This window comes from Esox lucius, chromosome 14, assembly GCF_011004845.1.
Source record: "Esox lucius isolate fEsoLuc1 chromosome 14, fEsoLuc1.pri, whole genome shotgun sequence".
In the NCBI taxonomy this organism is placed as follows: domain Eukaryota; kingdom Metazoa; phylum Chordata; class Actinopteri; order Esociformes; family Esocidae; genus Esox; species Esox lucius.
Genome location: NC_047582.1, coordinates 24,076,036 through 24,181,932, shown reverse-complemented (window position 1 = coordinate 24,181,932; position 105,897 = coordinate 24,076,036). Strand labels below are relative to the sequence as shown.

General features: G+C 42.5%; 5 protein-coding genes across 9 annotated transcripts; 1 reads left to right on the top strand and 4 right to left on the bottom strand.

Annotated features, from left to right (window-relative positions):
- Positions 1-5,903: 5,903 nt before the first annotated feature.
- On the bottom strand, positions 5,904-21,530 carry fgfr1b (fibroblast growth factor receptor 1b). 3 transcript variants are annotated; one of them, XM_010878149.5, is made up of 18 exons: positions 21,125-21,530; positions 20,908-20,960; positions 16,326-16,545; positions 13,226-13,312; positions 12,821-12,993; positions 12,464-12,587; positions 12,172-12,362; positions 11,772-11,916; positions 11,442-11,632; positions 10,256-10,401; positions 9,967-10,088; positions 9,742-9,852; positions 9,402-9,592; positions 8,612-8,734; positions 8,459-8,529; positions 8,159-8,296; positions 7,709-7,814; positions 5,904-7,377 (listed from the first exon to the last, which is right to left on the bottom strand). In XM_010878149.5, the coding sequence occupies exons 3-18, from the start codon at positions 16,420-16,422 to the stop codon at positions 7,078-7,080; spliced, it is 2,316 nt and encodes a 771-aa protein (XP_010876451.1). In that variant the 5' UTR covers positions 16,423-16,545; positions 20,908-20,960; positions 21,125-21,530; the 3' UTR covers positions 5,904-7,077. The 3 variants fall into 3 exon arrangements, with proteins under 3 accessions (XP_010876451.1, XP_019909267.1, XP_010876452.1); XM_020053708.3 differs by lacking the exon at positions 20,908-20,960; XM_010878150.5 differs by lacking the exons at positions 20,908-20,960; positions 21,125-21,530 and adding an exon at positions 19,603-19,826.
- A 20,472-nt stretch (positions 21,531-42,002) lies between these two features.
- On the bottom strand, positions 42,003-48,010 carry kctd9b (potassium channel tetramerization domain containing 9b). The gene is made up of 12 exons (XM_010878147.2): positions 47,875-48,010; positions 47,561-47,682; positions 47,400-47,443; positions 47,182-47,275; positions 47,035-47,093; positions 46,779-46,907; positions 44,179-44,246; positions 43,942-44,037; positions 42,888-43,037; positions 42,701-42,806; positions 42,457-42,590; positions 42,003-42,350 (listed from the first exon to the last, which is right to left on the bottom strand). Exons 1-12 carry the CDS (start codon positions 47,920-47,922, stop codon positions 42,234-42,236), a joined length of 1,167 nt encoding a protein of 388 aa, XP_010876449.1. The 5' UTR covers positions 47,923-48,010; the 3' UTR covers positions 42,003-42,233.
- A 2,320-nt stretch (positions 48,011-50,330) lies between these two features.
- Positions 50,331-53,862, bottom strand: march5l (membrane-associated ring finger (C3HC4) 5, like). Of its 3 annotated transcripts, none has more exons than XM_010878146.5 (7): positions 53,549-53,862; positions 53,085-53,171; positions 52,802-53,004; positions 52,526-52,656; positions 51,661-51,835; positions 51,304-51,470; positions 50,331-50,904 (listed from the first exon to the last, which is right to left on the bottom strand). In XM_010878146.5, the coding sequence occupies exons 2-7, from the start codon at positions 53,111-53,113 to the stop codon at positions 50,731-50,733; spliced, it is 879 nt and encodes a 292-aa protein (XP_010876448.1). In that variant the 5' UTR covers positions 53,114-53,171; positions 53,549-53,862; the 3' UTR covers positions 50,331-50,730.
- Positions 53,863-54,200: 338 nt separating this feature from the next.
- On the top strand, positions 54,201-63,210 carry actr1 (actin related protein 1, centractin). Its single transcript, XM_010878143.4, has 11 exons — positions 54,201-54,398; positions 55,418-55,482; positions 55,602-55,677; positions 55,770-55,895; positions 57,767-57,891; positions 58,342-58,558; positions 58,671-58,763; positions 58,854-59,028; positions 59,182-59,243; positions 60,587-60,627; positions 61,215-63,210. Exons 1-11 carry the CDS (start codon positions 54,351-54,353, stop codon positions 61,315-61,317), a joined length of 1,131 nt encoding a protein of 376 aa, XP_010876445.1. The 5' UTR covers positions 54,201-54,350; the 3' UTR covers positions 61,318-63,210.
- A 9,835-nt stretch (positions 63,211-73,045) lies between these two features.
- On the bottom strand, positions 73,046-101,932 carry npy8ar (neuropeptide Y receptor Y8a). Its single transcript, XM_010878142.4, has 6 exons — positions 101,828-101,932; positions 78,965-79,551; positions 78,614-78,852; positions 78,302-78,448; positions 76,291-76,507; positions 73,046-76,146 (listed from the first exon to the last, which is right to left on the bottom strand). Exons 2-6 carry the CDS (start codon positions 79,262-79,264, stop codon positions 75,931-75,933), a joined length of 1,119 nt encoding a protein of 372 aa, XP_010876444.1. The 5' UTR covers positions 79,265-79,551; positions 101,828-101,932; the 3' UTR covers positions 73,046-75,930.
- Between the last annotated feature and the right edge of the window lie 3,965 nt (positions 101,933-105,897).

Below are 105,897 nucleotides of genomic sequence, written 5' to 3'. Positions count from 1 at the left end.
ATTTGTATATCTCTCAGATGCATCAATAGAAAGAACGGTACTCATTTTCAAAGAGTTCTAAAAAAAGACCAAACGGAGAGAGAACAAAGCACCTGTTATATTATCCTGCATTGGCTGCAGGATATTAGTATTATAATACACTATAAAATCACTTTACTGGTTATAAAGAACTTCCTGGCCTTTCATTCGGAAATGTCTCACATGCTTTGTAGATATGTGCTTTGTCATTGCCTGAGATTTTTTAGCACTTGCCTTTTAGTTTTTACAACAAAAAATGTTTAGAGGCCTCAGCATAAGTAGAAATACACTGGAAAGTCATCTTTCAAATGATTTTGCTCATACTGTATGGTACTGTCCTTCGGGAACAGACTGCCTAAAACATCTGAAGGACACAAAATCATATATTTAAAAACAAATATATGTTTAGCCCTCTGATCATCCTTGACATGGATCTAGAACTTGATTGGACTACACCTGTGGCACATTCAGTTGATTGTGCATTATTTAGGAAGGTACACATCTGTCTATGTAAAGTCCAACACTTTGCAGTACATGTCAGAGCAAAAACCAAGACATCAAGTTCAAGGAATTTTCTGTAAACCTCTGATTTAGAATTGTGTGGTGGCATGGATCCGGGGAAGATTATGAAAGAATGCTGAAGCATTGAACATTCCCAGGAGCAGAGTTGTCTCCATTATTGTGAAATGAAAATGAAAACTCTTCTTGGAGCTGTTCAAACTAAGTTACTGGGCAAGACAGGCCTGGTTCGGGTAAGAACATGCCAGAACCATCTCTGCAGTACAGCATCAATAAGGTCTTCTTGGAAGAGTGGTCTAATGAGACCAAAAAACAGCTATTGGGCCTGAATGCCAAGCACTGCATCTGGCAAAAACTAGGTACCGCTCATCACTTGGCTAATACCATCCCTATAGTGAAGCATGGGAATGCTTCTCAGTGCCAGGGACTGGGAGACTGGTCTGGATTTAGGGAAGACTTGGGCCAGGGTGCACAGTACCTCAGACTGCAGCGAAGATTCACCTTTCAGCAAGACAATGACCTGAAGCACACAGAGAAGACCACACTGGAGTGGCGTTGGGAAAAGTCTGTGAATGTCCTTGGAGTGGCCCAGCCAAAGCCTTGGCCCCATTGAACATCTGTTAGGAGACCCGAAGATCACAGTTTACCAATGCTCCCTATCCAATATGGCTCAAGAGGAAATACAAAGCAGCACAGGGGAAACTGGCCAAATCCAGGGTGCAAAGCTAGTAAAGCCATACCCAAGAAGACTCAAAGCTGTGATCAAATACCTCTGAACATGAGAAATGTCTAAATGTGAAGAAAGTTAAGAGGTCTGAATATTATCCAAAGGCACTCTATATCCCATCCCTCTCGATGTTGTTATGTGCCTTGTGACAGGCTTTTGCAGATTCCGCAACAACCTATCTACCACAATTGTCACTATGTGGATAGAGGGCAGTTTTAACAGTTGACTTGTACAGGATATTGACATGCTATAGTAAGACTGCAGCTATGCTATAGCTATAGTAAGAACGCAAAAAAAAAAAAAAATTAGGCCTTGAAACCAAAGCAAACTGAAAGAGTCTAAATCTGGCTAAGATTAAAGAAATTATATAGTAAAAAGTTCAAAATTGTGAATGTAAATGAAGAAAAAAATAACCATAGCAATGAAAACAAAAAAGCAGTTAGACAACTCTCCTCTATTTAGGGGCCACGCCCCAACCCAGTTCATTTTGAACTGTCCCTTACCTGTTTCAACTGATTTAGGAAAAAAAAAAAAAGAAGAAAAAAAAGAGTTGCTGTAACGGTGGTTTGGGGCCCAGCTGATCATTTCCTTCTAAGTCGTTATTGTGGCCTCAAACAAAAACAGTGGTGGTTGTGGTTATTGGGTGGGTCGCAGCGTGGAATTTTGGAAGGCTTTAGATGGGTCACAGTGCAAAACATTCTGGGAACCACTGGTATGAAGGACACAGTGCTGACTTGAGTGAAACACTTAAATATTTCTCTCTTTCTCTCCTGTTGGATACATGCAGGCACACAAATACAATCAGGCCTGTATCACTTATCCTGTAGACATTGTCACAGTTGCTAGACACTGTGAATGGGTACCACAGCAGTCTTTACAAAGGATCCGATAATCCATAATAACCTTGAGGGATATTCTAGAAACATGGCTTAACAAATTCAGGGTTCCCTGAACATACAGTATCAGGCTTATTTTAACCAAATGATGTAGTCCCAGAGCTTTCCAGTCCAGAATGGATGGTTCTCTTTTAAATCATTAAGCTAAGTGAAGCGCATATTGGTAGGTTGGACAACTTGCACATGCACGCAATATTTAAAAAGGTCCTCGTGACGATAACCGAAAATGTAGAGTCAAAAGATGGAGTCTGCTCAAGTTCTGGTTTGATAGATCTTGGAAAATAAATAATCATAACAGAAATGTGGCCTGCAATTTTCTGTTGTTTGGAAATCATACTAATCTGAAGCATTGGTATAACCCAAATGTTATGTAAATTATATAATCTGCTTTTATATCAAGATAATAAGTAAAACATAAAAAATGACATTTACATTAAATCATTTTGCGAAGGGTTTGTTTCATCCAAAGCAATTTACAAGTCAGCCTGAGAACAATCGTAGCATACAACTTTAACACCTACAAGATAACTTTAAACTACAATAATATTAATCAATATATATTATATTGACAGACGGATCGGTGCAGCTTCTGCAGAAATGCGGTCGATGTATCGGTCTGTCGTGGTGAAGAAAGAGCTGAGCCGTAAGGCGAAGCTCTCGATTTACCGGTCAATCTACGTTCCTACTCTCACCTATGGTCATGAGCTTTGGGTCATGACCGAAAGGACAAGATCCCGGATACAGGCGGCCGAAATTAGCTTTCTCCGCAGGGTGGCTGGGCAATCCTTTAGAGATAGGGTGAGAAGCTCGGTCACCCGGGAGGAGCTCAGAGTAGAGCCGCTGCTCCTCCACATCGAGAGGGGTCAGCTGAGGTGGCTTGGGCATCTGTTTCGGATGCCTCCGGAACGCCTTCCTGGGAAGGTGTTCCGGTCCCGTCCCACCGGGAGGAGACCCCGGGGAAGACCAAGGACACGCTGGAGGGACTATGTCTCCCGGCTGGCCTGGGAACACCTCGGTGTCCCCCCGGAAGAGCTGGAGGAAGTGTCTGGGGAGAGGGAAGTCTGGGCATCCCTGTTTAGACTGCTGCCCCCACGACCCGGCCCCCGGATAAGCGGAAGATGATGGATGGATGGATATATTATATATCATTATTCTTGGCTCACATTCATGGAAACCTACTATAAATATACCACATATAATATTAAATAAATAATATTAAATAGATCAAATATCTAGGCCCTGGTATCTTAAGGCACTGGTAAGAGTTGAGGTGGAGCCAAGGGCCATGGTATGGGTTGTGGAAGGGCCCTGGTATGGGTTGTGAAAGGGCCCTGGTATGGGTTGTGAAAGGGCCCTGGTATGGGTTGTGAAAGGGCCCTGGTATGGGTTGTGAAAGGGCCCTGGTATGGGTTGTGAAAGGGCCCTGGTATGGGTTGTGAAAGGGCCTTGATAGGTTGAGGTGGAGCCCTAGTAGTCAGGGGGCACTTGATGGGCTGAAGTGTCGATTTATTCAAGCGCTATCCATCTATCTTTCTACATTTTATATTCACAGTAGATTGTCCCAGGGGCCTCTGACCATTATTGGCCATTGGGGTGCCTTGTAAGCTGAGACCCTAATGGTCAGAAGCCCCTGGGCCCCAGCCCCATTTGGACGGTCCATAATCCAACTCTGTTAAAGAACCATGAAAAATGCATTAACATTTATTTTTGGACATTTAGAATTATTCCTCTAAGTGAGCACATATCTAACAAAGTATAAATTAGTGAAAATCTTATTTAACCATTATAAATTTCAATTTTGGAATCCTTGGGACTCAACTCTGTCATCAGGCTTTTCCATTATGGCTCCTAAAACCCTGTAATGGCCACTTACGCCCCATTAACACCAATAGAGCCCAGCCATGGGAGCAGTCAGTGGTGAGTGCAGGGGGGGTGTTTGTTTTAACACCTTGGTGGGGGACATTGATTGCCTTCAGTGTGTACGTGCCTGCATCGGTACCATGCTCATTCAAGTTAGGCAACAAGATTGTTATGCTAACAGCCCTCATTTCCAGGAATACGAAATAACCTGAGAAAACCCACGACTCAACATCTTTCCACAAGCTCAGATTTACAGACAAACTGGGTGAGTTCATGGAAGCTGAACACATTCAGGGAAACCAAGAATGGAGAAAACATTTGACAGAGATGGGAGGGTGCTTTGGCAAAAACAACCATTTTCGTTTGTCCAAGACAACATCTTCGAAATTAGTACTAATAAAATGTAGAAACTATTGATTTACACCTTGGAATTAATTCTATACAAAAATACACCGATCAGCCATAACATTATGACCACCTGCCTAATATTGTGTAGGTCCCCCTTTTGCCGCCAAAACAGCTCTGACCCATCGAGTCATGGATTCCACTAGACCTCTGAAGGTGTGCTGTGGTATCTGGAACCAAGACCTTAGCAGCAGATCCTTTAAGTCCTGTAAGTTGTGAGGTGGGGCCTCACATGGATCGGACTTGTTTGTCCAACACATCCCACAGATGCTTGATAGGATTGAGATCTGGGGAATTTGGAGGCCAAGTCTAAACCTTGAACTCATTGTTGTGTTCCTCAAACCATTCCTGAACCATTTTTGCTTGGTGGCAGGGCGCATTATCCTCCTGAAAGAGTCCAACGACATCAGGGAATACCGTTGCCATGAAAGGGTGAACATGGTCTGCAACAATGCTTAGGTAGGTGGTATGTAACATCCACAAAGTAACATCCACATGAATGGCAGGACCCGAGGTTTTCCCAGCAGAACATTGCCCAGAGCATCACACTGCATCGGTCGGCTTTCCTTCTTCCCATAGTGCATCCTGGTGCCATGTGTTCTCCAGGTAAGCAACATACACACACACACCCGACCATCCCCGTGATGTTAAAGAAAATGTGACTCATTAGACCAGGTCACCTTATTCCATTGCACCGTGGTCCAGTTCTGATGCTCATGTGCCCATTGTAGACACTTTCGGCAGTGGACAGGGGTCAGCATGAGCACCCTGACTGGTCTGTGGCTACGCAGCCCCATACGCAACAAACTGAGGTGCACTGTGTGTTCTGACACTTTTCTATCAGTACCAGCATTAACTTTTTCAGCAATTTGTTGAATCGGACCAGACGGGCCAGCCTTTGCTCCCCACGTGCATCAGTGAGCCTTAGCTGACCACTCCTATCTAATGTGCTTCAACAAATGCTGCATGTTGTTAAAAAGCCTTTATAAAACAATTTGGATGGATTCGTTTGGTTTTGTTCAACACATAAATCGTGGATATAACTCATTGCATACAGTACAACACTGAACCATCTGGATTGGTGGAGGAAGGCAGCCAAACGTTTAACAGAACGTTTCCTCTCCAAGGGACGTGCATGATCTCCAGGCTCTGGCACAAGGCCAAACGGATTGTCAGCTGTGTGGGAGGAAGCTGCTCTCAACAGTTCAGTCCAGAGCTCAGGGTGATTGATAGAGCGACCATTCGGGCCAATCCTCTCTTCCCGCCATTAATCACACCAGGCACCCACACCTGCTGAGTGAATGCTTCCTTTACATTCAGCAGCTGAAGCCTCTTTACCCCTCCCTCCCTCCTCACACTCTTTCATCCATCCTTCACTCAGCCCCTGTAGTCCTGGACCACTAAACACACAACATTGGGCCGGCTAATCATTCCAGCCTGTGCCCTCTCTTTCTTTCTCAAATCGAAAGACTCCAGCGAAGTCTTAATGCTGTTCTCTTTATTAACATTCCTCTTATAAAGGCAATCCCTGTGAAGCCAGGTAGACTTTCACTGGAGATAAGTGCATTTACCACAGCTTTAAAACCATACCATTTTTCTCAACATTATCACCATCGACAACGTCATCCATCAACCTAACAAGGGCGTGTTCACTTATTCCAGACTAGGAAGTGATACTGTAGGCAAGCCTTGACTAACACTGTTGGTATCATAATAGCTTATTAAAATACATAGCAACACTTCTATCCCTTGATTCTAAAATACATAATCATACCCATCCCCCACTTAGATGTTATTCAATTCATAGGGATAAAAATAAAAAAAGCAACCAGGTACATAAAAATGACTGGAAATATGTATTCATATAGCAGTTTATATTTACAAAATAACCACCATAATTATTTTTCTTTAACAATTTCCTTTTTATATCCTGTGTGGATCAGCAAAGCAGCAGCCTGTTTTTATAATATGGCGATGAAGACCATGTGTAGCAATCTGCCTCGATTAATAGTTCAGAATAGTCCTTGGAGAAAAGCCTCGATTTGGGCAAAGTCTATATTATGTCTTATGACTCCGTTACGACCCTCTGTCTCAGTCTTAAGATTCCATTATGACCCTCTGTCTCAGTCTTAAGATTCCATTATGACCCTCTGTCTCAGTCTTAAGATTCCATTATGACCCTCTGTCTCAGTCTTAAGATTCCATTATGACCCTCTGGCTCAGTCTTAAGATTCCATTATGACCCTCTGTGTCAGTCTTAAGATTCCATTATGACCCTCTGTGTCACGACTCTGTTAGGACCCTCTGTGTCACAACTCCGTTAGGACCCTCTGTGTCACAACTCCGTTAGGACCCTCTGTGTCACAACTCCGTTAGGACCCTCTGTGTCACAACTCCGTTGTGTCTCTCTGTCTTTCACATCTTCATCTGTGACATCAGTAGAAATTCAGATGAAATGAAACCACTAGTCTTTGGTGTAGACAGGGGAATGAGGGTGTATGCACACAGGTCATGTCCTCCCCTCTAGTAGGTCTGTCTCCCAGTAACCGAAGAGGGGGCTACAGAACCTGAGATTAAAGCAGATATCAGGGGGGGTTGACAATAAAAAAGGTGGATGAGTTAAGATGTAAGGGGCAGGACAAGGGTTGTAGATCAGCGTTGGCTGTGTGCACGGATGATACTGTGTTGGGTCGGTATAGTGTAGGTCAGGGTGGACGTCCGAGAGGGTGATCTGGACGGTATGTGGTGGTCGTAGGCCAAGGTTGAGGCTCGGGAGGGGGTCCGGGAATTGTTGTGCTGGGTGTAAAGCAGAGTGGAGGTCTGAGACGGGCTCTGGGTAGAGTACTCTGCTCCGTAAGTTGTCTCACTTGAGAAGACGGAGTCAGAAGAGCTGCTGGTGTCTGGACCAACTGAAGAATACTGGACCGCCGGGATGGACAGGTCCAAATACTCCTAGAGAGAAAAGAGAACAAACATACCGGGGAATAAATCAAGAGGCTCTATTTTATATTAAAGAGCTGAACACCTAAGACACAAATACATGAGGTTATGGAGTGTGTTCTGATTGGCCAGTAGAGTCAAGTCTCAACACATCTACAACTTCTTTATGGAAAAATCCAGCCCTTTCACATCACCGCCCACAATGCACTTGTTCTTCTTGGTTGTGAGAATAGCGCAAATATTTAAGACATACCCTTGACCCTCGCAGAGCTACCGCCTGCGCCAAACATTTACCACCGCGTTTGGTTTGTTAAAACTGAGACCTGTGTGAGTGTTTTTTCACCTGGTTGGCCATTAGTGACAGTGTGCTGTCCAGATCCTCTACCAGCTGTTGGAAGGTTGGCCTGCCAGAGGGAACAGCATGCCAGCAGTCCCTCATCATCATGTACCTGAAAAGACAAAAACAAGCCAACGTCAAAATAAAGCGTGTGTTTGTTTTACTATCCTGTGTGTGAGCGTGTGTGAGTGTATACAGCTCTGGAAAAAATTAAGAGACCACTGCATCTTTTTCTTTCTTACCCAAAAAAGTCAAAAGGGAAGGTTTGGAGTGAGGAACAGAAGGGTTAAAATTAAGAGACCACTGCAAATTGAACGTTTCTGTTCCTCACTAAAAACATTCCTTTTCAACTTTTTTGGAAAGGAAAGAAAAAGGTGCAGTGGCCTCTTCATTTTCCTGGAGCTGTATGCATGTGTGTGTGTGTGTGTGTGTGTGTGTCTGTGTGTGTTTACTCACAGCTCCTCTGTACAGGCTGCTGGTCTGTCCATACGATGTCCCTCCTTCAGCAGTTTGAAGAGCTCCTCCACAGGAACACCAGGGTAGGGGGAACCTCCTAGAGTAAAGATCTCCCACAGCAGCACCCCAAACGACCACCTTAAACACAGACACACACGAACAGCATTCACTTCAACAAACCTTCCTACTATCAGGGACGATTACGACTTGGAGGTAAAACGGCACACCAGTCTAGATAAACAGCGTGAATAAACACAACATAACGTGCTGTCTAATGGGAATGGGGAGAGGCAGGCTTACACGTCACTCTGGTGCGTGTAGACGCGGTCAAAGAGAGCCTCTGGTGCCATCCACTTCACTGGCAGACGACCCTAGGAGAAACACCAGAGGTTAAGACATCTGCGGGTCTGAATGTTATCCCTCTGCACGCTCCAAGGCAGCCACGTTACTCACATTGGTGGTCTTCTTGTAGTAGTCTATGTGGTGGATGTCTCTGGCCAAGCCAAAGTCTGCTATCTTCATCACGTTGTCTTCGGTCACCAACACGTTCCTGGCAGCCAGGTCTCTGTGAATGCACTACATACCAACAGTATGTATTGATCCACTGGTTGATTCAAAAAGGTCTGAATGTGTAAATTATATAAAATAAGCCACATAAACATTTTGACAGATGAAGATAGTGGATTAAGGCTGTTGGGTGTCAAATGTCACAGATCATAAGAGTCTGGCGCTCCGGCTGCCATTTCATGTAACAGGGGATAAGAAATGGAAGCGAGTCAGAGTGATTTGTAATTTCCATAGACATTCCACTGGTGGTTATAGAATTAATGGGTTCTTTGCCAGAAACTATAGAGGGAGTCGTTCCTCTTAAGATCAGAAAAGAAGGACCTATTCAGTTCCTTATGTCAACAACACTGAGGAAGTAGCTAAGTTAATCGTCAGGAAGTTTAGAGAAATATCCACCATCCACCTGTTGAAACTCTAAACTTCCATTGTGGTAATATGTTACATCTGGTTCCTGTAATTAATTATTGTTAGGCACATTATGACGGAAACATTTATTTTCAGAAAACCATACTAGATTTTCCCCCCACATCGGTCTTATGCCTCTGGCATCTGTCGTGTTTGCTCTTGTCTTTGGCAATAAGCGTCTCATACCCTTGAAGCGGACTTGATTTTTCATGATCATTGACCTCTGTTTAACCCTTCATGGCCAAAATTGTGAGACAATGGGTCTTCTGACCTTTTGTGAGGCGAGGTAGGCCATGCCTCTGGCCACCTGGTAGGCAGCAGACACCAGCTCCCTGACCTCCAGGCTGTCCAGGGGGGCCTGGCTCGGCCCAGACCAGTACTCCAGACCCACAGGCCTCCGACACCGCAGGTACTCCCTGAGGTTCCCCTGAGATGCATACTCTACCACCACATAGAGGGGGCCTGAAGAGAGAAAGGTTATCTTTTTAAAATGTTGTGTTCCCCACAATTCAGTGGTTGTACCACTGCTTTTTTCATCTCTCTGTAGTGCCACTTGTTCTTTAATAATACGCTATTTTGCTCAAGCGCACACAGAAACGTGACAGTCTTACCATCTTGTGTGCAGGCTCCCAGCAGGTTGATGATGTTCTTGTGTTTCCCAATCATCTTCATCATCTCCATCTCAGATATTAGATCACTCAAGTCCTTCTCTGTGGCGTCCGCTACACAGAAAACGGGATGCGACTCCACATCAAAACCACACTAAAACAGGCACTGATGTGTTTGTTTTAGTGCGGTTTTCATACATATTAGAAGTCAGTAGTAGTTTTACTTACCTTTGAGCATCTTGACAGCTACCTTTGTGAGACTAGAGGGTTTTTCTCTGTCCAGACCAGTAGCTTCGGCTAACACCACCTGACCAAAACAACCTTCACCAAGCGGCTTTCCCAGAGAAAGCCTGAAACACAGACACACAGCTATGAATGTCCTGTGCTGCTAGGTTATGAATCCCCCTTGATGAGTTCATATGCACAGTAGACAGATTATGTACGTCCCGTGCAGACTATGTATGCCCTATGTTCTAAACTGTGTATCCTGTATGCAGTAATATGAGCCACCTAGTACCTGTCTCGTGACAGCTCCCAGAGCGGGTCTGCAGGCAACTCATACTCTGAAACCCCAGCCAGGATGTGCGTGGCTCCACTGGAGAGGCGGGATGGTCTGACCAGACAAGCCCCTGACTGCAGAGAGGAGGAGGAGTCCACAGACACCTATAGAGGGGAATGAGGTGAAAGAAAACATGATAGGTTATGGAGTTTGCCCAGGGAACTAAAGTCTGGTGAAAAGCTCAGGGGTAAGCTTCAGGTCTCAGACCAATATCCCACAATGTGTTTCACTGGTGTGCATTATAAATATTACACTTTGCAATCATTCATTTATCAAAACTCTACTGAAATCTGTTGATATTTGCATAAAAGGTATGCAGAAAAGGTAAGTACACACATAGTATCAAATTCCTCACATTCTCCTCAGACATTATCTGGTACAAATTGAATTCATATTTGACTTAATGATCGCAAGTTGGTCAGGCAGCAAAGTAGCCCCAAACCATAATCCATCCGCCTCCATGCTTTTAGTTGGTATCAGATTCTTCTGTTCAATGGCAGTGTGGCTTTTTCACCAAATATGGTGTCTGACATTGACTCATCTGTGCAGAGCACATGATTGATTGATTTTTGTCTTTACGCAGGTGTGATCTGTCAAACATCAGTGATGTCTTGATTCTTTTTTTGTTTGAGAGCAGAGGCTTCTTCCTTTCTGACCTTCCATATAGGTATAGTTTGTACAGTCTCTGTTCAGTCTTCTGACAGTACACTACTCCACTTTGACATTGATTGTGACAAGAGTGGCCTGTAGATCCCTTGATGTTAGATACCTGTAGATTGCCAGTGGCCTGACATTTTCTCTATTTGTAGACGATCCGTTAGACAATGATAAATTGGGAAAAGGCTATTTTAATCCCACCCAGACCAATCCCGACCATGTTTCTAATCTTTATAGAAGTCTGGGTAGCCCAAGTTATTTTCTAATGCTCCAATTTGCACCGGATTCTAATTCAGCCAATAAATGAGGAGTCTGGGTAGCCCAAGTTCTTTCTAATGCTCCAATTTGCACCGGATTCTAATTTCAGCCATTTTATGTAATGGTAAGGTAACTTTTTTCACATGACTGTCCGTGTATTACTGGAATTTGTGTTTACTAGTGTATGTATTTGTGTGTTCATTGGTATGTGTATTTGTGTGCGTTTTACCTGTCTGCGTAGGGGGATGCTCTTGGCTAGTTTGTGAACAGCCAACTGGCTGTTGAAGTCACTCTTTTTAGGGGAGCAGCGTAGTCGGCAGGCAATCGCTATGGCGACCAGAAGGATGATGATGAAAAAGCCAACGCAGTAGATAAAGATCTCCAGGTAGGTCTGAGAGGGGACTGGAGACGGAGGCAGCTCTGGAGGAGAGGGTAGGAGGTCAATACTTTCCTTCCTTCTTTTACATTGGATCAATTTCCTATTACACTCTAAGTGCCAATTAAATTATATGAAACAGGTACAGTTCATCATAATGAAACGTTATAATTTGGTGTGTACCATTTACAACCCTGAGCCAGGCAGAGTGGTGAGACAGTCCTATAGAGTTTCCAGCCAGACATGTGTACTGCCCTTCATCCTCCTTAGACACATTCCTCAGAGTGAACACCTCCATCTCCCTGTCGGTGGTGTTCAGCCCTGCATTCTGAGGAGACAGACAGAGGGAAAAAGAAAAAGGACAGAAAGGGACCGGGTGGTGGAGGAAAGGAAGAGGAAATGGGGAGAGGAGTTGATGTGGGTTAGCCCAAGTGAAAAAGTATTGGGAATGTGTGCTTGCCTTAGCTATTGGTGTGCGTGCAAGCCTGGCATTTGTGTGCATTCATTATGCATTTATCTTCAGTATGCGTGTACGTGAGTGCAAATGTACATTCAGTAGGTGTGAGTGCATGTGTACGTGTACCTTCAGTATGCGTACATAGGGCAGTCCGTCTGGCCCCATTTGACTGCCATTGATAGTGATGTGTTTGAGCCACTGGATGTGGGGCTGAGGGTCACTGTACACACGACACACAAACTCCACGTCGCTACCCACCACCGCCGTACGATTAGCGGGCAAGCCTGCCTGGAGGATGGGCCTGTGAGGGGAACGTTCTGGAACACAAATGCACATCCAAAGTGAGTGACTAAAGTACACACATTTACCACACACATCTCTATCGACGTGCATATCAACATAAAACACAGGCACGCACCCACTACGTCCAACTGGTAGGTGTGTGTTAGGCTGCCGTGCTTGTTCGACACCAGACAGGTGTAGTTGCCTTTATCAGACGGAACCACGGACTCCATTATTATGGTCCACATGTGATCTCGGAGCTGAAAGTGAGAGGGAGGTATATTAGTGAGATATATATATAAAAATAAAAAACAAACATGGAAAGTACCAATAAGTTAAATGTTGTTCCCAAGGTTCAAGCAAAGTTATCCTTTTGTACTGTAAACTCTACTTCAAGTGTATGTGATTTAACTGTCATTTTAGAGGTTATATAACTACAGAGACAGCCCTATATGCAGCAGAGGGCTGTACAAACACACACTCACACACACACCTTGAAACCTCCAATACGCTGGTCTCTCCTGAACTCTTTCCCATTCTTGAACCACCGCAAAGTTGGTGTGGGATTACCAGTTGCCTGGCAACGAAACTTAACAGTCTTACTGGCAGGAACAGCATGAAGCCTCTTCTCCATCTTGTCTGGAGTCACCCACTGAGGAGCCATGGCTAGAGAGAGAGGGGAAGCATGAAAGGTATTCACATTAGCAACTTTCTAGTCAGTTCCATTTGTTCCTAACCATTAAAGTGCCCACATATTCACAACCCAAAGAGCGCCAACTATGGTCATTTTTGGTTAGGGTAATGACTCCGTTTTCATACCATTACAGATAAAAAGAAAGAAAAGGGGAGAAAGGAAAGAGGTGGGGGGGGGGGGGGAGAAGTCAAAGAGTGGGCTTACGTTGGATCTTCTGATTGGTGGACAGTTTATTTTCCTCTGAAGAAGACTCATCATCATCCTCATCCTCAGACGACGCCAGCATGTCAGCTATCGAGAGGGGAAAACGTAGCTTCCTTTAACGTTTCTCAAACACGAACCAGAGTTAATAGCCTGTGTGCGTGTGTGCGTGCGTGCGTGTAAACAGGAAGGGCTGAGGAAGGGTTACTCTGTGGGGGTCTGGGATGCTCCTGCTGAGGGAAAAGGAAAACGGCTTAAAGATTAACCTTTCACCCCTCTGAGCAGCCCCACCTGTCACCACGGTGTGCACACACACACACACACACACACACACCTCCCCCCGCTTCTTAACCCCCTACTCTGAAATAAACAAACACACCAATCATCAGCACCTTCATCCAGGCAAATGGTCACGAACAAAGGGTGGGGAGTGCGGGGATGGGGGGGGGGGGGGGGTGTTGGGGGTTGAGTGAGAAGGAGGGCTCGATTGAGGAGCGGTGGAGCTGAAATGAGAAGGAGGGGGTGAGTGAGGAGTGGGAGAGTTGAAATAAGGAGGGGGCACGTTGGTGGACTGGAGGGAATGTCAGTGGGTCCCAGAGCTGTGTCTCGTCCCATTCACATCCTGTTATAAAGCCTGCCTGCTTGCCCCTCCGTCTGACATGGTTCCACAGGGCTCCCTTACAGAGCAGATCCAGGGATGTGAAATCAGTGACCACATCAGTGGAGACGTTCTCTGGCTGCATACGGATTAGTACCACATAACATATTACTAATGTACTACTAACTGTACAGTTACAGGTGAAAGCCGTCATGGTGACTGTGTGGAAGGAGGCCCCTGAATGGCACAGCGGGAATGTCACTGCCTCACAGGCAACGGTGTCCCTGGGAGAACGGGGTTTGGGTTAGGGTTAACCCTAACCCACCGTGGGAGGTGTAATTGGTCAGCACCGTGTGTGGGTTTGGAGGCTTTAGTAATCGAATATGGTTGCTTGGCCTCATTGCACTCCTTTCTGTGGCTTGGACGCCTGTGAGCTCAACTGAGGTAGAAGGCCAGAGAGTGTATTCCTTCTGGCTTATAAGGACTATGGTAGGGATCTGTTCCTAACCGTGATGGTGCATGGGCTCGGGGGATTCAAGGGTGGGGGTATTCATGTGGATGAGACCCTGTTGCTGTAAAATGGATTCCAGAACATGATAGAAAGTTTATCTCCATGTTGAAATCATAGCGTTAGGCATTCAAATGAAGCTATTTGGCAGCAGGGAAGCCTGGTGGTCAAGAGCTTTGGTCCAGTAAAATGAAGTTTGCTGTTCTATTCCCCGATCAGACATGTTGTTTGGTCACTCAGGTCACAGTAAACACTAAAGAGACTAAAATGGCTTTTTATTTTATATGAAAGGTAGGCAAACCCATCTCCTTCCTGCAACTGAGGTAGTATATTTTTCTGATTTCTTACAGCTTCGGCTTTGTGTGAATAGGGCAGTATTGCGTTGGTGGCTTTCTTACGCACTACGATTTTTATTGTCCTGATGCTGGACGCATGCTTGGGTAAACCAATCATAAAGTATTGTCGAGACGATGCATATCCGGTGAAGTTTTTTCTCTTCCAGGGTCACCTAGGATTCATACTGTTGCCTACCCCTCTTCAACTCTGCCTCGAACTCGGATTCTGGATCATATCCTGTCCATTGGCCCGGAATAACCGAAACAAAAGCACAAACAAAAACCAAAGCTTGGTCCTCGTCCTCAATCTCTGCAGAAAACATCTTAAAAGTAGTATGTTCTGCATAAATACACAGATTTCTGTTCAAATAGTTATTGCGGTGATGCATTCATTTGGTTTTACCAATAACACCACCCTAAATTCCTTGATGGTTACAGCCCTATTTCTGCCAGCGACTCTTCCCCTCCCCACCTCTTAGCAGGACATGGCCTGGACCAGAGAAGGCACATCATCATCATCATCATCATTTCTCCTGTAATCTAGAGAGATTAGGTCCATAATCAACATCACCACACACGGACACAGACCATCCCGGAATCCCGACCTCAGAAGGACAGGTCTGTAATCTACAGGGAGAGGTCTGCAGAGACTGCATTATGGGAGGTCCTGAATACTGTCTGCTCGTAGCAGTGAATATTACTAATGAGAGGTTGTCAAAAATAGACAGATGGAGAAAGAAAGAAGAGCTACGGAAAAATAAAGACCAACTTGAATAGAAGAAATGTCATCCATTAACCGTGTGCAGGTCTAAAATGTTCTAAAATGTTATTTGAAAGAAGAAGTAAGAGGGAGATTGGTATGAAGCAAACTTTGTTTCTGGAAAATGCCAGATCTTTGTGTTTTTTGACCGAGAAAAATAAGAGTTTATGGGATCCAAAACAACGGTATCACACACAAGCTCTCTCAGCTGGATGCCAGATGGTTGGAAACTAAGCGCACACACTACATGGTGTTAGGGCTAGTCAGGATGGTTGTGGTTACAGGACTAGCCAACCGAAATAAAATCAGCTCCATTCAGAGAGAATTCATCCTTTCCTACCAAACACAGCCTTTCTGTTCCCTATCCAACAAGCGGTGTGTGTGGACAGGATATGTTAACCGTTGCCAGCGGTGGAGGAGCTAAACCGCAGTTTTACCATAAAAAAAAAAATAAAGATCGTTGTAAACATCCTCAGCTTTAAACTAAATGGACAAACCTTGAAGACTGAGTTCCTTTTAGACCAATATAGAACCCCCCCCCCCACCTTTGGCCCAAACATACACATACACTAACACACACCCACACACTTTACAGTGTGTCCTGTTCTCTAGCTCCGAGTGAACAGTTCCAGACAGCAATACAGTCAGTGGGATTGAAACATCATGGCAGCAGCCTGAGCCCAGAACCCTCAGCCTGACATGAAAGAGATCAAATAACAAAGAGGAAAGAAGGCCCATAATAAACACACACCAGCCAGCATAGGCGCGCACACACACACACACACACACACACACGGCAAGACCCAGCCCTGGCCTGTTAAACTATGACAGACGTAGGAGTGGGAGACTGGGGGACTGACAGACAGACAGGCAGACAGCTTTTGGCGGGCAATGTCTCTTACCAGTGTCAGTGATGTCAACAGCCGGTCTGGACTGGGTCAGTGGATAGTGGACCAGCAGAGACCAAAGAAGAAACAGGGACCAGTGGGACAAAAGCATTCTGATACTGGTAGTCAGACTGGTACAGAACTGGAATGGTCGGATTGACTGATACGGCAGAGGCAGCCTGTAGAGGAATCTCCAATGGATCAGCTCTCAAACGTCCACCACTCAGGCATGGAACTGTGATGAGAAAAGAGAGGGACAGAGGAACATTGGATTTAGAAACTAGACAAGTCCTGACACGGCTACCCTGCCAGGCCATGCTGTCGGGAAGACCTTGGTGGACACTAACATATGGTGTCTCTTTTCACAGGTCTCAGATGGGAACACTGTCCCGACACCTCCCTGCCCTTACACTCAAGCATCTGTCTCTGTGAGGAGGCGAGGCGGATACGCGTCTCACAAACACACGTTTGTCCACCTGTCATGCATTAATGCCATTCCACCATTCCCAAATCAAGCTGTGTTATTGCGTCCCAGCTATCTCCACCTCTTCCCCACCCTCAGCCCTAACACCTCCTGGCCAGGGAATGGAGCACCATTTGCTAGAGGTCTACAGGTCAGTGCCACAGCGGGCCTTCCTCATTGAGATGATGGATCTTGTGTTGAGAGAGCACTCGAGGCCACAGAAACACGGCTGTAGGGAGGCAGACAAGGAGGGCTGTAAAACGATAATATATCACCATCCCCTCCTTATAGCCAACTCATAAATGTGATGAACAGCGCAGTGGTACATTAACATTACTGGAACCTGTTCACTGTAGTAGCTGTAACGGAAAAGCAATGCGTAGAAATTACTGGGGAAACATTCAATAATTAGGTCCTTCAGACCTGGTAGCCTGTTTGTTTGCGTGTTTCTGAGGTAACTATATATATATATATATGAATGGGACAAAAACATCGGCTTGCTCATTAGTTAATCAAAAATTAACTAATGAGGACTTTTTTCTCTCCCAAATAGATTTTTTTTGGCCTTAACCATTAGGTTTAGGGAAAAACTTCATATTGGGGTTAGGGGAGGAATTAGGGTTAAGCATTATTTGTTAGATTTATGGTTATCCGTCAAACATAGGTTAGGTTCAGGGACAGATGTTAGGTTATTGCAGTTAAAAGTTAGAGTAAGGTTTAGGATTAATAAAAGTATATTGTTTTTAAGGGCAACTTCAGAGTCCAAATTTAGATAGTGATGTAAATGGTATATGCACACAAAGTGTTCAGATACCAGTAGAGGGTGCTCATTGCCCTGAGCAGTAGGGGATATAGCCTTACGTAGAAGGGGACATTGCCCTACACAGATGGGGACGTAGCCAAACGTAGATGGAGACATTGCACTATGTAGAAGGGGATATTGCCCTATGTACAAGAGGACATAACCCTATGTAAAAGCAGACATTTTTCAGTTATGACATTAAATGGGTACCTTGACTTCTCAATGGACACTAAAGATTGCATGGCACTTATGAGAGTATGGGTGTTAACTGTCATATCCTGGTGAAATGTTCTATCTGGCCCTCATCAGTAGGGCCACCTAATCATCCCCAGCTTCCAATTGGCTCATTCATCCCATCCTCCACGTAACAAAAGCATTATCTTAAGAGTGCCACAGGTAATGAATGTATTTAAATTAATAATGTGTGTTATTCACTCTGTATATGATTGTCAGCTAAGTTACTAAAATGTAAAAGTAAAAAGAAACTGTGTGAGTTTTATGATGACCCAAGAGAGGGAGGTGTGGATTGAGGCTTGTTCATGAAGACATCAATAATGCCTTTAATTTACCACGCACACCATATACTCTCACAGACACCACCCATCATTCAACCACACATAAATGCTAAAGTGAATAAATGGGTCTGTTTGCAGATTTATTAGTTTTATGGTGGACAGTTGCTTCATACTGCTGACTTAGCAGAAGACCAAAGAGGCAGTCTTCTTGAGGGAGACACAGACACACAGGGGGTGGACTCCAATTGTCCACCCAATCTGCTAAATCAGGTGTGTTAAAGCACGGCAACAACTGCCATAGCTCGTCATGAGGAGAGACGGACACCCCTGCCATAGATGCTAAACAGCGAACACACCCAGCTCTGTCAACCTCACTGTGGTAGTTATCACACCACCACAGAAACACCAGACACAATTAGAACTGAAATAAGGCATGTTTCCCCCCTGATCTGGCCAAGTGGTGTGGTTGCTTTACATTCTGAAGGGTCTTCAGGGAGCGGAATAGCAGATAGCTGCCAAATGACATGAACTTTTACGCAATCACATTTCAGCAGTTTAACTGATGCTCTGAAATAAAGGGACTTGCATTCCACTCCAAGCAAGGACAACAACCATCTGATGATAGGATGATGATTGTCTTTAAAACCTTTGCTTTTAGGCTAGTGATAGTTATTCTCTGTGCTGTTATTCTGCAGTTCTTTGGAAACCAATGTTAGGTGAGTTGTTACAACTCAGAAGGTTGAAGGGTTTCAAAATGGATGGTATGAGAGTAGCCACACACACACACACACACACACACAGGCGTATAGTCGCTAAACCAGGAATAGAGCATTACACCAGCTTTTTATGGAAGGCTCCTACCTACTTGAACCATCAACCCAATCCATCTCTTCCCCATACGTTCCACCCCCGCACACCTGTCTCCCTCCCTCTCTTTCTTCCTATTTCTGGCAGATGTGACCTCTCTAGATTTTCCGTTCTTGCAAGCCATCACCTACACATGACATTCTACCACAGCCCCATACACCCGACATTGTAATCTGCCAGAGTAGCACACGTTTCCCGGTAGAGGCCCACCCCCCTGGCAGACTAAGCTGGAAAACAGCTGGCAATGTGTGTGTGGTTTCCTTGAGGATATGCTACCCTGACCCGTCCATGCTGCCAAAGTGGGAGGCTATATACAGGCATACACTGTGCAACTATGTAACCCAACATAAATATGGTTACATCCAAAGGCTGAATGCCTGGAGACAGATAAAAGGACAGAGTACACACACAGGTCTGCTTCTAGACTTTCACGCAACCCTTAACAGATAATGTACTGGCCTGGGGAACAGCTCAGTAATTTACCATACACCTTCAACTACCTTCCTACTCAACATCTCTGTTCTTAATGATTCAGTTAATAATGGTTCAATATTTAAAAAGCCCATCAATAGCCTACACTTGAAAGTGAACACTCATGGTCGCACCACGTCAGCATTAGAATGTGTCTGTGTTTGTTCATAATACCTCTCTTGTTTCCAGATGTAAACACCCAAAGTGGTCGTCTGAAGATAATGACCCAGTGTCCAGGACAGATATTAAGCCTACGCAGAAGAGGTCAACAAAAGGCTATATTAAAAGTTAGTCAGACCGATAACTCGTTTAAGGTTATGGTCCGCCAATCGTGGGGCAGCTGGAATCCATAGTGATAAAATTATCACCGTATGACAGTCGGTTCCGCGCATGACTCACTGGTCAAGCAGTGGCGCGATGACTCAACACACGCGCTGCTGAACAGAGCTACCGGGATTCGGGTGTCATACACACGCGTCATTTATTGTGTAACCGATACATTTACGCTAACATCCGTCGGGCAGCGCGTGCCAAGTTTGTCCACATTTACAGTGACATGAGACTGAATCTTAATGTGTCTTTGTTACTGTGTTTGAAAGATCAGCTCATCATCCTAGATTAATCCTGATATACCATACTGAAAATGTGTAGGCCTACATCCACTGTAAATTCATGGTTTTTCTATAGTCTACTCACAGCACATGTAATTGTCGTAAATACACATTGTTGTTTAAAAATCCATGTCAACTTTACGTATATTTTGTTTATTCAGTTGTTCTATGTTGTCCACCACAAGTAAGACTCGTGATACTAAGCACAATACTGAGGGTGTTTACTTTTAAACAGCGATTAAAGGTAATTCTCACGTGGGCCACGTTAAGAGGCCAAAAAAACTCTAGCGCTGCAGATAGAAATACAATGTATAGAACCAATGTGATTGCTTATTCTACAGTTCAGATGCGCATGTTAGATCTATAAACGCTATTTCTATCTGAACGTTCGAAAACGTTGAGTTCTGATAAAATGTCATCCAGCAAAACTGTTATCCAGCAGTACATCTGTTCACCATGATTAATGAATCCTTCATAGGCACTTTATAAGGCTTCATGTCATAAGAGATACGGTGTAATCATTATATCACAATAGCATCTAACTACCAGATCAAAATCTGATCTAAACTCAAAATCTGATCTAAAGCTATTACACACAAACCCTTTGTTACTACAGTTATACTCAAAAGCCTATAGGCAACCACATGTAGTGGCTCCTAAATTGTATAGGCTAGCCAATCATTATTCATGAGCTATGCGTTTCAGCTCTCCGTGATCAAGCTTGATTAGATTTATTTTAACATAGCATTTGTCTTAGACTAGCAATATATCACTTATCCTGGAAAAGAACTAACCAATGTTTACAAACCACATGATGTAAACTGCAACACTGGGTCTGGATATTTAACGCATTGCATTTATGTCTCACCTGAGTTCTGATCTTTGTGCTGCCACTCTCGATGAGTTAGGTATGATAGGAGTCTGTAAAGGAATTATATGTCCGACTCCATCGATGTATTTTAAACCAGTAAATCACAAATGAAGTAAACAATACGGTGTTTTTCAGAGTTCAAATGGAGTGGCGCGGCGAAGCCTCGAGTAATGGCCATTGATTTAGTAGCAATGGAGCCGTCTGTGTCTTTTACCTTCAGAATGAAGAGGTATAAACTGCGTTCGAGTTGAGATCCACGGCGTGTAGCCTACTAAGTAAAGTTGGCGATTCGACGATATTTGTAGCAGAAAATCCAGATGTTCCTATGATTGGAGAAAACGTAAGGAAACTCCAATCGATCAAACTACTGTCGAATGTCAATAGTATAGCCTATGCTTTTGCTCTCTTTTTTTGAAGTCAACGCCGTAGAGATCTATTTGTAAATAGCATGTGAAACGAAGTGGCTGGCAACATCACATAGTTCATTGTCAATGAATGTATTTTCTTGCGGCGAATTCCAGTTCCCTGCAGCGTCTGACCTCCCCCAACTTCTCACTATTGCGTGCATACGTGAAGGAGACCTCCCCCTTCTCTCCCTTTCTCTGCACTCCCCTCTGCCCTTTTCCTATTCCCTCTGACTTGCAGGAACCCAACATGATTTCGCTCAATATAATAGTTTTCAGGGACCTCCATACGTTTTACAACCTCACTGTGGCTGCAGATCTGAAGTAGCTCACCTGGGGTTTATTAATTTAGCCAAACAAAAAGTTTTAGGGATTTGTGTGACTATTCACTGTTTTGAAACTGTTTATTGGCTTTATGTGTTTGCTAAAAATTACTTGGTGTTTGATCTTGGGGTCCCTGACGAGACGTTTGAGAACCAGGGATAAAACATGCATTGTAGACCTGTACAAGTATCTCCCATTGATAAAAAAAAAAAAAAAAACTAGACATAGTAGTTCATGATGTTGTTATTTAAGAAAAAAAACATCTTTAAAGCCATATGGAAGCCATCTGCTAAAAAAAAAATGCTAGTGGAGTAAAAATGTGTAGGTATGTCCTTTCAAAACACTTTTTCAACATTTCCAGATATACCTCGTCGTGAGGCATGAGGGAAATGCTCAGACACTAACAAAAAATTGGTAACAGATGATACGTGCAGTGGCTTTGGAAAGAATTCAGATCCCTTCACTTTCTCCACATTTTGTTCTTATAGACTCAATTTATAATTGTCTTAATGGCAGATTTATTCATTCTATTGGTCTTATTAAATGGGAGATATTTTAAAGAGCATAAATATGGGCATAAGTCTTTTTGTTGAAAATGTAATGATTTGGAAAGTGAAGACTGATAGGCCTAACGTTAACGGATCTACTAACAGTGGACAACCCCAGCAGCACGGAAGTGTCACGCGAGAAATGGAGGAAAGACAGTGATGATGAAGCTACATTTATAGAAGTTGATCAGAGTCCACCTGTGGCAAATTCAATTGATTGTACAAGGTCCCACATTTGACAATGCATGTCAGAGCACAAACCCAGAGTTAATCATGCTGAATGACTCTGATAGCATAAAGAAAACAATTCCCTACTTTAAGACACATTGATCAATATAGGGCTTGAAGTTACAAAAACTATATTCTCTATTTAATGCAAACTCCACCCTCTGACATTGAAACTCAATGCATTTTGGAGATCCTCCCAATGTCCATTCTGGAAAAAGGTAATGTCATTAAAATGGCTTTCATCCAGAAACTGCTTTAAAGTTTCCAGAAAATCCTTATATTATATTGTCGTTTTATTAGCAAGTGAACACAATTATCAACCCATTTTAGGGGGATTTGAAAACACACAGGGTTAAAAACCCAACCGCAACTCCATGACAAAGGGAAAACTGTCTTGCCCTGTTCAGTTGGCACAAGATCACATCTCCTGTCAGTCAGGAGAAATCCATTTGTAATCCTAATCTAATTATACATAGCACATTAGGTACATGGAAGAAACAAATGGTACATTTGATCTTAGACTCATACTATTTCTTCTTCTATCTCTTCTTCTGCCAGATTGCCCTGTTTCACCGCTCTTTACTTCTATCTACACACCTTCAAGCAACGAAGAGATCGGAGGATTCATACCACAGGGTACTTCAACATATAAATAACTTTTGCCTCCTTCAGCTTGCTAAGGGAAATCTATGACCATCCCAGAAATGGCTTCTTCAGATACCTACAGATTAGAGACTATAAATGCGTACATATCTTCCTGTATTTTGAATACTAGTCCTTTGTGCTTCAAAATGTGCCCCCCCACACACAAACACATGCATGAATATACCCCAACACACACACCCACACACACATATAGTATATCTTGTCTCTATGTCGCATTTCAATCTGTCAACCAATCTTAAACAGATGCCATCAAAAAGAAATGGGAACAGGAAGGTAATAAAATGTCCATTGCAGACTGGGAGAACCATATCTGCTGAACTCCTAACAAGTTTTAAAGATACATTACTTTATTCAAAAACTAAATTGCAAGTATTTTATTTGATACAGTCACTCTTCTTTATTTGAAAAATGGCTAAGAAGAAGACAATCTTCGGGATCATTTTGGAAATTCTTGATATTCCGTAGCTAGATCTACTGTTGATTATCCTGGGAGTCTGGGACTCAAACAGATTAGCTAAACCCCAAGAGCAACTTATTTATAACGGTCTTTTTTTCCCCAGGTTCTTCCAAAAATAATTAGTCCCATCAACTAAATTGTGTCTAGAGAGAGTTTAACAGACTTTGCAGCCTTTCATCTCCTGTTTGGAACATTTGACAATGTAATATCTCACATCCTAGACAATGGCTTTGATGCACTTTTTGTCTTGCATGTGGTTTGGGTCTTTGTGTGCATGCCCTTTTGCAAACAGTAGGGTGGTTAGGGGGTTGGGGAGAGAATGGAAAACGTGGGGGGAGGTGTGGGGGAGACTTGGGGGATGCGTGTTGTTGGTTTAGCGAGTGGGGTGTACATTGTTTTTGAATGTGCATTCTTACTTTCTCCTCTGTATTTTCAGTTTAACCTAACATTAAAATACTGACACCATCTGTTGTGAAGGTCTTGGGTGACAGGAGTGTGTCTGCGGGGATGAGCTTCTGCACCACCCTCTGAAGCAACCAAGGGTCCTACGGTCTCTGTACCAAGCAGTGACGCAGCCTATGAAGATGCTCTCAGTTCTGCAGCAGCAGAACATTTTGAGGACCCCATGGCCAAAAGCTTCTAGCCTTCTAAGGGGTACAAGACTCTGACACGCTTTCCAGTGCCGCGTTTCCACTGAGACTCCAACTCCAACCCCTGTGGAACCCCATTGTTTTATTCTAATGTAAACTCTGGTGTTTTGTTTCCACTGGAAGAGTGACTGTGGGACAAGTACATGGGGTGGGGAGGGATGAGTGAACTCGGGATGAACTGCTTTTCGACCCCTAAGATATGAATCAACGTTGTTCTGGTCAACAACCGTGGAAATGGATGTTCTTCACCTACAACCAGACTGGTGAGACATTTTGAGCACAATGTAATATTAGTGTGGGTGTTTTAGAATAACTAGCTATTTTTGAAGAAAATAAAAGCGTATCTTGATTTCAATAATATCCGACCGTCAGGTTTTAACACTGCACCTTTTACTAATGTTATACTAGCTGTGCTTTTTTTATAACTCTTCCTTTAATACAGCATACCCTAACTTCTCTCACAGACCACCCATGTAGAATTATCCACGATGCTGTGTTGAGATAATTACATACAGATACAAAATAATGAATCACCATATCAGGCACTTTAAACTATAAACTATGTAACCTTGAGTTGAATCACACATTTGGAACCATACTAAAGCAGCTACCACCTGAGGGACATTGCGATGTACAACAATCTCTCTCTCGGGTTGACAGTAAAAGATCAATCCATTCTTTCATTACCAGCAAGCTAGACTATTGAAATGCTCTCCTGTCTGGTCACACACAATAAAACATGTGATCTACTGCAAAACACTGAAAATGCAGGAGCATGGGTGTTGATCAAGAACAGACTAAGAACACACACCCGTTTTAAAGTTAATGCATTGGCTGTCTGTGAGGGATATAAGCTTTTTCAAGATTCTTCTTTCATTGTACTTTAAATCACTTAAAGGAATGCACCCAAACATATGACTGACAGTTCCTCAGGCATTGTCTTTTAAACTAGGACAAAGAGATGAGAGGAGACAAATAGAAAGATTTAATTTACAACCCTGTTTCAAAAAAGCTGGGATGCAAATAAAAACAGAATGCAATCATGTGCAAATAATTTAATCCCTATTGAATTGATAATGTTACAAAGACAAACTGAGAAATTTTATTGTTTTTGGAAAAATATGGTATGGTATGTTTATTACTGTGTTGCATCTCTTCTTTTAACAATACTCTGTAAATGTTTGGGAGCTGAGGAGACCAATTTCTGTAGTTTTGAATGTGAAATGTATTCCCATTCTTGCTTGATTTCAGCTGCACAACAGTTCAGGGCCTTTGTCGTATTTTCTGTTTCATAAAGCGCCAAATGTTTTCAGTGGATGACACTCTTTCACTACAGAGCCATACTGCTGTAATATGTACAGAATGGGGTTTGACATTGTCTTCCAGAAAAACAAGGCCTTCCCTGAAAAATACATTGCCTGGATTGCAGCATATGATTGCAGCATATGTTGCTCCAAAACCTGTTTACAGCTCCAGAAAAAATTAAGAGACCACTGCACATTTTTCATCCTTTCCAAAAAAGTTAAAAAGGAAGGTTTTGAGTGAGGAACAGAAGCGTTCAATTTGCAGTGGTCTCTTAATTTTAACCTTTTTTTTACTCACTCAAAACCTTCCTTTTTAACTTTTTTGGAAACTCAAGAAAAAGGTGCAGTGGTCTCTTAATTTTTTCCGGAGCTGTATATTGTTCAGCATTTATAGTACCTTCACAGATGTGCAAATCACCCAGGCCATGTGCACTAATGCACCCCCATAACATCCCGCATGTTGGCTTTTGAACTGTGCGCTGATAACAAACCATATGGTCCCTTTCCATTTTAGCCTGAGGACGCAGCGACCATGTTTCCCCAAAATAATTTTGATTGGTCAGACCACAGGACCATTTTACACTCTGCCTTAGTCCATCTTAAATGAGCTTGGGCCCAAAGGAGGCAGCAGTGTTTCTGGATCTTGTTTATATCTGGTTTCTTCTTTGTATGGTAGAGTTTTAACTTGCATTTGTGGATGCAGCGACAAACTGTGTTCACAGACAATGATTTTCTGAAGTGCTCCTGAGCCCATGCAGTGATTTCCAATACAGAATCTTGTTTTTTAATGCAGTGCTGTCTGAGGGACCAAAGATCACGGCCATCCAATATTGGTTTCGGCCTTGTCCTTTCCGTCCAGAGATTTCTCTGGATTCTCTGAATCTTTTAATGATATTATATACCTTAGATGATCCCCAAACTCTTTTTCATTGAGAAACTTTGTTCTTAAATTCTTGCACTATTTGCCTGTGTAGTCTGTCACAGAGCGGTGAACCCCTCCTCATCGTAACTTCTGATAGGCCCATCCTCCCTGGGATGCTCTTTTTATACCCAATCATGTTACAGACTTGTTGCCAATTAACCTAATTAGTTGTGAGATGTTCCACCAGTTTCTTTTTTTGTACAACACAAGCTTTTCAGTCTTTTGTTGCTCCTGTCCCAGCTTTTTTGAAACGTATTGCTGGCATCAAATTCAAAATGGGCATACATTTTTCAGTTTCAACATTTGATATGTTGTCTTTGTACTATTTTCTATTGAATATAGGGTTTAAAGGATTTGCACATCATTGCATTCTGTTTATATTTCCATTTTACAGTGTCCCAACTTATTTGGAAACAGGGTTGTAGCCTATAATGTATTTCCCACTTTGTATAATGGTCTTTTTTTAATAGTTTCATGTAGTGAACATTGTTTTGTACCCATGTCTTGAAATGTAATTCAATTGAATTAAAGCCAGGAGGGCAGTAGCCTATACAGTGTGAATGCATGCAATGAGTGAATTGGTAGGTGTGTCCAAAGGTAACTGTATGTCTATGATATGTTAAGCCTACAAGAAATACACAGTATTATACACTCACCTAAAGGATTATTAGGAACACCTGTTCAATTTCTCATTAATGCCATTATCGAATCAACCGATCACATGGCAGTTGCTTCAATGCATTTAGGGGTGTGGTCCTGGTCAAGACAATCTCCTGAACTCCAAACTGAATGTCAGAATGGGAAAGAAAGGTGATTTAAGCAATTTTGAGCGTGGCATGGTTGTTGGTGCCAGGCGGGCCGGTCTGAGTATTTTACAATCTGCTCAGTTACTGGGATTTTCACGCACAACCATTTCTAGGGTTTACAAAGAATGGCGTGAAAAGGGAAAAACATCCAGTATGCGGCAGTCCTGTGGGCGAAAATGCCTTGTTGATGCTAGAGGTCAGAGGAGAATGGGACGAATGATTCAAGCTGATAGAAGAGCAACTTTGACTGAAATAACCACTCGTTACTACCGAGGTATGCAGCAAATCATTTGTGAAGCCACAACACGCACAACCTTGAGGCGGATGGGCAACAACAGCAGAAGACCCCACCGGGTACCACTCATCTCCACTACAAATAGGAAAAAGAGGCTACAATTTGCACAAGCTCACCAAAATTGGACAGTTGAAGACTGGAAGAATGTTGCCTGGTCTGATGAGTCTCGATTTCTGTTGAGACATTCAGATGGTAGAGTCAGAATTTGGCATAAACAGAATGAGAACATGGATCCATCATGCCTTGTTACCACTGTGCAAGCTGCTGGTGGTGGTGTAATGGTGTGGGGGATGTTTTCTTGGCACACTTTAGGCCCCTTAGTGCCAATTGGGCATTGTTTAAATGCCACGGCCTACCTGAGCATTGTTTCTGACCATGTCCATCCCTTAATGACCACCATGTACCCATCCTCTGATGGCTACTTCCAACAGGATAAAGCACCATGTCACAAAGCTCGTATAATTTCAAATTGGTTTCTTGAACATGACAATGAGTTCACTGTACTGAAATGGCCCCCATAGTCACCAGATCTCAACTCAATAGAGCATCTTTGGGATGTGGTGGAACGGGACCTTCGTGCCCTGGATGCGCATCCCACAAATCTCCATCAACTGCAAGATGCTATCCTATCAATATGGGCCAACATTTCTAAAGAATGCTTTCAGCACCTTGTTGAATCAATGCCACGTAGAATTAAGGCAGTTCTGAAGGCGAAAGGGGGTCAAACACAATATTAGCATGGTGTTCCTAATAATCCTTTAGGTGAGTGTATATCAGCCACTTTTAGTGAATTGTAAATTGGCTTCATATAGCTTAACTAAGTTTTCTATACTTTCACATACCAATACGCAGACATTGTTATAAAAGGTCTAGTGATGAAAATATGACATTATGCTACGACTATCATTGGATCTAGCAGTGGCATTGAAGAAGGCTGAGGAAAGACATGGGCCAAGCTTCTTATAAAATCCATTCTTTATCTTCATTTTCAAGGTGATGATCTCAACACGAACCCAAAATGAATGTAATTTCTTTTTTCTTTTTTTTTTGTAGGGCTAAAATTAGATTAGAGATACATACAATCAAGTTTAGAGTGATTTTCACAGGTAGTTATTTTCCTTTTTCCATTGTACTGCAATAATGCAGCCTACAGGTTGCCACTATAATCCCCAATGTCCTGTCGAACAAATGGCCCCTTATATGTTCTACCCATGACTCATTTGTTGAAAACCCCTGCAACAACTTAGATAATCAGTCCCTCAGAACTCCTCAGCTCATCAGTGAGTTGTTTGTATTTTGTGATAGTAAAAGAGTTTGAGCTGAATGCCAGCTTCATGTATAGTGTTGTCACATAAATGATGTATACTTTAGTTAAGTACTTGACCTGTACTGTACTGGTTGTTATAGCATCAAGAAATTAATAAACTTCTGGACTGACATCTTCCATCCTGGCTCTGTATGTGTGTGTGTGTGTGTGTGTGTTTTTGGTGTGGGCTGACTGGCTGAGCAATGATGTAACTGGGCCTGCCCTGGTCTAAGTAAACAGCTGATTAAAATCAGAAAGGCGATGTTGAGAGTAACACACAAAAACAATTTTATGTTCTGTCTGGATCCATTGTTGGGTATTGTATGAAATCTGTATTTGTGCTCTGCAAGCCTTGGCATAGGATATACTGTATGTAGCCTGGCTAGACTGTTAAGGAATGGCTTTATAAGAAGCAGTAAATTATTTTGGGCTGTGATGGACGAGCTGTGACAAGGGATGGAGATGTGATTTAGACATTAAAAGCAGTTGTTTGAATTCAGTCCATTCTATCGATGTGTGGTGTGAGTGTGTGTATGTGTATGTAGTGTGTGTAAATGTGTGATGGATGAACAGTGAAGAATGTTACAAGCGGTAATTCCTGGTACTGTCGATAAAGGCCAATGGTTAACTATTTTCCCAGCATGGATTAGTAATCCCAAAGTAGAAAAGAACTCAGTATAATGTTTTTATGGAGTAACTAATAAACAGTATCCATCTGTCAATCTGATAGTGGACAATCTCTACTAAGGACAGGATATCACTGCTTCAAAACACATAAGGCTTCTGCATAAATGGCAAACAAATACAATACCCTTATATTAAACAAATAACCCAACTGGTTTGTATTAATGTTGTACCCTAGATGGATTGAATTGGGGGCCACATGAAGTAAGCTTTCATTACAAAGACGTCATACAGAAAGAGTTTGAGAAACAACATTACTTCACTAACTAGCGCTCACTGCTTTACAAAGCAGGACTCGTCACATTGTTCTGGTTAATTTGCTGTTAATGCAGACACAAAGTCTGCTGCCTGAGTGTGTAACACACGGACGCACGCACGCTCACACACACAAACAAAAATCACCTCATGAACCCATAGATTCACTTGGCTATGTGTGTACACAAGCGCGTGTGCTTATATGTGTAGAGTGGGGGATAAGCATGGTAGTCAGGCAGCATGGCGCCCAGACCACATCACATTGCAGAGGGTGTGTATGTGTGTGGTGGTGGTGGGGGGGGGGGGGGGGCACATCTGGAGCTGGTTGCTGCTGACGCCACATTTGGGGTGTGGAAGGAAAGGGATGAGGAGAGGGAGATGAGAGATGTGGAGTGGGACAGGAGGTCCTAAACCTGTGGTTTATTTTAAGAATGGAATAAAACACACAATTGTTTTTAGTTCTGGCCCAGTCAGTCCTGTTTCCATCCCATTAAACCCCAGTCATTCTGTCTTTATCCCTGACAATCCTAGTCAGTCTGATTCTATCCCAGATAACCCCAGTCAGTTATATCCCAGACAACCCCAGTCAGTCTGTTTCTATCCCAGACAACCCCAGTCAGTTCTGTTTCTATCCCAGATAACCCCAGTCAGTTCTCTTTCTATTCCAGACAACCCCAGTCAGTCTGTTTCTATCCTAGACAACCCCAGTCAGTTGTTTCTATCCTAGACAACCCCAGTCAGTCTGTTTCTATCCCAGATAACCCCAGTCTGTCTGTTTCTATCCCAGATAACCCCAGTCAGTCTGTTTCTATCCCAGATAACCCCAGTCAGTCTGTTTCTATCCCAGATAACCCCAGTCAGTCTGTTTCTATCCCAGATAACCCCAGTCAGTCTGTTTCTATCCTAGACAACCCCAGTCAGTCTGTTTCTATCCCAGATAACCCCAGTCAGTCTGTTTCTATCCCAGATAACCCCAGTCAGTCTGTTTCTATCCCAGATAACCTCAGTCAGTCTGTTTCTATCCCAGACAACCCCAGTCAGTTCTGTTTCTATCCCAGATAACCCCAGTCAGTTCTCTTTCTATTCCAGACAACCCCAGTCAGTCTGTTTCTATCCTAGACAACCCCAGTCAGTTGTTTCTATCCTAGATAACCCCAGTCAGTCTGTTTCTATCCCAGATAACCCCAGTCAGTCTGTTTCTATCCCAGATAACCCCAGTCTGTCTGTTTCTATCCCAGATAACCCCAGTCAGTCTGTTTCTATCCCAGATAACCCCAGTCAGTCTGTTTCTATCCCAGATAACCCCAGTCAGTCTGTTTCTATCCTAGACAACCCCAGTCAGTCTGTTTCTATCCCAGATAACCCCAGTCAGTCTGTTTCTATCCCAGATAACCCCAGTCAGTCTGTTTCTATCCCAGATAACCCCAGTCAGTCTGTTTCTATCCCAGACAACCCCAGTCAGTTCTGTATCTATCCCAGACAACACCAGTCAGTTCTGAATCTATCCCAGACAACCCCAGTCAGTTCTGTTTCTATCCCAGACAACCCCAGTCAGTTCTGTTTCTATCCCAGATAACCCCAGTCAGTTCTGTTTCTATCCCAGATAACCCCAGTCAGTTCTGTTTCTATCCCAGATAACCCTAGTCAGTCTGTTTCTATCCCAGATAACCCCAGTCAGTCTGTTTCTATCCCAGATAACCCCAGTCAGTCTGTTTCTATCCTAGACAACCCCAGTCAGTCTGTTTCTATCCCAGATAACCCCAGTCAGTTCTGTTTCTATCCCAGATAACCCTAGTCAGTCTGTTTCTATCCCAGACAACCCCAGTCAGTTCTGTTTCTATCCCAGATAACAACCAGTCAGTCCTGTTTCTATCCCGAACAACCAGCTTGACACACCATTAAACACTAGCGTATGTTCATCCTTTGGGGAATATACAGTTCTGATTGCTCCTGACCTGGGGGAACCCATAAACCCCTCTCATTATACGATCCAGAGATCTGTCCCATACACATACCTTGACTTTGTCATCAACCAGAAGCTTTGCTGGCTAATTGATGTATCAGTGATTTCAGATGTGTTTAATTAAACCCCTCTGTTTGTGTTTCTGGTGGCTGCCCACTGGATGTGATGCAATCTGTAGTCATGGTGGATGTCCAGAGCAGTATGGAAGCTATGTTTGTAGAGAACACATGGCACAGAGTTGAGCTTGGTTGTATAATGAGAGAAGATAGATACCTGCCTCCCAGGCTGCACAGCTTCCTGTGCCCCTTTTTGGTTTTCTTTGAGGTTTTATGTTAGATTTTTAGTTAGTCATGTTTTTTAAAGTAATACTGAATAACAAATATGTGCACGCAAAGTATTAACTGTGAATATGGGTGGATGTCTGAATCTCACTTTCCAGTTTTTTTTAAAATCATGCCTTATAATATACTGTCTGTTAAAACTGTCCATCTGTGTTTTGGCCACTGCTTCACTGTTTAATCCAATTCCTAAAGAACTGTCCATTTTCCACCTTGTGAGAGACATACAGGCGTCCAGACACTCACCAAAAGGTTAGCGGGCTCAGTCCAATCTAGTTGACCACAGGAGAGGATATGTGATCTAAACACACACATAGCCACTAAACAGTGGACTAGAGAGAGGACTTCTAAATACAGCAACACAGACATCTCATCTGAGCTAAAAGCCAAAACCACACAACTCAGCACCAACTCCGGCCCAATAACCCAGTTTCTATTTAAGCTCTGTAATTAACCCAGCCCCAGCCTCTCCTCGGTACCAGGACCTGACACAACATCTCTGTCACACTACCCAAGGTGAGGACGGACTATGTCCCCATGACTTTGTCCCTGGCATCATTCCTTACTGATCTCCGCCTTGTCTGTCTCTGTAACCCCTCACATACACACACAAACACAAGCATGACATCAGGTCATGACCACTACTGCTTATTAAACTGTTTGACAGGGCCTGCTGAGCTGTGTGTGTGTGTGTGTGTGTATGTTCCATCTTCTGGTTCAACCCAGGTCAGGCTGTGTGGATTTGGCTTATTTTAGGCATTACCTGGGACAACCTCAGACAACAATGTTACATAAGGAACCACAATGGTTGCCAAGAGAGGTAAAGAGAGATAAATAGAGAAGGGGACAACATTGTAAAAGAAGATATCAAATATTCCTAGAAACATATGGAAATGTCCTGGAATTAGCCCTGTTAAAGACATACAGAACAGTTTGTAGAAACATCTGTGTAGGGGGAGAGTAATACTGGGTGTACATAACCCATGGTGAGCTGAGATGGGCATGAGGGATGACCATCCTGGCCTCTTTCTGTTTGGACTGGTCCCCACCTCTTCACTCTCACTAAAATACACACAATCAGCTAACATAAACCAAAAAACATACTCACAGCTCGAGAAGTGAAATAAACACAAACCCTTGAGTTGCCAAATGCTAACATTTCATTACACACCCACTAGATCGCCTCATCACTCTTAATCAACAATCAACTTTCCTCTCTTCTCGTTGTCTAACTTGCTCTCTCCGTCTCTTCTCTCTCTCCATCTCACTCTCTTCCATTTCTCTCCCGTGTCAGTATGCCAGCGGTCCACTCAAAGATGTGAGCTCTTCTAAGGAACAGCAGCTGAAGAGAAATGGCTGTGGTTGCTGAGTCACTGACTGTTCAGACTGGCCTTCTGACCAGCGACTATGTGTTTTTGTGAGTATGCATAGGTGTTTCAGTGTATTTACATGAGTTCATGTGTTTCGGCATGCAGGTGCGTGAATCTGTTTGTTTTTCTCTGAGCTTGACATTACAACTTTGAAAATGAGTTTAGCAAATAGAGGAGAGTGTCTTTATAAAGGAAGTAGGTTGACTGTAGGGATATTCTGTTCTTCAAATGAAACTGCCTGGCCCTGTAAATCTTATGTTCCAGCAATTGTGGTCAGTCTGTTAATCTCTCTTAAAGGGAAGGGCAAATGAAGGTTAGACAACATATTAAGCCTGTAGAATAAGATAATTAGAAAAAAACAAAAAAACATACTTTCCATAGATTGATCAAGACCAGCACCACACAGTGCCCATCACATGTACTGGGAGAGTAAAATCAAAATAGCTATTTCTGCTGCACACTCAAGGCAAATATAATTTGAAGATGAATATACCACAGAAGTAAAGACTGTCATCTTTTAATTCTGGCAGCTTCTAAACATCCGTGTTTTACCAACTAAGAACAACTTCACTTTCAGAGTTCCATCCCCCCATTTTTTGTGAGCATAAATATTGGGACAATTTAACTTAAAGTAAATGGGTTAGGGTTAAGATTAGGGATAGAACTAAGAACTATGAAAGCTAGTATTTAGTTGTAATTCCCTTGTGTGCAATAATAGCAGTGAGTTTGCAAACCGTTGCTTGTTTGAGGGCGTTTCTTACTTCAGTCTCTTCTTCAGCAAGTGAGATGCATGTTATATCGTATTTTAATCAGGAGATTAACTTGACCTGTATAAAATGTTTAACTTACTTTTCCCCCGATCAACTCCTTGTTTGCATTGGTAGTCTGTTTTAGTACCTGTTGCATTGTGATATGTCCCTTCCAATGAATCTGGTGGCATTCTGTACACTACTGAATTAATTCTGCTGCTGCCCTCATTCGTTACAAGGTCAAAAATCTGTGAGCCAGTTCCAGAGACAGCCATGCATGGCCATGCCATAACATTACCTCCACCATGCTTCACAGATGAGGTGGTATGCTTTGGTTCTTCTGCAGTTCCTTTCTTTCTCCACACCTATGCCTTTTCAACGCTTTGATGAAGGTTATCCTTGAACTCATCTGTCCAAAACTGTACTAGCTGACTTCTTCACTTATTAGCAAGTTCTAATCTGGCATTTCTGTTTTTGGTGCTGATCAGAGGTTTGCATCTTGCAATGTAGCCTTTCTAATTCTGCTGCCATAGTCTTCTGCAAACTGTAAATTGTGACACTTTCACCCCAGCATTCTTGAGGTTGTTGGTGATTTCACTGACACTTATTTTAGGGTTGTTTTCACAGCTCTGGCCATCTTTCGGTCATCAACTGCTGTTGTTTTCCTTGGCCGACCTGCTTGTTCCCGGTTGTTGAAGACACCAGGGTTTCTTTCTTTTTCAGTACATTCCAAACTGTTGATTTTGTAAGGCCCAACTTTTGTGCAATGGTGCTAATTGCTAGTTACTCTTTTCTTTTAACATCCAAATCGCTTTCTTTTCTTTCATAGGCAGCTCCCTAGATTTCACGTTGGACTTAACACAGACTCCAAAGGCAAAAGCAAAGGATAGAACTGAGACTACGCAGAATAATAAGACTATACAGAAAAAATTGGAATTTTGACTTTACTGTCCCAATACGTTTGGAGGGTACTGTATGTGTGTGTTTGTTTTCCTCAGGCGAAGCATGAGGATTTTAGGAATTGAACGCATCCCGCCCTTTAACCCCAAAGCCCTCCTTCCCTCACCACTACAGACACACACACTCTCTCTGTCTCCTTCCTTTTCACTCACTGACACACAGGCGCACACACACAACACATACAGTACTATTAGCTGTGCACAGATTGTCACCTATCACCCTATAGCCATTGAGCACATTGGGAAAATGACAATTTCTTATGATTGCGGGTTGAACATATACTACTCTCTCAGCTAGTGGCTGTGAATCTTGGACTTTATATGCCTGACCTACCTATGTTTCTGTATTTCTGTAACAAAAATCAACCTTTACCTCCACACCATCATCAAAATAACCAATGTAGAAAAAACTGGTTAAAAAATACATGTGAAAAGTGGGGTTGGAAACCAGATGAGTTCACATTAAAAATAAAAAATAAAAATAAAATGTACCAAAAACAAAATTCACTCAAATACCCTACCCAAAGAACACAACTTATTAATAAAAAACCCAAGGAAAATAAAGTATTTGGGACTCCATGGAAGAAACTACTAGGTAATTTGGTTCATCAGACCCCCGTCTCTGCCTGACATTACTGAAGAATGATGATGTTTTGGAAATGAGAAGATATGTGTTCCCTGATTAGCATATACATACAATCGCCCCCTCTGATTTTAACACAAGCCACTGGACCCCTCTGTGGTCCCGCCCCTGCAGCTTCTAACCACCAATCATGTGCCCCCACCCACTCAAACCCTTTTACGAAAATGTCTGACACACAACAGGGCATTCTGAAATCAGACTTGGAAACTCAATAGACAAATGATCTAAGAGTTTCCCACTAGGAAAATTGACCAATAGGAAGTTATACGCAAAAAACACAAGTACATTTAAAGTCTGAGGTTCTGAGTTGTCTTGAAAGCAATACACAGACATACTAACCCATTCGTTACAGATCATTAGTGAAAGCCACATCCATCCAAACAGCCTGTGGTTTGTCTATAGAAACAAGTTCAAGGAGATGGACTGGTTATTACCATCATATTTTGGCTTCATCTCTTTCTCATCCACTTACATATGCTCTTGGGACAATTGCATAGGACTCTGATATAATTATTTTTGAAATAAATATCCTACAGAATTCCTGGATGTTTGGATTTTTAAATCTTGCAGGAGCTCAATGAATAACTAGACAGCGGTCTAGAAATAACTAGACCGCAACTTTGAAAGCTAATGCATGATATCTTAACTTCTACCTCCACAATTTCAACACAACGGCAAACCTTTCAAAATCAAGTAGGACTCCTATAAAACCAAGGGCAGGCATTTGACACATCTGCTTTCACACCAGTCCTGCCCATAGATATTGAGATGCAACTGCCCTCTTCTGTATACATAGAGAATAACAGCCAGAGCCTGTAAGTCTTTTGCCCCCAGAAAAAAAGTTTCAAACATTAATTTTCCCAATGAGCTACATTCCTGTAACCCTAGAATATTGCCACTTTACATGCCTTGTCTTCTTGGGAATACTTTTAAATAATATTTTCCCTCTGACTAAAGTCTCCCAAAAGGGTCTGGCTGCGAGGGGCACTGTCAACCAGGGCATTATTGGCTGGTGGACTGGGTTTGGGCACTGTGGATGTTACAGATACGTAACAGTATTAGCTGCTTCGCTTTACAGTATTAGGTTTGGGGTCCTCAAACAACGTAAAATAAACAGACGAAAGAATAAAGTACGGAAAAATACAAAGACACTTGAATTATATTATCTAAATAATTACAAGCGAGCGAATGGCGTTATGGAATTAATTACTAGGTTAGCTGAAGAAGACAGATAAAGTAAAAAAAAAAAAAAAAGCGGTGGTATATGGTAGCTTTACAGTATATAGCGTGGCCAACAAGTAATTGGGTTGAGTCCGTTCAATTTTAGACTGAGTTTGCCACAAACATCTGCTAATTTGTAACATCTGCTGATGTAAAATGGCTCTTCAAAATACATTCAAATCATTGACATTTGCAGGTACGCGTTTACCCATGGCGTTTTAAGCTGCTGTAGCGGTTCAGTAGTATTTTCTTCGAGGTTGTAAAATAGGCTCTCGATAGTTGTAGTTAAACAAAGATAATTCCCTAGTGTTTGGAGACCATTCGTTTGTTCAGAAGCCTTAATAAAGTAAGCATCGTGCTAATTTATTTTAACACGCACAAGTGATATAATATTTGGTCCCGTTGAACAGATGCACCAGTACATTTTAATAGCAGACAGGGGCGTTGGACTGGGGGGAAAAGGGGTACTAAGTATATAGGGCCCTAATGTATTGAGGGGCCCTCAAAAATGTTTGAATCTTGAATAAAGTGGGGAGGGGCCCTCAGAAACCGCCTATGTACAGGGCCCAGAATTTTGTGCTACATCCATGATAGCAGATGACCTGCTACAGTTATCAAGATGTTCATCAACTGTCAGTTGTATCACTGCCCACTCGGTCAAACCCACCACATTAAGATTAAGACAGAAGTATAAAGAAGTCCACAGGAAAAACGCTGTGTTGTTCAAAGGTATGAATGTACATGCACATTTATGGATGTAGGCTGTACAGAATAATTAATAAACAATAAATGGTTCATTTATATTTATTTTACTCCAAGAGATTGCTTACTGTAGTTAAACATCTCTGACTTTGTTTAATAAAATGTGTATGTTTTTTAATGTTCTGTTTGAATATTGAATAAATCCACGTTTTTAAATTTTGAGCTGTAGATTTATTTTCTGTTCAAAAACACATTCTATTGGCACTCAGTAAATCTGGATGTATTTATGTATACTGCTGTGAAGGATATTAAAGAAATCAAGTTGCAGTTGACAGAAACACATATGTTGTTGGATATGTACAATGAAAATCTTGTCACAGACCCACACAATGAGGATAAAGTAATAAAGGTATTCAAGCATACGAGAGTACTGAGAAAACATAACATTTTGGTAACTGTTAATTTAAAAGTAAAATTATACATCATAAGTCAGTTCATGATACTGTGATGATGATCAAGCTGCAAATTGAATTGTCCATTATGTTTGTTTACAGAAAGATAGTGAATATGGGGGATGGAATTGCCCCTTTGGGACATTACAATTTTTTGGGTCTAGGTTATATACAGAACACTTTTTTCCACAGGAATCCCGATGGTGCGATTGACCCATACACATATCCACAGAGCGCCCCTGGGAGAACATGAGGGGGGTTATGTGAATAGGAAGTTTTAGATTTTGCCGTTAACCTTTCTTTAAACTCCTCATATGCTTTCTATATTAACGTGCATTCTTCCGGGAAAGAAGACGGAGCACAAGCCATTATGCAAAAACTCAGCTGGCACTGCCGAACGTGCCCCTTTTTAGGCGAACGCGCACTAACTCCAGTAAGTTAACACTGAGTCAGCTTACAAACATCTAAATCACCGTCGTAGTACCGTTTAACCCCACTTTAGGCAATCAGAGTTTGTCAACCCTGACTTTCCTTGATAACCCTGATTTAAATCTGAGTAGGTTGTACTCCCTTTGTGGTATACCCCTCAGGTCTCACTGTTTAACCAGGCCTCACAGGATAATTGTCTTTACAGGTTTGCAATCTCCAACAGAGGAACAATCTATATACATTGATTTATAAACTAAGCTAGTCTATTGGATAATGACTTGTAGCTAAATTCATAGTGTAGGATTTGTATAATTCACAGAACACCAAAAAGCAGATAGAAGACAAATTTATGGATGTTAAACAATTCTTGATTGTGCTTTATAAACACAAGTATATGTATGTTATCTTGTCAGAAACCGAAAGTCTTTAATAACTTTTATATATACTGTTTATAAAAGTAATAACTTGAAAACAGTGAAAGAGTTAATTAAATCGGTGGCAAATTTCATGTGATTCAACAATAGTTGAAGTCCCATTCAAAAGCTCCACAGTGCCCAAGCCCCGCCCACCAGCCCACAGTGACCCTGCTGACAGTGTCCGTCTGCAGCCAGACCCTCCTCAAAGTTTCCAAAGCTTACGCACACCGATAACGCATGCGCATTACTTAGTCTTTAACAATACACAGTTCAGCGCAATGGGATGGAATTCTACACCAGACGTGATAAGGAAACGTGCAGAAAAGATCAACGCAGACCCCTCCCACTTCAAAGGAAAACATTTGTTAACCAAGTATTCAATATTTTTCTCAGAAACGTGTCACGAATGTTGTCAGCGCTGCATCTGGAAATCTGCGCACCCTCCCCTTGCCAACATAACAGCACTGAGTCTTTTTCTATGTTTGATGATGTGGTAGTACATAGCAAGGGAACTAAGTACCATCCAGGTAGGATCTCTCCAGGTCCTTTAGAGTTCTTGGTTCCCTCTTGTGGACTCTCCTCATCTGCCCCCTTCCACAAATTTTAAAAGGCTTTTAAGTCTGGGGACTGGGATGGCCATTTCAAAAGCTTGATTTTGTGGTCAGTGAGCCATTTATGCATGAAAGTGGAGAAATTATTTGGATCATTGTTCTGCTGGAAGATCCACTGATTATGCAGTTGTGGACATATTTTGCTGTAAACTTCTGTTACTTTACATAATTCATTATATCCTAATAAAGCCTTTAGAAGCAAAACATGTATTTCCTATTTAGAAAATAGGATATACTGTATAAAAACAATTGATTAAGCCAGTGGTCTAATCCACTTTAGTGCAATGGATGATTCCAATGCATGGTGATAACGTAGGCCTAGGCAACTTAATGTTAATTTGCGCTGATACATTTTTTTTAATTAGTTTTTTGTCAAACTACTTTGTTTAGTCCAATTGCAAAACCTGCACAAAACCTCCACATTGTATTATTTCTACTGTAAATGTCTGTTGGAAGTAGCCAATGGTTTACATTTATTGTAGTCACTAGCGGCTTACAGCAGGTCTAAGTGCATATATTTTAAAAGATCTAGGTGTAAAAACCACAGTTTAGTAGTAGGCTAAGTGCATTCTTAATCAAATAATTAGTTATCGGTAGCTGAGTGCTGGAAAGAAGACCATACAAATAAACATAAAAAAGACTTTTCAGATATTTTTTTTAATATAGGTAAGGACTCCTAGCCTCCAAGGGAAGCTGGTTCACTGCAGTGACAGAACAGAGATACGTTTTGATCGTGTCAATTGGGAACTGATCCGAAGGGGCGGAATGGCCAAGCGCCCAGAGGTGACTGAACGAAGAGCCTGCCTAGAATGTAGGATTTGAGCCTTAAGGTAGGGACAACAAAATCCTCTTGATGCTCCAAGGGCAAGACCCATAGTCTTGAAGCGGATTCGAGCTTCAACTGGAAGCCAGTGTGGTGTGTGAAGAAGTAGGGTGACATGGGCGAACTTGGGAAGGTTGAACACCAGGTGGCCCACAGAGTCTGGTGCACACACCCAGGAGTGAAAATCTGTTATCAACTTTGGAAGGGACAGTTACCTGACATTTTCTCAAGAGCAATTATTGAGGGGGACACCAAAAGTAGTGCTGTAATCATTTTAGTTTGCACCATTAATTTGCTCACTCCTGCTGTAGTTCTGCAAATTCAGCTATTGTGTGAACCCTACAAACATAAAACAAATTTACTGGCGCGTTAGCTAAGTGCACTGAGTGCCTGTCAGACGGTGCAATGTCACCTTGCCAGCTAAGGAACACTACATACACTGCATTGCAAGCTTCTCTCATTGACTCAAATTCAAAGAGCTGCAAACACTGGTTGATGTAGGTTACTGTATCTTGCTAGCAAATGTCAGCTAACCGCTAGCTAACATAAAGTGTTAAAATGGTTAATTGTACCTAAAATTTCTAAACAAACAGCCGGAGGCAGGGCCTTCTCTCATAGAGCTCCACTACTGTGGAATGATTTGCCAATTAAGGTTAGAAATGCAAACTCAAGTGCCTACTGAAGACTCATCTCTACAGCATGGTCTATGATTAAGTGTAGTCTGGCCCAGGGTCGTGAAGGTGACCAGAAAGGCTTGATACTCTCCACCCTTGCTGTCTTGCCAGGTGGGCTCTCATCACCACTGGGGGGCAATTCGCCATTCGGGGGCGGAATCATTGGCTTGTTGTTGTCTCTCATTTGCGCACTAGTGCAATTGGGCTGTACTCTGCTGGCAATACTCTGCCCTCATTCAGGATGGTTGCAATTGGTGGGTGTCCCTTTGGTTGCTTCTTGGCAATGTGGGTGGATTGATTTCCTGCCTGTTGGGCCCTGTCCGGGGCCTCCCCTAGATAGGGCCACAGTGTCACCAGACCCCCCTGTCTCAGCCCCAAGGTCTTACGCTGCTATATTATTGTGCTGGGGGAGTAGGGTCAGTTCTCCTTGTAGATATAAGGAATGCATTTTCAAAATGTTCCCTGTCTCCTGCTGTTTTAAACTTAGGAGGATGAGGTCCTGGCCTACACCTGAGGAGTACCTGGCTTGAAAGACCCTGTCCAAAGTCCTCCTGGTTGTGTTGCAGATCAAGACAATACCTGACGATTTTAGCTGACACATCCCCCTCCCCGGTGTTGTCCCTGTCCTTGTCCATCTGGTCATGCTTCCGTCCTGGACTAAGTTTAAAATGACTCTGGACTTAGCTCACATGCATTTATTATTACAATTTGTACTCTTAATATGTTCACCCGGCACAGTCAGAAGAGGACTGGTCACCCCTCTGAGCCTGGGTCCTTTTGTAAGAACAATTTTCTTACAAATATTTCCATTGATAACACCAATGTCACCTTACAATAATTGATTTTAAGTTTCAGACTTACATAATACATAAAATATCACACAGCACAAAATGTCAATGTACAACTTATTTATTAATCAAAGCCCAGGGTTAAGCACAACGCCAGCATTGAACCTGTCATTCTTGGTTGTAAAAATAGCTAAAATATTTCTGACACAGAATCAAATCTAGGGCTAGCACATTCCCTGCGATTTCTAGAAGTGTCTAGTTAGTGAGGATGCAATATTTCTGGCCAGCTGAGCATGGGAGGAAATATTCAGTGACCTGTGTGTGTGTAGTGGGGGATTATCGGACACTCTGAGACATGTGAAGTGGCGTCAGCATTTCTTCAAAGATGGCTCCCTTCACATTGGAGCCCCGAAGGTTAGCTTCCTGAAGATCACATCCAGACAGGTCACAGTTCTGAGGGATAGGAGAAGGAGCATCACATTGGTATTATACCTGTAGAAGATCTGCTGATCTGTGTGTAGGTGTGTGTGTGTGTGTGTGTGTGTGTGTGTGTGTTTACCTCAAGGTCTGTGCCAGCCAGTGTGGCTCCTCTCAGGTTGCAGTTCTTTAGTTTGGCATTCTTCAGGGTGGCGACTCTGAGGTTGATACCGGTCATCTGACTACCCTCCATGTCCACCCCCTTCAGGTTGGCACCTAGGACACACAAACATTACATACATGAATAGAAACCCAATAATGGGTATTGAACCATGTTTGTCCTTGTTACCAAGGAGTGTCACATCAAATGTGTATTCATGTATCACCCTCCAAGTTAGCTTTGATTCCCGCAGGGTCCTCAAAGTTACACCCTCGCAGAGATGCTCCCTCTGCATTAGAACACAGCATCTTAACACCCTGAAGATTAGCCCCCTGTAAAACACACACACCTCAGCATCATCCCACAGCATAGACACACAGAGACAGTAACATTATGCATTTAGAATGACTTGCATCAAGGCAGGCGGACGACAGGTCTGCCCTCTCCAGGTTGGCACCACTAAGGTTGGCATGGGTGAGGTTGGCAGCTCTCAGGTTGGCCATCTTAAAGTTGATGTAGCGCAGGTCCAAACGAGACAGGTCTGCACCACTGAAATTCAGACCCTGTATGTATGTATGTATGTATGTATGTATGTATGTATGTATGTATGTATGTATGTAGACATTAAGATGAGTGCCAAATGAGAAAGATCAGCAGCACTTCTAGAGATGCCTTATTTCTCTTATCAACACAATTGGAGCATTAGTGATGTGATGTCATACTCATAGTATATGGTCTGATATATCAAAATTAATTGTTAATTAACCTTCATTTAAAATCAGTTGTTAAGGTTATTAAGAACAAGTGATTTTTGACGATAATGTCCTGTACATAAAATACAAATAAAAACAAGAATGAATGCAAGAACACAGGTTTGGTTCCTGAATCTCTCCTTGAGGCACTCCAGCCATTCCATGCATTTGTTAAATTCCATCACCAGTACACCTGAATGAGGTGTTGATGAGCTTAACCAGTGGTGCATGTGGAATTTGATGTTTGGATTTTTTTTTCTGATGAACAGTACTTAAAGCTGATTTCCTTGACAGAGAGACGGATATCCAGTAAAGTGCTTGTTCAGCATTTGTTAGATACCTGGCACTAAAATAGACAATTCCACTGTGAGAAGTTGTACAAGAAATGGCATTAGAACAGATAAAAAAGCAGCCAATTCAAAAGAAACGATAAGGCAAATGCTGTAAGAAGTCTGAAATATTTTATCTGAAAACAATTACACAACAATGTACTGCTTTAGTTTTGTATTCAAAGGTAGGCCACACGAAATACCGACTTGTTATAAAACACGTCACTTTTAATCATTTTAATGTTTCTTTCTTTATTTCAATGTTAGTGTTTTCCCCCTTAAACACATACTCCTCAAACAAATAGCTCTAAAACATTTTCCAGGTGGCCTAATACTTTTGCAATGTGTGTGTGTGTGTGTGTGTGTGTGTGTGAGAGAGAGAATACCTGACACCGCAGCTCTGACTTGGTGGGAGTGGCCAACAGAAAACGGACAAATTCCTTCCTAGTTAGAGGGGAGTGGTCGTCCACAGGCTGTGAACTCTGGGTAAGAGACAAGACAACTACAGTATAATATTTCCACTAGTGGGAACCTGCACTACAACCTTGTGGGGGAACCTTTTTCAGGTTCGTTTCGGCGATGTCCTCCCCAGATGTACACACAGACGTTGATTATGAACACACCTTGATCAGGGTCTCCAGCTGCTCAGCCAGCTGTTCAATACCAAAGAATCGAGCTTCCTCTAGGACACCTGAAACAGAAAAAGATTAAGTAGCTTGTGGTGTGTGTGTATGTATGTGTGTGTGTACATACACTACCAGTCAAAGGTTTCGGGTCACTTAGAAATGTCCTCGATTTTGAAAGAAAAGCTATTATTTTGTCCATTAAAATAACATTAGTTCAAAGGTTTATTTGTCATCTGCAATAACAAGATATGGCGATGAAATGCTTGGTTTTCCTACTCCCGACAGTGCATTTAAAAGATGAAAAGTAACAGTAATTATAATTTAAAAAAATAAGAAGATAACACAATCAATCAGTAATAACGCTATAAAAAAAACATGCATCAATAATAATAACTATACAACCGTAGTGCAACGTAAAAGTGACAGATGTGCATGGGCTATGGATGGAAGGGAAGAGGGGTTACCGAGTTGAGCAGCCTTACAGCCTGTGGAAAGAAGCTGTTTGTTTTGGACTGAATACTCATGTACCTTCTGCCTGACGGCAGCTTGGTAAACAGTCCATGGCATGGGTGGCTGGGATCTTTTGTGATCCGTTTGCTCCTCCTCCTACACCTCTCTGTGTAGAGATCTTGCAGGGATGGCAGGTCAGACCTTGTGATGCTCTCTGCTGTTTTAATCACCCTCTGAAGTGCTTTGTGGTCGAGGGCGGTGCAGCTGCCATACCAGGCAGTGACATAGCCGGACAGAATACTCTCGATAGTGCATCTGTAGAAGTTGGAGAGTATCCTGGAATCCATGCCAAATCTCCTTAATCAGCATAGGAAGAAGAGACGTTTTCTGGCCTCCTTCACTACGATGTAAGAGTGATGAGACCAGGTCAGGTCATCGCTGATGTTGACACCAAGGAACCGGATGTTGTGCACTCTCTCTACTGCAGACCCATTGATGTGTATGGGGGCGTGGTCTCCCCTTTGCTGCTGCCTGTGATCAACAATCATCTTTTATGTTTTGCTGATATTGAGCTGGAGGTTGTTATCCTGACACCACGAAGTTGGTGACCTTACCTCGTCTCTATAGGCTTACTCGTCGTTGTCAGAGATCAGGCCTATGATGGTGGTGTCATCAGCAAACTTAACGATGGTGTTGGAGACGTGAGTTGCCAGGCAGTTGTGGGTGAAGAGAGAGTACAAGAGCGGGCTCAGCACACAGCCCTGGGGGGAGCCAGTACTGAGAGTCAGTGAGGAGGAGGTGGTGTTGCCCACCCGCACCACCTGGGGTCTGTTCAGGATCCATCTGTAAATAGAGGGGTCGAGACCCAGATCCCTGAGCTTCACCGCCAGCTTGTGGGGCACAATGGTGTTGAAGGCTGAGCTACAGTCAATGAACAGCATTCTCAAATACACTCACCTAAAGGATTATTAGGAACACCTGTTCAATTTCTCATTAATGCAATTATCTAATCAACCAATCACATGGCAGTTGCTTCAATGCATTTAGGGGTGTGGTCCTGGTCAAGACAATCTCCTGAACTCCAAACTGAATGTCCATCCATCCATCTTCTTCCGCTTATCCGGGGCCGGGTCGCGGGGGCAGCAGTCTAAGCAGGGATGCCCAGACTTCCCTCTCCCCAGACACTTCCTCTAGCTCTTCCGGGGGGACACCGAGGCGTTCCCAGGCCAGCCGGGAGACATAGTCCCTCCAGCGTGTCCTAGGTCTTCCCTGGGGTCTCCTCCCGGTGGGACGGGACCGGAACACCTTCCCAGGAAGGCGTTCCGGAGGCATTCCGAAACAAATGCCCAAGCCACCTCAGCTGACCCCTCTCGATGTGGAGGAGCAGCGGCTCTACTCTGAGCTCCTCCCGGAGCTCCTCCATTCAAACTGAATGTCAGAATGGGAAAGAAAGGTGATTATAGTCAGTGATGGTTCTCAGACCACTCCACATGTTCCTGGTATTGGAGCCCTAGTAGAAAGATTCTACTTTGAATCTGTATTGGCTTTTTTTCAGTTTTTATTGCCTTCCTGATGTCATACCGGGATTTCTTATAATTGTCCATGTTGCCGGAGTTGAATGCTGCAGTCCATGCCATGCCACTGTTGACCCACGGTTTTTGATTAAGAAGTGATTTTGTAGTTGTCAATACATTTGCAAATAAAACCGGTCACGGACTCTACGTATTCACTGATATCGCCTCCAGACGACTCTCGGAACATTTCCCAGTCTGTAGTGAGGACACAGTCACGTATGTCGGCGTCCGATTCGTCCGTCCATCGTGGAATGGACCTCGTCACTGGCTTCTCTTGTTTTAGCCTCTGCCTGTAAGCAGGGAGCAACCTGGAAACGGCAGATTTGTTTATGGAATAACGGCAAATTCTTAATGGAATATCAACATAAGTGGTACAGCGGCCCACACCTATGTAGACATCCCATTACAAATCAGCCTTTTCCAGCTACAGTAGTCTACTCTGGATTTAATGGACACAAACAATTAGCTTTTCTTTTAAAATGTCTAAGTGACCCCAAACTTCTGAACGGTTGTGTGCATATGTATGTATATCTGTTATAAATGCTATATGAAAGCAGTGCGTCTGTGTGATACCCAGCGGGTTTATGCCGTCGTTGATTATTAGTTGTCCATGTCTCAGGTAGTTAAGGATCGGCTCGAAGTAGTCTGGACTTCTATCTATTAGATAGGCACCCTGACAGTCCTGCTTATTGCCCCACACATCTACACACACACACACACACACACACACACACACACACACACACAGAAAGAAAAGATACATGTGGACATGAATAATGTGTGGAGGAGACAGGCAGTAAGTGACTCACTGTAGGGGTGATGTCATCACCTTTGTCTCTGAACATGTGGGCCAGCATGCTGTCTGGTTCTTTACTGACCAGGGTGCTCCTGAGGAGAGAACACGTGTCACAGTTTTCACACTGAATTCACCACTGTCAGTGGAGTGGAGATGGGAGCCAGCAGTTGCCATGGTTACCGTGTAGTGGTGAAGCAGCGACCTCCGACATTGAGTGTCAGCCAGTCTGTATGAGTCTGGAACTTATCTGGACTGCCAGGGTCACCCAGAGGGTCTAAACGCACCACAGAGAAATAACACAGATGTACATCCGCCAACATCCCAAACATACACCCACATCAAAGCTCAAAGCTGATTGACTTCAGCCCTGTCGCTACAAGAGTATGTTGGCAACTTACCATTAGAGGAGTCCCCCTCTGACACATACAGTACGTCGTCATCCCTGCAGAACACACCCATGGCAGGATCAAATGCATAAAAAAAACTACTAAAGCTACAAAAAAATAAATAATGACTGGCCTATTTAAGTGTAGCTCTGCTATATCCATGCGTGTCTCACCTTATGAGCGAGATGTCGTCTATAAGACCGCCAGTTCCGTTAAAAACACTGGATGCTCGTATTCCAAATTTACTGCTGGCAACGGACAGAAGGTCTATCACTGATCCATACACAGCCACGACCTGCGTTCAAAACCCACACACGATTCACACAAGTACGGAAGATGACAATCCAGCGGAACAAAACATCTATCAATACACAATGCTGGAGAACTGGTGATAATGTGTATAACGCAGTCAGACGTTCTATGTAGTTGTCGCTAGACAAGTCCCGGATCTGACGTATTTAGCTAAATAAGCTTATTACATACAAACCTTGCCATTGGAAGACGTTCCGTTGACAAACAGAGTGACTCTCTTCATGATAGTTTTGGTTATTCAGTCGCTAGGCACATTTTCCTGATTTTACTACGACTGAAACGAAACATCTCAAGCAAAAAAAGGAGCAATTTTTTTGGCCAATCAGGGATGAAAGACGGAATGTTGTCCAATAATAATGAAGGCGGTCAATACCACGTAGTTACGCGAGATGCCTCTTATGCAATCTCGTTTATTCTCTTCCTTACAAAATGAAGTTCCTTATGGAGATAACAGAACCATTACCCAACAGTCCTACACTCACTGCACCATTTGCAGATGCAGGAGAAAATATTTACACCCTTAATTATCATTTCCCAATTCCATAAAAAGTTATTTAAATGTGAATAGAAAAAGTTTTGTTGACATGTACTTTTATTTCTGTAACCAAAACTGGAATTGTGGACTTTCGTTTATCCAAAACAAATACATTTCCTAAAAACAATAAGAAAAAACAAAACAAATTAATAAGTTAAGTTAGAGGAAGGTGGTGTTTGTTTACTTAATTATTTATCTCATTTGCAGGAGCATACAGGTAAGTTGGCACCCAGCAGGGTTTTAGAAATACAGAATATACTTTTTAACCGCAGTTAGTTTTATAACCAATTTTTCAGTCTTCTATTGTCCATGCCATTGGTTTTCTTCTGAAATTAAAATAAACCTATGTTTCAGTAAAACTAGTTAATTCTAATGGAAGTCAAAAGGTTCTTAGTTTTCTACTGAGAAATGGGAATTCATTGTTTAATATTATACTGTATACAGTGGGGAGAACAAGTATTTGATTCACTGCCGATTTTGCAGGTTTTCCCACTTACAAAGCATGTAGAAGTCTGTCATTTTTATCATAGGTACTCTTCAACTGTGAGTGACGGAATCTAAAACAAAATCCAGAAAATCAAATTGTATGATTTTTAAATAATTAATTTGCATTTTATTGCATGACATAAGTATTTGATACATCAGGAAAGCAGAACTTTATAATTGGTACAGAAACCTTGGTTTGCAATTACAGAGATCATACGTTTTCTGTAGTTCTTGACCAGGTTTGCACACAATGCAGCAGGGATTTTGTCCCACTCCTTCTCCAGATCCTTCAGGTTTCGGGGCTGTCGCTGGGCAATACGGACTTTCAGCTCCCTCCAAAAATGTTCTATTGGGTTCAGGTCTGGAGACTGGCTAGGCAACTCCAGTACCTTGAGATGCTTCTTACAGAACCAATCCTTAGTTGCCCTGGCTGTGTGTTTCGGGTCATTGTCATGCTGGAAGACCCAGCCATGACCCATCTTCAATGCTCTTACTGAGGGAAGGAGGTTGTTGGCCAAGATCTCGCGCTACCTGGCCCCGTCCATCCTCCCCTCAATACGGTGCAGTCGTCCTGTCCCCTTTGCAGAAAACCATCCCCAAAGAATGATGTTTCCACCTCCATGTTTCACGGTTGGGATGGTGTTCTTGGGGTGGTACTCATCCTTCTTCTTCCTCCAAACACGGCGAGTGGAGTAGACAAAAAGCTACATTTTTGTCTCATCAGACCACATGACCTTCTCCCATTCCTCTTTGGATCATCCAGATGGTCATTGGCAAACTTCAGCCGGGCCTGGACATGCGCTGGCTTGAGCAGGGGGACCTTGCGTGCGTGCAGGATTTTAATCCATGACAGCATAGTGTGTTACTAATGGTTTTCTTTGAGACTGTGGTCCCAGCTCTATTCAGGTCATTGACCAGGTCCTGCTGTGTAGTTCTGGGCTGATCCCTCACCTTCCTCATGATCATTGATGCCCCACGAGGTGAGATCTTGCATGGAGCTCCAGACTGAGGGAGATTGACCGTCATCTTGAACTTCTTCCATTTTCTAATAATTGCACCAACAGTTGTTGCCTTCTCACCAAGCTGCTTGCCTATTGTCCTGTAGCCCATCCCAGCCTTGTGCATGTCTACAATTGTATCCCTGATGTCCTTACACAGCTCTCTGGTCCTGCCCATTGTGGAGAGGTTGGAGTCTGTTTGATTGAGTGTGTGGACAGGTAACTTTTATACAGGTAACAGGTTCAAACAGGTGCAGTTAATACAGGTAATGAGTGGAGAACAGGAGTGCTTCTTAAAGAAAAACTAACAGGTCTGTAAGAGCTGGAATTCTTACTGGTTGGTAGGTGATCAAATACTTATGTCATGCAAATTAATTATTTAAAAATCATACAATGTGATTTTCTGGATTTTTGTTTTAGATTCCGTCACTCACAGTTGAAGTGTACCTATGCTAAAAATTACATACTTTTTAAGTAGGAAAACTTGTAAAATCGGCAGTGTATCAAATACTTGTTTTTCCCACTGTATATCTGGCGGATGAAGCACGGTGTCATATGTCTGAAGGTAATGTAAAAGTAACTCCACCTCTAATAAAAACACAATGCAGTATGTAACAATCAAATCACTTTATTAGTTCAATCTTTCATACAAATACCATACAGTGTAGAAGACACCCACACACACACACTCATGATTTAGTGGATATCATACAATGCAAATATCAGAGTGGGGTTGTGTTCAGAAGACAAATGGGTGGAAAGTATTCAAAACTCAAAACTACTGGTTTCATGTCCTGTTTGGAAACAGAACACACCTAAAATGCACCATGTCTGGGTTAAACAAAACTACAGCATGTTGCATGAGTCAGGGATTTATTTTTGTGTGAAGTCGGGGAACAGAGAGGATTCTGTAGGGGAAGATAGTCCTGCCAATCAGGTACCTAACTTCCAGTCATTATTTCTCAGCTCGACCACTCCCTCTCTCCTGCCTTACCCTTTCAGGGTATTGGGTTCAGTCATTTCCACTGTCCTCTGTGTCGTCCTCTCCTCCTTCACTTCCCTCTCTCTCTCTTTCCCTCTCTCTCTCTGGGTAGTTGAGGATATGGCGGTTGGCTTGAATGAGGTACTGCTGTTGTTTAAAATATACCTTCAACACTCCCTTCATTACCACAAAGGCTATACCACCCTACAACAAAGAGAACAAGAGGAAAGGAGTGTGTGAAAGAGACAGATAATTGCCCAAAGTAGAGTCACTAGAGAAATCGGAGAAGAGAAAATAGTTTGGTACATAGAACTGGCGTTAATGCAAGTAACACATTCCTCCTCAGCTTTGAAAAATACCATACAAATGAACACCAGCACACGTTTGGTTAACCATCTTCATGGGGATCCATTTGAATATTCCCATTCATAAAAATATTTTCCCTAACACTAATTCCAAACCTCTTATTCTACACCTAAGCCCAAAACTAACTGCTAAACCTTTTTCCTCTGTGGGAGTGGCAAAACAAGCCCAAGGTGCAGAATTATCCTTGGGATTTTCCCCCCACACATTTAGTTCCAAACAGACATGCCCATCCCTCACCAGAACAGTGCGTTGCAGAGATGAGGGTATCCTGCTGAAGATCAGTCTTCCCACCAGGCTGGCTACGGACGGGAAGATGAGAGCTCCACAAAGAGTACGAGATACTGACAGGTGGTCTCCTCCATGACCCCCATCAGCTGGAATACGGGGCAATGGACGACCAATACCTTGGATGGAAGAGGTTAGAGAGCAAAGGACAGTCTTTTTGAATGAACTGAACTGTATTACATTTGCAGCAAATACTATACTTTACAGCTTTAACTAAACCAAAACATCGTCTCTGGATGCAACTGTACAACAAACGAAGTGTGTGTGTGTGTGTGTGTGTGTGTGGGGGGGGGGGGGGGGGGTGTATACCTGGCAGTAGAAGCTGTAATTTAGAGGAGTGTCTCTGCCATAGCCTCAGAATATAGTCCTCCCAGCGTATCATCTTGCCCAGAACAAGCATCACAGGGATGGTAGGTAGACCCATCAGGAGAAACAGAGGGTCAGCTCTCTCCATCACATCCAAGCCTTTCTTATGGCCTACCACCTGGACCGAGGTGTGGGACAAGGGAGCCAGAGGCCGGCACAGCAAAAGAGGGGGAAGGGTTTAGCGAATGGTATACTTTACTCAGACACAGAACACTGCTAAATTAACATGTTAATAGCGGCAACTGACATCCTTTCAATTGAAAAAGTAGCTCATCAGAAGTGGTGCGGTATAATTTCCCAGACAAATATAAATGTTACAGATTCATGTGCAACATGTTGTTTTAATTTTTGCTTGTTTATGGTAGAGTAGGAAAATGAATTTTATTTCTAATAAATATTTTGTTAAGTGACGGAATCAATAATCAATAATCAATAAACCATACTGTGTGTTTTATTTATTTTTTAAAGATAGCAATCTGCACCCAACAGGGAGCAACAGGGAGGCAGGCTGGACTAATCCAGCCTGACAATATTTGACAGCTCTGGTCATTTCAGACACTATATTTCTTTACAGACTAAGGAAATGCCAGTACAGTGATGACTCAAACTATCTCCACAGAAATGTTTCGCTTCGCCACTGAAAAGTGTAGCATGCCCTTATAGATATACAACTATACCATGATCAAAGCACTTCTGGGGCAACACAGTCCATAAGTCAGAAAAGGGCATTAGTTATAGGCCAAATACTAGGGGTTATGTGTATTGGCCAAAATGAGTACGACCATGTTAAGGTTCAGGGGTCCTGTACCTGCATGACAGTCACAGCTCCATACGTGACAGCCGACCAATAGACTGTACCCACCACCACCCCTGCGGCGGCAAATGGACTGGCCCGTGACAGGGCACTGTCTACCTGCTGGAGGAAGTAGACCAACGGCCCTGGGGGTACACACACATGCAGACGCCAATGAACTGACACACCTGGACGTGAAAAATCTTTCACTGTGTTGTGTCTGTGTGTTTCAAAGGTGAGTGTTTGTGTTCTGCATCCTGTCCTGAATAAGGACGATGCTGTATGCGTTACCCATTTTGGGGAAGACTATGCTGTACTCTGTTCCACACTGAGGACAGCTGACTGCTCCGCCACTGTTTCCTTTCTGCTTCTCATCGAGCCAACGCTGCAGACAGGCTTGGTGGATCCACTTGGTACAGCCTTTACACCTGCAGGGGCTAACCCATTCAGCCACACGGTCCTCTCTCTCAGTCGCGAAACACACCCAGCAGTGCCTGTACACATACAGTGGGAGATACAGGTGAATACACACAGACACCAGGTAATTTACTCTCTCACTCACACACTTACTTACTTCTCAGGGGGCTCCTCTACACAAGCCATGTTCAGTCAGGTCAGTTACTATATGTCCTTGGCTCACCATGGGCCAGCCAGACAGGACCTACACACACACACACACACACACACACACACACACACACACACACACACACACAGCTATTTTAACTGTGTTTACAGTTCAACTGCAATTTTGTTTTAGCCCAACTTGCAACTAAACTGGTAACAAAAGGCCTTGGCTAACTGATGGGCCCCGGTGAAAAATAACCACACGCTAATCTTAGCTATCTGTATAGTGATGTGCGACAAATTTTCTATGATTTTTGTTGAGAGCAGTGTAGTCCATACGATTGGCAATTTAATCGCTTGGGGACTATTGCCAACAACACAGTCAGGTGTTGAAAGTAGCCATTATTGCTAGCCGTGTTAGCCAAGTAACATAAACCTGTTCGTTGTTGAAAAAAGACAGTGGCATCTTACCTCGTCATTAACTGTATATAAAAGAAAACGTAGTACCTTACAGTGATCCTTATAATAGTTTAACTGGCAAGAATAGTTAAGTTCACAATCGGTTAACAATCTTTGCCCTGCCTGCTGCTGCTGCTGCTGAAGAGCAGATGAAACCAGAGATAGAACAGGAACCAAGACATCCCACTAACGACACGCCCACATAATTTTTTCATCTAGGCTAGCCACTCTGGTCTGCTTATTTCCACATCCCCGCAGATTGTTCGACAAAGAACGAGACATCTCTCATAGGGGGGCAAGCAAAAAGGACACTTGTTTTGCTGCAGTAGCGGCGATCTACAAGTGAGCTGTCTCGATTGCTCTACAGTCTTTAATGAAACTTGAAGGCCAAAATACACAACAGTCCTTCCGGTTGCAGATACTTATTTAAACGCAAATAATTTGTGTCCTTCTTTTTCATCAATTCCTCTTGCCAAAAATAATAAAGTAGATTTACCTCAAGTAAAATGTATTAACAATTTTTTTTTTTTTAATAGAACCAGCAGCAGAATCAGCACATATTCTCAAAACCAATGTATTGTGTGGGATTGACAGCGAGCACGTGGGCTCCATCTAGCAGCAATGCAATTGGCTATTGCCAATGTCCGTCTAGACAACCGCTCGTAACACAGGGATAGGCTGTGATCCAAGCAAAGCAGTAGCGGCGACGAGTCGTCTAGATCAGAGTGACAGGGCGTTATTTACATGATTAAAATATCAAATAGACAAATTTGATCGAATAATAAATAGAAACATATCTCACAATCAGTTCGTCATGGAGTCCTATGACATTATAGCTAACCAGCCGGTTGTGATCGACAATGTAAGTATGATGTCACACATCCACACCCAATCCCGCTAACTAGCTGAATAGCCAGGGTTTGCTAGCTAACTATTGTGTTGGAAGCTTTGATAGCTGACATTAATGAATTCTTACTGTGTACTAGTTAGCTAGGTTGGTCTTCATCCATATACAGTTGCACTTGACTCTTCCCATCTCCATGTCGTGTAGGATGTATATTTCTCATACTATTCTTGTTCAATTGCATATTTTGTTAACATAACGTTAGCTGACTTGTGTGCTGCATAAACCGCTAACGATTGCAGTACTCTGGTAGCTTTCTTACGTTGTGTTATCTTGCTATCCAGCTAACTAGCTTGCTACTCCGCTTGTTAGCGTAGGTTTATTATCATCCAAACACACTTAGCTACTAGCCTGCACTGTATATTAATCATAGCAATTTTATTTCTGAACCAGATCAATGAATTAATATTATGAAATCCCAGTTAGCATTAGCCACAGTTGTCCTGGGAACTTCTAGCCATTTGCAACACCGGCTAGAAACAAAATTGTCTCGTTGGCACTCGGGAGACAAATACCACTACTAACCGCTTGCCTCCTATGCTATGTCTTCGTCTGAAGATAATGTAGGATATTATCTCGCTAGCAACTGCTAGATAGGTCCATCACTGACAATGATCATGAGCCTAAACATACTGCTGAGTTTACCCGTCCTATTTGCAGGCTTTAACTGTTGTTGTTAACATAATAATACTGATGTCATCTATTGCCGTGCAGCTTAAAATGTTTTACTATAGTATCTAATGCTCTAAACCTTAAGAAACTCTGAATTACAAGACAGAGAAGAATGTTAAGGCCCTTTGATACACAGAGGGATGATACTGTCTGCTGCCTAAGGCTTTGTCTTATGACCACGAATACACACACACACATTTTGGTGTTAATTCTGGAGGATGAGGACAGTCCACGCAAGCACTCAAAGCTTTGTATGAACATCTTTCCCCCCCTAAACCTTTTCGTATTTGACTTTTTGTCCCCAGGGTTCAGGTGTTGTCAAAGCTGGCTTTGCTGGAGACCAAATACCTAAATATTGCTTCCCCAACTAGTAAGTCTGGACTATTAGACCTATCCCACATATAACGCACAGCTGTGATTCAATTGGATAGCATTTGAAGTGTTTGTGTTGTGTTTCTGAGTATGTTGTGTTTTATTTGTGTGATCCAGTGTGGGTCGTCCTAAGCATGTGCGTGTGATGGCAGGAGCCCTGGAGGGGGACCTCTTCATTGGACCCAAAGCCGAGGTAGAGTTTATATCATAGTGCTCCTCACACACAATACTCTCAGACCTTTCTCAACGCACCACTCACCCTTCTCTTATCATGTCCACTCTCAGGAGCACAGAGGTTTGCTGTCAGTGAGGTATCCTATGGAGCATGGGATAGTGAAGGACTGGAATGACATGGAGAGGATTTGGCAGTATGTCTACTCCAAGGAACAGCTGCAGACCTTCTCGGAGGAGGTGGGCTCTCCTGTCTTGTGTAACCTTGTTCCTTGTCTTGTTTCTTGCTGAACTGCTGACCACATGCTTCCATCAGTGTCTATAGTAACTGGTTTTAGCGTTAGCAGGGCTGTCCCTGACGAAAATGACATCTCTAGAGAGCCAGCATAATCACACGGCCCAACTGTATGCAACTGAGGTTTTAGAATTGAATGGAGGAGTGGCATTTCTGTACTCTGCAGGAAACTTTGGAAGGCAATGCTAGTTTGCCAACATGTTAAGCCTCCTTTCTTCCTCACAAATATATTTCCGGTATGCCAGAGAATATGTAACATCTTCATCCTGAGCGATTTTCCTTAGATATAGCAAGTAGGAAAAATATTAATGAAATTGCATAACCTATTGTTCTGTCAAAGACGACTGATTTGTATTAACAGTGAGATTCAATGATAAAAATGGGCTTAAAGTACAGACTGATAGATTTTAATTTGAGGATATTTTTGTTTATTTTGAAACTTCTGTCTGTGTTTCGTCCATCAGTATTTATCCTGAAGTATTTGGATAACTGCCTTTACTGCAATTTCTTATTTGGCATGTGTGTTAGTTATTGCACGCATAAGGGAGTCAGTAAAAATTTCTAGGCTTTGCATTTGGAATCTGTTGCGTGTGCCTGACAATATGAGGACCAAAGAAGTGTCAATGCAAATCAAGCTGGCCATCATGAGGCACAGAAATCTAATTGATCTGAGACATTGCCAAAATAAGTACATTAGTACATTAATAAGTAAGAAAGCAGTGGTGAAATCAGCAATGGCAAGTGACCATGTAGACAAAGGCAGACCTCTACAGTGGATGACCAACGAATGCTCAAAAAACAGTCAGACAGATGAGGAAACAACTCATTGATTATGTTTATAATGATAATGCACATTTTGCATATAGCCACAAATGAAACTTTGAGAAATTAGCAACCCTAGTCAATCTCTATATGTCAATAGTGATGTCTGTGTACCTCAGGCTTTATATAGGCTATTGTTTAAGCTGCCTGCAGTAAGATTCATGTTTTACTGTTCCATATTACACTGGAATTCTGGATACATTCTAAAACAAGAAACATAAGTTCCGTCTCAAGCTGTTTTAAAGGGAGCATTGTGTAATTTGGGGGGAAATAAATCAGTACAATATTATCTTTTAAAACTGAAAAAAATTTATTCCTTATCAAAAGCCCTATCAGGAACACTGCCAAACAGGTTTTAGGGCCAAACAAATAACAGATCTTGACTGGTCTCATCAATAACCTGATCTGATTTTAAGTGAGTTTGCATTTCACATGCTGAAGACAAGGCTGAAGGCGAAAAGCCCCAAAAACAAACAGGAACCGAAGATGGCTGCCGTACAGGCCTGGCAGAGCATCACCAGGGAAGATTCCTAGTAGAGTGCTGGCAGAACATCGCCAGGGAAGAGTCCCAGTACAGTCCTGGCAGAACATCATCAGGGATGATTCCCAGAGTCATGTGATGTCTGTGGGGCAAAGACTCTAGGCAATCATTGCATGTAAATACTAAGCAACCAAACACTGAACTTCATTGTACATCATGTTGATCTGCCCAAATATGTTTGGCACCCTAAAAATCAAGGCTAGACATTATCCGCTGTCTTGTTCATGCAATAATGATGTAAACAAACAAACAACCTGATACACTGTGGAGACCGCAGTTCTGCCAGTATATGTACAGTGTATACACCCACTGGAACAAGTGCAAATCAGACGAATGTCCAATTTAGCCTGCTTGACTATAAAATAAATTGGAAATCAGCCCTAAATGACAGATTATAAGACTGTCCCTCTTTTTTTTTGTCACTCTCTCTTTTCTTCTGTCTCTCTGTTCCAGCACCCTGTCCTCTTGACAGAGGCTCCTCTCAATCCCAGTAAGAACAGAGAGAAGGCAGCTGAGGTTTTCTTTGAGACGTTCAACGTTCCAGCCCTCTTTATCTCCATGCAAGCAGTCCTTAGTCTGTAAGTACCTGTGTGTGTGTGTGTGTGTGTGTGTGTGTGGGTTAGGTCTTCCTGAACGAATGGGGACCAAATATCCCATTGAGTATAGTAAAACCAGAAACAATTGACCTAATTGGGACCTTTTGCCGGTCCCCATGAGGCAAAAGTCAATTTCCGGTTTAGGGTCAAACTTACAATTGATTTTATAGTTAGTATTGGGGTTTCTTTAAGGTCCAGGCGTTGTTGGTTAAGTTTAGGGTTAAGGTTAGGCATTACATCTAGGTAAAGTTTAGGCATAAATGTTACTTTATTGAGGTTAAGGTTAGGGTTAGGTTTAGGGTTAGAGTAGGTTAAGGTTAGGGTTAAGTTTAGGGCAAGGGAGCATGCAATTTCTATTTTCTGGTCCCCATGAGGGTAGCTGTACAAACGTGTGTGTGTGTGTGTGTCCTAACGTCCCTCTCTCTTGCCCAGCTATGCGACAGGCCGTACGACAGGGGTGGTGTTGGATGCAGGGGATGGTGTGACCCATGCGGTACCCATATACGAGGGCTTTGCCATCCCACACTCCATCATGAGGGTGGACATTGCCGGCAGGGACGTGTCCCGCTATCTCCGGCTGCTGCTACGCAAGGAGGGCTACGACTTCCACACCTCCGCTGAGTTCGAGGTGGTCCGCACCATCAAAGAGGTACAATTGTGAGCGTCTGTCCCGACTGAGGGAACACACTGCACCCTATTACTGGTACCAGCGAAGTGCATAGGAATGACTTGGCCTTGTTCTGCTGTGTGTGTCTCCTCAGAGAGCCTGCTACCTGTCCCTGAACCCCCAGAAAGATGAGACCCTGGAGACTGAGAAGGCCCAGTACACACTCCCTGACGGCAGCACACTGGACGTGAGTACACACACAGCATCGATCAGTTAAGTGACACTGCCCCCCCCCCCTTAATCAATAACTGAAGCTGGACCAATGCCTTTTGTCCAGATTGGTCCGGCCAGGTTCCGCGCCCCAGAACTCTTGTTCAGGCCTGACCTGATCGGAGACGAGAGCGAAGGGATTCACGAGGTGCTGGCTTTCGCCATTCAGAAGTCTGACATGGACCTCCGACGCACACTCTTCTCCAATATTGTACTCTCTGGAGGATCAACACTACTCAAAGGTTAGACACACACACACACACGCACACACATACATACACACTTCAATGGTGCTGATAACATCACTGTGTTGTGAAAAGGGGTGTTTTCGCACATGGTTTAAGGCCTCTTAGCTCAGCAGATACACAGTTGGCTAACAGTGTTTTCTATTGCAGGTTTTGGGGACAGGCTACTAAGTGAAGTGAAGAAGCTCGCTCCAAAAGACGTCAAGATAAAGGTAAAGTAACTAACAAAAAAGCTAGTCCAGGGAGAATTAGTCACTTCTTGACCAGAGCTCAGGGTGTGTGAACATGTACATTTAGGTGTGAAAATAAATGGACACTGACAAGTTGTTATTCTGTCTGTTTACTAAAATATATTAAAGTTACAGTTAAATACTGAATATGGGCTTAAAGTTCAGACTCTCAGCTTTAATATGAGGGTATTCACATCCAGATTGGAGGAAGGATTTAGGAATTACAGCTGTTTAATCTGTAGCCCCCTCTTTTTCAAGGGACCAAAAGTAATTGGACAATTGACTCAAAAGCAGTTTCGTGGGCTATTCCTTCGTTATTTCTTCTTAAATTAAGCAGTTAAAAGGTCTGGAGTTGATTCCAGGTGTGTCATTCACATTTGGAAGCTGTTGCTGTCAACCCACAACATGCGGTCAAAGGAGCTCTCAATGCAAGTGAAGCAGGCCATCCTTAGGCTGCAAAAAAAGAAAAACCCCTTCACAACATCCAGCGAAGTGAAGAACACTCTCCAGGAGGTAGGCATATCATCATCCAAGTCTACCATAAAGAGAAGACTTCACAAGAGCAAATACAAGCTATTCATAAACCTCAAGAATAGAAAGTCCAGATTTCGCCAAACAATTACAGGAAAAGCCAGCCCAGTTCTGGAACAGCATTGTTTGGACAGATGTAACTAAGATCAACCTGTACCAGAATGATGAGGATGTAGAAAAAACCCACACTGGATCACACAAATAAAACACAACATACACAGAAACACAAAAAAAAAACAGATCGTGCATGCATTTCACTTGCTGAAGACAAAACCTAAGACACGAACAAACAACAACTGGAGACAGCTGCAGTAAAGGCCTGACAAAGCATCACAAATGGAGGAAACCCAGCGTTGGGCGATCCAGACTTCAATGTTTTCCAGACTTCAAGCAGTCATTGCCTGCAAAGGATTCTTGACAAAGTATTAAAAATGAACTTTTTATTTATGATTGTGTTAATTTGTCCAATTACATTTGAGCCCCTGAAATATGGGATGTGTGTATGAAAATGGTTGCAATTCCTAAACGTTTCATGCAATATTTTTGCTCAACCCCTTGACTTAAAGCTGGAAGTCTGCACATCAGTTGCATGTCGGTTGTTTAATTTCAAATCCATTGTGGTGGCGTTCAAAGCCAAAACAATAAATTGTTTGTGTGCAAATATTTCCGGACCTTACTGTATATCCATGCCAAGGTGGGCAGTATTCAAGGGAATGGGTTTAGCAGGTCTTAGTCAAGGATGCTGTAGATGGCTGAACAGGCCTCAGCTGACTTCCTGTCTTTTTCCTGTACAGATCTCTGCCCCTCAGGAAAGGCTCTACTCTACGTGGATCGGGTAAGAGATCACTAATTCTCACACACACACAGTAACACATTAACACACACACACACACTCTTATCCTACTAATTCAGTCAATCAAGCAAATGTTTTTATAAAGCCCTTTTTACAACAGCAGTTGTCACAAAGTTATTTTACAAAACACCCTGCCTGAAATCCCAAGGAGCAAACTAAAACAATGTTGAATTTCAGTGGCTAGGAAAAACTCCCTGAGAAGGCCGAAATTTAGGAAGAAACCTAGAGAGGAACCTGGCTCAGGGGGGTGACCAGTCAGCAAGTCTTTCAAGCCAGGTACTCCTAAGTTTAAACAGGGCAGGAAAAAGGAAGTGCATTTTTTTTAGATCTACAAGGATTGACATTTAGCATAAGACCTTGGGACTGAGACAAGGGTGTCCAGTGACACTGTGGCCCTATCCGGGGGAGGCCCCGGACAGGGCCCAACAGGCAGGAAATCAATCCACCCACATTGCCAAGCATCAACCAATGGGACACCCACCAACCCCAACCAACCTGAAATGGAGGGCCAAGTATTGCCAGCAGAGTTTGCATGATTCACTAACCCCTCCTCCCTCTGTTGTATGTAGTGGCTCCATCCTGGCCTCGTTGGACACCTTTAAGAAGATGTGGGTCAGTAAGAAAGAGTACGAGGAGGACAGAGCGCGGGCCATCCACAGGAAGACCTTCTAAGCCTCTGACCTGTAGCTGACCTATTTGCCCTCTGCTACCCCCACACTACGCTCCAGTGCTCCTGTGTTCGTCCTCAGTTGCCCCACATTACCAGTCTCTAACTGTCCCCACATTGTCCGCCATTGCTACCCTGTGTCAGCCCCCGCCGCTAGCTGCCCGCCCCTCTGCTTCTCCCATCCTCTGGCCAGGGGAGTTTCATTTTCACCACCTCAGTTCAGCATGCCTTTTTCCACAACCCCCACCCCTGGGTGTATGGAAAGAGCTGGGTTACCTTTAGTGCAAGCCTGTCAATACTGTGGACTGTCTGTTTTTTTTTCTTTTTACTGGGGCAATACTATATTCTACTGTAATCAACCCTGAAGTATTTATATTATTACCAACTACCCTGTCCTGTACGATACCTAGTGTCATATCATCCAGTGACAATGAAGGATTTTCGTTGCAGAAAGAATTCCATTCCAAAATGAAGAGGTTGTTTTTAGGTTTCAAATACACATGTTCATGTAAATGATTTAGTAACCATTGTTTAGGTTTTGCTTCCATTTGTTGGATTTGATAATTTTTCAGATGATGGTTATGTCAGTTGGGTTAAAGAACCACTCTGTTTTAATTTGGCTCATAAAGAGTCAATTAATTCATCGGAAACCTTTGGAAAACCTCAACCCCTCCCACAGGTGTTCAACACCGATGACAACTGGACATGTTTAGATGGCAGCCGTGCCATCACAACCGTATATTGATGTTGCAAAATGTAGTACCTCCTTTCAGTTAGCAGTTTTGTTTTTTTCTGTCTGAAAATGACATTTGTAAAATGGTTTGATAAGTGTTGATGATGTACCCAACCCAATGGTTACTATTTCCATGTGCCCGCCGAAGATTTGGAACCTAAACTCGGGGACCGGTTAAATTGATCTTCTGAATGCTTTGTACAATTTAAAACCGGACAAGGTGCAGTCCATAAAAGGTAGCATGAAGGCTTACATCTGGTTTGTTCCTGATCTTACTGGTCTGTACTGGTCATGGGCCGATCGGAGTGCTGTGTGCTTGGACGTGTCCAACTGTTGGGTCCATGTTTCTCCTACCCACTTCGGGGGCGTGGATGTCTCCCCTCGACCCTACAACCTATGTGCCTGTGCAGGTGTGCGAGGTGGAGGTGTTTGTAGATGCTTCTACCTATCAAAACCTTCAGGTCTTTTCAGCTGCACAGGGTGTTGAACGGGGTCTGGCTGATTTGCTTTTCAGAAATGTGTGAGGGGTTTTCTCATCCCGGATATGTGGTTAGCTACTACCTGGAGTATACTCTGAATTCACCGTCGGGGTCAGGCGTTAAGGGTCTGGGTCAAGCTAGGGATATTGTGGAAGGCCACAACGGCCCTGAGGTGAATTTCTTCTCCAAAGGCTCCACATTTGGCTACATGGGAACCAAGGCGGGGATCACTTGATCTGCCCTTTGAATTCATTTAATATACCATTAGTGTATGTATTTGGATAGAGAAATTGACCGAGCAATGGGCAGTTGCTATAGACCGTAGTAGGACCATTTTCATAATAAGTTTGTAGAAGCACAAGGAGTATCAGTTCGTTTTCTACCCTCATGCACCAGTAGAAGTGTGTTATTACGGCTAATCAAGTTTGCCTGTGTCTCAGTGGAAGTAAGGTTGTCCAAATCTGTCTGCCTTACTTCTGTGCCCGGCATTGAAAAGTCCACTAGCTTCTGGATGGTTTTTAAAAGGTTCTACAATTCAACAGCCTTGTGTACAGTGGAGTGCTTTTCAAAAAGTCAACAACCAAGAAAATTTAAACGGGACAAAAAAATGTACAATACTGTTCAAGTGTTGCTTTTACTTTTTATTTTGTAAATTCAGTATAATAAATAAGTTAATTACTGCTGTTGGAGGCATCAGATGTGTTTTCTGTATAATTAGAATTACTCCCTTTACATATGTAAGTAGTTAATGCCTATTGAATTTGGCTGCTTCAATTGACTTCAAACACCACATGCAGCCATGGACCAATCAGAAGCCAGAGCCACGCTCATCATAAGTAACTTGAGGTAGGCAACATTCAGGCAAGTACAATGAATTGAGGATCAGATAATGATTTTGTAACCCTGAATTTGGATTGTCAAAATTGCCATCTGTAAATTTAATAAAAAACACATACTTGCTAAAGTTATGGTTATAATAAGTGTATGTGTTAGGGAATGGGTTCAGGTTAGGGATATGATTAAGACTAGGGTTAGGTTTAGTATATAGTTAATTTAAATGTTATTGATAGTTGTAGATAGTTTGTAAAGCATTCACAGTTTGTCTATTCAAATAAAGGGTTACCAGTGTTTTTTATTAAACACAATGTGAGACAAATCATGCATGTGCTTTTTATTGTGTTTTACATGAAACCAAGACAATACAAGAACAAGAAATCAAGAACTGGAACTGTTTAGTGTGCTGGCTAGTGACCACGTACTGCGCTTTATTGTTTGTTATTTACCAGTTTGTCTCATTTTGCTCATTGGTACAAATTGCATGTTCTATGTTTTTTTTTATAAAACAATATGCCCTTTTCCTTTTAAATACAAGAAATACGTGAGATGCCAGAGTGCCTTGGGAAATGGCAGTCATTTCAATGGAAGGCTTAACTAAAGATCTGCTGGCGCTTAACATTCTGATTATGGCAGGTGTTGAAAGGATGGTCTTTTTCCCAGCCAAACATCTTTCTGGCACCCACCATTAATTAGTGTTTTCAGCTGGGAATGTTGAACAAGGTGTGTAAGAAGCTGCAGTATATTGGCCCTTTCAAATCAGCTGAGCTTGATAATCTGGAGCACTCTTCTGAGATTGTCTGCTTCTTTTACCTCAGCCCCTGTTGCCTGTTGAACCGCTCATTACAAACATCTGAAATCCAGCTTGACTGCCGTCTTTCCACTTATGAAATGGGTTGAGAATCTAGACCCCGCTGTTACACGCCAAACTCAGTCTTTTGGAATGTGAGTTCAATAGTTACCTGCCATTCGGATTCCCGCTATTTTGTCTATGGTACAGTCAAGCTTTAGAGCTGGGCTTATTGTACCCCTCCAACAATGAAGTTCAGAAGCAATTTATATCTGCTTTAGACAAATAGTGTGATGAACCTACTTTTTTAATAGAATGTAAGGCCCCTTGGCTCTGTCTGTGAGCCCTACTTAAGGTTTGATTATTGTGCCAAACCCATTATTAGTGTATGTTGTTGAACTTACTGCTGGTTCCTCCACCTTAATATCGACTACACTATTCTGTATGCCAGTGGTTCTCAAAACCCTCCTGGGGGCCTCCAGCCATTCAATGTTTAGATGTATTCTGAAATCGCACGCCTAAATCAGCTTGTTCACCAATGACCAAACCCTTGTCTAGAGAATTCAAGGGATTTAGTTTTTAGGTTTGAGTTTTAGGATTCATTTAGGGCCCAATGAATGTACACAGCAACTGCTGTGTACGACTGGGTCCTCAATGAACACTGTGCTGACCTACAAAACAACTTTAATAACATCCAACAATACTTTCTTATCTTCAGTCACTGTTCCTAGCCCCCTTTCATCATTTCCCTAACTCGCTTTGCCTTCCTTTCCTAGCTATTTTTCCTTCCTAAGCATCTTTTAATCTCCTTTGCGTACTGCATTTTCTCTTTCCTAGCTAGATTATATTCCTATCTATTTATCTATTTCACTGTTGCTCGCTTACCTTTGTTTAATTCACTTAGAAAAAGTACAGAATTCAATGGCTCTGATAGAAAAAACTATGGATAAATCAACAACATTGCAAAATAATAAAAATATATAGAAGAAGAACATTTGAAAAATGCATTCTGTATTCTGTATAACTGCCATTAGCCTCTCTGACCACCAGATGTCTGTGTTACACCATTAGAGGAGCAGCAGGAACCATGAGGAGTAGCAGGTGTAACAAACTGTGTCCTGAAGACGTCTTAATTTCAAAGGTTTTTTGGCCCAAGTGAGCAGATGATACTTGTCTGCTTAGTGCCGCCAGTCTGAACAGAATAATCTTTTGCCAGGAAGACGTCTCAATAAGCAGACCAGGGCCACATTCAGTTCAAAGTTTAAATATTTTTTGGAAAAATACTGTCTGTGAGTAGAGCAGGAATACATTTTAGACATGTGTGTTCTACATTCTGTATCATTTTACAGTTTACCTTAATGTTTCAGAAACAAAAACATTTACTGAACACAACTGTAACTGGCCTTGGTCATATCATAATCAATAGAGGTTGGGGGGGGTGCATGTGATAGAATCAGCAGCCTTGATTTCTGTACTGTCGCTAGCAATAATCTACCCTTTTCATAGACATGGGATGTTTTGCTTAGGCCCAAAAGACCAAGTGACGTTTTCAACTTAATTAACTTGCACAGGCTTAAGTGCCAGTACAGAAGTAAATTAGTGGCATCAAGTCTTAATTTCAGTTGATACTGTAGTCACTTACATAACAGTTTTTCAAACAAATAACATTATTATTGCTGTGGTTCAGAATTTATACACTGTATTTATGTCATATTCACCAGCAGTGATATGTCGTTAATGAGCAGTTCTGTTTGAACAGGTTTGTTAGTGAATGGTCTAATTCTAATAGGCAGAAAATTATCTGATATTCATTATGGGAAAGAGTCTGATTCATTTAGAAACAGATTCGTTTTAAACAGTTTCAATGTAATGGGGGTCCTAATAGCTGACTGAAAACTTGACATCAGATGGGAAATATCCTAGGCTACAGCTTGGTATCTTTGTTGCCTTGGAAACGAGATGCAACACAAGGAGAATTCTCTAACTGTGACGTCAAGCTTGGGATGAGTGTAACTCTTGGGAGACATCTTACTCTGACTGCTGTTACATCAAGCTTGGAATGAGTGAAACACGTGGGAGACTTCTTGCTCTGACATCTGTAACGTCAGCCTTGGGATGAGTGCCACACATAGGAGACTTCTTACTCTGACTGCTGTGACATCAAGCGTGGGATGAGTGCAACACGTGGGAGACTTCTTGCTCTGACATCTGTGACGTCAGCCTTGGGATGAGTGCCACACATAGGAGACTTCTTACTCTGACTGCTGTGACATCAAGCGTGGGATGAGTGCAACACGTGGGAGACTTCTTGCTCTGACATCTGTGACGTCAGCCTTGGGATGAGTGCCACACATAGGAGACTTCTTACTCTGACTGCTGTGACATCAAGCGTGGGATGAGTGCAACACGTGGGAGACTTCTTGCTCTGACATCTGTGATGTGAGCCTTGGGATGAGTGCCACACATGGGAGACTTCTTACTCTGACTGCTGTGACATCAAGCGTGGGATGAGTGCAACACGTGGGAGACTTCTTGCTCTGACATCTGTGACGTCAGGCAGGGCACCACTTGTCATTTCAGCCTATGCCGTGCAAAGGTCTGTGCACGGCCCTGCTAAAAATCCCCTCTGTAGGAGCAGCTGACACAATGACCTGGTCCTGCAGCCCATTAGGATGCCCCCCTAAGGCCTCTGTGAAACCCTCTAAGGACCTGAGGGCTGATGCCAAAAAGGGGCCAGGTTCCCTCCAGTCCCTCTAGTCCACAGACAGTTTCCTTGCCTCACTGATGTTCAGGGAGTGATGGTTGTCCTGGCACCTTGCTGCCCGGTCACACCTCTTCCCTGTAGGCGGTCTTATCATCAGTGATCTGGCTTACCACTGTTGTCATCATCAGTAAACTTGATGATGATATTGTAGTGGCTGGGCAGTAATTGCAGTACGGGCCCCTGTGGTAAAGGGTTTGGGTGGCCGTGTTATTGCCTGTTCTCACCTCCATGGGAGGCCCATCGGGAAGCCCGGGACTCCTGTTGCAGAGAGAGACATTCAGGCCCAAGGTCCTGAGCATTTTATTCTACTTCTTCTTGTTAGACTTGTTGGTTTCTGTAAAAGCAAAATGCCTTCATCCTCCTAGAAGCTGAGTGTCGTTGTGTTCTGTTATAAAAAGCTTCTTAATATAGAAAGTTTCTTGTCATGAAAACCTTAAAACGCCAGGCCCCAACCAATGAAGCCACAAATTAATAAATCAGTTAGACTCAGAACATCCTGCGGGACGATATCTTCAGATCAGCCCAGTTAAATCTCAAATCTGCATTCACTCTTAGTTGCTCTGGATAAGAGCATCTGGTAAGTATACTGTATATTCAATGTATCACCCACAAGGGAATGGACAGTGAGCACATTTTAATAGGATGTCACACAAACTACTCAAGTTAAACACTAATAAAGTCCCATCGTCTTAAACACAACTGAAAATACAGTGCTAGACAGGCTTAACCCCTATGAAAGGCTGTTGGATCTTCCAGTAGACCACATTTTAGGCAACGAGGGGGAAGTGGTCCGTGTGGAGAACTACGTTGAAGACCATAAAGAGCATTTTTCAACATCAAAGAATTTACATCATACTGAACTGTTCCAGCGAGGTCATCGGGTTATCGGTTCAGTGGGAATAGGAGAAATGACTAGAAATGACGCCAAATGCTTAGGAAAGCAGTAAAACCCTTGAAAACCAGTGACCCAGGCTGGCTGACTGCAGATGCAAGTTGTAGAACAGGACACGCCTAGGAGGTTATTGAACATGTCACAAAATGAGTAATTTTTAATCAGTATTTAGACAGAAAGTGTCTGAGAAAAGTGGCATGGACATAGTATATAAATAAAATAAAATGTTGGCACTTGTTTGATGTTTTCCATTGTGATTTTGAAGAAAAATTACTTGATGAATTATGGATGAGTTATCAAGAGATAATGGGGAAAGAGCAGAGCGTGGAGCCGGGGGACGAGAAGGAGAAAAAGAGGGAGGTGGGGTGAGGGAAATGAGAGCAGGAGAAAAGTAGATGGGATGATAAGAAGAGGAGGAGAATGAGGAAGGACAAGGGAGAACGAGAAGGAGATACAGAGAAAAGAGGACATGACAAGGGGGAGCGATTAGAAAAAGATGTTAAGGAAACGGCATTGTATGATTAACTTCTCTGTTTGACTTAACCCTGGTTGACATTTCATAGCTAGAGGCATCACTATAAATTGACTTTCAAATTTTTCTAATTTCAGTGTTTGTCCATGTCAATGTGACATTTCTGCACTATTTCTTCCCCGTTTTTATATAAGTGTTAGTCTTTTACACTCAAATATAATTAGGTCTCAGTCAAATCTTTGTAATTTGAGTAATAATTTAGTCTTGTTTATTTCCATCCTTTTTAATTAACTAAATACCTTTTGTTACATATACAAAAAGACAAACATACAAACCTCTTTCCAATAATATGGGACGCTACGTAAAATGCAAATAAAAAGAGAATGCAATCATGTGCAAATCATTTAATCTCTAAATATAACTGAAAATAGTACAAAGACAACGTATCAAATGTTGGACCAGAGAAATCCTATTGTTTTCTGAAATACATGCCCATTGTGAATTTGATGCCAGCAACACGTTTCAAAAAGTTTGGGCATGTTTTCCACTGTGCGGCATCACCTCTTGTTTTAACACCACTAAGTTAAGTGTTTGGGAACTGAGGAGACCAATTGCTGAAGTTTTGAAAGACTGTCTGGATGGCAATATATGTTGCTCCAAAATCTGTATATATTGTTCAGCATTAATGGTGCCTTCACAGATGTGCATGTCACCCATGCCGTGGTCACTAATGCACCCCCATACCATCATGACTGCTGGCTTTTGAACTACATGCTGATAACAAGCCAGATGGCCCCTCTCTTCTTTAGCTCAGAGGCGTCCATGATTCCCAAAAATAATTAAAAGTTTTGATTCGTCAGACCAAAGTGCTGTTTTTTACTTCTACTCAGTCCATCTTAAATGAGCTTGGGCCCAGAGAACATGGCTGCGTTTCTGGATCTTGTTTATATATGGTTTCTTCTTTGCATGGTAGAGTTTTAACTTGCATTTGTGGATGAGGCAACAAACTGGGTTCACAGACAGTGGTTTTTGGAAATACTCCTGAGCTCATGCAGTGATTTCACTTACTTCTGACAGACTCATCATCTCTGGGATGCTCTTTTTATACCATGATGTTCCACCAGGTTCTATTTTTTTGCATTACACAAAATTTCCAGTCTTTTGTTGCCCCTGTTCCAACTTTTTAGAAATGAGTTGCTGGCATCAAATTCAAAATTGGCATATATTTTTCAAGAATCAATTGAATTTCTCAGTTTAAACATTTGACATGTTGCCTATTGTACTATTTTCTGCTGAATATAGGGTTTAAATGATTTGCACATTATTGCATTCTGTGTCCCAACTTTTTAAGAACGGGGGTTGTACAATTAATTTATAAGAAATATCTGATCTGATGAAAAAATATTTTTTTTCATCCAAGGGAGTTTGTGATATATTTCTGGTTTAAGACACCAGTGAGGTAAGCAAAAAATTTAAATATCTGAAAAACCTGCTTTGACCCCTGGTGTTGAGAAGGGAGGAAGGTGGGGACTGTCCCAACGGAGTAAATGCCCCAACGTTTATAAATGTAAAACATACAGTAGTTGATGTAATATTTCAACAAATAAAATGCAAAAATGAAATGGTGATTTGAATTTATGATTGAAAAGATCGTGTCATCACCCATATGTCAGTGATTCATGTAAATCTCCTAGTTAGCTTGATTTGTTCGTTATTGTGAGTTACATTTAGTGCTGGCTAATATTAATCATCTGCTAACGGCTGGGTGGCCAGTGCTCTGTGCCTTGCTGACAAGCGTGCGAATCCCAACCGGAGCAGGGACTGAGTTGAGTCGTGGGTGTTTGATTCAGATATTCCTCTCAGCTCTCTCTGCATCACTCACACACAAGGTTGTAACCACGCAGCCTGAATGTTGCTGCTGATGATGTGGGCTGAATCAAGTGTCCTCAACTGCTAATCAACTCTTACGCTGCTGTGGCAATACTGTTTCTATTCAAGCATCGCGCCTGACAGGGCGACAGACCGGGATACTGAGTGCAGGCATTCTCCATAGAGGGCAGAGTGCAACCTGGAAATCCATAGGGTAGATCAACAGGCGCAACAAACGGATGAGAGGTGGGAAACACGATGAGGTCGACACGTGACCGATGTGCTCCGAACGTAGACAAGCACATTAAAAACAAGCCATTTAGCGGCTCGCGGGAGTGCAGTGGAGGCAGGCGGGGCAAACGAGCTCTGTGTTTGTACGTTCTCCCAAATGACCTCCTTCCCCTCTCTCCTTCACGCACGCATTTACGTGCGCATCCGCCGTTTGCCCAAGTGTCCCAAAGCTGAGGGAGATAAAATGATCCTCTTCCAGTGACTTTGAAATGACACAGCCTTTATAAGCTAGACATATTTACTCCACAGGCAATGTAATCTGCTCCCTGGAGGTCTACAGGAATTACAAAAGGGGAGGGAAAAGGCAGGAGGGAACAATCTCTCGTCACACATCACAATGCTGTTTTGAGAAGCCCTGATTCCTCCCTCCATCCCTCTCACGTTCCCAAAATCCTCCTCTGACCTGTGACATTACAGAGAAAAAGATCAAGGGAAGTTTAAGAGGAGAGCTCCAATGTTTAACTCATCCCAACATACACAACAAAAATCCGTACTCATTTGTAGATGCCAATCCTAGAAATAACATTCAAACACAGAGATTCAGGTTGGACACTTGTATTCAAACACTTCACAAAGCAATTCAGTTTTTAAAAATCAATAGGGATTGTATAATAGAAAATAATGATGATATCTGAAAGGAATGTTTAGTTCACAGGCTACATCTGCTCAAGGCTGTTCTACGCCGATCAAATAACAGAAGATGAGACAAAAAAAGAGGAAGATAAAAGTTTTTAATATAGAACGTCGAGAATCAGTAGAGAAGGTGGTGTTTACAGGTTGTACTGTCCAATGATTGGCCGTCGGCTCAGGACTATGAATCAATTCATGACATCTCTATCAAGCTGGGTTACTGCGTTTGCACTGGAAACCAAAGACCATTCTAAACAATCATTTTCTGGACCAACAACACACATACTTCTATTAAAAAACATTCACGTAACATTCAATTCAACCATCAGTTGAATCACAAATACATTTTTGTTTAAAGTGCTTTTAAAAAGAATCTCAGTACACTTGGAAAAAGAAACTCTGTCTTGACGCTGCAGTACAGACACAGTCAAACGCACACACATATAGTATATACACACGCAGTCACACACACACACACACACACACACACACACACACACACACACACACACATACAAACATGTATTGTCCAGATGTCTAGCCCACTGTAGGGTCATTAGATGAAGCTCTGTTTACTGTACCTGTAATCTTTGTGAAGTTCTCTCTGTATATGAGTGTGTGATCATTAGTAAGGGCAAACACACTTAGGGTGGTGATTATGTGCAGGCACACATACACAAACACACACAGACACACAGAAGAACATTCGTAAATGCATGATGATTAGTGTTCAAACACAGTTTAGATGATGGTTATATATGTTATGACTCATACAGCTTTAACCACCTGTTGTCTCTTTCCACCAAACTGTGTGTGTGTGTGTGTGTGTGTGTGTGTGTGTCAAATTATGCAGCAACATGGGTCAGCCTACAAAACACTTCTCCACATTATACAGAGTTAATGAAGCAGCGGGACACCAAGGCAACGGAGCATCCAAAACCCAACATTCACAGTCACTCCAACTTCACACCACTATGTTTGCACCTCTTCTGTTCACAACCCAGATTGTCTCCTCATCCAGCTATGATGGTTGAGCCTCCTGCCGTAAAATGGCTGAGTTGTCAGTGTGAGCCGCTGCGCGCGTGGGAGGGTGGGGGGCTGGGGGGCTGGGGGGAGATGGACGGGGTGAACCTTGGAGTTGAGGGCTTAAACTGTGGCAAGGAAATTGTCTAGAGACGTCGAGTCATATTTGTCATGTCAAGTCGGAATGATGTTTTGGGGGCACTAAACACTCTACCCTTCCCTTGAGTGGGAGTTAACAGCTGGTGGCAGCTCTGTGTGCGCTGCGTTTTTCTGTGTGTCTGTGTTCTCTGTATATGTGCGTTTGTATAAATGTGTGCGCGCATGCCCACAGATAAATGCCAGATTTAATCCGGCTGGAGTTTGTTTTACTTTGCATGTTTCTGAAACCTGAGATCGATGTGATCATTTATAATTTCTCGGACAGTACTCCTTCAATCTTTCTATGTAACACTGCAGCACTGTAGTAATCTTGCAGAATGCTGAGAGATGGAGATAGATGAGGGCTGAGAAAGGGAGACTTTTACCCTCTGGAGGCTGAAGTGCAGAAGATTCCCCCAGGAAAAACCAGGACCTGGCTGTCATCCTTTGAGCCTTTCTGATCTACAGCCTCATCATTTCTGCTTCAGACAACTCCTGTTGGGTTGTCATGCCAACCAGTCTGGCTAATGTTACTTCACGGTGTCTTTTCATCATTGTAACTGTCTGGGAAGTTTGAACCTCTTCTTTTAGTTTCCCATGTGCTCTCCTAAACCCCCAGTCATTTTGACTTGCACAGGAGCTCAGTGAGTATCTAATCTAAGAGCATTGAACATTAACAGTATAACCAGTTTTTTTTTTGTAGAATAGAATAGTCAACTAGATATATTTAGTAGACTAGGAAGTTCAGCAAAGAGCTACATTAAAATAAAAATAATAAAGCAATATAAACACTGCACACATGTTTTTTTTCTTTTCTTTTTTTTTTTTTACAGCAAATGGATATCAGAATTTATTTTCTACCATTAAAACATTGAAATGGCACAAATTGTTTGGAGTCAGTCCTAATTTTGGTGACCTGTCCCCTGACAGCTGTCTCTTCCTTGTTTATTTTAGAGAATGAAAAAACTTCAGTGATCAGACAATTTCATCATCTAACAATTGCATGTAAAGGAGATCTAATCAAACTTCTCTATATTGGAAGGTCTGATTAGTGAACAATTTTAACCATCATACTCCCATCTGTTCTATTGCCAGAATCTGTCCAATACACCAAAATCATCAACAACTGTGTGATTCTGAAATGACCAGATGTAGACCAAGATCAAACGTTAAGAATTATTAATAACCCAATTTTAAATAGCAGAAACTGAATAACTGTTCCCGGGTTCCATTTAAGAAATCACATCACCTCTTAGGGTAACTTCCTGGGGGCAGGTGACAATGAGAAGGGGCCAATGTGATAGTTGCTACGTTCATATGTCTGTCACAACAAATTAGCAGACGGGACGTTTGCTCAATGGAGGTCACTGTAGAAAGGGTCAAAACCTTTACCTTCCTTTCCTGAAATGGTCCAACTACACTAACAAAGTAGTTAAGAAAGTCTTGAGCCTCTTCAATTTCAGATGGCTAAAACAATTTGGAATGTTCCAGAAGATCCTCACTACAGATTGAGAGTAAACAGCAGGGATTGTATGACTGCCTGGTATTTACTGCCTGGTATTTACTGTCTGGTATTTGCAGCCTAGGATTTACAGCCTGGGATTTACAGATGCTTATTTGCAGCCTGGTATCAATGTTTTACTATCCTTGTGGATAGTATATAATATTTTCTGTAACACCTTCCCCTAACTCTTCAGACAAAATGAGATGTATTTTCCTCATGGGGATTGGGAAAATGTCTCCACAAGGTCAAACTTTCCTTGTTTTACTATCCCTCAAAGATTTCTGGTTCACACTAGGACAGTAGAGGTTACAAAACGTACCCTGTTACCCTAACACTAACTTTAACCTATTTAAATCCAATTTTTCCTAATCCCACACCCCAAAACTAACCCTTATATAACCCCAAAAACCTTTATTAAAGTGAGAAATACCTAAAGGTCGTCACCTTCCCTAATTTCCCATGGGTTACTGGGTTACTACACTGTGAAGAATAGTAACATATGTATACACACAGACACACGAACGCCACAGTAAATTTGGTAATTCAACATTTCATACATTTCATACATGAAGGATATGGTTGGATCATTAAAACTTAGAGCCAACTTAAAACAACAACAAAAACAGTCAATAATAAAATGAATTGCAGATGTACAATATCAAGCTGGATGTCAGAGTTTTTGCAGTCTCACCACAAATGAAACACAAGATAGAGAAGAAAAACATCTGCTTCAGGAATCACACTGAATGTTTGTTTTTTTTGCTTTATAAAACTAGTAGATCTTTTTAACCTTTTTGTCGAAAATATAAAAATCATGGAATGTATATTTAAACAGATTTTCCTTCCGTTTTGTACAATCGTAAAGTTGATGTGGATTCATTACAAAGATATACAGTGGCCAGCCTTCCAAGACAAACACCAGCCAGTTTCCAGACAGTCAGTCAGCCAGACATAAAGCCAGGAGACCAGCCAGACAGTCCACCAGCCAGTATACCAGCAAGACAGTCAATCAGCCAGACATACAGCCAGACAGTCAGTCAGCCAGACAAAAGCAGTAAACCAGCTAGACAGTCACGTCAACCAGACATAAACCCAATATACCAGCCAGACAGTCAGTCAGCGAAAACTTCCGCAAGTAAACCAGCCAGACAGTCAATCGGCCAGACATACAGCGAGCAGCGAGTAAACCAGCCAGCCAGTCAGTCAGCCAGACATTCCGCCGGTAAACCAGCCAGCCAGTCATCCATCCAGCTGTGTGTGTGGTCTTTCTGCAGTGCATCAGCAGCACCAGGACCTCCCTCTCAGCCAGCCTGCAGCCTCCCTGCCAGACACAGCTGTCAGTCACCCGCTACCCACTGGCTCGCTGTTGGACGCACAGCACTACAGGAAGCACCGCCACCGCATGGGTCCATTATTCCCCTCTCCCTCTCCGCCTCCGTTTTCCTGTCTGTCTCTCTTTCTTAGTCTGACCTTGCTGATTGCTAAGCAGCTTACACATTGTCCTACAGTTGTCACACATCACCAGACTGGGAGGGAAGACTGTGGGTGTCAATGGGTTTATTCTCACGTTACAAACACCGCTGTCTTATCAGCTCAAGACACCCTTAATTTCAGAATTGTCTGTCTGATACACTGTCTATCTCACTGACTGTCTATCTGTTCCGACTGGCGGGAAAGAAGCTTAACACCCAAGGATGACGCCAAACTCTGGTGACGGCAGTTCCTCTGGGTCAAACTGTATTGGCTTAGAAATACACAGTCACCATGGAAACAGAACCCACGCGTCCCTGCGTCTGTCAGTCTTTCTGTCTGTCCAGCTGTTTGCTACCTGGCGAAGCTGCTTGTAGCGCTCTGTCCATGCTGCTCCGTCGATAAGCTGTATGGATCTGTTTGTTTGCTTTTAGCTAAGTGCATTCATTAGTTCTGTATACTCTGCTCATTCTGCAATGCTTTGTAGGAATTCAGAAATCGACCGATCATCATGGAGACTAGAGCCCACCAACTCTGCCTATCCTGTCTGTCCATTAGCATTTGCTTTTCTCTGCAAACAATGTCCATTAGGGTTTTCTGTCTGTTATTTAATTGCTTGTTATGAACTTTATCCTTTTTGTTTATGTGCTGTCCGAAAGCTATACATAATATGTAATGTCAAGTAGCTCTCAACCATTAGCTTTAGCCATTAGTACTGTAGGCAAGCTGTTAGCTACATATGCTAACACTGGGCTCTGCCCGTGGAGGGGGTACAGCGCTCATCGACCCCGCCCGGTTCAAAGTTGACATCTTGGTGATCCCCTCACTGCCGACGGTGGATAGCGGGAAACTCTCATAGCTCTCTGGTGCCCCCAAGCCACAGTGGCAGCGCTGGAGCTGGGTCTTTAACTCCCTCTGGAAGTTACTGTTCAGGAAGCCGTACACCTGTGTGCAGACAGAGATTTAATGCAGAACACCAACACTTGAATGTGTTTCATAATTGCATTTTAATTTCCACTACATTAGTGAATCCAGCAAGTAGCATTCTGTTAAATCAATTTAAATTCAGCTCTGTTAAATTCCACTCACCACCGGATTGACGCAGGTGGAGGCCATCGCGGTGAGGTGGCAGGCTGAGAACACAGCATCGTGCTGGCACGCGGGCAGGACCTGGTGGTGCCAGTCGAATATTGTGTTGAACACATTAAGCGGCAGCCAGCAGAGGGCGAAGGCGGCTACAATGGCTGCCAGCATTGCATTGATCCTCTGCGCTCCTCTGGCCTTGCGGCTCCGCTCCACCACATCCCTGAATGGGGGAAGCACACCAAAGGAACTTGAACTTGGCACTCATACCGCACATTTCCAATTTTGGTTCTTAGTAATGTCTGTTTCTTAGTAATTTTCGTACGTATGTTTTTTTCAATTCTCTTAGATGGTTTGGGATGTATACAACACCATGTATTGAATAGTTACATTTATATTAAATAATTAACACATTATTAACTATTACTTCATTTATTAATTGAATTAATTCACGTGTTCATCATTGGGAATTCATAGGTTACTGTCCTGATGCCTTACACTACCCGTGTCTGAGTAAACACACAATTCATTTACCTCCAGCTTGGCCCATTATGATTTATTTTCAAAGCACTGTTCCCAAAAACTCTGCAAGGGAATATCTTTTCTATTTCATTACATTTCTTTGTGTCATTCCTAATTGCATCTAGTCACTGCTCATATAATGACCTCAGGTTGCTTTTGCAGGTGCCCGAACTGCCAACAGGATTTTCTAGACATCGAGCAGGAAATCCCTGCTGACAATGCGCCCCACCTCCCTGGGCAATGCTGCCCAATGTGCATCATCCATAAGGCTTACTAACCACTCTAGAGCTAACCACACATAGTCTAGTGGTCGGTTTGCTGCTGTAATACAGCATATTACCTCTGCACAACCGAGGAACCTTGGTATTTCATTTGCAAAATGTAGTTCTTAAAACACGAATCCATTAATCTAAACTATATCATCACATACAAATAAAGCACCAGTAAATGTACACCAGTAATTGGACTGACGCCAGTTATGAATGTTTTTCTCAGTTGTAAATACAGCATGACAACAATCGCCAAATGCATTTTTTAACAAGTGTCAGTCACTCATTCACTCAGTAAGAGACATTCGCTCTTCTTGGCCGGCTCCGCTTACGCGATTTCCAGGGAGTACAAGAAGCAGGTTGGTGTGTGTGGGGGGGCGGGGGGGGGGCAATAGCAGTATGTGTACTTCAACAGATATGATAGACACAGAGACAGCCAGTGAGGACCTGTATGTCTAGAATAGGATGGAACATTCGCCCCTTTATGAGAACCAGAAAGTACCGACTGCACCAGCTGTCCTTGCCTTCGGACATGGTGTGGAGGTCATCAGGACAGATGACCTCACAATGCTATGAAAGGGCCAGGGACTCACAGTGCCCTGGAGTTTTTAAACGAACTTCACATCTTCGTTGTCCAGGGCAACGCTGTGAAAACACCAGTGGTGTCAATCAACTTTCTACCAGTGGACAGTTTGTTTTAATCGTGCCTTGTTTGAAACCCGGTGCTCCCTCTGGGGGTATTATGGAGCAGGCTTTCTTTGTGGAGAGAGAAGACACAGCAGGGATGCTGCCATAATCATCACGTGCCAGAACTAGAAATGCCTCTTTGACAGTAATTGGGCACAGTTGGCGACAGTAATCTCACAAACTGGGAGAAATGAGGTCAGCAGAAGCATGACCCGGGCAACCTTGTGGGGGAAGTCAGAAGCTGTGTAGAGGCCACGGCAGGTGATTTGGGAAATTATCCAAAACATTCTGTTCTTTCAATGCTCCTAAATCTTTCATCAGCCAGCTGAGCTGAAGCAGGAGCTGTAGGTGTTTGGAAATACAACCCGTCACACATTTTAGAACTTGAACATGGCCTTCATTGACCTGTTGTGGACAGTTATGTTGAAGAAAAACCTGGTAGTTATAGTTTCCTAATTTTTGTGTGTGGTGTGTCTGGGTGTGTGTGTGTGTCTGTGTGTGTGTGTGTCTGTGTGTGTCTGTGTGTGTGTGTGTGTCACCTGCGTCGACGTAACCGTAGGAAGATGCGGAGGTAGCAGAGCAGCACCAGCAGTAGAGGGAGGCAATACTGGAACAAAAGCAGGGAGGTTGTGTAGGCCAGGCGGTGTCTTTCTGACGGCCATTTCTCCATGCAGATCACATGGTCTCTGAAATAGAGAGAGAGGGATGTTCTGTATGTATTGTACTGTACGTAGATGCATTCCACAGAAAAACAGTGGTAGGTAGATGGTGATGCTTCATGTGGCACACATCAACTTTACGATTGTTCACATGTCAAATTCACACACACACACACACACACACTGACTCACCTGAAAGGATTCGCGGGCAGGGTGAGATTCTGGAAGGGGTATGTTGTGATGTTGTAGGACAGGAAGGGGAGGGAAATGAAGCAAGCGACCAACCACGTGAGACCTACGGCCAGGTAGGAGTGACCGGCTGCTGGCGACCAGCCAGTCGGGTGCAAGATCAGCTGATGGCGCTCCAATGCAATCAACACCAGGGAGAATATAGACACGGTCACTGACGTACACTGTACGAACGGAGTGACCTGAGACAGACCGGATCAGACCAGAACACCGTATATTATCAAACAGTCACACACACAGGCGCAGGAAATCTGGATCATCAATGTTCCCTTAAACAAAATGGTGTGTTCTCACCTTGCAAAGTGCCTCCCCAAGAACCCAACGGTCCATCAGAGTGTAGATCACGGTGACTGGCAGACACACCACACACATCAGGATGTCCGAGCACGACAGGTTGGCGATCAGAATGTTCGTGACGTTACGCAGCTCCTTCTGCCGGCCAATGATAAACACCAGGCCCACGTTGCCTAGCAACCCCACCGCGATCACCGTGCTGTAAGCCACAATGAGGAATGTGGCCCCGCCCACCGAAGGTGGGCACTGGGACCAATCAGGGTTCTCCCAGGTGCCAGGGGAGCTGCTGTTATTGGTCATGTCGGAAGGACGGTTTGGGGTCTGTTTGAGGTTGTTAACTGTGAGGGTAGAGACTGAAGGTGATGGGGGCTAGAGGGAACTGAAGGGGATATAGAGGGGTACAAGTTGACAGGGTACCCAAGCAGTTATAGTCCTTCTATACCCTCCTCGGTTTTCCACCTCCGGTTGGTCTTCATGTTGCTAGAATCTTTCTGATTGGCTCTCCGAGTTTGCTTATCACTGTTATTGGAGTAGCCCACTGCCTCAGTCTCATGGAGACACTGGCTTGGCTCAGATTCAGCTCAAATCTGTAAAGCAGGGAAGACAATTGAAAATAATCTCAGAATCAACAGTATTATATAGCAGAGGAGAAGAGAAAGAACAAAATTGTCCATCCGTAAGATCAAAAACCATGCTAAGAAGATGAAAGAATTGAGGGAGTGGTTAAGGAAAAGAGAATATAGCTTAGAAAATAAACACAAAGGGCAATGTAGGGAGAGAAAACAGAGTGAAAAGAGAGAACAGGAGATGAGAGCAGAAGAGATTAGAAGAGAGGACAAGAGGATAATGAAAATAAATGAGAGAGAACAGAGTTGAGATGAAGACAGAGAGAACAGTGCGGGAGAAGATCGTAAAAAGGGAGGGTCAAATTTGAGAACAGAAAAAGAGAGATGAGGGGGAAAACAAATAAGAAGAGGAAAGTGGAAGAAAAGATGAGAAAAGGCCCAAAGAAAACACTAAATATTAAAATGTCCACTAAATATTCATAACATTCATTATGACTCTAGCCAGTGTTGGGGAGCTCGGGGACGGATATCAGAGGAGGTGAAATGAGAAGAGTAGGATATTATTCTGTCAGCCTCTTTCCTCACGAAAGCAGCTCTTGATGCAGCGTTGTGAGTGACAGTTACTACAGCGTCTGGCTCTCTCCCTGTTCGCCTCTTTGTCTCAGCCTGTCTCTTGCTAACTCACACCTCTCAAAACATCCTTTTGTGGGCTTTGTTTATTTCATTTTCCCAGCAGGTCGCACACACACATACATACAGATATAGGCACGCGCTGACGCAAACCCACTCAGACATGCACGCACAAACACTCACACGCACATCCACCCATGCACAGACGCGCGCGCAAGAAAAGATTGACTCTTTACAGCGACACTAAAATGGAGAGTAGATTTCTGGCACATTTGCATAAGAGAGTGAGCACAGCTCAGATGAGGTGTGTAGTCATGCAATCATAAACACTCCCAAACTATTACCCCTACCCTGCCCATTAAAACAGGAAACAAAGACACAGGAGAGACGACGGAGAGACGAGGAGAGACTACAGAGATACCGATAACATACCCACAAAGCGAGACACACTACCTTCAGGTTAATAGTGTGATTATACAGCCCTTCTTACCAAAGACACATTACAGGCTTCCCTGATGAGATTAAACATTACTGGCAGTGGCTTATTACGACCCACAAAGAATGATGTGTCTGCATGTGTATGTGTCCTTTTAGCCACGGCAGTTGTGGTATAGTATAGATATGGATGGCCGGCCTTGAGTACAGGCTGTAATCGAGAATATCACCATGTCAGGAAGCAGAACGTGTTGTCTAAAAGTCCTGCCCTCTCTAAAAATATCAATTTGTACTAGACACAGACTGACTGTGAATAACACGCATGCAATGCTCGGATGCACAAGATAACGCACACAAACACACGAACACACAGGCACACGTGAGCAACGTGCACACACGCACACACGCACTCGCACATGCACGATCGCGCACACTCACACACAGACAGAGAGAACATTTCTCCTTCGTATTTCATCTGGTTCATGCTCAGCTTTCTCCCTCAGGACAATGGCATCCTGGTCGGAGAAATCGTTTTAATTAAACCCAATTTGAAAACCAATACGTCAGGATTATGACACCGCCTCATTACCGCACACATATCACTATCACTGATCAGGAAAAACAACGTTAACATCTCCGTTCTGTTTCGCCAGCCAGTCTTCACTGGGTCATTTTACTGTACCATTAATGTTGCTGGTAAATGACCAGTTGCCCTCAAAATGAGTCAACCCCCCCCCCGCCTCAGAATTCCCTCCCTCCTGTCATCCACTGTCTCACTGCCTTTTACCAGCCATTTCCTTTGTTCTTTCTTTCTTTACCCTCCTCCTGCCTCCCCCTCTTTCTTTCCCCCTGTCTCTTTCTCTCCCCACATTCTATTTCTGTCTGATAGGTACTGCTGTTGGGTCATTAAAGGGCCAGGTAAGGTTGATGAGTGATATACTGCTGGTTTGTTACAAAAGATAGGAGACAAAAAAAGCTACTGGACTTTTACAGTCAAACATGTGTGTGTGTGTGTGTGTGTGTGTGTGTGCACGTGTATCGTATGAGTGTGTGTGTGTGTGTGTGTGTGTTGGATGTTGAGTCACTCAGTGAAAATTCCTCATCCATCATCTCACACAACTCCCTGCTGGGATAACCCCCCCCCCCCCGCTCCCTCTGTCATACGCGTAACTCTTGCATTTCCACAGGCATTCTAGTGGTGCAGGACATAGTGTTCTCTCTCAAAGGGTAGAATACTGGGTTTCTTCTCCTCTGCGTACTCTTCTAAATCCACCACGCTCATCTTCTCTTCCCCTGTTCTCTGCTTCTGAACAGATGTAGGTCCCAAGACAGTTAAGCATGTTCCACAAGGTGCTCCTCTATATGACAACATGAGATTCAATTCCTTTTTACATTTGGATTTCCCATTTAGCTGAAACCTCCTTGGCTATTTACTACATTGTAATATAAAATTCCACTAAAAAGCAACTGAATTTATATCCAAATTGTATGTCTCTGCACTGCATTGTGGATAAAGAAAATGCAACTTAAATGAATATGTATTGTTGTTATAAACATACATTTTCAAAGGGTAAAGGGTAAATCTGCCTAAACATTTGACTGTATTTAAAAAACAAACATTCTTAGACCTACAGTAATCCTTTCTATATTGTTCTCAACATGTCTTTGTGAAAAGTGAAAATAAAATGAAAATAACATAAAATGGGTGAACATCCCTATTAAGGAATGAGAGCATGTGCTCCTTGGAAGTGACAAGCAGCAAGAACATTTCATATTCACACACACACACACATACTATGGCAGGTGAATAGGGTCACACACACACACACACACACACACAAACAAAAAGAAAAACATGACAGAGATGAAGTCCCTCAGTCCTCCTCTGTAGTGTACTATTCATATAAACATGTCATTACATTATATTTTTGTCAGGCAGTTTTCAGATGAGATAAATCACCCAGAATATAATATTCATTAGTATAGTTTAATAATAAACTATGAGTACTAGAGTAAGTGCTGAACACCGTGCTATATTAACAAAAACACTATGCCATTAGATATAATCTTATAACTGAAGGCTCAAGAGGGCAGTCTCAAATTACCGCAGTCCTGCATTCTACTACACACTTTTTTGCCATACTCTGAACTTTTTCCACAATACTTGTGAGGGACAACAAGGGCTCACTATGCAAATGTGCAACATTTTGAGATGTAGTTTAGATGTTGAAAACATTGGCAGCCAAACCTCATTGTTTTGACCTAGAGTTGCAAATGCATTTTTTTCTTGCTAAAAATCAGGGAATTCCAAAGCTGGGCTTAAATGACAAGCTACACAGCCTATTCTTTCAAGTATATTGTCTGCGAATGTGCTAGGACTGGAGTATAAGCTCTGTGAACTCAGGGGAAGGTTTCAATCACACAGTGAAACCAGGGATTTCTGTGCTTTAATACTCACTGAAACAAGACTGAAGGAAAGCACGCCAGATATACAGCTGTACACCTCTACAACTAATGTCAAGCCAGCCCTCAGTGAACTGCATAAACTCTCTGAGGTCTAAGACAATAATTTTCTATTAAAGTATGATTAGTCTAAGCTAACATCTAAAAATATTTCATATTCAATATTTTTATTGATTATTTTGCAATTTCATATTGAGTTGTATGACCTGTGTAGCTTTTTTAAACATATAATAGAAAATAATTTGAGATTACAGAGAAAATGTCTTTAGTGTTTTGTGCATAAAAGCAGATTCTGCAAAACTTGTCAAGTCTTCCAATAGATAAAAAAATAAAATAATTTAAAGTATGTTTTGCATTTCTTATTTTGAATCAGAAAAATAAAAAATGTGTATACTTTTTTTCTCCAGATTCCAACAGTGTACTTTGCTTACATTTATTATATGAAGATCAGCTTGTGGGCATCATAGAACAAAACCAAAATCACCTCCTTTCCCCAGAGACTCTACTGTCCATGGAGGTTCAAGGAGTTCATTCTTTTATTTTCTATATAAGGATTCCTAAAAATGTTGGACCTTAAGGCGTCAGGTAGAACAAATTATCTCATATATTCTGCAGAACCACAATGATGGCATTTGTATCTAGGCTACATGAGGGAGCTATTGAGGATGGCATACCTTGGTGATAGTTCAATATACTTTGGCAAACAGCATATTTCGCAAAGCTAAAGACATTAATTTAACACTTTAGCAAAGTAAATATATTTACTGGTCAGGTGACCTAAATGGAGCGAGCCAAATAAATAATTTTGCTGTGTACTCAACATGTTGCACTATAGCACCTACACCTTTGTCAATATCTGAAACAAATGATTTCTCTTCTTTCTGGGGAGCATTGTTGTAAGTCATGTATAAGCTTACAGGGATTGTTTTGACCATATTCAGGTTATTAGGGACAGGTCAAAATGCAAATAGCCAAGGCTCAAGAGAACAAGATACATTCATGTCCACTGGTGGGAGTAAAACAGTTGTATGTTTGAATAATAAATTCAACTTTTTCAATGCATACAACCATTTACAAGCAACATTAATGGCAGAGTAAAATCTATATTTTGTCTTAAAGTACAAATGTACATAATTCTTATGCAATATCGATACATGGGCCCCCTTGATAAGTAGATACATTGCTTCCTACATGAAGAAAGCACACATTCTTCTACTGTTTTAGAGCATTAACCTGCAGGAGCAAATCCCAGTGTAGATGTTTGCTGAGAAAGACGGGGTGTCACCCAGGGTCGCGAAAAGGTTCTTTGCACTCAGTGGGAGGGGGACACCGTGTAGTTGTTATGAGGTCTTGGAGCGGACAGGACCTCCCCCAGAGGAAAAACAGCTGTGACTCGTTGATCTTAAGTTGTTGGGCCAACATCCAAGCACATATTTGAGCCATGCATGCTGATATGGAGGAAAGGAGATACATAGCTGGCACAGGATTGATTAGAAAGACCATGCAAGGATATAAAGGAGCCAACTGACTTGGTGTATAAAGTGGAAAGGGACCAGAACCGAGCCCAGGATCACTGCAGTAGTAAAATTCTCTCCCTGTCAACTTGCAGACGAGGAATATGTTTAAAAATTAATCCACCAATGTTGAGGAATATACACTGGCAGTCACAGGTTTAATTAGAACAAGTTGAGGATATTGTCCACAATGACAATCAAGACTTACCCTAAATAGAAGCCTTGGATGAACAGACAAATCTGAATCCTTGTAAAGTTGCATTTAATATGAACAGAATACACCCCAACAATCCAGTGTCTAGCAGGTATGAGCAGTGCGCATCAGAAAGGTAAAAGGTTAAACATTCATGGTGCCAACTGATGCGTCTTTCCCAAATAAGCTCACTGTGAGGCAGACAATAATGAGATAACCAGGATGACGGGACGATCTGCTGCTCTGGACGATCAGGTGCTCTCTCTCTCTCTTCAGCCTGACGCAAGGGACTTTCAAATGAATGAATATTCACAAAGCCAGATGGCTTTCCCGGTCACATCCTCAGAGTGTGTGCAAACCAACTGGAGGGGATCTTCACAGACATCTTTAACCTGTCCCTGTCCCAGGGTGTAGTCCCAATTGCTTCAAGGAGACCACCACTGTCCCAGTGGCCAAGAAATCCAAGGTGACATTTCCTCATGACGATTGCCCCAAAGCAGATGGCCAATGTCATTGGACCTGCTCCAATTCCCCGACTGCCAAAAAAACCGATCAATGAAGGATGCCATTTCCATTGCTATTCACACAGCCACTCCTGGAAAAAAGGAATACCTACGAGAGAACGGCATTGAAAGCAATACATTCTAACCTTTAACACACTTGTCTCTTCCAAAGTCAGAAACAAGCCAGATCACTAGGGTTTGGGAACAACCCTGTGCGGCTGGATGCTGGACTGTTGGATAGGCATACAGTGGGGCAAAAAAGTATTTGGTCAGCCACCAATTGTGCAAGTTCTCCCACTTAAAAAGATGAGAAAGGCCTGTAATTTTCATCGTAGGTACACTATGAGAAAAAAAAATCCAGAAAATCACATTGTAGGATTTTCAAATGAATCTACTGGTAAATTCCTCTGTAAAATAAGTATTTGGTCACCTACAAACAAGCAAGATTTCTGGCTCTCACCGACCTGTAACTTCTTCTTTAAGAGGCTTCTCTGTCCTCCTCTCGTTACCTGTATTAATGGCACCTGTTTGAACTTGTTATCAGTATAAAAGACACCTGTCCACAACCTCAAACAGTCACACTCCAAACTCCACTATGGCCAAGACCATAGAGCTGTCAAAGGACACCAGAAACAAAATTGAAGACCTGCACCAGGCTGGGAAGACTGAATCTGCAATAGGTAAGCAGCGTGGTGTGAAGAAATCTACTGTGGGAGCAATTATAAGAAAATGGAAGACATACAAGACCACAGATAATCTCCCTCGATCCGGGGCTCCACGCAAGATCTCACCCCGTGGGGTCAAAATGATCACAAGAACGGTGAGCAAAAATCCCAGAACCACACAGGGGGACTTAGTGAATGACCTGCAGAGAGCTGGGACCAAGGTAACAAAGGCTACCATTAGTAACACACTACGCCACCAGGGACTCAAATCCTGCAGTGCCAGACGTGTCCCCCTGCTTAAGCCAGTACATGTCCAGGCCCGTCTGAGGTTTGCTAGAGAGCATTTGGATGGTCCAGAAGAGGATTGGGAGAATGTCATATGGTCAGATGAAACCAAAATATAACTTTTTGGTTAAAACTCAACTCGTGTTTGGAGGAGAAAGAATGCTGAGTTGCATCCAAAGAACACCATACCTGGAAACATCATGCTTTGGGGCTGTTTTTCTACAAAGGGACCAGGATGACTGATCCGTGTAAAGGAAAGAATGAATGGGGCCATGTATCGAGAGATTTTGAGTGAAAACCTTCTTCCATCAGCATGGGCATTGAAGATGAAACGTGGCTGGGTCTTTCAGCATGACAATGATCCCAAACACACCGCCCGGGCAACAAAGGAGTGGCTTCGTAAGAAGCATTTCAAGGTCCTACAGTGGCCTAGCCAGTCACCAGATCTCAACCCCATAGAAAATCTCTGGAGGGAGTTGAAAGTCTGTGTTGCCCAGCGACAGCCCCAAAACATAACTGCTCTAAAGGAGATCTACATGGAGGAATGGGCCAAAATACCAGCAACAGTGTGTGAAAACGTTGACCTCTGTTATTGCCAACAAAGGGTATATAACAAAGTATTGAGATTAACTTTTGTTATTGACCAAATACTTAATTTTCCACCATAATTTAACAATAAATTCATTAAAAATCCTACAATGTGATTTTCTGGATTTGTTTTCAAATTTTGTCTCTCATAGTTGAAGTGTATCTATGATGAAAATTACAGGCCTCTCTCTTCTTTTTAAGTGGGAGAACTTGCACAATTGGTGGCTGACTAAATACATTTTTGCCCCACTGTATCTTAGGCTGGGAGAACAGTCCGGAAACACCTCACTGACCCTTCAGCTTGGGGTCCTCCATTGTGTTGTCCTCAGCCCTTTGCTTTAATCTTGTTCACCAGCAACCTGTTGTGATTCTGCATGCTTCATCATCAACTTTACAATAAAAAAAATATATAATGTTTATGCTGTATGAAGATACTACCTAAATACTGGGGAAAGGACACGTGGAACATCTCAATTCAAAAAAGGCCACTGGGCACTCTGAGCTGCTCAGGCGATAGTCTACACAGGCGTGTGGTATCTTCCCATAATGAGCCTGATAGAGGTATGGTAACCATGGTTGCTCTGTCCACCGACGGATGGTGCTGAAACAGATCCTCCCACGTACGCCGTTATGGGTGAGTTCCAGGCTCACAATGCAATTCTTCAAAATAGCTGCTACAGCCCACAGGGTGGAGGTGACAGGACAACGACCCCTCCCCACCGCAACAGCAAAACAGAGGGGATGATGGTTGACTTCATAACCTCAGCCGTATCAATGGAGAAACAGCAGAGAGAGTCAGCAGTTTTAAGTTCATCGGCCAAGGACTTGTCATGGACAACACCAGCAATGACTAGAGTTCAGCTCAGCCACCCTGAGTCCTCTACAAATAAATATACTGCTGCACCATTAAGAGCAATGTGACCATCTAAATCACAACCTTGTTTGGAAACTGCTTAGTAAATGACCACAAGGGCCCTACAGGAGGTAATTCATCTAGCGCATCTATCTGAAGTGAAGACTGACGAAGGCCTGCTGCATTGCCATGGACTCAGACCGTATTCATTTACCCACCTAAAACACGTGTAAATACTGTCAATAATGTACTGTACTCGCCAATTAACTCTGATCAGATCCTTATGTTTAGTCACATTATTGGTATTATACATTTCCCACAGAGACAAAGGTGTCTTTTACCTCGATTAAAAATGTGTTTGACTTCAGAAGGTTTTCTGGTAAACAACGAGGGCAGAGTCTGACAAAAAATTAGACACGAGACTTTTCAACAGAATATACACCAGCATCGACCGCATTGTTCAGATTACATTTTCCTACAAATAAATCAATACTGTTTAAATAGATAAGAAAAACAACCAGACCCCAAATCAATTGTGTCGGACACCTTTAGTAACATCAAAGAAATATATAGAATCCTGTCTGTTAAGTTGTTTTCAAAATATTTCCAAGCTGCTGATTCATTATTTAGTTAGGACATACTAGTGGACATAAAATAATGATGTCAACCGAGTGTGAGTGTGTGTATCTGTGTGTAGGGTCGTCCCTGCCCACACACCAAACAGGCAACGCCTGTTACTATTGAGAATAAGTAGTACAACACCCCAGGTGTAACATTATAATGTGCATGTGCTTCAGCACATTTTGTGTTGTTGTGTCAGTCACTGACTGTCACTCAATTAAAAATGAAATTAGTCTAGCCAACTATATAAGCCTTTAGTAATCAAGGCTGAATACCGATTAGCCACTCCCAAAAGCCCTGACCTCCAGATGACCCACAATGTGTTTGTTAGTCATTCTCAGTCAGATACGTTAACACGGCTTAAGTCATGGAAAACCGTATGAAAAAAAATTACAGAACATTTTAATACAGATATCAGGCATGGTTTTTGTTTGAATGGTTCCAAACCCTCTCCCCAGAAAAAGCAGCAGACCTTTCCTCTATTTCATGTCTACCCCTTTTCAGTCTGCTGTTCATTCCTGCAGTATTTGAATAGCTGCGGTCCATCATTTCAAGATCTATTTTCTAACGGAAGCTGAAAAGATCAGGAAGCAGTGGCCCTTTAAAAAAAAAAAAAAGAATAAACGCATGCAGTATGATAGTTCATTGATTATACGGTTAGTACAAGTCAACATTTAATTATAAAAAACATTTCTTTCTGTTGTCAAGAGGGAACTACTGAAATACTTCGTTGGTCAGAGGGACTACTCTATCAAACCTTGCTGAGGGCCTCTAAAACCAGGGGCCTTTGTGTATTTTTCACATTCATGGTGTATTTTCCTGATTTCATTTTAGCTGCCCTTAACATTTGATTAGTCAACAAACTGTGATATTCTACATAAGATGTATTATGCACACACATAAAAACAACCTCGAGTATCCACCCTTTAATTTCCATTCAGCAGAAAACAAAGAATCCATGTTTCCAGAAATCATTATCCTAGCCTTAACCCTAACCTGACCCCAAATTTTAACCTATCCATAACCTGAAATTATTGTTTAAACTTAATTCAGCTCTCATGCCTAACCTTAACCCCAACCCTAGCATGTATTGCCTAAAACTGAATAAATAAATATACATTCACCTAAAGGATTATTAGGAACACCTGTTCAATTTCTCATTAAGGCAATTATCTAATCAACCAATCACATGGCAGTTGCTTCAATGCATTTAGGGGTGTGGTCCTGGTCAAGACAATCTCCTGAACTCCAAACTGAATGTCAGAATGGGAAAAAAGGTGATTTAAGCAATTTTGAGCGTGGCATGGTTGTTGGTGCCAGGCGGGCCGGTCTGAGTATTTCACAATCTGCTCAGTTACTGGGATTTCCACGCACAACCATTTCTAGGGTTTACAAAGAATGGTGTGAAAAGGGAAAAACATCCAGTATGCAGCAGTCCTGTGGGCGAAAATGCCTGTTGATGCTAGAGTTCAGACGAGAATGGGCAGACTGATTCAAGCTGATAGAAGAGCAACTTTGACTGAAATAACCACTCGTTACAACCGAGGTATGCAGCAAAGCATTTGTGAAGCCACAACACGCACAACCTTGAGGCCGATGGGCTAGAACAGCAGAAGACCCCACCGGTACCACTCATCTCCACTACAAATAGGAAAAAGAGGCTACAATTTGCACAAGCTCACAAAAATTGGACAGTTGAAGACTGGAAGAATGTTGCCTGGTCTGATGAGTCTCGATTTCTGTTGAGACATTCAGATGGTAGAGTCAGAATTTGGCATAAACAGAATGAGAACATGGATCCATCATGCCTTGTTACCACTGTGCAGGCTTCTGGTGGTGGTGGTGTAATGGTGTGGGGGATGTTGGCATACTTTAGGCCCCTTAGTGCCAATTGGGCATCATTTAAATGCCACGGCCTACCTGAGCATTGTTTCTGACCATGTCCATCCCTTTATGACCACCATGTACCCATCCTCTGATTGCTACTTCCAGCAGGATAATGCACCATGTCACAAAGCTTGAATAATTTCAAATTGGTTTCTTGAACATGACAATGAGTTCACTGTACTGAAATGGCCCCCACAGTCACCAGATCTCAACCCAATAGAGCATCTTTGGGATGTGGTGGAACGGGAGCTTCGTGCCCTGGATGTGCATCCCACAAATCTCCATCAACTGCAAGATGCTATCCTATCAATATGGGCCCACATTTCTAAAGAATGCTTTCAGCACCTTGTTGAATCAATGCCACGTAGAATTAAGGCAGTTCTGAAGGCGAAAGGGGGTCAAACACAGTATTAGTATGGTGTTCCTAATAATCCTTTAGGTGAGTGTATATATTTTGCACTGATGAAGGAAGCAATAAAACTGGCCTTCTTCAGTCTGGTGCACCACTGAGCAAGAGGAAAAATAAACTAGAGTGTCTAGATTGACAAACAGACGTCTCACAGGTCCTCAACTGGCAGCTTCATTAAATAGTACCCGCAAAACACCAGTCTTAATGTCAACAGTGAAGAGGCGACTCCAGGATGCTCTGAGTTGCAATTTAAAAGGCTGATATAATGAAAAGATAAAAAAAAAAAAAAAAAAACACTGGGCAAAAGTGATATGGAAAGGCAAATCTAAGTTAGAGATGTTTGTACAGGGTAAAAGGGATCTTGAAGAAGGAAGGCTATCACACCATTTTGCAACACCATGCCATGTCATACCCTGTGGACGGCGCTCGATTAGAACCAATTCCCTTCACAACAGGACAATGACCCAAAGCACAGCTCCAAACTAGGCAAGAACTGTTTAGAGAAGAAGCAGTCTGCAGGTCTTCTGTCACCGGATCTCAACCCTGTTGAACTGTTGTGGGAGCAGCTTGACCGTATGGTACGTAAGAAGTGTCCATCAAGCCAGTCCAATTTGTGGGAGGTACTTCAGGAAGCTTCGGGTGAAATATCTTCAGATTACCTCAACAAATTGACAACTAGAACACTTAAGGTCTGCAAGGTTGTTATTTCTGCAAATGGAGAATTATTTGACAAAAGTAAAGTTTGAAAAATACAATTATTATTTCAATTTAAATCATTACTTCTAACCTTGTCAATGCCTCTATAGCCTGTTCATTTTGTATTTCATATTCAAACTAATTTAATCTATATTTTATTGGAGAATAAGGACATTTCTAAGTGACCCCAAACATTTGAACGGTAGTGTACATTTACAGTGAGGAGAACAAGTATTTGATACACTGTCGATTGTGCAGGTTTTCCTACTTACAAAGCATGTAGAGGTCTGTCATTTTTATCATAGGTACAAAAATCCAGAAAATCACGTTGTATGATTTATGAATTATGAATGAATTTGCCTTTTATTGCATGACATAAGTATTTGATCACCTACCAACCAGTAAGAATTCCGGCTCTCACAGACATGTTAGTTTTTCTTTAAGAAGCCCTCCTGTTCTCCACTCATTACATGTATTAACTGCACCTGTTTGAACTTGTTACCTGTATAAAAAACACCTGTCCACACACTCAATCAAACAGACTCCAATAGTAACCAATAGTAACACACTATGCCGTCATGAATTAAAATCCTGCAACGCATGCAAGGTCCCCCTGCTCAAGCCAGCGCATGTCCAGGCCCGTCTGAAGTTTGCCAATGACCATCTGGATGATCCAGAGGAGGAATGGGAGAAGGTCATGTGGTCTGATGAGACAAAAATATAGCTTTTTGGTCTAAACTCCACTCGCCGTGTTTGGAGGAAGAAGAAGGATGAGTACAACCCCAAGAACACCATCCCAACTGTGAAGCATGGAGGTGGAAACATCATTCTTTGGGGGTGCTTTTCTGCAAAGGGGACAGGATGACTGCACCGTATTGAGGGGAGGATGGATGGGGCCATGTATTGCGAGATCCTGGCCAACAACCTCCTTCCCTCAGTAAGAGCATTGAAGATGGGTCATGGCTGGATCTTCCAGCACGACAACGACCCGAAACACACAGCCAGGGCAACTAAGGAGTGGCTCCATAAGAAGCATCTCAAGGTCCTGGAGTGGCCTAGCCAGTCTCCAGACCTGAACCCAATAGAAAATCTTCAGAGGGAGCTGAAAGTCTGTACTGCCCAGAAACCTGAAGGATCTGGAGAAGGTCTGTATGGAGGAGTGGGCCAAAATCCCTGCTGCAGTGTGTGCAAACCTGGTCAAAAACTACAGGAAACGTATGATCTCTGTAATTGCAAACAAAGGTTTCTGTACCAAATATTAAGTTCTGCTTTTCTGATGTATCAAATAAGTATGTCATGCAATAAAATGCAAATGAATTACTTAAAAATCATACAATTAGATTTTCTGGATTTTTGTTTTAGATTCCGTCACTCACAGTTGAAGAGTACCTATGATAAAAATTACAGACTTCTACATGCTTTGTAAGTGGGAAAACCTGCAAAATTGGCAGTGTATCAAGTACTTGTTCTCCCCACCTCACATTCAGCCCACCAAGAACAGGCTGCTCAATATCAAACACACGCACTAAAAAACACACACATACAGGCACATACTCTTCCTCTCTTTCTCTGTCTCTCACACACACATACCCACACACACACAAACACAGGGTTTAATGAAATATGTTATCTTTTTCATCCGTCCCTTCTACTCAGGGACTGATTCAGACCGGGGCCACCTGAGGTGTAGTCAGTGAAGACAATCGTTAGGACTGTTGCAGATGAATTTTAATTTCAAATAACACAATTCCCTATTATACATGACAGACATTCACATCTGTTCTACACAATAGAAAAGTATACTCCAGAACAGGCTCTTGGTGAGCTCTCTAGACAATCAAGAACCAGCAGCCTGTAGCTCTCCAGGACCAGGACTGAATTAAAGCCTGTAACTCTAGAAAACCAGTACTTAACTAAAGCCTGTAACTCTCGAAAACCAGCACTGAATTAAAACCTGTAGCTCTCCAGAGAACCAGCAGTGCACTAAAGCCTGTCGCTCTCCAGAGAACCAGCACTGAACTAAAACCTATAGCTCTCCAGAGAACCAGCACTGAACTTAAGCCTGTAGCTCTCCAGAGAACCAGCACTGAACTAAAGCTTATAGCTCTCCAGAGAACCAGCATTGCACTAAAACATGTTGCTCTCCAGAGAACCAGCACTGAACTTAAGCCTGTATCTCTCCAGAGAACCAGCACTGCACTAAAGCCTGTCGCTCTCCAGAGAACCAGCACTGAACTAAAACCTATAGCTCTCCAGAGAACCAGCACTGAACTAAAACCTATAGCTCTCCAGAGAACCAGCACTGAACAAAAGCCTGTCGCTCTCCAGAGAACCAGCACTGCACTAAAGCCTGTTGCTCTCCAAAGAACCAGCACTGAACTAAAGCCTATAGTTCTCCAGAGAACCAGCTCTGAACTAAAGCCTGTCGCTCTCCAGAGAACCAGCACTGAACTTAAGCCTGTATCTCTCCAGAGAACCAGCACTGAACTAAAGCCTATAGCTCTCTAGAGAACCAGCACTGGACTAAAGCCTGTAGCTCTCAAGAGAACCAGCACTGAACTTAAGCCTGTAACTCTCCAGAGAACCAGCACTGAACTAAAGCCTATAGCTCTCCAGAGAACCAGCACTGCACTAAAGCCTACAGCTCCTCAGAACAAGTATTAAAATACATCATGTAGATCTACAGAACCAAGACTGAACTAAATGCTGTAACTCTATAGAACCAGAACTAAACCTAAGCCTGTAGCTCACTAGGACCAGAACTGAACTATATCAAGTAGTTCTACAGAACCCAGACTGAACTAAACCATGTAAATCTATGAAACCAAATATTTTTAAAGCCTGTATCTCTACAGAACCGAAGTTGAACTAATGCCTGTGCTAAACCCCAATCTGACCTCTGCTGACTAGTAATACCCAAGTCATATTCCCTCAGTGACACTTCATGAGAAAGCTTAAAACAGAAAGTGAGAGATAATATTGTGTGTGTGTGTGTGTGTGTGTGTGTGTGTGTGTGTGCAGGGCAGTTCTCTAATCCCCTTTAAGATCTGGTTATTGTCACTGGCTCTCCACTCGACAGTTAATTTATAGGGTATTAAGGCTATGCCCCAGGTAAAATGGAAGTGTGTGCATGTGTGTTGTGTGTGGGATGTGTGCACACCTGCGTGTGTGCATATATGGGTGTGTGTGAACCACATTATATCAGAGATAAAGAGTATCAAGTCAGGGCTGCAGGTGAAATGGCAGAGCAGACTATTGTGATCTGACTCAATGACAAATGGCATTAACACACACACCCACACACATTTGCTTGCATGCGAACGCATGCACACACACACACACACACACACACACACATGCACGCATGCAGACACACACACACTGTGATATCCACTGCAGTGATTCCCTCCATATTCAGCGTCCTTGGCCAATCGTATTGTTGCATAACACTTCATCATGTGTGTTGTTGTCCTGCTCTGGGAAGTGTACTGTTTGCTTTTACACTGTACAGCTGACCGTGGGCAGTCTTTTACACTGTACAGCTGACCGTGGGCAGTCTTCTACACTGTACAGCTGACCTTGGGCAGTCTTCTACACTGTACAGCTGACCGTGGGCAGTCTTCTACACTGTACAGCAGACCATGGGCAGTCTTCTACACTGTACAGCAGACCATGGGCAGTCTTCTACACTGTACCACAGACCATGGGCAGTCTTCTACACTGTACAGCTGACCATGGGCAGTCTTCTACACTGTACAGTTGACCATGGGCAGTCTTCTACACTGTACAGCTGACCATGGGCAGTCTTCTACACTGTACAGCTGACCATGGGCAGTCTTCTACACTGTACAGCTGACCATGGGCAGTCTTCTACACTGTACAGCTGACCATGGGCAGTCTTCTACACTGTACAGTTGACCATGGGCAGTCTTCTACACTGTACAGCTGACCATGGGCAGTCTTCTACATTACATGTTATAACCCACGCCCACACATTGCACCCACACACGCTTGCACCTCTGCATGCACACATAGAAATGCGCGTGTGCACTCACACACACACACACACAGTTACAGGATGTCTGGCATTGATCTGTTCTCAGGAGCAGCATGGGTACACAGCATGCTTGGAACACTCAGGCGTTTTCCAGAGTTGGGCTTTATCTCCACAGATAAGACCAGGGCTGATCCCATAAGATCACAGCAACGTGAAACACACACACACAAAACAGTATCTACACAAACGCCATAAACAAATATACTCACAAAGACAACACACTTGTTATTTAAAATCGTTGGTTGTTTGGTTGCATGCTTCACGGTCCTACTAAGGCTTATGAACTGAGATATGACGAGATATAAATGGAAACATACATTTCTGGAAGACAATTTAGGGTTACTAACATAAATTAATTCAGTGTCTTACAGACTTCACCAGAGTTCTTCATTCAGATGAACAGCTATTTAATTAAGAAAATGTGTCCTTGTCCTCTCTGACCTATCCATAATGCTTTATTTAATCTCAGTTGGGCCATTGATCTGGGTTTATTTTGCGAAACCAATGTTGCAGCAAATGTAAGCATAATTTTATAAAGATATAATAAATGTTATTCTTTCATAGGGAAAGTGTGTATCATGAATGAACATTTTTGAATAATTTTTAAAACTCTTCATTTTATTCCCAAGGCTTGTACTACTACTTGCAAAAACATGTTGGCTATAAAAAATATATAAATACTGTAAAACACAGTTTCTCAAAAGCAAGTTGTAAAACAAATGTTTTCAATAAAGACTTAGTTTCACCATCAAAGAGTGTGGAATGTTTTATCTACACGAATGCAGTTTTCACACCACGGGATGTACTGTAGAAGTCACATGAGAATAATTCAAATATTATTAGTACATTTTTGGATTCTATCCATGCTGGCTCTAGTGGCTGAAACCTAAGTCAGATGGGCAGGACATACAGGCTGCCATCACTTCATTAATATAGCTAAATGGATCACAGAAACACTTCATCCACTTCCTCATTATATAACATTCTAGGTTTTTACTGCAAAAGATAGTTTTATTAAGGTGATCATTTGTAAGACAGTTAAATTGATTAACACTGTTAATTTTTTTACACCTTTAAATATAGCACATTCTGTCACTTATTTGTAAACCCATAAATGAACCGAGTCCTACAATAAAATGTTTTGTAAATTGTGTGTATTTAGATGATGACATGCCAGTAATTGAACTGAAACGTGGGGGGAGCAAAATGAACTGCATCCATCAGCAAGTTCTCTTTTTGTTTTGCAGCAGTCTTAGTATTCAGATTGCTTTTCCCACATTTTCTTACGTTACATAGATATCTGCAGATATTTGTCCTCTTAAATCTACACACAATACCCCAGAATGACAATGTAAAAACAAGTTGGAGGAAACCTCTCAACACTTGGCAAATAACACCCCTATGGTCAAGCATGGGGTAGCAGCAAATGCTGTGGGGATGATTTTCAACGGGAGGGACTGGGAGACTAGTCAGGAAGGAGGGGAAGAAGAACAGAGCAAAGTACAGACAGATCCTTCCATATCCCTGAAAACCTGCTCCAGAGCACCCAGGACCTCAGACTGGGGTAAAGGATTACCTTCCAACAGGAAAATTACCCTAAGGAAACAGCCAAGACAACACAGATGTTGCGTAGTGAAAAGTCTGTGAATGTCCTTGAGTGGACCAGCCATAGCCTGGACCCAAACGAACATCTATGGAGAGACCTGAAATTGCTGTGCAGTGATAGTTCCCATCCAACCTGATAGAGTTTGATAAGATCTGTTGAGGCCATTGGGAGAAACTCCCCAATTGTAATCACTGTCAAAGTTCCGTCAATAAAGTACTGAATGAAGGGGTCTGAATAACTATATACATTTGATATACAGTGGATATAATACGTCTACACACCACTGTGAAAATGCCAGGTTTTTGTGATGTGAATGAGACAAAGATAAATAATGTCAGAACTTTTTCCACTTTTAATGTGACCTATAATGTGAACAATTGAATTGAAAAAAAAACTGAAATCTTCAAAAGGAAAAAATAAAAAATAAAAACCATACAATAACCTGGTTGCATAAGTGTGCACACCCCTGGTTGCATAAGTGTGCACACCCTCTTATAACTGGGGATGTGGCTGTGTTCAAAATTAAACAATCACATTCAAACTAAATAGAAGCCATTACACACCTGCCATCATTGAAAGTGACTCTGATTAATCACAAATAAAGTTCAGCTGTTGTAGTAGGATTTTCCTGACATTTTCTTAGTTGCATCTCAGAGCAAAAGCTATGGTCTGCAGAGACTGGACGTCCCTCCAAAATTTATGAAAAGAAGGAAACTGGTAATGGAGTCTTCCAAGAGGCCTACAGCAACATTAAAGGAACTGCAGAAATGTCTGGCAAGTACTGGCTGTGTGCTACATTTGACAACAATCTCCCATATTCTTCATATGAATGGGCTACGGGGTAGGGTGGCAGGACGGAAGCCTTTTCTTACAAAGAAAAACATCCAAGCCCAGCTGAAGTTTGCAAAAATAAACATCAAGTCCCCCAAAAGCATGTGGGAAAATTGTTATGGTCTGATGAAACCAAGGTTGAACTTCTTGGCCATAATTCCAAAAGGTATGTTTGGCGCAAAAACAACACTGCACATTACCCTACGAACACCATACCCACAGTGAAGCATGGTGATGGCAGCATCATACTTTGGGGCTGTTTTTCGTCAGCTGGAACAGTTCCAAATACCAGGCAATTTTGGCACAAAACCTTCAGGCGTCCGTTAGAAAGCTGAAGATGAAGTTCACCTTTCAGCACAACAACGACCCAATGCACATATCCAAATCCACAAAAGCACGGCATCACCAGAAGAAGATTAATGTTTTGGAATGGCCCAGCCAGAGCCCAGACTTGAATCCAATTGGACATATGTGAGGTAATCTAAAGAGGGCTGTGCACAGAAGATGTCCTCGCAATCAGACAGATTTGGAGCGTTTTTTCAAAGAAGAGTGTGCAAATATTGTCACGTCATGATGTGCCACGCTAATAGACTCCTACCCAAAAAGATTGAGGGCTGTAATAAAATCTAAAGGGGCTTCAACAAAGTTTATTTTAAGGGTGTGCACACTTATGCAACCAGGTTATTGTGAGTTCTTTTTTTCATTTCTTTTTTCAAAGATTTCGGTTTGTATTTCAATTGAATTGTTCACATTATAGGTCACATTAAAGGTGGAAAAAGTTCTGAGATGATTTCTCTTTGTCTCATTCTTTTACATCACAAGAACCTGGCATTTTAACAGGGGTGTGTATACTTTTTATATCCACTGTATATATTTTTTTATTAGTAAATATGTTAAAACATTTCTAAAAATGTGTTTTGGCTTGATCAATATGGGGTATTGTGTTTAGATTGATGAGGAAAAAAATAGGTAGGCACACAACAGAATTATAACAGAGCGCCTTTTAAATAAGCTTTTAATATGACATATAAAGTAACAGAAAGTTATAGAATGTTTTATACATTGAATTTGGGATCGCCTATTAGCTAAAGTTTAATTTCAATTCAGACAGAAAACGCCACATATTAGCTTTAACCATCTACATGCACAACAACACATCTTGGCGTTCGGTTCTGCCCTCTAGGGTTTCTCACTGCCATCATATGATGGTGTAAACAATAGTACTAATAATCATATCAACCCATAAAATCATTAAAATCAATCCCCGTAGGCAATGACCAATGTACACAATACTGATCCCCCCCATGAAAAGGAAACCCAGAACCAAACAGGTGGAGACAGAGGTTGTGGGTGGGTAACAGGCGGAGACAGAGGTGGCGGGTGGGTAACAGGTGGAGGCAGAGGTGGTGGGTAACAGGCAGAGGCAGGGGTGGTGGTTGGGTAACAGGTGGAGGCAGAGGTGGTGGGTGGGTAACAGGTGGAGGCAGAGGTGGTGGGTAACAGGCAGAGGCAGGGGTGGTGGTTGGGTAACAGGTGGAGGCAGAGGTGGCGGGTGGGTAACAGGTGGAGGCAGAGGTGGTGGGTAACAGGCAGAGGCAGAGGTGGTGGGTAACAGGTGGAGGCAGGTGTGGTGGTTGGGTAACAGGTGGAGGCAGAGGTGGTGGGTGGGTTCGCACCCACAAGCTAGTAAGACCAGCGGACATCAGACTGAGTGAGTAACCTGACATATAAATAGTCATTATGGAATCTGATAGCCGCAATTTTTATTGGCTAGTCTGATATGGCTTTTTTTTTCCAACTCTGCCTAGAAGACCAGCATCCCAGAGTTGCCTCTTCACTGTTGACGCTGAGACTGGTGTTTTGCGGGTACTTTTTAATAAATCTGCCATTTGAGGACCTGTGATTCATCTTTTTCTCAAACTAGACACTCTAATGTATCTGTTCTCTTGTTCAGTTGTGCACTGGGGCCTCCCACTCCTCTTTCTATCCTGGTTAGAGCCAGTTTGCACTGTTCTGTGAAGGGGTGTAGTACACAACATTGTACAAGATCTTCCATTTCTTGGCAGTTTCTCACATAGCCTTTATCCTTTATTCAAAAGAAAGATTTTTGTTTCTGGCCATTTTGAACCTGCAATCGAACCCACAATTGTTGATGCTCTAGAAGGCCAGTATTATTGCTCCTTTAATAGTGTAAGCTCATTTAAAAAACAAAAAACAAAGACAGACAGACAGTAGATCCCCAAAGTTTGGTTTGTGTGCATAGATTTTATATGGCGACTTCCTCCCCAGTCATTGACCTCTGCAGCAATTATCATACAGTCTTTGTTTGGAGTAGTCTAGGATGCCTCTACATACCTCAACACGTTGGACAAAAAATACAATACAGAAAGACTGTCTATTCAGGCAGCATATAAAACACACGAAAGTCCAATTGGGATAAAATAGCATTGCTCTTTCATCATCATAGATGGCAGATAGACCAGGCAATGCCAAATAAACTCGCCCAATGTCAAACTTCGGTCACTGGGGGCTACAGGGTAGCTGCTCAGAGGTAGAACTCTGGAGAATTTCACTAGTTTGCTGTCAAACAAATTGTGTGATAGCTAAACCTGCATGCTCATTGGCAGACAAGCAGTGTTTACATTTTCAGTATCTCAGGCTATGATAAGGGAGCATGACTATTAAATGATATTTCAAATGTTGCCACATGGTTTGTAAATACACAGCTTGTTTTGCTTAGATGCAATGTGTGTAGAATGCACCCTATATCTGTTACAACAATACCCAAAGTAATATGCCAAGTTAAAACAAATATGTTGGAGCTTACAAATGCCTGCAGGATTTGTATTTCCACTTTTCAGAAATATGAGGTAGAGCTACTTCATATTAAAGAAGTTGTGTAAAAATGTAATTGAAAAATTTAGCAAAGAAAGAAAAACATGTGTTCACAACTTCTTCCTGGGTCAAAGGTTGTTTTGAAAGTCACATGATTAGTCTGCAGTCTTCCTTTTCCCCAAGAATTTGATGATTATTTTGATAATTTGCTGATCTGTCATATCTGTCATATATAATTTGATGATCTGTCATATTTCCAGATTCAGAACAGTGTTGCTTTCACTAGTGTCATGGTTGCTACTATTAAAAGGATAGTCTTAATAGTTTGTCTGGTGATTTGTGTAACTGGTTCTTTAAGATCCCTTTTGTGATGACAACATAAAAATGTTTTTTTTATTATTTTTGCAGTTGTTACTGTCACTGTTGAACAATATAACTCAAACAAATTATGATTTGCCTGTATTGTCATCTGAAATATATGTAATACCAGTTACAAAAATGCAGAGGAAGCTAGATTTATAATGTGAAAGCTTACTACGTATTATCTGGTTGTAAATGTTATGTAACTTGTCTGGTCATAAAGCCACCATTTCAATTGAATTCCGTGGAATCTTTTAACAGCCTATACACCGCTGAAATGTAATTATGCACAGTTTAAATTAATTGCGCTGACAACAAACGAGAACGAAAGAGAATAAACTAAACAATTTCAATCCATAAAAGCAAGGTAAGTCTACACCCCCCCTCCTCCACTCCCTCACCCCACCCACTCACCCACCCACTCTACCGGTCCCTCTCTCTTTATTTCGCTCACTCTCTGTCACACAAGGACATACACACACATCGCTAGTCGGTAATTCATCTTAAAGCATTTGATAACCGTAAATCAGATAGATTCACGCAACTGAGAACCACCACGCGTTACCTAAGTCGGTAGGAAATGGTTCCATGGCGCTGAAACAGATGTTTACCTCTACCATAATGATTGAGAGAATCTAAAAAAAATGAATTCAAAAAGACAACCACCAGACTACTGAATTAACGGTACTGTTGTATATTCCGACTATCCGCTCCATCTGTATTTCTCCTTATTTGATATGCTACGTATAACATACGGAATAGTTTTTTTTTTTTACACGCGTTAAAAAGCATCAGAGCTAAACAACAAATTGCAGGTGAGGAAGGAAGCCAAATATCTGAGTTAAAGTGAACGGACATTTATTTACCTTATGTCTATCTCTGAATGCCCAGCCAGTCACCTGCTGTAGGCTACGCGGACAGAACAGAAGCGCGCTCTCTCGTGTGTTTCGGTGCGTCTCTGCCGCCTCTGGGCTGTGCTGTGTGGAGGGATTCACCGCGCGGAAACGCGGCTTTATACAGGAGGGGTATGGAGAGACGTAGGGGAGGGAAGCGACAAGGAGGGGGGCTGTCTGTGGCGCGTCTTACCTTGAAAAAAAAGAGTGCCTTTCTTCGGAACATTAAACATTTAGCCTTGGCGTCCTGCCATCTTACATCTGAAACACCGACTATAGGAAGCATCAAATAAGCGTCTCGGACATACTCCATGGGACATACTGTATGACGGTATGAGTCATCATACTGTGCCATTCTTCTGTTAGAAGAGACGGTCACACGAGGTGAACAGTCCTGGAGATCGTCACAAAAATACTATTCCAGTCAAGTATTTTTAGTGGTTTAATTATTTGGTACATTTGGTAGTTTTTTTTATTCTGACCTATGTTTTCTACCATTTGCAACAAAAGTAAATGTCTGAATATGTGTACATCTACTTAAGTAATATTGATAGTTTGTAAAGCCTTGTCAATACCTGTCCTGTCTCAGTACCTAAGCAGTATGGAGTGCATGAAAGTTATGACCGTTTTCTGTCTTGCTTGCATTTCTTCTTGCTCCAAAAGCAGCAATTCCGATTTACATTAGCCAACTTAATATCAAAATACATAGGTCACTTACCAAAATATAGTTTTCCTGATCATCAATTACTTTTATATTCTTATTTGACCAATATTTGACCAGGTAAATCAGTTGAGAACCAATTCTCATTTCCAAAAACATCCTGGCAAAAGGCTTTTAATTTAAAACTCACAAGCCAACACACGTAACAACATACTGTATATAATGTGGAAAAAAATACAATAATTATGCAAACTGTTATGCAGACCATATCTAGACCGTGTCTAGCGTTTTATTTTCTCTCTTGTAGCCTAATGTACATAAACCATAAGTCTGGGTGTATGTTGTTGCCTCTTTTGAAAAGAGGCATGACAGCAGTAGCTTTCTATACCTGTGGGATTACAACTGTTTGTAAAGAGAGGTTTAACAAGCATGTGATTGGGGCTGAGATAAAAGAGGCAGACAGCCTCAGAAAAAAGGGGTTCAGAACCCAGAGTGTCCAGAGCACCATGTTCACCAGTACTGGGTGCAAAGAGAAACGTAGGGTGCTCTGAGGAACTCTGCAGGAGGTAGGGACACAAGAAACTGGGTGCAAATAGAAACGTAGGGTACTCCGAAGAACTTTGAAGGAGGTAGGGGCACGAGTACTGGATGCAAATAGAAACTTAGGGTGCTCTGAGGAACTCTGCAGGGAGTAGGGGGAACAGTACTAGCAGCATGAGTTTAGAGCAGTTTAGAATGCTTGGGTCAGTCCTGACGAAGTAACTGTTAAAGCTGATAACAATTCGAACCAATAGAGATTACATTTCATATTTGAGTTTTGTAGGTAGCTGAGATGATACATTTAAATGTACGTAGATTTTACTTTGCATCAGAATATTAAGGTTCAGAACCACTTTTGGCAAATACATGTTTGTAAAATCTTGTCTTGGTTCTCTGATTGCACTAATTCCTTGATTCCCTAAGGAGTTGGTAATTACAAGGAGTATAAAATTACATTTAAAGTAGGACCAGGCATCCTTAATTAAATGTACTGCCTTGGGTTGTACATCCTGGTTGTATGTCCAACGAATCTACATCCTCAACCAAATTTGCAGTCGTTTGACACAAAATCGACTTAAAAAAAATGGACAGTCAATCGAAAAAAAATGTATACAAAAAATACCCAATTGATAAACTTTCTTAACAAGACATTTTCGGTTGCTTGCAAATACAGTGGGGAGAACAAATATTTGATACACTGCCGATTTTGCAGGTTTTCCTACTTACAAAGCATGTATAGGTCTGTCATTTTTATTATAGGTACACATCAACTGTGAGAGACGGAATCTAAAACAAAGATCCAGGAAATAACATTATGATTTTTAAATAATTAATTTGCATTTTAATGCATGACATGAGTATTTGATCACCTACCAACCAGTAAGAATTCCGGCTCTCACAGACATGTTAGTTTTTCTTTAAGAAGCACTCCTGTTCTCCACTCATTACCTGTATGAACTGCACCTGTTTGAACTCGTTACCTGTATAAAAGACACCTGTCCACACACTCAATCAAACAGTCTCCAACCTCTCCACAATGGCCAAGACCAGAGAGCTGTGTTAGGACATCAGGGATAAAATTGTAGAACTGCACAAGGCTGGGATGGGCTACAGGACAATAGGCAAGCAGCTTGGTGAGAAGGCAACAACTGTTGGCGCAATTATTAGAAAATGGAAGAAGTTCAAGATGACGGCCAATCTCCCTCGGTCTGGGGCTCCATGCAAGATCTCACCTCATGGGGCATCAATGATCATGAAGAAGGTGAGGGATCAGCCCAGAACTACACGGCAGGACCTGGTCAATGACCTGAAGAGAGCTGAGACCACAGTCTCAAAGAAAACCAATAGTAACACACTATGCCGTCATGAATTAAAATCCTGCAACGCATGCAAGGTCCCCCTGCTCAAGCCAGCGCATGTCCAGGCCCGTCTGAAGTTTGCCAATGACCATCTGGATGATCCAGAGGAGGAATGGGAGAAGGTCATGTGGTCTGATGAGACAAAAATAGAGCGTTTTGGTCTAAACTCCACTCGCCGTGTTTGGAGGAAGAAGAAGGATGAGTACAACCCCAAGAACACAATCCCAACCGTGAAGCATGGAGGTGGAAACATCATTCTTTGGGGGTGCTTTTCTGCGAAGGGGACAGGATGACTGCACCGTATTGAGGGGAGGATGGATGGGGCCATGTATTGCGAGATCTTGGCCAACAACCTCCTTCCCTCAGTAAGAGCATTGAAGATGGGTCATGGCTGGATCTTCCAGCACGACAACGACCCGAAACACACAGCCAGGGCAACTAAGGAGTGGCTCCATAAGAAGCATCTCAAGGTCCTGGAGTGGCCTAGCCAGTCTCCAGACCTGAACCCAATAGAAAATCTTTGGAGGGAGCTGAAAGTCCGTATTGCCCAGCGACAGCCCCGAAACCTGAAGGATCTGGAGAAGGTCTGTATGGAGGAGTGGGCCAAAATCCCTGCTGCAGTGTGTGCAAACCTGGTCAAAAACTACAGGAAACGTATGATCTCTGTAATTGCAAACAAAGGTTTCTGTACCAAATATTAAGTTCTGCTTTTCTGATGTATCAAATAATTGTCATGCAATAAAATGCAAATGAATTACTTAAAAATCATACAAGGTGATTTTCTGGATCTTTGTTTTAGATTCCGTCACACACAGTTGAAGAGTACCTACGATAAAAATGACAGACTTCTACATGCTTTGTAAGTGGGAAAACCTGCAAAACAGGCAAATACTTGTTCTCCCCACTGTAAATAGTTTGATGTCTATTCTCTTTTCACATTCTATGCAGAACGGCAATCCATCCAATAATCAGTCAATGAAAATGGTCAACATACATGTGCAGGTGATTTTTTAACACAGCTAAAAGCTCCATAGAGGATTTATTTGACTATGATGTAAATGAACGTGTTTTCTGTCTTGGTACCTATAGGTACATTATTTGAGTCTGTCATTATGTATCCCAAGGAATCATCATTTAGCTAACTGGCATGTTACTATGACGCTAAGACATGTTTTAAACCGTGTCTGGGAAACCAGCCCTTATTGAGCAAGTGCTTCAGACACCAGTTGTTGGGTCAATACTGAGTGCCTTTGACTGCTTGGCATATTGTTTACCCAGTAACTAGGTAAACAATTGATGTACATATACTGTATAGTCTGTTCCCTTTCTGTACGGGGTTTTTTTGTCCTTCATAAGATGTTATCAACATCTGTTCTTTACATGCTTAGTGACAAAAGCAACATATGGCTGAGAATGAAAGACATAAACTTCTATATCTGTCTATCTGTCAATTAAAAAATGACAAGATTTGTCACTTTCTATGT

Coding starts and splice junctions, on each gene's coding strand:
- fgfr1b (XM_010878149.5), bottom strand. CDS start 16,422: ATGCTTTTGTCCCACTGGTCCCTGTTTCTTCTTTGGTCTCTGCTGGTC. Junction 13,313..16,325: donor TGTTGACATCACTGACACTG/GTAAGAGACATT, acceptor CCCTCTCGATAG/CTGACATGCTGGCGTCGTCT. Junction 10,402..11,441: donor GCATCCCCCTACGCAGACAG/GTAAAACGCACA, acceptor TCCCCTCTATAG/GTGTCTGTGGACTCCTCCTC.
- kctd9b (XM_010878147.2), bottom strand. CDS start 47,922: ATGAAGAGAGTCACTCTGTTTGTCAACGGAACGTCTTCCAATGGCAAG. Junction 47,276..47,399: donor AGAGGGGGACTCCTCTAATG/GTAAGTTGCCAA, acceptor TGGTGCGTTTAG/ACCCTCTGGGTGACCCTGGC. Junction 42,591..42,700: donor AATCAAAGCTAACTTGGAGG/GTGATACATGAA, acceptor TGTGTGTCCTAG/GTGCCAACCTGAAGGGGGTG.
- march5l (XM_010878146.5), bottom strand. CDS start 53,113: ATGGCTTGTGTAGAGGAGCCCCCTGAGAA. Junction 51,471..51,660: donor ATTACAGCTTCTACTGCCAG/GTATACACCCCC, acceptor CTTCCATCCAAG/GTATTGGTCGTCCATTGCCC. Junction 50,905..51,303: donor CTCTGCAACGCACTGTTCTG/GTGAGGGATGGG, acceptor TCTTTGTTGTAG/GGTGGTATAGCCTTTGTGGT.
- actr1 (XM_010878143.4), top strand. CDS start 54,351: ATGGAGTCCTATGACATTATAGCTAACCAGCCGGTTGTGATCGACAAT. Junction 55,678..55,769: donor TCATTGGACCCAAAGCCGAG/GTAGAGTTTATA, acceptor GTCCACTCTCAG/GAGCACAGAGGTTTGCTGTC. Junction 58,764..58,853: donor CTGACGGCAGCACACTGGAC/GTGAGTACACAC, acceptor CCTTTTGTCCAG/ATTGGTCCGGCCAGGTTCCG.
- npy8ar (XM_010878142.4), bottom strand. CDS start 79,264: ATGACCAATAACAGCAGCTCCCCTGGCACCTGGGAGAACCCTGATTGG. Junction 78,449..78,613: donor CTGCCCGCGAATCCTTTCAG/GTGAGTCAGTGT, acceptor TCTCTATTTCAG/AGACCATGTGATCTGCATGG. Junction 76,508..78,301: donor CTACGGTTACGTCGACGCAG/GTGACACACACA, acceptor TCCCCCATTCAG/GGATGTGGTGGAGCGGAGCC.